At 38.9% G+C, this 144179-nt stretch overlaps 14 protein-coding genes across 14 annotated transcripts; 6 read left to right on the top strand and 8 right to left on the bottom strand.

Annotated features, from left to right (window-relative positions):
- Positions 1-36097: 36097 nt before the first annotated feature.
- On the bottom strand, positions 36098-36571 carry K441DRAFT_654214 (uncharacterized protein). The gene has a single exon (XM_067647658.1). It carries the CDS (start codon positions 36404-36406, stop codon positions 36188-36190), a length of 219 nt encoding a protein of 72 aa, XP_067508325.1. The 5' UTR covers positions 36407-36571; the 3' UTR covers positions 36098-36187.
- A 7319-nt stretch (positions 36572-43890) lies between these two features.
- Positions 43891-45469, top strand: K441DRAFT_654213 (GroES-like protein). Its single transcript, XM_067647657.1, has 3 exons — positions 43891-44177; positions 44242-44453; positions 44518-45469. The coding sequence occupies exons 1-3, from the start codon at positions 44056-44058 to the stop codon at positions 45204-45206; spliced, it is 1023 nt and encodes a 340-aa protein (XP_067508324.1). The 5' UTR covers positions 43891-44055; the 3' UTR covers positions 45207-45469.
- A 1368-nt stretch (positions 45470-46837) lies between these two features.
- On the top strand, positions 46838-48039 carry K441DRAFT_541846 (RNA polymerase Rpc34; the record flags this gene model as incomplete). The annotated part of the gene is made up of 2 exons (XM_067642666.1): positions 46838-47082; positions 47232-48039. The coding sequence occupies 2 exons, from the start codon at positions 46838-46840 to the stop codon at positions 48037-48039; spliced, it is 1053 nt and encodes a 350-aa protein (XP_067508323.1).
- A 334-nt stretch (positions 48040-48373) lies between these two features.
- On the bottom strand, positions 48374-50223 carry K441DRAFT_542738 (alkaline phosphatase-like protein; the record flags this gene model as incomplete). Its single annotated transcript, XM_067642707.1, has 2 exons — positions 48374-48960; positions 49035-50223. 2 exons carry the CDS (start codon positions 50221-50223, stop codon positions 48374-48376), a joined length of 1776 nt encoding a protein of 591 aa, XP_067508322.1.
- Positions 50224-51732: 1509 nt separating this feature from the next.
- Positions 51733-53094, bottom strand: K441DRAFT_654208 (NAD(P)-binding protein). The gene is made up of 5 exons (XM_067647656.1): positions 53010-53094; positions 52723-52955; positions 52604-52676; positions 52466-52556; positions 51733-52343 (listed from the first exon to the last, which is right to left on the bottom strand). The coding sequence occupies exons 1-5, from the start codon at positions 53075-53077 to the stop codon at positions 51852-51854; spliced, it is 957 nt and encodes a 318-aa protein (XP_067508321.1). The 5' UTR covers positions 53078-53094; the 3' UTR covers positions 51733-51851.
- A 603-nt stretch (positions 53095-53697) lies between these two features.
- On the bottom strand, positions 53698-54992 carry K441DRAFT_684812 (NAD(P)-binding protein; the record flags this gene model as incomplete). The annotated part of the gene is made up of 5 exons (XM_067651820.1): positions 53698-53793; positions 53851-54294; positions 54378-54430; positions 54630-54643; positions 54829-54992. 5 exons carry the CDS (start codon positions 54990-54992, stop codon positions 53698-53700), a joined length of 771 nt encoding a protein of 256 aa, XP_067508320.1.
- A 530-nt stretch (positions 54993-55522) lies between these two features.
- On the bottom strand, positions 55523-58097 carry K441DRAFT_541847 (uncharacterized protein; the record flags this gene model as incomplete). The annotated part of the gene is made up of 3 exons (XM_067642667.1): positions 55523-56391; positions 56444-57509; positions 57564-58097. 3 exons carry the CDS (start codon positions 58095-58097, stop codon positions 55523-55525), a joined length of 2469 nt encoding a protein of 822 aa, XP_067508319.1.
- Positions 58098-59357: 1260 nt separating this feature from the next.
- K441DRAFT_693550 (uncharacterized protein) lies at positions 59358-61944 on the bottom strand. Its single transcript, XM_067652661.1, has 2 exons — positions 61701-61944; positions 59358-61648 (listed from the first exon to the last, which is right to left on the bottom strand). Exon 2 carries the CDS (start codon positions 61619-61621, stop codon positions 59693-59695), a length of 1929 nt encoding a protein of 642 aa, XP_067508318.1. The 5' UTR covers positions 61622-61648; positions 61701-61944; the 3' UTR covers positions 59358-59692.
- A 1033-nt stretch (positions 61945-62977) lies between these two features.
- On the bottom strand, positions 62978-64573 carry K441DRAFT_542363 (histone deacetylase; the record flags this gene model as incomplete). Its single annotated transcript, XM_067642685.1, has 2 exons — positions 62978-64112; positions 64188-64573. The coding sequence occupies 2 exons, from the start codon at positions 64571-64573 to the stop codon at positions 62978-62980; spliced, it is 1521 nt and encodes a 506-aa protein (XP_067508317.1).
- A 199-nt stretch (positions 64574-64772) lies between these two features.
- On the bottom strand, positions 64773-65234 carry K441DRAFT_674352 (uncharacterized protein; the record flags this gene model as incomplete). The annotated part of the gene is made up of 1 exon (XM_067650746.1): positions 64773-65234. One exon carries the CDS (start codon positions 65232-65234, stop codon positions 64773-64775), a length of 462 nt encoding a protein of 153 aa, XP_067508316.1.
- Positions 65235-65307: 73 nt separating this feature from the next.
- K441DRAFT_604019 (uncharacterized protein) lies at positions 65308-67171 on the top strand. The gene is made up of 3 exons (XM_067645329.1): positions 65308-65662; positions 65714-65961; positions 66019-67171. The coding sequence occupies exons 1-3, from the start codon at positions 65611-65613 to the stop codon at positions 66958-66960; spliced, it is 1242 nt and encodes a 413-aa protein (XP_067508315.1). The 5' UTR covers positions 65308-65610; the 3' UTR covers positions 66961-67171.
- A 649-nt stretch (positions 67172-67820) lies between these two features.
- Positions 67821-70958, top strand: K441DRAFT_543171 (uncharacterized protein; the record flags this gene model as incomplete). The annotated part of the gene is made up of 5 exons (XM_067642722.1): positions 67821-68978; positions 69032-69166; positions 69220-70422; positions 70491-70823; positions 70884-70958. 5 exons carry the CDS (start codon positions 67821-67823, stop codon positions 70956-70958), a joined length of 2904 nt encoding a protein of 967 aa, XP_067508314.1.
- A 4235-nt stretch (positions 70959-75193) lies between these two features.
- Positions 75194-77132, top strand: K441DRAFT_693545 (purine-cytosine permease; the record flags this gene model as incomplete). The annotated part of the gene is made up of 5 exons (XM_067652660.1): positions 75194-75197; positions 75240-75415; positions 75512-75728; positions 75790-76578; positions 76635-77132. The coding sequence occupies 5 exons, from the start codon at positions 75194-75196 to the stop codon at positions 76949-76951; spliced, it is 1503 nt and encodes a 500-aa protein (XP_067508313.1). The 3' UTR covers positions 76952-77132.
- Positions 77133-77997: 865 nt separating this feature from the next.
- On the top strand, positions 77998-80057 carry K441DRAFT_703335 (FAD/NAD(P)-binding domain-containing protein). The gene is made up of 5 exons (XM_067653467.1): positions 77998-78719; positions 78761-78879; positions 78961-79104; positions 79188-79696; positions 79761-80057. Exons 1-5 carry the CDS (start codon positions 78198-78200, stop codon positions 79868-79870), a joined length of 1404 nt encoding a protein of 467 aa, XP_067508312.1. The 5' UTR covers positions 77998-78197; the 3' UTR covers positions 79871-80057.
- The last annotated feature ends 64122 nt before the right edge of the window (positions 80058-144179 follow it).

Here is a 144179-nt window from a genome sequence, read left to right as displayed (position 1 = left end):
TGGCGCTATAGTTCTATATACATAAATCCTTTCTAGGCAGCTTAATATATACTAATAGCTATATCCTAGTAGTTTATAAACCCCTAAGGGTATATAGCTCCTTAATAAAATACTAAGGTACTGCAACTACCAGGGAATAAGAAAACGGTAGGAAAAACTATAAGAAATCCTAATACCTGTCCCTGTCCTTTTATAATTTATTTCTATCCTTTTACTCTCTAATATCTTTTTAAGAGCCTAGTAGGAGTTGCCTCCTTCTAGAATCCTATCTATTTTATTCTTTTATAGAATCTTCTTCGCGTACTAGTTTAGCTGCTTTAAGAGTCTCGCAGTCTTTACTATTAGTAAAGTGTTTTTCTTTACAATTAATGTAAAGAGGGGTAGTATGCTGGCAAGGCTTGCCTATTATTATACAGGTAGAACAGAAATAGTCTTTAGATAAATATATAGCTGCACAGTATCTATAGGCCCTAGTAGAGTACCTGTCTCCTATATGGCCAAATTTTTAGCAGCTCTTACACTGTGTAGTAGGAGAGACTTCGAGGTATTTTACTACCTTAGTAGCTGTACCTACAATTAATATCTCTTTTTGCTTAAGGATTTCTTGTCTTTTTTCTTCATTCTCTATAGTAAAAACTATAAAGCCAAATCTGGTCTATAGATTGTGTCTTTTTTCACTAGATAAAATCCATCTAGGTAGTCCTTATATCCTTATAGGATTAAAGGTCTCAATTTCTTCCTTTAGGAGCTTAAAGCCTCCTTCTCCTAGGAAAGGTAGGGTAGGAACCCCATAGGCTATAATTTAAACCTATAATTCTAGTTTTTGTTCTCTTTAAAAGGTAAAGCAGTTATACTAGATATCCTTATATTTAACTAAGAAATCTGCATTATACTCTTCTATAGTTATAAGGAGAATATTTTATTTTTCTTTTGTTCTAGCTATCAATACTAAAACTGGCTTTTTTACTTATAATTTTAATACAAATAGTTAATTAACTTTATTTCGTATAGAGAAGGTATCTAGGGGTTAGTCCTTTTCGTCTATAATTAGGACTAGCTTTCTTTCTTATAGCTGCTTTTTCTTACTTCTAGTAGAAGTAGAAGGNGTAGGANANNGTAGTNATAANGANGGTAGNNAGGANNAAGNAGGGAGGTCCTTNTTTAGCCTCTCTGCGTAGGTTTCTTTAGTAGGGGCCACCTCCTTACGGAGAGCTCTTACTTCTTCNACTAGTCCTTTTAGNACTTNTTTTNTCTTTTCTTTCCCTTTTATAAAGGGATTTTNTCCTACTAGGATACTGCGTGTATAGTCCTCTAGCTGTTTAACTTATTTTTTTCTTCTTCTTCTTCTTCTTCTTCTTCTTCTTCTTCTAGCCCTTTATAGGCCTGGGTTAGGCTTTCTAAGGCCTTTTATAGGTGTTATTCTGGAGAAAGGGGAGGGAAGGATATACTAGGTATACCAGCCGTAAAAGTTATAAGTTTTGTTATCTTTTTTACAGGTTTTTGGTTTTCTTTTTCGGTAGAAGACTGAGGATGTCCTCTTTTTTCTCCTGTCCCAAATAGGCCAGGAGAAGGAGAAGGGGCAGAGAAAGTAAAAGTAGACTTATTGTCACTTATTTCTATAAGAGGTTATTGTTTTTTTTATACCTATTAGGTTTCGGCATCTTATAAAAAGGCTCCCTAGTTTTTACTATCCTTATACCCTTTTTCCTTACTAATCCTACTAGAAGATTTCTAGGGAGATTAGGCTAAAAGGTAGTAGAAAAACTAGCTCCTATTTTGCAGTTTTGGTATTAGTGGTAGTAGTAGTAGTAGTTTTAGTGTTCCCGTCCGTGCCTCGCTTATAAGCTAGGGCCACCCTTAAAGAAAATTTTCTATTGGGAAAAGAGGGTAAAACGACAAATAAATCCACCTCTAGCTCGCTAGGTAGTAGGAATTAGGTCTTAAAAGTTGGAAAATCGATTGTTTTTGATGGTAAGATGGGTATGCGTAAGTTTAGAAGTGTGGAGCTACCTTTTAGTAAGGTTGCATGTGCGGTAAAGGTTTTATTTAAATACTTAAAAAATAAAAGGAGGTATAAATTCTAATAAATAGCGGAGCTACTAATATAGGCTTTATTAATATAAATTATGTAAAAACCTAACGCCTAAATTTAAAGAAACTTAATAAGCCCTATAGCCTATAAGGCTTTAATAGTAAACCCTTAATATATAGCGAACTAACGTACTACGCTCTTGTAAAATTATAAATAGGTAAATACCTTAAATACGTTTCCCTATTTATAATACTTCTAAAATATTATAAAGTAATACTTAGATATAGATAGCTAAAATAATATAATCTTTTAATTAGCTAGGTTAAAAAAATACTAAGGTTCTATATAACTTACTATTAAAGCTATTGTTTAAAATACTACCTGCTCTATAAATATATATAAGATTATTTAAATTTAATATAATACAAACTGCCCTTACTATAGACTCTAAACCAAAATAATAAGGCTACAACTGCTAACTGTAGTAAAGAATGTTAAGACGCTATACTAAAACCCCTTAAATTTTATATAATATAAGCAGTACCCTTTTATTTATTAGTAAGAAAACGAAACTATAAGATCTTTACTATAACAATAGAAGATATTAAAAAGGCGTTAAAACTAAAGCAATATATTAACCTACGTCCTCTTATACCTAAAGAATATTATAATTTAATTAATACGTTTAAGAAATAATTTATAAACTAATTACCCCTATATTAAAATAAATATAATTTTAAGATAGAACTTAAACCTAGTATAACGCTAAAGTTTAGCCTATTATATGGTATATCGCAAGAAGAACTGCTTATAATATAATAATACCTTAAAGAGCACCTAAGGAAAGGATCTATTTGCCCTAGTTAATTGCTATTTACCTTACCTATACTATTTAATAAGAAACCTAAAGGAAGCTTAAGGTTTTGTATTAATTATTAAGCCCTAAATATAATTATAATTTAAAGGCCGTCAAAATCGGACTCTGCACCTGTACGTGGAGCCAACGCAGAGACGTCGCACAGCGTGTTGGTGGGCCTGGTGGTGGTTGTGTGCGTCATGGGGCGTAGTGAAAGGTTTTCACATGGGATGGTGAGATCTCGAAAACTACTACAGATGGTACCCCTTCACACAATACAGCCATTACTGTTCCCCTGCTAAGCACCTATACGATCCAACATGGATGCGCGGCATTCGATAGCATCCCCTAACCCCCAATAGAAAGCATCGACGACCTCCTATCAACAAACGAGCTATTGCGAACGGACGAGCAACGAGTAAATATACGGCCCCTCCTAACCCCCAGGGCGATCGCCCGCGGAGCATGCGGTTACTCGCCATTAACTATCAAATACCAAAAAAAAACCTGGCAGCCTAGACGACACCGTACGGTTTTCCTGTCTCCTCTTAAGGAGTGGTGACCCTTGGCGAGGGCCTAGTGACTAGGGCCTAGGCACAAAAGATACCCAGGTATACACGTCCCGCTCGCCTTATGGTATAGTGTGGTGGTAGTTTATAGATGAATCCCCCTTACGCCTTCAATAGGCCTTAGGGGGGGGGAGGCATAGCGTATATGGCAATGGTCAAACAAGAAATAGCACATAGGGGATGGCTAAGATATAGGAAACAACAGTATAGCGATCAAATTAGGTAAGGACTGTATGTCCTGGTAAAGGAAGTAGTGGTTCCTAAGGAGTTCGAATCATCTAAGGAGGACAGGACGTAGCCGTAGGCCCGTAGGGCCGCCGCTACGGACGGACATGGCAAAACAGGGGTTTTTTATCCTACTGAGGTGGCTCATAGGGTTTTTCCATCCCCTACATCAACAAGGGTTTTCTTCTTGTTAATTTATAAGTTTCCCTTGTGTATAGAGTAGTCAGCGTAGGCCTAGATAGGATCCGTATCAGACGTTAATTAAAGAACTTACTAATTATAATTTAAAACTAATATCTAATTCCTCTACTTTAAGAAACACTTAACTACTTAGTAAAAGCGTAATACTTTATAAAACTTAACGTGGTTACTACCTTTAATTAAATCCGTATTTATAAAGGAGATAAAAAGTATACGGCTTTCCGTATATAATAGGGACTTTTTAAATACCTAGTAATACTATTTAGTGTAAAAAACGGTTTTAGTATATTTTAGTAATATATTAACAATACGCTTCGCAAATTCCTTAATATATTTATTACTACGTATATTAATTATTAGTATGCTTTAATAACGTGCAGAATATATATATTATAATAATATATACTATACGGTATTATAAATAGATTTTAAATCTTTTAAATCTACACGTTATAAAGGATAAAGCTCTTTACGTATTCTCCTATAACTTCTATTAACTAATTACAATTTTCTATCCCTAGTATAGAAAATCGCTATTAACTCGCTTACCACTAGCACCTTAGCCTCCTTTATAATACATCCACTATTATAATATAATATATTCTAGCTATACTAGGAGTACTTTAGAAAATGCGAAGAACTAGTATCCTATAACTATGCAGTTTGAAAATCTATATACGCACTTCTCTTTCCTTCCTTACTATTACGGCGCAGGTTATAATAGTGCTGAGTATTATTATAGGTGCAGGCAGATTGCTATAGATTGCGGTTACTTAATATAGAGATCGTATATAACTTTAAGCAGTACTACTTATCCTCTTAAGCTTGCATATATCCTCCTTACTATACTTATACCTTAGTTAACTAAGTCAGTTTATATTAATAAGTCGCTTAAGGGCTAATAATAGTTTACTTTTAGTTATAGCGTCTATAGGGTTACTATCTCTATTAATCTACTTAACTTTAGCTATTTCGCGTCTTTTATAGGACTGGCGTAGGCATATAACAACCATTATAAGTCTTTTCTCCTATATAGTTCCTAGCTTCACAAGGCATTTATAAATTAACTTAGAATTAGTATAAAGGATAAGCGGTAAACTAATAATAAGTTATAATTTAACTGTGGCCTTAATTACAGCTCTAATATTAAAACTATAGGCTATAGTATATAATTTAGAGGCTAGTATACTTCTAGTAACTCTCTTACACTTAACTAAGGACCAGTAGACAATATTCGCCTTATTTAATAAGTCTGCTAATACTAGGATATATCTAATCTATAATAAAAGGTCCTTATTATTTGCGAATAAGGAATTAGTAAATATAAGTAGCTAAAGTGTCTTTATATTAAGTTTAATAAAGCTTAAGCCTCTTATTAAGTTATTAATTTGCCACTAAATTCTCTTATTAAGTAGTTTTGCGTCTTTCTTATTAGGGTTAATTACCTAGGCAGCGTAGGATAAATTAAAAGAAGCTTTAGGCTAGCATATAGACATAATATAGGCTCCTCTTGCTTATTAGGCAATGTATTAGTCCTTAAGTATAAGTATTATATAAATAATACCTCTAGAACTAGTTGTTATAATAGCTTCCTTAATATTAATAAGGGTTAAATTCTAGCATTGGCGCTCTTATATAAGCGTAATTATGTAATCCTATTATTAGATAATGCCTCTATTAAACTTAATTAGGTACTCTGGCGTAAGTTACTCGCATTCCTTAGTTAGGAACTTAGCTTCCTTAATCTTCTCCTATTCTAAAGCTATAAAAACTAAGTTAGCTAGTAGGAGGGTATTATTAGTCTATAGACTAACTATTCCAAAATTTATAGGGTTATTAAGGTGAAGTAGGTAGGGGTTATAAGTAGATTGGCTTATATTTAGTTCTTTAATATAGTAATTATAGTAAGTCTTAAACTAATAATTGCCTACCTTAAAGATACTATATAAAGGTCTAACGACTTTTAAAATTATACCTTATAAGGCTCTAAGTGCTATACTAAATTTAAGAGGTGCTCTAATATAGAAGTCTTAATTTAGTTTTATAGCTAATTATATATAGGCCTATAAGATATCTTATAAGTAAAGATATATACTATTATTTTAAGTTATAGCTATAATATAGAGAATAAGGCGTTAGCTAACTCGTTAGATTATAGGTAATTAGGTTAATATAAGGTCTTTTTCTAGGTTATTATATACCTATATAACTAGTTTTAACTTTTTAAAGGCTTTATTAGTAGTAAGGTTCTTAATCTTATTAATAAATTTAGAGTTAAATACTCTATTGCTTTATAGTATATCTTTAGGGTTAACTAGTTTAAAAACTCCTTTCTTAAATAATCCCTTAATTTCCTTCTAGCGTAATACTATAAACTAATTAGAATTTATAAGTTAATCATTATCCTTATCTTATAGATATATTAAAATATTTACAGTATTCGCTTTAATAGGGTACTTATATAGTCTACCTCTTCCACGCTTAATATATTAAGGTCTAGGCTTAATTTAAGGTAGGGGTTTAGGCTTAGTTTAAGGTAGAAGTCTAGGCTTAGTTTAAGGTAGTTCGCTCTTATTATTTTCTAGCTATATATCCTCTATAATCTTAGGGGTTACTAAATATAGTTTTATAACCGTGCTATAGAAGTTAGTAGGTTTATAGGGAAGTTATATAGTATAGGTTTTATTTTTAATACTAAGTAGGTTATATAGACTAGACTAGTAACTAAGTTAGCCTATAAGTCCTTCTCTTTATATTAATATAGGTAAGTTAAGTAGTAGGTTATAAATTATAGTTATCTTAGGTCTGTTACGCATATTAAGGGTATCTATTACTTAGCGCTTAGCTCTAAGCTTTTTAACTTCTTCTATAGCCTTTTTAAGAGCTGCTGCTTATTATATAACTATAGGATTAGGTATATTAGATTCTATTATATATAGGTAAGCTTTAAATACTAGTAAGGTAAATATAAGGCCGTTAGGGCCTATAGAATTATTAATTACTTTAAAAGCTATTTATAAAGCTATATCCTTACTAATATCTAGTAGTTTTATAATAATAATATAGTATATATAATAGAGGGGGCTATAATAGTATTTTACTATTTTAACTAAATTATAGGCTTTAATAGGTACGCTTCTTATAGCTATTCTAAGTATTATAGCGTATTATTTAAATTCCTTATTTATAAAGTTCTTACCTATATTATATATAATAATATTAGGGGGTCCTAGGTATATATTAATCTAGTATATTATAATATATTCTATATATACTTAGCGCTAATACTTTATAGCTATTTATTAGTTTAAAATTATATTCCTTTATTAATAATATATAAAAGAGGTACGCTACTAATATATATAATATTAACTATAATTAAATAGTTAAAGTTAATATTATTATATATGGTAAATCTAAATCTACTAGGCAACTTTCTATATTTTTAATAGTAGTAATAATAGCGTATAAAATAATCTAAGGTTTTACTATTAATATTATATCCTAAGCGTTTAAGTATTTATATAAAACGCTTAACTAAAGGGTAGCTAAAGCAATAATATAATCGTTTTAATTTAATATTAGTTAAATAGTAAGGGTTTTAATTAAATAACTTAGTTAGGTAATTATATAGGGATATTTTCTAAAGTAGGAAAGGGTGGCTAAAGCGGTATATAATTAGTACTTCGCTTTAAGGGGTAATTAGTATATTTTTTAGGTTATTAAAGTATATTTATAGGTAGTTTATATTTATTAAGTAGAGTAAAAATAGGGTATTAACCTTAATAATATAAAACTTAATTATACTAATTAGGGTAGTTATTCTAGCTAATTTAATTAATAAGGTTAATTTAATACTAAACTATATATTAACTATGCTTTATATATTAGTATTAAGTCTCTAAAATACTAAGAATTAGCTATATCCTACTATAGATTACTTAGATGCCCCTATATTAATTATTATACATATAAAGTTATTTATAGTATAGCGGGACGTAGATATAGTTATATTATAGGTAAAGGGGTCCTAGAAAGTTATAAGAGGTACTATATTATTTATAGTTATAACTAAATATCTAAAGGCTTTATTAGCTAGGGTAGTAGCTATAAAAATTACTTTATACTATTCTACTTAGCTAAAGAAGGTATAAAAGTAATTAATATTTAGTTATAAGTTCCTATTAGTTACATTATAACTTATATTAATACTTAATACTTAAAAAGCTTCCTTAAGTTCTTTTTTTTAAGTTAATATTATTATCCTTATAGTCTATAATATATTAATTAAGTTATTTCTTAAATTAGTTATTAAATTTACTAAACCTATTTCTATTAATAGTTCTAAACTTAGCTTTAAACTCTTCTTACTCCTCCTTAATATATTTTTATAAGTAATATCCTTCTTTATTATATATAAAGTAATATAGCCTCTATTAGTTACTGTAGTTACTATAGTTACTATAGTTATAGTTATTATCTCTTTTATAAAATCGTTAGTCTATAAAGAAAGCTTATATCTTCTTTATATACTCTTTTTTATATACTATAATAGATAATTAAAGTTTATTAATAAGGGCTTTAAGGTTATCTAGTAGGTTAGAGACTGTATATCTATATACTAATATTCCTTAGTAAGAAGTAACAATTTTATTATAGAGAAAGTCTATAGTTTATAAGGTAGGTATTTGTACTAATTTAATAGTATAAGTGAGTTGTATCCCGGGGCACGAAATACGTATAGTATTGTATGCTCTTTAGGATAGTGGTAACTGTCGATTATATAAAGCAGACTACGTGGTCTATATACTAATGCACCTCCCCCCTAATTAGTCAGTGCTTTATAAGTGCACCAGACGCGTAAGCAAGTAGTTGGTGCATTAAACGCGTAAACGCGTACCTAGTATACCAAACGCGTAAGCACGCGTTTGGTATAATAGGTGCTGTAATTATACACTAGCAGTACTTAAAAAATGAAACCACCTGTATATAGCCTCCGTAATTGCTTTAATAAAACTATAAAACACAAAGGAAAATATATAGGAAATCTCCCCTAAGATGCCGTCTAGGCTGCCTTCCAAACGGTGCCCTAAGCTGGCCGTAAGTTCTGCTTACGGTCCGTAAAATAAACTGTATAGCCTTTTGACGGGCAGTAGACGAGCTATAAGTCAGATCTTAAGGGCCGCTAAGGCGCTAGTGCTATAGTTCAGAGGCTAGTACACTTCGGGTTACTTATTTACACTTAATTAAGGACTAGTACAGGATATTTGCGTCCTGATTATGGTCCGTAAGTATAATTATAAAGCCGATTTGTAATAATAGGTCTTTGTTATTAGTAAAGGATGCGTTTATAAATACTAGTAGGCTAAGGGAATTTAGGTCTAGTGGTATAAAAATAAGTCCCCTTACTATATTGTCGATTTGCTATTAAATGCGCTTATTAAGCTGCTTAATATTTTCTTCTTATAGATCTACTGCCTGGGCCGTAAAGGATAGATTGTAGGCAGATTTAGGTTAACAGACTATGGTAATATAGGCGCCTCTTGCACGCTGTGCAGCGTATTAGTCCTTTGTATTTATGGTCTTATAGGTTTTTTTTATGGGAGCTAGTGAGGTCCGTAAGCTTTACTGTAATAGGCTTTAGGTTTTAAGCTTGGCGTTCCTAAGTTAGCTTAATTAGGCTGCCCTTTTGTATAATTAGGCCTCTATTAAACTTAATCGGATTCTGCTTAGTTAACTACTCTTACGGCTTTGCTAAGAACTTGGCCTTTTATAGTTTAGTTTCTTTAGCGTCCGTAAAGGTCTAGTTTGCTAGGAATAGGGTATTATCTGTTTAAAGTCTAATAATACTAAGGCCGTTTAATGGGCTGTATAGGAGGCAGGGGTTATAGGTCGACTATTCTATTTTAAGTTTACTAATATAGTGCTAGTGGTATGTTTTAAACCAATGGTTTCCGGCTTCTAGTACTCCGTAAAGAGGTTTTATAACCCGTAAAATTGTTCCTAGTTATAGGTTAAGCTCGCAGGGTAGTTATATAAAGATGTCCCTACTTAGGTAGATATTAAACTGCATATAGGCTTACGAGATATCCCGTAAGTAGAGGGCTATAGGTTTGATTTATTATAACCCCAGTATAAGTGCAAGTATAATCCATTAGCTGACTTGTTAAATTGTAGGCGATTATATAAGGATTAAGTCCTTTCCTTAGTCGTTATAGGCTTATATAATAAGCCTTAATTTTTTAAAAGCTTTATTAGTACTAGGGTGCTTAATTTCGTTAATAAAGCGTAAGTTAAATATACGGACGCCTTGCGGAACGTCTCTCTCCGTTATAACCGTAAAGATACCCTTTTTAAGTAGTTTGTTAATCTCTTTACGTCGTAAATCCGTAAATAGGGTTTCCTATACTAGGACTAATATATCCGTAGGCGAAGATTGCCTTACGGATATTCCTGCGGAGGTTAGGTAATTCTTTATTATAGGGTTCTTAGTTATAGGGTGTTTTCAGGGGCGTCCTTAACTACGTTTTATAGCAGGTTTAGTAGGTTTAGTAGGTTTGCGGGGGACTTTTATAGTAGGTATAGGTGCTTCTAGTTTATCTAAAGGTAGGGGTACTTCTAGTTCGTCTGGTTTAACGTCATAGGTATTTTTAAACTAAAAGTAGGGTTTTACGGACGTGCTTTTAAAGCTAGTTAGTCTGCTAGAGAGTTATACACAGCACGTTTCGTCTTTTATAGCTAGTAAACAATAAGGTCCTGTTTAATTACCGCTTTTACGCTATATAAGGACTTTAGAATTAAGCGGGAGGTTATATACTAAGGTTGTGTTAGGTCTGTTACGGTAATATAGGGCGCTGTTAACAGCTTATTTGGCCCGTAATTTGACTATTTTAGCCATTGCCTTCTATATTATAGCTGCTCGTTCCGTAATAGATGGGGTAGAAGGGCCTAGGTTGCTTATTCTTAGATAGGCTCCGTAAACTAAGAGGGTAGGTACTAGTCCATTAGGGCCGGTAGTATTATTAACGGCTTTTACGGCCATCTATAAAGCTAGTTCCTTTTAAATATCCTTGCACTCGTCCGTAATAATCTAGTAAGCTCTTTGTAAAGCTAGGTAAGCTCGCTTAATAAGCCTAATAGACTAATGCGCCTTAACTAGAATGGCTTTTATGGAGATAGCTATGGCCATAGCATACTGCTGGAATTTCTTGCTAATAAAGTTCCTACTAGCGTTGTGGGTAATATACTTAGGAGGTCTAAGGTATATATTAATCTAGTAGGTCTGTAAAATATCCTAAGTATATTTTATAAATATATTTTATAACTAACGGGCAGCTTAATAGTGGGTTACCTTGTCGATTATATATAATACTAGACTGCCGTTAATATATATAATGTCTACGTATACTAAGTGGTTAAAGTTAAGGTCCTTATAAAAAGTAAACTTAAATCGGCTTAAGGAACGTCCGTATTTCTAGCAAAAGGAGCAGTATTTGGTTAGGTAGTCGATTACCTTCCTATTAACGTTGTTATATTTAGAGCGTTTAAGGACTCTATACAGTTTTTCGGCTAATAGGTAGCCGAAACGGTAGTATAGGCGGTGGATTTCCGTACTAGTGAGGTAGTACGGGTTATAGTTAAAAGATTCCTAAATGTAGATTTATAAAGTCTCTCCCTATATAAGGAACGGGTGTCCAAATTGTTATATAATTGGTAGGGTAATATGCTTGCTTTCTAGGGCAGTTATAGGGCCGATTAAGGTGTCCGTAATATTGTTATAGTAAACCTATAACCTGTCTATATCTGCAAAATAAAGTAAGAAAGGGGTATCTGCTTTTACTATGTGGAAGTTAACTAGGCTAATTAGGGTCTTAACTATAACTAATTTAATTAATGCAGTTAAGCTAATACCAAATTGGACGTTTACGGCCCTAGTTTACATAGTATTAATATCCGTATTATTATTTGCGGTGGTCCTATATATAAGGTATTGTCTATAACCTATAGTAGACTTCTTAGATGTACCTATGTCGATTATAACACCATAGAATTCCTTAGGGGTATAGCGTTCTGTGGTGATATATGTAAATAGGTCCTACTTATAATCTATAACGTCTGTAATAGGGGTGCTTACGGAATAGTTTTTAGGCGTAACTAAGTGTATAAAGGAATGGTTGGCTAATATGGTCGTAATATTAAAGGCTTAGCTGTCCGTAAAGGGTCTAAAAGTAGTTAAGAACGTCTTTAAGGTCTTCTATTCCTAAGTATTTAAGTTAAAGTTAATTATAAGGGCTTCTATTAACTTGTTAAAAGACTCTTCTACTTCCTCTCCTTTGTAGTCTAAGATAAACTAGTTAATCCGTCTGTTAAATTTCTTCTTAAACTTATTGCGTTCTTTCTAGGTATGCCTTATAGACTAATATTCTTCCTTACCACATATAAAGCACCTCTTATTGGTTTGTTTATGGGGGTATGCTTTTATATAGAAGTTGCTATAGGGGTTATAGGTAGGACCTAGTCGATGCGGGTGCTGCTAGCGGTAGCGGCGGTCCGTAAAGTAGGCATCTAAGTTAGTTTATAGATTTTATAGGTCCGTAATAAAGGCTTAAGTACTACCTGGCGGGTTTAAGGCTTTGTATATTGTAATGGAGGACCGTAAATCGTTAATAAGGCTAGCTATAGTATCTACGGGCTTATAATAGGCGTATTTATAGGGTTCTATTTCCTAGTAAGCCGTAATAAGTTTATTGTGCAGGAAGTCGTCCGTTTAAAGCTTAATATTAAGACTGTGCTATAGGTGGCGGAGGTCTTTAATAAGGATTTGTAGGCACTCTATGGTCGATTTTTTAGTGTTCTTATCCATTACGGTCCGTAACTTGGTCGCATTCTATTGGGTAAGGATATTACGCTTATATTCTGGTCCTTTAAAGTAGTTATATGTGGCTTTATATAGCTTATTAAAGGGAACACCAAGGGGGTTACTCTTAAGGTTGGTGTAGTAGTAGTTAAGTGCTAGGCCGCGCAGTATGGTAGAGTAGGCTTGGTTAAACTCCTGTTTAGGAATATCGGCCTTCTAATAAAGGTCCGTAAAGGCGGTTGGCGGGTCCGTAGTAGTTTATAAAAGGGTGAGGGTGTCCGTAAGGGGTCTTAATAGGTCCGTAGTGGTTCGTAGAGGGGTAGGAGGTCTCTGTAACGGTCTGTAAAGGTGATTGACAGGTCCGTAGTAGTTTGTAGAAGGGTGAGGAGTTCAAGGTTTAAGGGTAGGAGGTTCTGTACAGGTCTGTATTCGCGTCTATTACACTTTTAGTAAACCGTACTAAGACTTAAATAAGTATACAGAGTTAGTAATAGGTCCGTAATCCCCAACTTCTAACCTTCTAGCAGGTCGTACTAGGATTAAACAGGTGGTCGCTGTCGTATATATCGCTCGGGGGGAGGTGTTAAGTAATTACTAATCTGTGCGCGCTTACTGATCAGTATTCGTACTAATTTAATAGCACGAGTGAGTTGTATCCCGGGGCATGAAATACGTATAGTATTGTATACTCTTTGGGATAGTAGTGACTATCGATTGTATAAAGTAGACTACGTGGTCTATATACTAATGCACCTTCCCCCTAATTAGTTAGTGCTTTATAAGTGCACTAGACGCGTAAGCAAGTGGTTGGTATATTAAACGCGTAAACGCGTACCTAGTGTACCGAACGCGTAAGCACGCGTTTGGTATAATAGGTGCTGTGATTATATAGTAGGTTTAAGGCTATACTATAGTTAATAAAGTCTATAGATTAGTAATTAGAGATATTTACTTATAGACTTATCTATATTTCCTACTATTACTATTATAAGTATAATAGTATTCTATTTGTCTAGATTCTTACATTAAAATCCTAATTCTTTAAAGAAATTCTAAAGGTATACGTAAGCTTTAGCAAATAGTAAGTAGAATAGTTAGTTTATATAAAAGTGGTCTAAAGCTAGTCCTTTTAGTATAGTAGGGAATACCTTAAGGTAAGCTTCTTAGGGTATATCCGCTTAATTATAGATATTATAAAATATTATTAATTTATAATTAAGGCTTTTATTTATACTACTATATTTCTACTCCTCTATATATATCTTAGCTATATTTATAATTTTTTTAACTAGTTATAGTAATAGGGCGGTTTTCCTTATCCGTAAGTTGTTTATAGAGTTACTATATTATTATTATAGGCTAAGGCGTAGCGGATAGTATAAAGGTAAAGGTAATTATAGATTAAGGTATAGTAGAAGGTATAGGTACTAAGGAATATCTTACTTATTACTCTTTTAAAGTTCCGTATATCTTATAATATTAAATACTTCTTAACTTAATACTAGTATTAAACTTTTTTTTTAAGTACGTTTATCTCTTCTCTAGTTTATTTTATTTGGTTTTTTTTAATACTATATTATATAAGGACTAAGAGAGTAATTTACCTTATTTATAATTAGTATTAACCTATATTCCTTTAATATTTAGATAATTATATAGGTGCTAAAGCTAGTATAAGGGGATTTTTATAAAGATATTAACTGTAAAGTTCTTAAAATCTCCCTAAAATAATTTCTAGAGTATTAAGTCTAGCTAGTTATATATCTCTATATATACGTATATCTTATATTATATATAGTTGGTTAGCTTATCCTTAGTAACTTCTATTAGGTTAATTCCATCTTTCTATTTAGCTACTTCTTCCTTTTACTACTGCCCAGAAGGTTTTGATTAAAAAGGATATATCCTAAAGCTACTTATAGCCCTATACAGATTAAAAATTTCACTACTACTTTAGTATAAAGAGCTTACTAATATACTGGCTAAATTTAGATTAAAACCAGTACTAGGTATTAACTGCCTATTTACCAATAGATGACTTATTATCTTCTTTTACGTAGACGATATTGCCGTTCTATTTGCTAAAAAGGACTTTTAAAGACTTAAAGAATTTAAAGCTAAATTACTACACTAATACGAGATCTATGCACTAGAAGACTTATAGTAGTTCTTAGGAATTTAAATTAAATAAGATTAACTAAGTTAAAAGCTCTAGCTCTGCCAAGACTCCTATATTAAAAAGATAGCTAATTAATTTAATATTTAACTAGGCAGATTTCCTAAGTCACTATTTTTTACTAAAGAACTGACTCCGTCCAACTAGTAGACGAACCCTTAAAGAACACTAGCCTACTAGCAGTGGGTTAGTTCTCTTATACACCTTACTATATTTACAAGACCTAATACTACTAAGACGCATTCTAAGCTGGCCAAATTTTTTACTAATCTAAATTAAAAGCACCTTAATACAGCAGACCAAGCTATTACCTACTGCCTTAGAACACAATCTACAGCTATTAAATACTCTGGCGAGGTATTTAGAGCACACATCTACTACAGAAACCCTAAGGGAGAAGATATAACCTTTTATAAAGTATCTAACGCAGCTTTTATAGACTATAAAGAGACTAAACGGAGCTCTTAAGGATACCTATTTATACTATTTAGAGGACTAATTAATTGGAAGGCGACCCTATAGCGATTAGTAACTCGTTCAACTACTAAAGCAGAACTTCTCTCCCTATCTACTGCTACTGTTAAGATTATCTAGTAAAAATGATTTTTTAAGGCAATTAGCTTCAATTTAGAACGCGAATTTACCCTACTATACGACAATATGTAGACTATACGCCTACTAAGACAGGATACACTAAAACTTAATACTAAACTTCGACATATTGACGTCTATTAGCACTGGCTTAGACAGGTTTAAGACAAAAAGATTAACGTCTAATAGGTCCCTATAGACAAGATACCTACTAATGGTCTTACTAAGATCCTACCTCGTTAGAAGTACGAAGCTTAGATAAAGCAATTAAATTTAGTGGATATTTAATATTAGACTAATTAACTCTATACGCGATATTCGCAATATCCGTCACGGTTACCCTATCCTTTTACTACTCCCAAATTATATCCTAATTTCCTATTTTAGTATAGTCTTCACTTTTATTTTTATTTTCTATAGCTTTAACTATACCGTCAAATCTAGGGGGGTATATAACCAACTACTAGCACACCGCCAGAGCGCTATACTAACTCGACTGTATATTAAACTGTCTCCATTTTAGTCACCTACCTCTTAACTCACTCACCGACTTAGTCACTGACTCGGTCACTAACTCGGTCAATTACCCCTTATTATCTGCACCTTTCTCATATATATATACTACTTAATTTCCATAGATTTACAATTAAGTCGTTTATTTAATTCTTCCGCACTGTAAAGCTTATAGTTACAGACCGTAATTAACAAGAATACTAAAAAATCGACTATAGAGTGCCTATAAATTCTTATTAAAGACCTTCGATACCTATAGCATAGCCTTAATATTAAGCTTTAAATAGATAACTTCCTGTATAATAAACTTATTACGGCTTGCTAGAAAATAGAGTCCTATAAGTATACCTATTATAAGTCTATAGATACCCCAACCAGCCCTATTAACAATTTACAGTCCTCTATTATAATGTATAAAGTTTTAAACCCACTAGGTAGTACTTAAGCCTTTATTACAGACCTATAAAACCTATAAACTAACTTAAATACCTACTTTACGGACTGCTGCTACTACTAGCAGTACCTGTACTAACTAAGTCCTACCTATAACCCCCGTAGTAACTCCTGTATAAAAGTATACCCCCATAGATAAACTAGCTAGAAGTGCTTTATATACGGTAGAAAAGGATATTAGTCTATAAGGTATACCTAAGAAGAATATAACAAGTCTAAAACAAGATTTAATAGTTAGATTAACTAGTTTATCTTAGACTATAAAGGAAAGGAAGTAAAGGAGTCTCTTAATAAGTTAATAGAAGCCCTTATAATTAACTTTAACTTAGATACTTAGGAATAGGAGACCTTAGAGACGTTTCTAACTACTTTTAGACCTTTTACGAACGGCTAAGCCTTTAATATTACGACTGTATTAGCCAACCGCTTCTTTATATACTTAATTACACCCAAAAACTAACCTATAAGCATACCTATTAGACCTATTACGGATATTACGGACTATAAATAGGACCTATTTGCATATATTACCACAGAACGCTATACCCCTAAAGAATTCTATAGCGTTATAATTAATATAGGTGCCTTTAAGAAGTCTACTATAGGTTACGGATAATACCTTATATATAAGACTACTATAAATAATAATACGAATATTAATACTATACAAACTAGGGCCGTAAACGTTTAATTCGGCATCAGCTTAACCGTATTAATTAGATTAGTTATAGTTAAGACCCTAATTAGCCTAGTTAACTTCCACGTAGTAAAAGCGGATACCCCTTTTCTACTTTATTTTTCGGATATAGATAGGTTATAGGTTTACTATAATAATGTTATAGACACCTTAATTGGCCCTATAACTGCCCTAGGAAGCAAGTATATTACCCTATTAATTATATAACAATTCGGACACCCGTTCCTTATATGGAGAGAGACTTTATAGACCTATATTTAGGAATCTTTTAACTATAACCTATACTACCTCACCAGTACGGAAATCTACCGCCTATATTACTGTTTTGGCTACCTATTAGCCGAAAAGCTATATAGAGTTCTTAAACGCTTTGGATATAATAACATTAATAGGAAGGCAATTAACCACCTAACTAAATACTGCTCCTTCTACTAGAAATATAGACATTCACTAGGCCAATTTAAGTTCACTCTTTATAAAGACCTTAATTTTAACTACTTAGTATATATAGACATTATATATATTAACGGCAGCCTAGTATTATATATAATTAATAAGGTAACCCGCTACTAAGCCGCCTATTAGTTACAAAATATATCTATAAAATATACTTAGGACATTTTACGGACCTGCTAAATTAATATATACATTAGGCCCCCTAAGTATATTACCTACAACGCTAGTAGGAACTTTATTAGTAAGGAATTCTAATAGTACACTACGGCTATAGCTATTTTAACAAAAGCCGTTCTAGTTAAGGCGTACTAGTCTATTAGGCTTATTAAGTAAGCTTACTTAGCTCTATAAAGAGCTTACTAGATTATTACGGATAAGTATAAGGATATCTAAAAGGAACTGGCTTTATAGATAGCCGTAAAAGCCGTTAATAACACCGCTAGCCCTAACGGATTAGTACCTACCCTCTTAGTTTATAGAGCCTACCTAAAAATAGGTAAACTAGACCCTTTTACCCCATCTATTATAGATTAAGCAGCTATAATATAGAAGGCAATAGCCGAAATAGTTAAATTACGGGCTAAATAAACTATTAATAGCGGAAGAATAATAAGGTCTTTATAATAAGCCTATATAAGATTAACCAAATTATTAATAATAGGGAGGAAAAGCTAGCTAAGGAGACTAATAAGGAACTAGTTAAACACCTCTATTTTACTATTTATACAAATTATAAGGATGCATTCTTAAAGGCGGCTTTAAATAAGTTACCCCCTTACCGGATATATAATTATAAGATTTAATTAAAAGCTAATAACTCGCTAGGTTATAGCCCCCTTTACTAATAATTAATAGATAAGCTAAAAGCAATAAAGCAGTACTTAATTAATAACCTAGATAAAGGGTTTATCGAGCTAAGTTAAGCCCCTTTTACTTTCCCTATCCTATTTATAAAAAAGCCTAATAGAGGCCAATGCTTTTATATTAACTATTAAAAGCTAAACACTATTGATTAAAAGGATTAGTATCCTATTCCTTTAATTAATAAGACCCTTATACGTCTAAGCTAGGCAAAAATCTTTACTACACTTAATATCCATTAAGCTTTCTACTAAATTAGAATAGATCCTATATTTAAAGATTTAACTATATTCCATACCTATTATAGCTCCTATAAATATATAAAGTTTTTCCCTTTAGACTAATAAACGGACTAGCTATATACCAAAGGTATATAAATAACGTTCTTTTTAATTACCTAGATAAATTCTATATAGTATACCTAGACAATATTCTTATATACTTAGACAATAAACTTAAATATTAAGTTTATATTAAGAAGGTCCTAGAGAGACTACAGAACGCGGGCTTATAAGTTAATATTAAGAAATATAAGTTTAGGGTAAAATGTATAAAGTACCTTAAGTTTATTATAACTATAGGAGGAATTAAGGTTAACTCTAAGGTAAAGGTAATCCGTAACTAGAAGCCCCCTTATATAGTAAAAAGAATCTAGTCCTTTCTTAGCTTTTATAACTTCTACTACTAGTTTATTTATAACTATGGAATTATAGCAAAACCTTTTATTTAACTAACCAGAAAGGACACGCCTTTTATCTTTAATAATAACTATATAAAGGCCTTTAAAGAGATAAAAGATCGGCTTATTTCTTCTTTAATCCTTTATTACTATAACCTAAACCTTAAATTAATGCTAAAAACGGACGCTTCTAATAGGGTTATAGCGGGAATCCTATTATAGCTATATCTAGACGGCGAATAGTACCCTATTACCTTCTTCTTAAAAATAATAGACTTAGCTAAGTGTAACTATAAAGTACATGACAAAGAAATACTAGCTATTATTTAATTACTATCCTAATAGCGTGCAGAGTTTAAAGGTATAAACTTTAGAATTAAGATATATACAGATTATAAAGCCCTAGAGTACTTTATAACTATAAAGCAGCTTATTAAATAGTAAGCTTAGTAGGCTAAAACACTCTTATAATTCTTCTTTACAATTATATATCGTTTTAGTAAGTAAAACTTTAAGGCTAATGCCTTAACCTAAAGAGAATAAGATATAGAACCCTAGGATAAGCTAAAGACCCTATACTAGACGCGCGCCCTTTTTTACCCTAAATAGCTTAACCCGCGGATCCTTAGGGAGCTAGACTCCTAGTAAAACTATCTAACACTAATAAAGGAGTCCTTAGATAAACTAGTAGGGCTAATTAACCGCCTTTTAACTATAAACCACACAGCTAACGCCTTAAAGGCCCTCTATAACTAAGCCGTAAAAAAACCTTAATTTTAAAATAGAGGAAGGATTGCTCCTATACTAGAAGCGGCTTATAATCCCTAATATTAACAACCTATAGACTAAACTAATCCGCGAAGCTTATTACTAAGTTTCTATAGCATACCCTAGTAAGAATAAAATACGTAAAATTATTAACTGCCACTACTATTAGCCGAGAATAGTTGTGGATATTAACTGATATATATAGAACTGCGAAGACTATTAGAGAGCTATAACCCTACGGGATAAAACCTTAGGACTACTTAAGCCACCTTTAATACTAGAGCGCCCTTAGTAGTATATATTTATAGACTTTTATAAGCTACCTATAGACTATAACGGATACGATATGGTTATAGTTATAGTTAACTACTTTAGTAAACGCCTATTCTCCCTTCCTTATTATAAGAATATTAATGCTAAAAAAGTAGCTTAGCTATATATCCACTACGTCTACCAAATTTACGGACTACTAGATACTATTATGTCTAATTATAGGCTATAGTTTATATTGGCCTTCTAGAACGAGTTTACCTAGATCCTAGGCATTAAGCTAAAGCTTTTTACGGCTTACTACGCCTAGATAAATAGATAAATAAAGATTATAAATTAGTACCTAAACTAGAGGCTTAGGCCCTTTGTTAACTACTTCTAGAACAACTAGTTTAAACTGCTACCTTTAGTAGACTACGCCCAAGCAACTCTACCCTATAACTCTATAGAGTTTACCCTAATTTAGCTAGAAATAAAATACTTACCCTATATAAGCTTTAACTAAAAAAGGCTAAAAGAACCCTAGACTATATAAGAGAAGCTATCTTATAGTAAGGCCTAATATTACATTAAACGCTTAGAGGAAGCCTAAATAGTAGCCAATAAGAACCTAGGAAAAGCCTAGAGATTAATAGAACAGTAGGCAAATAAACACCGTTAAGAGCCCGACTTTACCCCTAGTAATATAGTCTAGGTTATAATAAAGAATTAAAAAACCGAACAACCTAGCTATAAGTTAGACTACTAAATAGTAGAACTGTATAAGGTTCTTAAAAAGTTAGGCAACTTATATAAGGTAAAGCTTCTAGATTTAATTAGGGTGTACCCTATTTTCTTACCAGATAAGTTATAAAAAGCTATAAATAACCTATTACCTAGATAAAAGAATAAGCCTCCCCTATTAATCTAAGTAAACGGTAATAATAAATAGGAAGTTAATAAAATACTAGCCTATAAGATAGTACGGGGAATATTAAAATACTATATTTAATAAAAGGGCTATAACCTGGACCTAACCTAGTACCCTATATAGAACTTTATAAGCTGCCCCTAAAAGCTTAAAGAGTTTTATAACTAATACCCTAACGTACCTAGGCCCCTAAAGTACTTAAATAAGTAAATAGAATACTAATATAATAAAGATAATAAGTTATTAGAGGAGTATAGGGATAAGAACGCCCTAAAGCCCTAATACAGCTATTTACCAAATTCTACTAGATTCTACCATTTTCTACTAGTACCGTAAAACTTTAGATATTTAAAAACTTTAACTATCGGTTAAAGTTATCTAATTAGTTAGATCCTTACTAAGACTTTTAGCGGCTACCTTCCTAGCCTAGCGCTTTCACTTAACCTATAGTCGCCTCTTAGTACTTAGTCTAAACGCGCTTATATCTTCTTTCTTTCCTTATCTTATATTTTATAATCTTACGTTTTAGAAGCCTAGTGCTATTTTATTTCTAACTAAGCCTAAGGGCAGGCTTTCTTTTAAAGAGGGGGGTAATGTAACGGCGCTATTGCACGTTACCTGCCAAATTTTGCTAATATATAATTGGCTCGCCCAAAGCTAGCGCCTTAGCGGCTTACCCTATATATTTGTTTACATCGGTCCTAGTGACCCCTTTTCCTTCTCCTTAGCTTAGTATCTTCGTAATACAGCATTCGTTCAAGCTTCGGTTTAAAGGCATTTATTTAAGCCGTAATATACTTAACTATAGACGCGCTACTAAGTAGCTCTTTATTCTACTATAGGAAGTTATATATACTAATAGGATAATAATTAATTTCTAAATTAGGCGAGTTAGGCGACTTTTTATTCTGCTAATAAGTCTTACCCTTATTATAATAGTAAGCGTTTATATAATGCTACCAATTAGTAATTACGGGCATTTAATTACTAGAGGTTTCCTTAGTAGTAAGTACGCTAGGTAAAGCGGCGAGTTAAGCCTATATATTCACCCTTTTATCTATAGGCCTCTTACCTAATTATTAACTTTAAGTAGTAGTAGGAGCCTAAGTCTTTAGCTCCTTTTCCTTAACTAAATATAAGGTAAAGTTTAAGGCTAAAGATTGTATTAGCTAGCGCTAGTGCTACTCTTTAACTATATTAATAGCTTACTTAAGATTATTATAAGAGCGAATCTTTTAGGGGCAGTAGTTAACTCGCTATACCTTTTTATATAATATAATAGCTTTAAGCTAGCTAACCCCAAACTTTTGCGGTAATAGATTTAGTAAGATTTATTCTCTCTACCCCTCTAGCTAGAATAGGTATAGATTATTAGTATTATATATAGCTGACTTTATACTAGGTAGAGTCTCTTTTTTACTACTAATAGTTGCCTTTTAAATACTTATAAAGCGTACGGGCGGTAGTAGCAACGGTAATAACATGTCTAAATCCTTATACTTAGTCTCTACTAGCTCCTTATCCTTATTATTATCCTTATCCTCCTTATCCTTTTTATTCTTATCCTTACCCTTATCTAAATCTAAATCTGCGAATATAGGTTAAGCCGATAGTGGGGACGGGGGCAGCGCCGGTAACGGCAACGGTAACGGTAATTTTAGCCTTCTTGCCTTCCTTGCTATATACAGCTTTAGCTACGGCTTTAGCTTTAGCTTTCTTTTAACCTTCTTAGACGGCTGGGGAGTAGCAGAAATAGGTATAAACTAAGCTCGCTTTTGTCTAGATTGTTTTAAAGTAGAAGACGACTAACGGGTAAGTAGTAGTGGCATAGAGGGCAACACTAAGAATTATATATAATTGGCTTAATTGGGCAAGTCACTAACTTTAAGTTTAGGCAGTTATAATCAAGACTTAGCGTATTGTGGTAGTAAAATTAAAATCATACTCTCTCCGTAAAATTTTGGTGAGGTGTAATGCGAATTTTTTCAGCTTGGCGAATTTTTATACTAGCGTCTATATATTGCTTAGCAGCATCTACCTTAGTAACTGTCAGGGCACTGAGCAGGCTGATGGAATGATACATATGATACTCTATGAGGAAGAATCTTAGGGGCTTGAAGGCCCCGAGAAGGTATCTACACGACGGCCCGCGCGCTGTCACGTAACACGTCGCTGAGCTCAAAGAGACTGCCTAAGTACCCCCCCCCTACCAACATACCCCCCCAGGCTCTATGAGCTCTAGCGAATAGGAAACTCCTCCAGGATGACTATACCATGCTCCGTAAGGTCGTAGTTAATAGGTAGGGGTAGTACAAAGTAGTAAGAAATGAACTTGGGAAAAAAACAATGGAAATTTCAAATATCGACGACGCTCAATCGCCCGTCTCCCATGCTGAAAAGTAGTATTAGTAAGCTTTTGAAATTTGAAACCGAGTCAATTAGCATCAATTCCGAGGTTCCGCCGGTCGTAGTATGATTTCCTAATTAGGCCTAGGTGACCCAGGAGACTTTAGTGACTCCGACACCCATCTTGAACGCCTCATGAGCGACCTTTAGTAGAGCCTTCGTCAAGCCGTCTGCTGGCTGATCCACGCCCGGTATATAGTGTAGTTCAATCCTGCCCTATTCAATATCATCCTTAATCTTACAGAGCTTAATATCCGTATAGCGCTCTTTCAGCACCGGTTGTTCGCCCTTAGTAAGTGCTTGTACATTCGCACTGTCCGTATAGATCTGAACTAGAGCTAGATCCGTGCCGTTGTAGCCAAGGGCTCTTAGGAAGGTCGTGATCTTAATTACTTCTTATGCTGCCGATTCAATCGCTAGGTACTCTGCCACCGTAGATAACGTTGCCACTATTGATTGCTTCTTTAAGGCCCATTTAATTGGAGCTCTAGTTAGTTTAATAAACCAGCCCTAAGTTAATTTGCGGTTATCTAGGTTATTACTATAAGCTGCATCGACGTATACCTCTAGGTTAAGTCTCCCGGGATTATACTGCTTGCCGCTATATATTATTCCATAGTCTTTCGTGCCTTAGATGTATCTAAATACTCTCTAAATATACGCTTAATGTTTGTTAGGTAGGTTAGCTAAATATTGCGATAGCTTTTCTGTAGCCGTAGATAGGTCTAGCCTCGTCTAATATAAGAGTTAGGTAAAGGATCCAATGGCTTTTAGATACCACTTCTTATAGGCCTTATCTATAAGGTCTTCTAAATAGCGCTTTCTTAATTAAAGGCCAGTAGCCATTGGTGTTGCTTTTAGGTTAATTCCAGTAAGCTTAAAGGACTTAAGGATCCTCGCTATATAGGCGTCCTGCACAATTACAATCTTTTAATTAACTCGGTTGCGTACTATATAAATCCCTAGGAAGAATTAAAGCTCTCTTAGGTCCTTAATCTTATATCGTTTCCGCAGAAGCTTTTTAAGGGCCTTAATAACCAGTATTGTTGCCGCCGCAATTATAATATTATCTACGTATAAGCAGAGATAGGCGTCCTAATATTCGCGGTGTCGAAATATACAAGGATCTTTGTTAATTGGGTTAAATCCTATCGTCTTTAGATACTCTGTTAGGGTGTTATACTACAGTAGAGGTGCCTATTTAAGGCTATATATCGCTTTTAGCAATAGATAGACTAACTTATAATTGTTATCTTTAAATCCTTTTAGCTATTATATGTATATTAAGTGCTTCCTTATAAAGCTGTTTAGGAAAGCCGTAATAACGTTAATCTGGTAAGCCTTAAGGTTATATACCGTAATTAATGCTAGTAGTATCCTATACGCAGTTAAGGTCACTACCGCGGCATATATATTATCATAGTCGATATTCGCCACTTAGTGGTTACCGTATATAACCCACCGTGCCTTATACTAGATTACCTCTCTAAATATATTATATTTAAGGTTAAAAATAAACTTTAATAGTAGTACTCGTGCGCCCTTTAGTCTTTTAACTAGTTAATACGTCTTAGCCTTTTAGTGTTAAGTTATTTTAACTATTAGCGCTTAATACTAGTAAGGAGTTTCTAGTGACTATAAAGCCTTCTTTAATATTTGCGGTATTTTAATCTTATATAGAGCTTCTAGATAAGGTTCCTAAGAAGCCGGCTGCATCTATATATAGGATAAGAATGTGATTACTATATAAGAGACCTTCTTCTTTTAGCTACGAGTATTCACTCTAATAAGAAGCTCCTCTGGTTTAGAAGCCTCTATCTCTATACCCCCCTTAAGCTATTAGTTAATTTAGTAAACTCTATTATTATCTAAATTAATATTATCTTAATCATTATAGTCTTCGTTATCGCTTTTAGCAATTAACGGTATTATACTCTCCCTGCCCGCTAGGAGTAAGTTAATAGTTAACTACCAGGCTGCCTTCTTAAAGGCTTATAACGCCTTAGCTACGTCCTTTATAGTAGGTGCATTAGTTATTTAAAATATAGTAGCGTACCGTCGCATATCTCTATATAGGTTAGTCACCTTCTTAGAAACTAGCGCTGACGCTAAAGAGTTCCCTAACTCCGTTAATAGGCTCTAACTTAATAACTAATTTAACTAAGTCGATGGGCCTGGTTCTAGTAAAGGAGACAACTATAGTGTCGCCCCTCTTAGGCCTAGTTCTCCTAGTACTAAGTTAGGAATATAGGGTCCTTTTAGTTTATCTATACGGTATTCCTTTTCTTTTAGTGCTTTTGTAGTAGGGTAGGTAACTATAGTAACTATAGTAGTGGTCAAGCCTTAAGGTTCTGGTGGTAGTTTAGACTTTAGTTCTTATATAGTGAGCTTATTCTTTAGCGTAGCGATTAGTAGATCTAGAGCCTTATTAAATGTCACGTCGTATAATTATATAATCTTATTCTCAGCCGGTATCTAAATACGATAGATATAACTATTATTGCCTTCATAACCAACTAGATGTTTTTTCTTAGCTCGCGGAGCTAGCTTCCTTAATTATACGCTCTCTAGTCCTTTAATATAGACGTAGGCAGTTATACTATAACGTTATAGATATAATATATTTAGTATGCGCATTTTAAACGGCTAGTTATAGTACTTAACGTTAATTTAAAACGGTAATCTGGTCTTTTTCCTATAAGGTATTCTGTTCCAAATTCAAATTGCTATCTTATAAGCTTCGTCCTATAGGTGTTTTAGTAGATTGGCCTTAATTGTTATTGATTTAGCTATGCCTAATATAATGCCTCTAATGCGTTCGGGCGTTCTGTTCTACTTAGAGGTGTAGGGAGCCATACATAGTATGTTTATGCCTATTAATTTGGCGTATTTGGTAAGCTCTTTAATGCCGAATTCTCTGCTGCCGTTAATCACGAGCGAGCCAATATATTGTCCAGTTTGGTTATATACTAGATTATTAAGCTCTTAAAGCCCTTTTACGGCGATCGTCTTTTTAGTTCTAAAGAAGGCGTATACATATCTAGCGTACGCTTCCACAAAGATTGCTATATACTTATTGCCCCCGACTCCCTCTAGGGTAAGGTAGAAGGTGTTAGTATACATACGTTTAAATGGCCGCTAAGGTGGTGTAGGTGTAGTACGAGAGATCTGGCGCTTTGCCGTCGCTAGGTAATAGGCCTCGCATTAAGTTAGCATGCCTATAAGGCTGAAGTCGCCTATCTTAGCTACCTTTTGTAGTATATCCTTGCCCACATAGCCGAGACGCTAATATAGTATATTAATATTAAGCTGCTATATAGTGGCATGCGTAATGTATTAAGGCTTTAGAGCTAGTCGAATTACGTATAGGCTGTTTATATACGTCGCTCTGCTTATAATTAAGTTATCTAAGAACCTCTAAATTATATAACTACCTATTTCCTTATTAGGTCCAATATAGAGCTACTTATACTTCTTAAGGGCTAACTTTAAGAGGAGTTTATAAGGTAATTTGGATATAAAGAAGGCCTTAGTAGCTACCGTATAGGTGCTGTTATTATTTATTAGTAAGGGTATATACACCGTCCCTTTACTAGTTGTATAATAGATAGTCCCTCCTAATGTCCCTATCGCAATAGGTATTAATAGAGTCTTATAGTTAATAAACTCGCTTTAATTATTGCTTATTATAATATTAGAATAGGAGTTAAGGAACCAGTTATCCTAATTGCTTTTATCTAAGTTATTAACTATAGCTATGCTGCTAATAAATAGGCCTCCTGCTAAGCCTCTGCCTATTATCCCAACTTAAGAAGTTGAATTTAGTAAAGTCGCTTCTAGTTCCTGGGGTGGATCTACGTATAGTATATCCTTATTAGAAGGTTTCTATATCTAAGGTCGAAGGTCTAAGCAAAAGTAGAAGCACCTGTCCTTACTACTACGATATTTTTTACCATAGTGCGTATAATCTTTGTACTTCTTATTTAATACTAATCCTTCTATATTAGATTTTAGTTAATCGTCTTTAGATAGCTTTCTGCTAATTAAGGATATTATAGTAGAGGTAGCTGGTTAAGTACGACTCTCGTCTATAAGGTCGCTTACTAGCTCCTTAATTGTAATAAGGTTGTCCTCCTTTATAACTCTCCTGGCTGCCTTTTAATAATTAGCTATCTAAATAGGAAACTCCTCCTCTACCGCATAAAGTAGTTAGGCGTGCGCTTGCTTCCTTAATATTAGTATTAACGCTACGTTTAATTTTCTTATACCTAAGATAAAAGCTTCTATATAGGCTTTGAGCGAGGTATAGTCTTTGCGACTAAGATTAAGCTATTAATTCTATATCTGGTAGTTATAAATAAGACCTTACGCGGTATATAGTGATTAAATTAAATTAAGCAGATCCTTAATAGAGTCGCGCGGCTTGTCTAATGTAGCAAGTCGATCGCGAATTAATTCTAATACTGCACCCTTAATTACCTTAAGTCCCGTTATCTGTTTATAACGCCAATCTCTATACTTATCCGTCTGCTAAGGTGGCTCTACAGCCGTACCTTATATCATTAGTAGGAGGTTATAAAGCTTAAGTCGTTATACGATTCAACAATACCATTCTTTATAATTGCTGTCCCCTTTTAATATAGGAACAGCCCTAAGAGAGCTCTAGTATTCCTTCTTTTTTTATACTATATCTGCCATAGTATATAATTAATTAGTTTAACCATATTATGCGTGGCGTGTATTTATATTAGTTTGTTATAAATTTTTATTGCACCGTGCTAGGGTCTAAATTTAAGGATTTATAGGTTCGTGTTAACTTAGTTAATTAGATAATAATATAGCAGCTAATAAAGCTTTAATTAAAGCTATAAGAGGGCTTATAACCTGTTAGGGCACTAAGCAGGCTAATGGAATAATATATATAATACTCTATAAGGAAGAATCTTAGGGGCTTAAAGGCCCCAAAAAGGTATCTACACAATAGCCCGCGCGCTGTCACGTGACACGTCGCTGAGCTCAAAGAGACTGCCCAAGTACCCCCCCCCCTACTAACAGTAACGTATAATGCTAAGACCTCCTACAATATTCGCGAATATTAAACGCAGTCACTATGTGGCTAATTCGCTTTCAATATCGCTAAACTTATTAATATTCATTATATATTTATTATCTATTTGTTTAAGAATTATTTTATAACATTATTACCGCTTATAACTAACTGGGAGATTTATACGCGTATATAATCCTAATAAGTAAACCTATCTAGACGACCTACCTTAACTACACTATTATCTATAACCGCTACACCCTCCTTTACTAGTCCTATAATGCCGTCTAAGGCTAATATACGCGCTACTGCCGTAGAAGAGCGCAAAATTGCTAAAGAGTAAAGGGAATAAGCCCGAAATAAAAGGGAGATTTAGAAGTATAAGGAAGAGCATAAAGCCCGCCTAGCGGAGAAGGCTTACTAGCATAAATACCACCTAGCTTAAATGGCTTAATTATAGTTAGGCTTAGCCGCTTTAGCCTTATAGGCTATTATAACAGCTACTATAGCTAATGTCCTTAGTAAGCCTTTCCCTCCTAGTATAAAGTTACTTAAACTTTACCTTCCTAGCGTTATAAAAAGGGATTACCTAGATATTTTTAAGGGTACCTTTAACCTAGTAAACCTCGCCTATTTTTAAGTCTATACCGCTTAAATTAAGATCGCTAATAAGATATAGATTAAAAATGGTACTCTAGTTATAAGGAAGGTAAAGGTAAATAAAAAGCTATTTATAGATAAAGGTATCTAGTTTAAAGGTTTTACTAACTACGTAGTTATTACTAGCACCCTTTATATATACCTACTGGACCTTATTACTAGTATGCTTCTTTAAATAAATATAATTTATACCTTATTAACCTAGTATATCTAGGTAGATTATATACTTAATTTAGCACTTAACTATTATACCTTTATAATAACTAATAGCTAACTAGAGCCCACTAATTGGCAAATACTAGCCTAGTATACAGCGCTATACCTTACAATATCTAGTACTATTGGCTTTACCGCCTTAAAGAGACCTAGGTTANATACNTCCTATANCTCTAATANCTNCNATANGTTTAATAGNANAGGCTGCGATAATATAGCTTATAAATACCTATATAAGTNCTTAAAGTNTAGTAAAGATTATACTATATTATCTAAAGCTTACGCCTAGGAATAGTAAGGCGAACTTTATAAAGTAGGGTCTAGCCTAATAATAATACTAACTTTAATTATACGCCTAGGACCTAGGCCTAATACGTTACTATTATTCCCTACCTTTATAAAGGCGAAGGCTCTCTATTACTCTCTATTACCTCTAAGGATCTTAATATAGCACTCCCTTTTATCTAACTACCTAGGCAATCTACTAGCTATCTTAGTAGGCATCCTAACCTATAGCTGCAAGATAGGAGCCAAATTTATCCTTACTTTAAGATCTTATAGGAACCATAACTCCTCTTAGGATAACGCTAACCTTATCTCTAAGAAGATAATATTAAACCTTAAAAAAGGATATATTAGAATCGCGATAGGGCCTATTATAGTCTTACCTCTTAGCCTAGTGCTAAAATTAGATAGAGGATACCGCTAAATTCACGATCTCTCCTTTTTACTAGTATCTTTAGTTAATAACGCAATCCTAGAAGAATATAAAGCACTAGTATACACTATAGTTACCGCTATTTAAGTGTAAGGCAGTATTGCTAGGGTGTACGGTAGGGAGCAGGCAAGCCGAGCATGAGTCACATAGGGAGTCGATGGAAGAGGACGATATAGTAATGAGGGTAGGCAATAGCCTAAGTACAGAGACGAACCGATAGGGGAGGAAGGAGGCTGCAAGCCCGAGGTGCTTATAAGGAGGTGCCAAGGGCTAGCCGAAGGCTAGCCTTGGCGACCCCTAAGAGCCCCTAGGCGATGCAGCCGAGTAAGGGCCAAAATAACCCTTACATTGCCCCCCCCTTAGTTAGGGCTGGCCCCCAGCCCGTATCCCAATAGATTAATTCTATGTACAGAAAGGTAAGCAGTGCAGAAGCCTTGCTTGTACAGGGAAATAAAGAAATAGGGGAAAAGGACTAGCCAAGCAGCCTCGATAAAAACCTTAACCTATGGCCAAAACCCAGTGGGAAAAAGGGCCTATTTTAGGTAGGAAAAGAGCGTCTGCTGGTGGGTAAGACTTAATCATATACGATCAGTCTTAGAGACAATCGCCTGCGATTAAGTCTCGACAGCTCTATAGCTGACAGCCAGATAGTCTCCACTTGGAGCCAGCTTAATCGCAAGAATATCCCTTACATTCCCCCCCCCTTCTTGCGGTCAACCCCCTCCATTACCTTGCGGTAGCGGGAGATTATAGAGGGCTCGTCCCGGAAGGGGTTTGGAGAGACGCCGGGTCTTGTGAGCTTTTAAAGCAAGCTGGAGCTCTCAGAGCAACCAAAGCTTTGCAGAGATAATCGCGTAGGATCTTTAAGCTGCTGCTATATCTTTTGGGCAAGCTATAGCTCTTGATGCAAGCTGGAGCTCTTAGAGCAACCAAAGCTTTTATAAAGATGATCGCGTAGGATCTAAGAGCTGCTGCCATTCTCTTGGGCAAGCTGTAGCTCTTAATGTAAGCTGGAGCTCTTGGAGCGACCAAAGCCTTACAGAGAGATCGCGTACGATCTTTAAGCCGTAGCTCTAAGAGACAACCGCCTGCGGTTTAGTCTCGGCAGCCCTTTGGCTGATTGGGCCGTAGCCCTTGGTTGCATTTAATCTAGAAGAGAGGGTAGTAGCTGTAGCTTTAAAAACTAGCCATCAGTTCTTCAGATAGCCATTAAATAGCAATCGGATAGCCTCCAGGGTAGCTGCATCTAGGGTAACTAAGCCTAGAGTATTGCAAGCTAGCGCAAATCGTATACAATCCCCATCGCATATAACACCCCCTTGACTCCTGCCAGAAAGCCTTCGGATAGCAATTAAATCACCTTCGGGTCGCCGTCAGGGCAGAGCTGCACCGCTGCACGACTGATCGTATGCAAGTATACCAATCGCCTTTAGAGATGATCGCGTACGATCTGGATAGCCCTAACCTTTGGCCAGGTAGCTACCGTCTTCCTTATCTCCTGATCCGTATCTATCCAACCGTAATATGCGGATGCGATCTGCCAGACGTCTTGCTGGTGTAGCTGCTCTGCAGCATACGCGATCGTCCTAGGAAGGTAGAGGACCTGATCCGTATTCCAACACCGTTATACGGATGCGATCTGCCAGGCGTCTGCTGGTGTACCTGCTGTGTCGCAGTGAACGTGATCGTCCTAGGTAAAAATGGAGGATCGTAAAATTGCTCGAGGGCGAAGCCCTCGGCTTGCTGCGGGCTACCACCCGGAAGGGTGTAGGATCGGTTCAAATGTAAGGCAGTATTGCCAGGGTGTACGGTAGGGAGCAGGCAAGCCGAGCATAAGTCACATAGGGAGTCGATAGAAGAGGACGATATGGTAATGAGGGTAGGCAATAGCCTGAGTACAGAGACGAACCAATGGGGGAGGAAGGAGGCTGCAAGCCCGAGGTGCTTATAAGGAGGTGCCAAGGGCTAGCCGAAGGCTAGCCTTGGCGACCCCTGAGAGCCCCTAGGCGATGCAGCCGAGTAAGGGCCAAAATAACCCTTACATTAAGCCTATGTTATTTCTGCAGGTCGTGGATATCTACTACTTAAAAGAGATATTAAAGACGCGTTCTATATAGTCCCCCTATCTTATAGGGTAAGAACATTAATAGGCTTCTCCTGGAAAGGTGTTACCTACTAAAAATACTGCCTATCCTTTAGTCTTTAAACTACGCCGCTTATATTTAACCTCTTTATAAAAGGCCTATACTAGATATTCTATTTATAACTACCTTATAAGGTAGAATACTACCTAGATAATTTTATCTTTATCCTTGCTAACCTAAATAACTTAGCAGCTATTACCTAGACTTATATCTCTATCACTAACTCCTTAGGTATCCCTTAAAATAGCTCTAAAGATATAGCAGGAACTATTATTAAAGTTCTAGGATATACTATTAATACTATATAAATATAAACGCGATTATTACTATAGAAACAATTATATACTATTAAGAAAGTCACTACCGCACTTTAATACGGCTTATTATTATTCCTTTAAGCCTAGTAGCTTGCGGGCTACCTTATATAGTACGCCTATATAATTAGACTTAGTTAATCTTACTCTAAATCCCTCTAGATCTTTATTACTACTTAGCTAAAGATTTTAGTAAATAAGTATAAACCTAGGCGATTCAGCACTAAGTTATAAAGTAACTTATATATCTAGCTTAACCTACTTACTATAAGTAATGGGGTATTGTTTTTTAATAACGTTAAGTATACCCGCATTTATCTCTTTACTAACACCTCTACCTAGTTTAGGTTTAGCAGCTTTTACTTTTTTAAGGAACTCAAATATAAGGATAACTAGTAGTAGTATATAGCTAACCTCCCTTAATCTTAGGCGTTTAGTATATTACCTAAGCCCAGTTAATAAGTAGACTATATTAATTTAAAAGAGATATATACTATTACTTACGCATTTAATCTATAGTTTACTAACTAGCAGTATAGCGCGCTATTTATTTACACTAATAGCATAGTAGTTTACTAGGGTATTAAAAAGACCATTATCTATAGCGTAGCAAATGAATTACTCCGTAAGATTATGCTGGCTGCTATAGCTTATAATATTATAATATCCGCGAAGTAGATCCTAGGTAATTTAAATAGCTTAGCTAATATACTATCTTAATTCTAGGCCGCGGCTATTTATTAGTTCTACCTATACTAGGCCTTTAATTTATTACTACTAAAGCTAATAAGTTTTTAATAGGTGCCGTAAACCTAACGAACTACTTATAACCGCCTATAAACTTTAAAGATAATATTAATACGCTATTTAACCTCTACGCGCTCCTTCTCTAAAACGGCCTTACGCTAGCAACCTATAGGAACTATTCCTTAGCAGTTAATAGCTAGGAGTTATACTGCGCACTTAAAGAAGTCTCCCCCTACCTAATAAAGCCGCGTAAACTAGGCGAATAGATTGCCTGCCGCGCGTTTAGTACCTCCTAGCTATAAATAGGTAGGCTTAAGGCCAAAACCTTATAAGCCTACGTCTCCGCAATTCGCTTGCGCCACGTAGATTACAGCATCTTAATTACAGCATTTAAGGATCCTATAGTATATTAATTACTTATTAGAGCAGCCACTATCTCTCCCTTAGTAAAAAAGGATAAGTAACCTATTACTAGGGACATTCTAGCCCAGGTAGTAATATACGGCCTATCGCTACTAGATATTAATACTAATGCTATATTTACCCTTATATTTACTAGATTTCTATAAATGGGCGAGATTATATATATTACGGCGGAGCTTAAGAACTAAACGACCTTCCTAGTGAAAAAGGCTACTTAATATAATATCACCTTTACGCCTAGTGGGATAATATTCCGCCTTAAATAAAGTAAGGCCGATAAGCAATACTAGGGCGTTAACGTCGCTATTGCGGTAGTAGGCGGCCTATTATACCCAGTTGCTACTATAATAAAGCTATTTAATAGGGACCCTTAACCCCTTAACTCTCCCTTATTTAGTCTTAATAGTAAACCCTTTACTTCTTTAGGGGTTTATAAGATCCTTTTCTTCCATCTAGTAGCTGCTAGGATTAACCTAAGTAGTTACTTAAACTACTTCTTCTGCCAGGGCGCTACCTAGTTCGCTAAAGATTTAGTGTGTTTATATTAGTAAATTTAGTAGCTAGGTTAGTGGTTATTAAAAGCCTTTTACCTATATATTAGGACTAAAACCACTAACCTCCATTACCTTAACTTTTACTTCTAGCGTAGTATACCGCTCTTAGCGTAAGGATTACTAGGTAGTAGGTTAAGATATTAAAAGGGCCGCTAAGGCGCTAGTAGTAAGCGAGCTAATAGCGATTTTCTATACCAGGTATAGAAAATCCTAATTAGTTAGCTTATAACTTAGGGTTAGTAGAATATAGCAGAATATAATAATATGGCAGAACTTAGCAGAATGCGATAATATAGCAGAATTTAGCAGAATGTAATAAGGTGGTAGAATTTGGCAGAATATAACAATATAGCAGAATATAGTAGAATGCGGTAATATCTTATTAGGCGTAGGAGCTTTACTTAGGGACATCTAGCCGCTTTAGGGTAAATCCTTAGCAGATTTAAGTGCTAGGAACTAGTAAAACTGCTAAGAATTAGCCCCTAGAGCGACCTTATAGCCCTACGCCTCCCAATTATATAAAAATTAAAATATCCCCTTAAGTAACTGCGATAGATAGATACTAGCGTCTATATATTGCTTAGCAGTATCTACCTTAGCAATATATAATGCTAAGACCTCCTGTAATATTCGCGAATATTAAACGCAGTTACTATGTAGCTAATTCGCTTTCTCTACCCGCCATCCCTTATACTTAGTATGCATTATATATAGATAGCGCTTTAAGGCAATTCTTTAGTAGGTGCTAGGAACTAGCAAAACCACTAAGAGCTAGCCTTAATGCGACCACTATAGTTAAATAGTCTTGCAGCCATAGGCTTGCGGTCGGGGACATCTGGCCGCTTTAGGGCAAATCCTTAGCAGATTTGAGTGCTAGGAACTAGCAAAACTGCTAAGAACTAGCCCTAGAGCGACCTTATAGCCCTGCGCCTCCCAATCATACAAAAATTAAAATATCCCCTCACGTGACTGCGATAGATAGACCGATATTTTGTAAACGACTGTAGTCAGTCGGTTGACCGAACCGTATCTAGGGAAAAGAGCTATATTGTGGCGGAGACTGACACCAAAAGGCCTGCCCATCTGGCATTTATACCGAAAGCTAATCAATCTCAATTAGATTATCTTTGTTTGTGCTTCTCTGCTGACGATAGGCGTAATATTGATTTGCAGCATTGTTTGGGCGTTCGCACCTGGTTCGTTGCAATAACTTCTTGTTACTTTCGTGCGAGATCTCGGAGGAATCATTACAGAACTCTCCATTATCGCCTCCAAATTGTGTTGGCTTAACGCCGTGAGTCCACCGGTCGACGGCAAGTCGGCGAAGTGGAGACTCAACTGGAGTTAACTGGTATACTCTATTCACGGAAGCGGCATCCATTGTTTCTTCTTTCGTTGCTTTAGCCTTGTTGCACATGGTTTGGACGGTAGCGTCCATGAAATCGCGCATCTTCAGCTTCTCTGCGAGGAAATAATTGTTCAAGAGTGTTGAGATAGTCCACTTCAACATCTCTCCAGTACATCCATTGCAAGCAGTATCCGAATGTTTTTGGATTTTCCCCCGGCACTGACGATGGTTCTGGAAGAGTCCTCCACATGCGTCTACACGCGTTTCCTGCTTACATAAGCAGACTCCCCTTTCGTTCGGTCTCCGCAACAACTACTTCGGTATCCGTAGATATAGGCCTATATCAAGGCCTATATTCCTCGTAGTTAGATTCGATAGATTTATTCATTTATTCCAATATCATTCAGTTCATCAGGCACCTTCAGCTCTCCCAATTCGGTTTCACCTGAGCATTCCGCCTTGATCCATGGTGACTGTGAAACAGCAATTTCTTTATCTATAGTGAATTCTTCGATATCAAGCCTAGTAGACCTAGTGTGACCGGCATCCTGAGGAATGTGCTTGCGAAACTTGGCAGGTTTTGTGTCGATCGCCCAATTGGCTCAAAAAGACTGGTCCTTTTGGCGAAGCCAAATAGGACGTATTTTATAGGTTGACATTTTGGGGTTTCAGCATCAGGTGCATTTCGCTCTAGTCTCGGAACTTTCTCCATCATGCTGGCCGTGTAGATAAGAAGTATGTAGTAGCTGGCTAAAGGAATTAGCAATGTTTCGGAGTGAAGACCGTACAGAGCTAGGGGGCGGCGAAAGTTAAGTTCTCGATCTGGAAAACTCGTGTCTAGATTAATCTACAAAGAAAAATGAGGCTATATATACATAAGGTGGGTGGGTCACTGGCACCCCTAGTGTGTTGTATCTACGCTAATAAACTAGATCTAAGGATAAAGAATGAATATAAATCTATCTAATCTATCTACGACGAATATAGGCCCTTATATAGGCCTATACCTACTAAGTCAGAAATAGTTGCTTACTAACCCTAACCACGATAACGTGTTTGACCACTCATCCGCGAATAGCAGTCATCCGCGAACCCCAAAAACTACCAAAAATCAGGAAAATTGCATCTTAATATCTCAACAACAGCTAGATAATAAATTCTAGAATTTTATAATTAGCCTTTTATACCTATTTTAAGACTTATATTTAACTTTAAAAATAAATTATTAAGTAGTTCTAGAGATATAGTAGATTGGGGGCTAAAAACGGGCAAAAACTTAATATCTTAATAACAGCTAGGCTTATTACTTTAGAATTTTAATAGGAGTCTTAAAATAGGCATAAAATGCTAATTATAAAATTTTAGAATTTATTATCTAGCTGTTGTTAAGATATTAAGATGCAATTTTCCTGATTTTTGGTGGTTTTTGGGGTTCGCGGATGACTGGTATACGCGGATAAGTGGTCAAATACGTTAACGTGTTTCACCACTCAGTGGCCCACCCCACTCAGTGGCCCACTCTATTTCTCACCAAAAATCGTAAAAATCACGGTATAATATCTTAACAACCACTTAATAATAATTTCTAAAATTTTATATTTAAGCTTGCATATATACTATACTTCTTTCCTTCTAATTTTAAATAAATCTATAAAGTAGTTATAGAGATATTAGAGATATATAGTTTTAAACGGCAAATTCTACTTTAATTTTTATATATCTATAACTACTAAATAAATTACTTTAAAATTAAAAGAGGAGAAATAATGTATATATATAAGCTTAAATATAAATTTTTAGAAATTATTATTAAGTGGTTGTTAAGATATTATACTGTGATTTTACGATTTTTGGTGAGAAATAGAGTGGGCCACTGAGTGGTGAAACACGTTAGAAATAAAGGGAATCTGCTTATATAAGCCAGAAACGAATATAGAGGACTCCTCTAAAACCATTATTATACCCCCTAGTACTCCACTAAAACAGAAGCAGATCCTTCCTAAATTAGTATTAAACTTAATAATATATAAAAGAAATACCTTATAATCCTCCAATTGTCCTATAGGTCCTATTTAACCTTTCCCTAAGCTATAATTAATTACCTATTATAAGCTCTACATCGTTCTTATCCCTTATTTAGAAGTTGTTAACATTAGTCTAAATTATTAAATAGCGTGTCCTCTAAGGATTTGCCGGCCTATATACAATTTCCTACTTAGGTTTAGTGTCTATATTACATTAAATAAGGCCTAGCTGCTTAACGAAGTTCCTAAACTAAGTTGTTAACAGTAGCTTTATAAGACCGTCTGCTACTATACTACTTATAAAAACGTACTATTGTGGTGGGGTAAAATGGGCCACTACTTAGTGCCTTGGCATTTTCCTGTATATATCGAGCCTTCGGCTTCTCTCCTTCTCTCTATCACGACCGACCGGGAATACATTCTTTCCTTTCTTCTTACTGACTGCTTTCCTACTGATTGATTACGACTAACTGACCGACTGACCGACCGACCGACCGACCGACCGACCGACCGACCGACCGACCGACAGACAGACAGCACTGTGACTTTCCTATCTGAGAGTGGTCGTACCCTCCCACACTATAGGTAAATTATGCCGCTTTAAACCTTATTATAAATATAGTGCTAGTATAGCTTAAAGTGCTTAGTATATGCGTAGTAGTTATTACTTTTAGCAAGGCTAATAGCTGGTTAATTATCGCTATATAAGTATATCGGTAGTAGGTCCTTTTTAGTATAGCCTAAATTAGTAAGTAATTAACGGAGCTATAAGGCTTCCTTAACCGCATACGTTATTACTATATACTTAGCCTCTATAGTAGAGGTTATAAGAATTAACTACTTGCTTAACTTATATAAAACTAGGCTACCTACTAGCCTATAGATATAGCTAAAAGTTAACTTCCTATTAACTGCATCTGCGAATACTATATCACTATAGCCGTATAGCTGTAGGTTAGGTATATTACCTAGTAGGCTTCCGCTATATTCCCTATTGCAATTAAGGGTAGTATAGTCCGTAGCTAACGCCTTAGCGAAGACCTTTAGAGGTAGCTGCTGCCCTTAGGGTAAGCCAAATTCTATACCTAAGTCGATCGTCCCTGTATAGTAGGCGAGTACCTATATCGCGGCGTCTATATATAGTTTAGTAGGGTTATATAAGAACTAATAGAGCTTTTTTATAGCCTAGGCTATATTAGGCTAAGTCTAATTATATAGATAAAGTAGAGAGCCTATTAATAATTAATACCGTTTTACCAGCTCTAGGGGAGCTTAATCCTTAAGCTTATATAGCTTAAAGTCTACTATAAAGGGGTAAATTAGTGTAGAGGCTAGTATGCAGTCTTCTATATAGAATATATATAGGATCTTCCTAATATAGGCGTCCTGTACTAGTTAAATTAACTATATTTAACGGTCCCTTATAATTCGAATACCTAGGTAGTATATAATTAGGCCTAAGTCTCTTACTTTATACTTATTCCTAAGTGCCTCTTTAAGCAGTTTAATCGTCTAAATATCCCGTCTAATTAAGATAAGATTATCGACATAGACAATAATAATTTAGCCACTTTATTAGCTAACGAAGACGCATAGGTCTACTAGAATTAGCGTATATTTAAGGGTAATAAGGAAGCTCTTAAGCTCCTTATACTAAAGACGTGGCGCCTACTTAAGACCGTAGAGAGCCTTAAGCAGTAGGCCTATAAGAGTAACGCCGTCCTTCTAATACTAGCGGTATCCTTCCGGTAGTTAAATATAGATATTCTTACAGTTAAGCTTCCTATTAAGGAAGGCTATAATTATATCTAAGTGCTCGTACTCTAAATTGTATACGGCAACTAGGGCTATTAGTAGCTTAAATATACTAGGTTAAATAACGCCTATAAATATATCGCCATAGTTAATTCCTAGGCGCTGCTTATTACTATATAATATAAGTTATACTTTTTATCTAAATAAGATATTATTCTTATTGAATTTATATATAAAGACCCACTTAATAGGTAGAGCCTTAGCTCTAGGTAGAAGTTCAATAATCTTAAATAAGTTATTAATTATTTAAGACTCCTATTCCTTATCCGCTATAGCCTTCTACTCCTTTTTAAATATTAAATTTATAGCTTTCTTTTAGTTCTATAGCTTTGGAGGTAGTTTCTTAGTTATTTTTATCTATTAAGGCTGTAATAGGGCATTTATAAATATATAGGCGAAGGATAGGATAAGGTAGGTGGCCTTTATAACTAGCTCCTTCCTTCTAGTTCTATAGAGTACGCTATAGTTAAGCTATAGCTTTAACCGTATATAAGTATTTACTATAGGTTTATCGTCCTCTTTTAAATACTTAGTTAGAATCTATTCTAGATCCTTTTAGTAAATATCCCTTAGGGGAGTCCTTTCCTAATAGAGGTGTCCTTTTAGATTAAGGAGCTCTTGCTAGTTAAGACCTACTTATTTATTATTAGTAAGAGGAGGTTAATTAAGCTGCGGTGCAATATCGTAATCGCTAGAGGCACCCCCTAACTAAGAGTTACCCCCTAACTGCGAGGTTCAAGAGACCTTATCTACCTCCTATAGTGACCGAGCAGCCTTACTTCCCTTCTGCAGTGACTAAGAAACCTTACTTCCTTCCTATAGTAACCAAGAGACCTCTAGTATAGTGTCTTTAGTAAGAAGTTCCTTAAGTAGTATCTAGTAGATATTATTGTCGCCACCTTCTTCTTCACTAATTAGTGTAGTAAAAAAGGTTCCTAATTTATTAAAGGTAACGCTACTTAATTAAACGACCCTATTTTTATAAGGTAGATAGACGTAATATATATATAAACCTTTATAGCTAACTAATTGTCCTTTCTAAGCTCTTATAACGAACTTATTACCCTATTACCGCTAAGGGTCTTTTTTATTAATATAGATGTAGGTAGGACAGCTATAGATCTTCTAGTTAGTATATATAATTATAAAGTTGGTATTACCTAGGGTATAAGCCATTGCTTAAGCGGGCGGAGCTTTATTCTTATTAACTAATATAGGTAATATATTAAGCCTATATACAGCTACCTTAGCAACTTTAGGCTAGAGCTTTAGTGGTAATTAAGTCTTAATTAATATCACCCTAACCCTTTCTTTAACTAGGTAGTTAGCCCTCTCTACTATTTTATTTTAGTATATGGTATATAGGGTAAAGACCTTAGTAAGTATACCTTTATCCTTAAAGAAATTAGTTAAGTCCTTACTAAATTACTTAGCAGCTCTATCTAATCGGAAGCAGCTAATCGTTATCCCTATTTAAGTCTTAATTATATAGACAAACTGCTTTAAGGTAGAGGCTGCAGAGCCTCTATTTAATATATAGTAGATCCATCTAAAGCGTATTTAGTTATTAGTAAATAGTACCCAGTACTTCTCTCTATAGAGACCTTTATATTTTAATGACCTAATTACGTTAACGTACACCTTATCAAATATGCGATTACTACGTCGTTAAAAGCGTCTTAATATTTGCTTCTTGGCCTTTCTAAGGTAATAGTCCTCGCAGTAAAATGGCTTATCCTTAGTAACTATAATCCCCTTTATACTTTTAGCGAGGAGACGTATCTAGTTAGAAGGAAGGTATTATAGTCTCTTATACCAAGTCTCTATAGTAGCTTTAGTAAGTACGCCTTTCTTATAAAGGCGCGATTGTGCGGTAGCCAGAGCTATTATAAAAGAAACCTCTATAGGGTTGTCTACTAGTATAAATATATTAAGTCCATTAATATATAGGGTGTAGGCTATTTCTGCCTAATCTTTAACGAAGTTAATTATATTATAGAGACTATTAAAAAAGGCTCCCTTTCCTTATAGAATACTAAGCGAGACGATATTTATAAAGAAGTTAGGATAGTAATATACCTTAGTAAATATAATTATATATACTAAGTAGTTAGTTTAGGCGACTGTAAGCTTAACTAATTTAACGCTAATAGCCTTTATTAAGCCTCCTCCTGTCTAGATTTAAATAGGTTTAATTTTCTTATACTATATAAACCTCCTAATGTCGTTATATATGTGAATATTTAAGTAACTATCAGCTATCTAGAAGTCCTTAATATTTATTTTTAAAGCTATAGCTGCTAGCCTAATGATTTATATAGTAAAGATCGATCTAATAGCCGAATTAGTAGCTTAAAATAGGCGATTGGATATCCCCTTAGAGGCCTTATTTGTATTTAAGGCTACTCTATTACCTAAGCACTAAAGTTATCTCTCTCCAGGTCTCTACTATTTAGGCCTTAAATAGGTATGCTTTATCTAGCAGCCTTCCTCGCTACCTAGATAACCTTACTTACACTATCTATACCTATTTAAAGCATTCTTAGTAGGACCTTAATTGCCTAATAAGGTACCATAACCGGCTCCTCCGGCGCCTCTACTGCGGCCATTGCTACGACTATGTCCATTACTACGTCCTTAACTAGACTACTTATATAAGTTACTTAGTGGCTTATTAACTAAGGTAAAGCTCTTAAGTAAGTCCTTCTGCTGAGCCTTATTAGTGAGGTTAGCGATTAATTAGAGTAGTAAAATCGTATAGCTATTACGAATCTTATTACGTTGGATTTGAGCCTATATAGGGAAGTGTTCGTTAACGGCGTTAATAAATTAATAGTTAATAATCTTGTTATCTAGGGTAAGCTTTACCTACTTAACTCCTTAAACCGCTTCTTAGTAATAGCTTAAAAAAGTAATAATTACTTAATCTAATTAATAGTAGAGCTTAACAAAAGTCTCCTATATGTTAGCCTTATAGATTAAGCCGCGGGCCTTAAACGTCTGCTTAAGGTAATTAATATAGTCCTTCGCCGTCTGCTTATACTCTAAGGCAGTAATAATCTTATTATTAATTATACCAAGGATAACTAAACAGACTTTGCCGTCTTCCTTACTATACTATTTAAACTCCTTATTATACTCATTGGAGAGTGCCTTATTAGTTAAGCGAATTAAGTCATTAGTATCCGCAATAATTTAAAACCTCTTAAGGATCTCGTCTCGCTCCTCCTTGCCAGCGTCCTTTAGTACTTGATTAATAAATATTATAGGTTTTTCTTCCTAGAGCTTTAGGTAGAGTGGGGCCGTATTCTCTCAAAGGATGTGCAGAAGGCCCTCACTATATAGGTACGTGCTAAGCTGTGTCCGATATTAGTGCCAATTTAAACCGTCTTTCTTAAGGTGTTAAATGCCTGGATAGTCTTTACCCATAGCAACACGTAAATAAATGATTTTAACGCGTAAATAAACGAATTTAACGCGTAAATTTGACAATAGGAAATGACCCTATACGTAGGTGTGGTTACCTTTGATGCGGCCTGTGGTAAGGCGTCAAATATAGAACAATAAGATATGACTTAGCACGGGTATAGTAACCCTTTATGCAACCTATAGTAAGGTATCAATCTTCTGGCGTCACAGCTTGGTAGTAACGAGTGCTCATAACCTAATGAACTGGATCCGAGAATAAAGAATGAATATAAATCTATCTAATCTATCTACGACGAATATAGGCCCTTATATAGGCCTATACCTACTGAGTCAGAAGTGGTTGCTTACTGACCCTGACCACGATGGAAACAAAGGGAATCTGCTTATGTAAGCCAGAAACGAATGTGGAGGACTCCTCCAGAACCATCGTCATACGCGAAATTGAGTGATGAGAATTTCGTTTGAAGAGATTTGGGCTCGGGGCCGGGTTGGGACTTGGAGAGGTGAAGTGCTAACCTTGGGCTTAAGTCGAACATACTGGCGTACTACAAATATCCCTTTAAACTTTTCAATTCGATATCTAGAAGCAAGCTATCGTAACATCCTGAGACATGGTCTGATTTTTAAGGTCAGTTTATATACCAACTTGCTGAATCCCATTAAAGCGGCATGTAGTTCCTAGCAATCAAATGATGTAAACTCATAGCACTTGTATAGAGGGCTAAGTCCAAGTCAGCTAGAGATATGCTTGAACAGCCGTACGAAGTCAAAATGCAATCCTAATAGAATGCAGAGTGCCAGTGCATGAGCAGGGTCACCCCCCCGGGGATCGAGATTGGACATGGTGTTGGAGTTAGTCGGAGATAATTCTCCAAAACCCGATATTCGGTTGACTTCGGTCGACATCATTGTCAACCATGACCGCTGTCGAAAACAATTACTCAACTGTCTGCATTAATAATGATTTCGATTGCGTGACCATTGCATTTACAGGCCATAGCCTAAAAATAGCGTATTTAACGACTCTTGGTGCTTCTCAATACTCAATGCTAACCTTCAACACATTTACCATACGGCAGCAACTCATCCCGTCATTATGAAAGACGTAATTGTTCATCCCGGCCCCCAGGTCGAAATTATTGACTCCCCCATTCCGCATCCAGGCGCAGATCAGCTAGTTATCAAGGTTGTCGTGAGCGGCTCGAATCCGAAAGACTGGTATGGGTATCCTACGAAGAGTGTTTGTCGCCTAGAAAAAAAACTCGAAGCTAATACTACGAAGGAAAGCCCCAGAGTGGTGGAAAATAAGTGCGAACTCAGGCGACGATATTGCTGGCATCGTTCATTCTGTTGGTGAAAATGTATTTGAATTTAAACCTGGTGACCGTGTTGCAGCCTTCCACGAGATGGGAACGCCCGGAGGGAGTTATGCTGAATATGCTCTTGCGTGGCAACACACGACCTTCCATATCCCGAAGAAGACCACTTTCGAAGGTAGAAATATCACTTGCAACCGCCTTACAATTAAGCCCAAAGCTAACCTAGAGTCTCGACACAGAAGCAGCTACTCTTCCTCTAGCGGCAATGACTGCTGCAATTGGCCTTCATGCCCGTCTTCGTCTCCCCGAGCCCTGGCTCCCAGCGGCCTCTCCAATACCCTTGGTGGTATACGGCGGTTCCTCTGCCGTTGGAGCATTTGCTCTGAAATTCGCCGCCCGGGCTAACATCCACCCTCTCATTGTGGTAGCCGGAAACGGAGCATCATATGTCGAAACACTCATTGATCGCAGCAAGGGCGACACAATTGTAGACTATCGGGAGGGTAATGATGCCGTTGTCTCCGGTATTAAAGATGCACTGAAGGGCGCTAAGCTTAGCTATGCATTTGATGCTGTGAGCGAGAAAGGCAGCTACCAGAATATCATACAAGTATTAGACCCGCACGGCAACATCACTCTTGTATTGTCGGGTAAGGAGTACAAGGAAATCCCAAAAACGGTTGCACAGAGCCTTGCAAATGTTGGATCGGCACACGGCGATAACAAAGACTTCGCGTACATCTATTTTAGATATATGGCGCGCGGGCTTCACGAAGGTTGGTTCAAGGGCCATCCGCCGGAGGTGGTGCCTGGTGGGCTCGGAGGAATCCAACAGGCGCTAAAGAATTTGAAGGATGGGAAAGCGAGTGCAGTGAAATATGTTTTCAGGATTGCGGACACGGAAGGCGCAAAGAGTGCTTCACTGTAGGTATACGGGTTGGTATGCTCAATACTTCGCGTATTGGTTCGAAAGCGCTTTCATGAAATCAATTTGGTATGCTAGGTTGTACTTGGGGGTTTCTGCATCAGAGTCTAGGTACATGTTGGATAGTTTCATTTCCACATCTCTATCAACAAACTTGGGAAAATTCTACTGTCATCCCCACATTGCAAGTAGATTGACATCTCAACAGAGAATTCTATATAGGATCTTACCATTCGACCTTCTCAAATGATGAAGTTTGGAGCCTTCACTAGTATGGGTTCTAGAATGGGGGGAATTTACGAGATGAGTGATATTCTCTCTGGGTGACCTGTGCCGGCAGTTAAACCCCCTACTACACTAAATCCCCAGTTTAAATCAATCTGGAGTAAGTTACGGGGTATCTGGTAGAGAAGCTAGTGCAAGTCCCACGTAGAACCTTCAGGAACGCTGCATCAGGCGCCCAGGAAGCTTTCTAAGGCTGTTTAAGGTATTTATTGGTTAGCGTACTCACCGCTCCACGCTCAGTAGGTACTATGATCTCGGCAGGGAATTGTGATTGGAAACTCACCACGCACGCATTATGTATGCCACGCACGACTATGCAGCCCGGACTGCGCATTTGGTTAACTGATAGGGAAGAGTCTGGTAATTATGAAAAGTAAACCATACCAGCTTGGTTGTAGACATTCCCCGAAGGCTTGGGGCAAGATGAGCAGTGGGTCTGAGAGCATCTGTCTTTTTCCATGAGCTAGAACGCCACGGCTAATGATACCCGCATCTGCATGAAGTGGGTCTGGGGTTGTCCCAACATATTCATTGAATAATAACTTCATGAACCGTTTTTGGTGTTACAAAGCCTGAAAGATGAGGAGAAAGGAAGTATTCGTATTTGATATTTTGATGATAGGTCTAGAAGGCTCAGAAACTAGAAAAGGCAACTATGGAAGTTTCTAGCTGCAAGTGTTATGGGCATTAGCTGGGCACGACACTGGCCAATCCTTCGCTCTGTACAGCAAGCCAGGTTCTCGATCTTGCTCCGCAAAGACTCGCGACCAAAAGTCTAAACGAAACCGGCTAATTTAGGATGAATTGGATGTGACCGTTTGAGAAGACATAAGTGACTTAGTCGCCGCGTGTTTCCGGGGAAAACTGTGCGTTGATACAGAGGGCCGATGCTACTCTTTATGTAGCGAGGTATTTGCCCGAAGAGTCTAGGCGATGCGGAGGACAGCAGCAACCGCAGCGACTGCGGGATGTCTACTGATTGTATATTAACGGGGATCCACTCGGCCATATTTATCTTGGCTTTCTCTCGTAGGAGGATCTTCAAATCTGGATTCGGCAGGGTTAAGAGATACGGACGGTTGAGCATCTGAAGATAGCCTAAAAGGTCTAAATAAGTCGAGAAGATAAGAGGTCGAAAGAAACTCACCAGCGAAGTGCGAGACGGCCAAGGGGCTTCGGCCAAGATTCGCACCACCGACGGCAGAATTCAAGGCGGTCTGAAAAGAGTGGGAAATTTCACTTAGCCTCCACCCTAGCTTCCACCACAGCCGCAATCACGACACAGTCCTAACTCAAGTACCATCCTCATGATCGACAGGTAGAACTCTTTGTCAACGCCAGTATCTACAATGGCATCCCCATCTAAGCCTGGCGCACCTAGCGCCAGCAAAAAGGACCAACTCTATGACAGATGCGCAGAAGCTCCTCCCGACACTGTTTTCTATCAGCGGGATCTTGCCAATATGCAAGTTGCTGACGACAGTGCATCCCTTATGGGGCTCATTCAGGAGCTTGTAGATGCGCATATGCTGCAGGTCATGACATGGGAAGGTCAGGTTTGTTATAAACTGCGGAGTAGGGACGAGGCAGCCAAGTGAGTAAGAATACAGTTTATCTAATGACTTTCCCTTAAGAATAACCTGCCCTGTGTATATACTTGCGAGTATAGTACAACCCTTTTTCTTGATCTGATATTTCATATCTATACAAAACACTCAACTAATATCAGTCATTAAAATGCAGACTCAAGTCCATGACCCCCGATGAACGTCTCATATTCAGCCACATTGAATCCTCGAGTACAGCAGGAATCTGGACCAAGACTATCAAGGCCAAAACTGGTGTGACGCAAACCATCATGACCAAATGCCTCAAACAACTCGAGTCCAAAGCCCTCATCAAGGCCATCAACAACGTCAAGTTCCCTACTCGTAAAATGTACATGCTCGCGCACCTCATGCCGTCCGAAGATGTCGTTGGCGGGCCCTGGCACCAAGACGGCGAGCTAGACGTCGACCTCATCGAAGCTCTCTCCAACATCGTCGTGAGATTTGTAGAACGGGAGAGTTGGGTGGAGCAGAAGCAGAAAGGGCCTAGCAAAGCTGCCATCGCGAAGAAGAAAGCATATGCCATGTCCAGCACGAATGACATCGAGGCTGAACCCCCGCTCTTCAAACCCCCACTGGGTCCACACAAACTTCCCCTGATACCGCACCCTTCATCGCACCGCCACTACCCCACCTGCGCCTCCATCCTCGCCTACATCCGCGCCTCGGGCGTCGTTGATACATCCATCGCGCTCCAAGAACCGGACCTCCAAGTTCTACTTGACAATCTCGTCTTTGACGGCAAGGTTGAAAGGATGGGCGCACTCGGCTACCGTAGCGTACGTGGGGCAGTGGATCGTGAGGGGGTCGGTGAGGAAGGGGATGGCAACGGGTTCAGCCAAGCGCCGTGTGGCAGATGCCCTGTTTTTGCACTTTGTGAAGAAGGCGGCCCGGTTAATGCAAAAAGTTGTGTTTATTTCACCGAGTGGTTGAGGACGAGTTAATATATCTTGGGCGTTAGGAAGCCGAGGACAGCTTTGTGGGTGTCTGGGTCTGGCTATGATTCGCATGGGGGATAAAATGGGCTGGTTATCTGTAGCATTTACTGGTGCATAGCGGAGGTGTTTAAGAGGTCCAATTTTCAGAAGGCAGGATGTCGATCAGAAGTCTTTCAGAAAAATATTCGTGCTGGTGGAATACAACTATTGCAAGCCATCAAGATGTGAAAACAATACCAATACAATTGCAGCATCAAAATTTGCCTAAACTAGGGTAGTCACTCGTAAAGCCAGTACCTTCCCGTTAGAACGCCGAAACCCCGTCCTGGTTGTTCTCTAATTACACACCACAAATCTCGCATCCCCTCTTGTGCTTCTTGAAATCACCAGCATAATGGCCCATGTGATCCTGGCCATCTAATCTTTCACCCGCGTCTGGCACTCTCCCCATCCAGCTTACACTCTTTCCATCTGCATCAAGTGTATCAAACAGCACGCCCTTCTCCCTCAACTCCTTCGTCACAGCCTCAACATCCACGCCTAGATAATTTCGCAAAAACTCGCCCACCTCCGTGTTCTCATGATTACCTATCAGCGGGGCAGCAGCGGAGGGCGATGAGGTGTAAATGTTGACATCGGCAGCAGAGTGACCGTGGGTACTCCAGCCGGTTTGTGAGCGTCGCGAGATCATATCTGCGAAGAGGACGGCGACTAGGTCAGGAGTTTCGACGAGAGATGAGATTTCGGCATCGCTGGCATCGTGGATGCCGAGACCTTCTACAACAGCGTTTTTAACGTAGCTGGTTGCATCGGAAGGGTTACCAGAGAGATACTGGTGGTACTCGGCGGCAAGGCGCTCGGAGGATTTGGAGGCATTGGCGAGTGGTCCTGGATACCAGACGTATTCGGGATAGGTAGAGTGGAGTTCTGTTAGTGCAAGATTAGTATAGGCTGAGGACAAAAAAAAGAAAGAAAAGCAGGAGAGGAATCATGGTACATACGCCGAGCAGCTGCCAAGCCACCAGTCTCGTGGTCACTTGTGCTGACCATGACGGCGTCGACGGGGTCTTTCTCTAGGAACTCTAAAACACTAGCAAAAGCCTTGTCATATGCGAGAACCTCGTGAACTTGAGCTACTGGATCGTTCTGGTGGCCAGCGTGGTCAATACGGCTTCCTTCAATCATCAGGAAGAAACCCTTGTCGCTATTCTTGGTCGCGTCGCTTAATGCTTTGAGAGCAGTCTCGGCCATTTCGTGAAGAGACGGGTAGACATCGTCCTCGTTTCGGCGATCGACCTCATATGGGATATCTGTGTTGGCGAAGAGACCTAACAGCGGGAAATTGACTGCTGCGCCTGACTTCAATCCATTGAAACCTTTTCGGTCGTCCACATAGCTGAAACCTTTCTCCTTGGCCATAGCCACAATATCTTTACCGTCATCGCGGCAAGATCCTTGTGTAGTATTTGCCAGGAAATGGCAGCGCCCACCACCAAGCATAAGATCCACCACTCGTCCAAGGGGGTAATCTCCAATGAGTTGCTCGGCGATGCGGTCTTCCTCCGAACGCATATTAACATGAGCCGCAAAGCATGCTGGCGTAGCGTCGGTGATCCTCGTAGTAACAACCAGCCCAGTCATGTATCCTGCCTTCTTCGCTGCCTCCAACACGGTCCCGCAGGGGTCATGGTTCGGCAGCACCGAGATAGCCCCGTTATAGCTCTTCAATCCGCATGAGAATGCTGTTGCTCCTGCAGCGGAATCCGTGATCAAACTTGACGTTGAGCGTGTCCGAGACTGGCCGATAAGGTGCTGGTCGATAACTAGCTGGTCACCCCAGGGAAGTCCATTCTGAAACTGATTGAACGACCTTGTCAACGACAAACTCGTCGGCCCCATGCCATCGCTAACCATGAATATCAGATTACGCTTCCCGGATGGATCGGAGTCTCCATGTTTTGGCGACTGGTGCTGCTTCTGGTAGAAAACAGCGAGGATGATAACGACGGCAGTGGCCAGCAGCGCCCAGACAAACAAGCCGATTTCTCGCCAGAATTTCCATCCTCTTGAATTATCACCCCTGTTTATTCGCTGACCAGTGAGGAGGGCATCTTCTTCGGCAAGATCACGGTCGTTGGAGATTTCGGAGGAGGCACGTTGGGAGAGGAGTGGTTGTTCTCCCCTAGCCATGTTGTTGGCTGACGTGCGAAAGTCTTCGGCTGGCTTTATCGGTTAGGTAAAGAGACTCAAATGCAGATGAAAGAGTGACAAAATAAGGAACGAGAGAGAGTGTTGATGAGGGAAAGATGGCTGATACCTGGAACCTGAAGCATCGCCAAAGGATGGCTTGGCAAGCCTGCAGACTCGACGGCTCCGCCTCCATAATCTGACACCTTACCTCTGAGACAACGCTGCGGTATTACGGTATGTCACGCCGCAAACTCTGCTCAGGTGATCATTCAGAGAAGTTCGCATCATGAGAACGGCAGTAAAGGGAAGCCTGGAGTTGCGCCATCATTCCTCTCGGTCCAAATATCCAGACTATAAATACGGAGTACGAATAATGAAGCCGCATAATACGACTGGAAGTCTTCATATATGTCTTGATCAGAAGAGAAAACCTTATTCTTTAACGCGCTGTAACTAATATATGATGTATGCATTTATGAAAGCACATCAATTCAATTCTAATTACGGGGATGTTGTAATGAACATTATCATACATTTACTAAGAGCTCGCAACGGCTGGGCCGTCACGGCGCCCGTACTACAAGCATTATCGAATACGACAAGTGGGCCTGCAGAGCTCGGGTAGTCAGTGAGCCCGGATTGCTTAATTACGGCTCGAGCGAAGGGCCCCGATGCAGCTTCGGCTCGCTATATAACTCGGCAATCTCTGGGTTGTGTCAGCCTTCCTTTGCTCCTGAAGCCGACATTATGGAGCTGTGAACTATTAGCAACGTATTTCTTAGAAACGGGAAGGAAGTGAAAAGCTGTGGTGCGGAGTAAGCATTCAAATGCACTGCTAGAAAATATATGTTCAAAGATATCAGAGTTAAAGAAATATATACTATTTAGATGGCACTAAATCCACGACATTTAAACTGAATTATGATGGCTACCTCAATGAATATGCTCTATGGCCAGAGGTAGAAGCAATAAATCTTGAAAAGGATCAGCCCAAGATTTCGAAAGAGCCGTAAAAACAAGATAAAACTGGAAAGGAAATTATATTTATTTGTTTTCATGAAGAGTCTAGCGCTTATTTTCAGCGCCGCACTCTCCGATTACTGCACTTAGGTTAGCACCTTCCGCCTAGCGCAGCTGAGTTTCCAGATTCCAATGGAAGTATGGCCGTAGGGTTGCGGTACTGGAGACATATTGTTTAAAAGTGTCCCACTGACTACCCGCCTTTAAATCCAACAATAACATACAACAACATTTGTTAAATGTCAGAAAAGAGGGCGTCTGACACTCAGAAACGGATGCGGGATTGGCGAGGATATGGTTCGGGCTACTTAGTGTGTATTTGGAGATTTGCTCCTAGCATTTCAGCTGAGGCTTGAGCGCCGGGGTCAATATTGCGGTGCACTTCACCACATTACAGGATCCGCCCGGCTAGGCAGCCTACCAGAGATCCGCTTAGGCTTTTTCTAACCAACCTATTATCACTGGAGGTATACTCAAGTACGTCACTTTCGGGGAAATAAACTTTGAAGTAGCTTTTTCGTAAGACCTAGAAAGAGAATTCTGGTGGGGACATCTGTTATTAGAGGATAGGTTCTGGCAAAAGGAGGACATGCAAATCTAGGGAGCACCTATGCCTTTGAGAGCAGCTTTCCCACCAACCCGTTTGTCGATTCCCACAATTCTCCAGCCAACTTCTCATTCGCTGCCAGCGCCCCAGGGTACTTGATTTTCCCATATGGAACGAGGTACTTGCCACCATACTTTGCCTTCTCCTTCCCGACCTCTACCGCAGTCGCAGCAAATAGTTGGGTCGTGGCGCCTTGGAGTGTTGTGGCCATTACCAGTTTCAATAGTGGCTTGACAAAGACCGGGAAGAGGCCCATCCCGCCATCCGTGGCGACGGCGCCCGGATGAACTGACATGGATATGATGGGGACACCTTCGGAGTCCATCTTGCGTTGAAGTTCTGAGGCGAAGAGCGTGTTGGCAACCTTGCTTATCCCGTAGCGCTTCATCATTGACATTATAGCGTTATCCTCGAGACCGGAGGGGTTATAGAGGGACTCCGGTGTGTCGAATCTTGTTGTAGCTGGGGCTTGAGAGACCGCCATAGAAGAGACCTGAGCGAGGAGTTATTAGGATAGGAACTCTTCCGGGTTGTCGAAATACTCGGGTCTTCAGTGGACGAGCAAAATACTCAAAAGGGAATAAGTAAATAAACGAACAAGTAAATAAAGCTTACCGTCACGACGCGGACGTCAGTATTTGCTTGAGACGCCGTCTTTATCAGCAAGGGTAATAGACGGTCTACAAGAATGAAGTGTCCGATATGGCTGGCGAGTTAGCAGGTTTTTTTTTTGGATGACATTGAGCAACGTACTTAACACCCATATTCGTATCAATACCGTCTGCGGTCTTCGCAAATGGGCCCGCTGTTACGCCGGCGTTGTTGACTATTAGGTTAGTAACGCATGTTTGGAGGACCCAAACATATCTTACTCAGGATATCCAGCCGAGACGCCGCACTTGATACCTTCTCAGCTGCTGCTACAACAGATGCAGGGCTAGCGAGGTCCAGAGGGATCCATGTGATGGCCTTGCCATCTAGAGACGGATTCGCGGACTGTATCTGTCTGATAGCTTCATTGGCCTTGCCCTCGGAGCGAGCGCCCATGTAAACTTTTGCGCCATGATTCGCGAGTTGTTCCACTGTTGTAAGGCCGATTCCCTTACTGAGCAGACTGGTTAGCTAATAAGAGAATAAGAGTTGGAGATCAGAAGCGAACTTTCCGCCAGTCACAAGAGCAACTCTACCCGTGAGATCTGGCATGTCTTGGACGGGCTTCCAAACCATCTTTTCGGTGGGTAGATGAGTCGTTGATGCTGTGGCAAATACGAAGGTTGACGCTGACAAGAGAAACCGGAATTAATTCACTGGATTGGCTACAGTCGTTTCACTAAAAATCGTCAAGTGATACAAAACGCATCACACTCTAACCACCCGCAATACCACTAATATTATAAATTTTTTAGAACAGCCTGACCTCTCTGTAGATCAGCAAGCGCATAGGGGATGTCAATCGAGTTTGTGTTTCTTTGCAAACCGCGGAGTTCAAATGTTGCGATGGGTGGCCTGGCACGCCTATATCGAAGACCAGGCGTCCTTGGGATAGGGCACCCCTAGAAACGCCACATCTGCTCGTTCGCTTAACTTCCCAATTCAGACTCAGCCAGTCCTGTTTGCCTTTGCGAAGCCGTCGGACTAGAATGCAGCAAGAAAAGCCGTTCTCAAAAGGTCTCTTTTTGTGGTATCTAGCTATGAGAACTTCAGCCACCCCGTTTCTAACTTCGAGACATGGAAATAAATCTTTATGCGCCAGGCATCGGATAATACAGATCCGCTCGACTAGAACAGTAGTGGGATGATATAAATGCTTCCAAAACAAGCACTTTTATAAATTTCATAAAATAACCCTATGGCTTAGGCATACCCCTGAGCCAATGTAGATTGACCGCAGTCAACGTCTTCCCCGTGGAAAAGAAGCTCAAAATATTCTCCATCCTCAGTCTCTCAAACCCAATATGAGGCCCTATTGAAGCACCCGCAGTGCGAGATAGCGGCTATACGTTTTCCATCTTCGCAAGTTTTTGATTGACAGTTGGCTCGTTGTAGTGCACACCCAAGCCAGCAGATACAAGGTGTCCACTTTCCAAGGCGGTTACTAGCGCTTCCTCGTCAATGAGCTTTCCACGGGCACTGTTGACTAGGCGTGATCCACGCTTCATCATCGCGAAATGGGGTGCATCCATGACCCTGCCACCGGGAAATGGAGTAGCAACGAGAACACAGCCTGCATCTGCCAACATATCGTCCAGCTTCTCGTAGAACTTGGCGTTGATACTTTGCTCTATCTCGGCCGGCATTCGCCGGATGTCGTTATAAAGGATCTTCATTTCAATTGAAGTCTGCGCCTTCTGTGCGATTCTGTAGCCGATCTTGCCAAGTCCGATAATTCCAAGAAAGAAGCCGTTTGGATTATGGATGACAGCCGCAATGTTTCGATTAGCGTCCTTAAATTTTCCACGTCAAGGGAGCGTGCTGATATTGCGGACTAAGAGAACCTACGGAAGGTTGAGAGAGTGAGCCAGATCACCGCATCCGCTACGGACCCGGTACAAGTGACGGCGGCATTGCAGTATATAACCCCTGTTTAGGCCTCGTTGGATGCTTGCAGCTGAAATGCTTGATTTCGATGAGGATAATAAGAGATCACATGTGCCATAGGCACCCTCAATAAAATAAAAACCCCCAAAATAATTGTTTAGAGTCTTGGTTTGGTGAGGCGTTGCTGCTGGGCGTCCGTGTGCGTAGGACATTAGGGAGCTTAGACTTGACAATGGCCTACCTTGCCCAACCATCCTTGTGGTATCTGCTCAATCAAAGCTAGCGCCTGCACTGGCACAGATTTTGCAAGACTTTGGGAGATGCGATCTGTAAGCAACTTTAGTACTAGGTGATCACAATGCGGGAATGATAAAGATGTATACATAAGCTCATCGTCCCAATTGCCCAATTCTCCACCTGTGTTCTAAAAAGGTCTATACATCGCAACAAAGTCTCCGAATTGCTTGGTCTTTAATGCCTGCATGAAGTCGGCCCTATTCATGCTGTAGCTGCGCTTGATGGTAAAATTTTCTCGCAAGTTTTTGTACAGCTCATGGATCCATTTGATGTCATTGCCAGGATGCAAGACAATCGGTTTAGACATGATGGTTCAGAAACGGTCTTACAGAAGTGAAGACGAAGAAAAGACATATAGAAGCCAAATTATTTCTGAAAGCACCCAATATACAAGTTGACGCCAGAGATGGCAGGAAGATCAGGCTCATGTACTGCAGCAGCACGAGGGTAAATACGAAGGGGTACAATTTTCTGTCCGCTGAGCGCTGTGTAGGGAAGATGAAGATAGTTATGCAGAGGGTTTTCCAAGGATGGAAAGTTGTTCCGCCCTACCACACGTGCGTCTACGTGCTGGCCGAAAGCAACGTCTCTTAGGAGCAGCTGCATCTTACTCTGGATGGTTGTTTAGAGGGTTAGAGGGGGGTATATTTTAAATTACATCACAAACTATCGCCGGCATCCCACAAGAGTAGAGGGCGTTCCCATTACGCCTCATCTCTATAGTCTGATATATAATTCATCTGTCCGATAACGGCTAGGTCGAATACCGTTTCCGCATTACATATAACGCCTATTGCTTTCCCATCATAGCGATAGAAAGTCTAGCGGTTGTTCTCATTAAAACCACGTCGGCAGTCTCATAATGCCCGCACCGTTGATATTCATCTGGCTTGGGACAGCTGAATCCATGTCCACGTCCATTCCATATTCTCTTACCATGTCATCCCAATTTGTCCAATCGAGACCTCCGTCACCAAGGACAGGGGAATTTGGGCTTGTACCGGAGTTCTGGGGTGATAAATTTCGATCCTGCATAAGTCCGTTGATCGAGCCTGGGGTGATATCTTCTGCTAACGGACCCATCATAGATAGATCGCCCATAAACCAGTCAAAGCCCATCTCCGTAAGCTCGCTAATGTTCTGAGCTTCAACATTTGTCGGACTACTAATTGACTGTCCTATTGGGATGCGCGGTGGGGACGAAGAAGGAACCTCGCCCAGCCTGGGTGCTGTGGGCTGAAGCATCGCGTCAAGTTGCTTGTAAGGTTGCTGTTGAGTCGTTGGCGGTAAAGCATCAAACACCTGACCAATGTCTGCGTAGGACGTCGTCTGAGTTTTCAGCGATGCCGCTGCACGTTCGAGCGCCAGTTCTCGCTCTCTAGCTGCTCTGGCTTTCGCCATTAATTTCCGCAGTGGCCTCCATAAACAGCCTTGGCGATATCTTTTGCTAGCACTTTCATTAAGCGGGTACCACCACTTCCCAGCTGTCGCTTCAAGCGCCCGCCAAGCTCTTTCGACAGCTTCGCCTTTGGTGCGCACGCAAAGTTCTGACAGCAAGAATGCTATGGCATGCCATTGCACATATGTCCTAAAAAGCCAGCCCCATTTCATCGTTCGGGCTTCCGTCTCCAGCAGAATGGAATATTCGATGTTCTCTAGTGAGGTGATGAATAATTTGTCCTTTGTTTCTTGGGGTAGACTGGCACCTTGTAATACGTTAGCTAAACGTTTGCATTGGACGTGACGGTAAACACTCACCTCCGTCGCGTCTCTGGTGTGGGTGGTAGACAACTAGCCACATTTTTGACATGATTAGTCTGGAGATAGTCGCTGTCACCCAATAAAGAGGTACTGACATGTCGCAATTTTTCAGGTACTTCTCTTCCAGTCGCTGATGACACTCGCTAATCCACTTCTCCTTTTCCGGAATGCTGAGATTTGCGAAGTACGCACTGCACCGGTTAGGGCCAGGTGGTATGTACAGGATCCGGCGGAATATATTGGCGACTTCGAATCGGATAATACAAAACGTCATCTCCGTGAATCCAACCCGGCCCTCGGGAAATTCCTTCATGTCTGGGTCTAAGTCGGTGTCATTTACGTTTAGGGGCATTTGAGTATCGAATTGAGCTTCGACGATTGTTGGGTCACATCCGTGATCCTCGGACGCCCGTGCATCCAAGATGCAGACTTGCCACCATAACCGTCGCCGCATCTCGATTTCGAAAGGGGAAAGATTAAAATGGCTACCGTCACGGTGAATGCCCAAAGTCTGTGCAATACGCACTACAAGTCCCGTCAGAGTCCAGATTACGCGGGCATCGTCATTTCGGCGGAGGAGGATAAGAAAGATAACGAATGCCTGTAATATGATGGTTTCGTCGCAATATAGAAAGTTTGCGCGGGAAAGGGATTGTTCTAACGCAAAGCGGTATTTCATTAGGAGGCCTGACCGTTCTTCCCCAAACTTTTCGAGGCATTCTTGCGGCGTTAGGCTTGTTATCGAGCCGTAGTAAATAGAAAACATGAGACACTCTAGACCTTTAGGAATTTTGTCTAGATGATTCGCAGCTTCAAGTACTTTAGGTTCTATTGTTGGTACGTGGAGAACTTTACACAGGGGGTCGACATTTTCTTTGAACAGTGACCAATGTATTGGTATATGATCTGCGGGAGGGTGTAGATCGAGCATGCCGACACTCGTTGAGCTGTATCCGAATATAAAGCTTTGGTGACTTGAGCATGCATCTGAGGTTGCTGGGGAGGGGTAGGACTCGTCTTCATCGTCGGAAGCGTTGACGAGTATGCTTTTGAGATCTTCCACCTATGACAATTAAATTAATGCAATTCCAAGACATCCATGCAAAAGCAAACATACCTCGTTGTTGAGACTTGCCCAAAAGCTATTGTTGATGTATCTGCTCCTGCCTTCATCGACCACCAATCTTCCAAACCTAGATTCAAGCCCGTCAACGGTATCGTCTACAGCAACGGTAGGAGAGCCCATTCCTCGAGAACATTTATCCTCTCCGTTGGCATGAGAGCCCTGTCGCGATCTTTGTCCTTCATCGCTATGCGCCTGTTGTTCCTCTTCAACCTGTGCATTCAAGGTTTGTACCACTCCTTCCAATCTCTTCAGCCTCTCCATCAACTCTCCATCCGGCGGTTTTCTCGTTTTTCTGGGCGCGCGGCCAGGATTTGGGAACACGCATTCTATCCTTGCCTTGGTGCAATTACTGCAGGGTTGTTTTTTATCACATTTAACCTTGCGCTTCCTACATGTAACGCAGGAACGCGGATTGGCACCACCACTTGAGCTGTTGCTGTGCATGATTGTTGAACCGCTGGGTTTCTGAACGCGATCATTGCCGGTAGGCGTTCGCAATATTGAGAAGGACTGTACGTCCGTCATGGTAAGGAATAGGTGATCAAACGTAATCGCAGGGTGCCGGCGGAGCGGACCAGTGGGATTTAAAAGCAGCGATTTCAAGAGAGATGATCCCTGTATTATACCTGGACATCGGTGGCAAGGGAAGATCAACCTCCGATTCCTTAGCTTTGGGTTCGTTTACTGGGGTATACCGCTTCCGCTTTGGCGCATGGGGTCTTATTAAGACTTCTAACTAATATGAGTCACTGCGTCTATTCGATTTTTGCAAAGAGACATGGGGCACAAGGGCCTGAGGAAATTAAATGTATGAACCCCTTTGATAGAATGTCGGTATGGAAGAATGCCGACATCTTCGTCATGGCTCCTATTCCATCTTGACCATCTGATCTGATAACATGCATTGGTATCGCAAGGCAGAAACCTTGCTTACGAAGCTTCCTTTGCGTTATTGCCTCCTCGGACAGGCCTAGAATCCTTCTCAAACTTATGCGGTGTGTTCTAGTGTGGAGCCCCTCCTTGAGACCCATGACTGGCCAATGTTAGAGAGAGGAATACGAATGACGCGGCTAGATTAGGATGGTAGCTGTGACTCTTGTTCTCGGCCGAATCGTTCAGCCACCTGGTGTTTTTGTGGGTGTCGGCTACGTTGCTTGTGAAGGATCAAGTGGACGGCCACTGTAGGAGTGCCTGAAAAATCGTGTTGGGCTGTCTTATGATGTCTTACGGTGTGAAAGCGATCGGAGAGGCTAGATGTACACTACAAGAGGGCTACCTGAGCGGGCTGCCGCGCCCACCCTGCAAGTTTTGTGACATTTTAGTAGTATCCACACTATTTTCTTAGAATATTACTATATTGCCACCAAACTTGCAGGGTGGGCGCGGCAGCCCGCTCAGGAGGCCCCCTTGTATCTCCAGAAGCCTGGATGTATTAAAGGGTGTAGACTATTTGATAGGGTGTGCAGGCTGGTGTTGTTGGTTGAAAGAGTTTCAGCTTCGCTCCAGGCCGGGCGTAGCTCCAGGTAGCGCCATGCGCTGGGATAAATGGATCCCTTTGAGCGGAACCCTCCCACGCCTCCCCAGGTGCGAGAGTGGACGGTTCCTGCATGTTTTTGCCTGGCTTCTACCAGGGTACTCACCGGCGTGTCTGCCTTCTTGTTTTTTGACCAATCATTATTTTCTCGGTGGTGCCGGCTTACGTGGGCTGGAGCTTATGGTGTAGAGGGTGCGCAATGCAAGAGGTTGTTTAGCTTTCATCACATTTAATTAAGATACTAAAAACTAGGTGGATGCTTTAACCATATATGGATATATACTCTGAGTAATTCCCGTTGTCTAAACCTAACTCCATTGGCTGCCTTTAAATTACCCTATAAGATCGCTAGATATAAACAACGAAAGATAGTTCTTGAATGAGATAACCCCAAAATTAGGACCAACTTCATAACAGCGGCAATAACCAAGGGGTGAACTGGTTGACTAGGCTGGTTTCATCAAGGTTTGTTTCAATTCGATATCAACACTCTCCACACTTAAAAGCCGAGACTAGGCCAGTCGTATCCATCGGCTAATGATTTCATGCTGATAAAAGGCATATATCGAGTTAAATATGCAATCAACTATCGAATGGTACCTGGCGGTATTCCTTCAGATGTCCAGCCGTAGCCTGAAAAGTCGATCTCACCCTGAGATCCATGACTTCGCCCCATAGGCATTAGAGGTCTATTGATTTCTTCGAGCGGGATGGCATGCGACCTAGGTGCTTGATTGCGCTGGGTAGAAAAAGCACTCTGGTCGGATGTGGATCTGGAATAGATCGGGGAATGATGAACGAGCGGAACCTCGTCTGTGTCCATCCGTGAAAATACAGGCTGATAATCCGTATTGAGATTTGGACTTTGGTCTCCTGCTGAATTATCTCCCTTATCTTGAGTATCCAGTCCGCAAATACCGCAGTTGCATACTGGCTTCCCAGGAATGTTTAACCATAGAGAATCGAGCTCTTGAGAATGTAGCTGAGACAGCCTCTCCGCATGTTTCCACCATTCGCAGAACATCGTGAACCCGGCCTTTATCGACCACGCTCCAAAACGAATTGTACCCCAGATATGCACTTCGAGACTGAATGCATGATGAAGAAACAAGTTGATGCGACCACGGAATGGTTTCCCCCTGCCAGTTGATTGCCATGGAGGTGTTGTTCGTTTACCGAAACCAAACAGGCGACTAGTTACTTTTAAACTAGTTGCGAGTGATGCCATTATCGTGTTGTGGTATCGAGCAACTCCGCCGGCGAGCAATACAAAAGCAGCGGCCACCCAGCTACTCCAAGCTCCAACGGCATCGCTGTGTTCGCTTACTGGAAGCGCGTTGAGGAGCAGTTCGTTAACCACAATAGTAACCACGAATACCATAGGGCATATGAATGCTCCAAGTATGGCAAAAATGTAAAAATTTGCCGCGACAAACTTTGCGAAAAATGTCTGCAATTTTCGGAGAGTGGTCTTTTGTAATCCTGCGGCCCTCCCGTTAAGCAGGCGAAAGAGAGCGTTTCGTACGCCCGCCTGACTTGAGCGACAGGTTAGGATCCCTACAGCCCCGTGGAGAATGATAAAGGCCAGGGCGAAAAGGTTTATTTTCAGTAAGATCCGGTACGCGTCTTTATCAACACCGTTATTGGCAGCTTTTCGTCCAAGAAATGCTACCATGTTTGTGGAGCTTCGTAATGGTGTCGATGGGCTTAGAAGTCCACAAAAATCAGTGCATTGGCAACGACTGTAAGACTCAAACTCTAGGGGTTGATTGTTGATAATGAAATCGCAATCTTGGGATATGCCCTTTGGGCAAGAGGCAAATGAAGGCAGCATGTTGAGAGACCAATCGCCACGGAACAATCGAGCTTGGTAGATGACCGCAGGTGTTAAAGTAGCAAATATAAGGATGCCCCAGTACACAATAACAGCTTGGCTTTCGTGCGTGCGGACTGAAGTTGACCAATTGAGGATCGGTGCTAGCATTACTCCTGCTGCTGCGAGTATTGCCGTGATTCCAAACAGATCAACATCCCCAAATGCGTGCGAGTTATCTTTATCCCGGTGGAAACCTAAGGGGCCAAGCGGATATCCGAACCTGTATTGGGTGATTAAGGCAAAAAGGTGGACAGCCGATGTCGCCGCATACACCATTGCTGTTCCGAGCGCTGCTGGCCCCAACCAACTGTGGTGGCGGAAAAAGAAAGAAACAACCAGCAGCAGATAATACAAGCCACGTGCGAGGACATTATACTGGCCGCTGAGTGGGTTAATGCACAAGACTGGTTGGCGCAGGACGTCAGGGTCAAATAATGAAGCAGCGATTGCTAGTCCGTATGTTATTGTGGGATCGCTTGCGTTGAACGAAAGAGAACTCAGATTATTGGCAAAAATGGTCAAGTAGACGTGTTGCTCGTGATCGTTTCCAGGGTATACTGCAAAATAATTCCAATTAGATTGCGAGAAAAGTGATCCGTTAGTCCAGTCTTGCTGCGCAAGCATAGATTTATTGGCCATAGGTGTTGAAGCTTGAAGATATTTTGGCTATTTTATAATTAGCACATGTGGGCCTTAGATACTTCAGGGCTAAACATACTAAGGATATGTAGAATTATCTTAGCCACCTAAAGCCATTTACAAGGGCAGTAGAGGAACTGTTGTAGTGGGCCTAATGCCATTTTAAATTTGTAGCGTTTCGGTGTCTGGCAAGAGGAGGGGGCCGTGTCATCAGCAGACCTCCTGCTTTGATTTTCAGCCCCCAAAGATATGGTGGGGCGGAAACAGAGAAGGCTGTGTCGCACCTCATGTCGACGTTTTATTTTTAGAATATTCTAGCTGTGATGTCCTATCACTCTGGTGCTACGTTCGTGGGCAGAGTGGCTCAAGAAGAACTCCTGAAAGGCCGCTCTGTGAGTCACCCAGTTAGCGATACCGGAATCGCATATCAGGTTGTACGGTAAGCTAGTGGCGAGCATGAGAAGCAACTAGGCCCGGCCCGAAAGCGCTAACAATAAAGGTAGGGCACCCACATATTAGTCTGCCAAGCCGCATTGTGTGAGGGGCGTTTGGCTGTGAACTGGAAGCGTAGCACTACCTGAGACGAATTTGAAAATAGCATCAGTATCAGCTAGACAGGTGGTCTTGTTAGTACGATAAGTTCTTTTTACTGGCAGGACCAGGTGGGCTGTGGAGTAGAATAAAATATGCAGAGGGATTTCTTAAAGGACGGACAATGAAGGTTGAATCTAGTCTCTCACCGTGCCAGGCAGCGCTCCTTTCCCGATTTGATAGGGCTGGCTGTACCCGGAAGCAAAGAGCTAGCAAAGGCCTTGTACTTTGCCCCAAGTCGCTATTCTCTGTTGATATCTACTTATAATCCACGCGTGGATATCCCACCGAGTCCTTAAATCCCACATGTATACCTACAAGAGGCAAACTCTCTATCCCTTGCAACGCCAATTCGGGTCCTTAGGTTATCGATAAGAACCAACCAATTAGATTGGCTGAATTTGGTGCCCGTACTCAGAAATATTGTGGTGTTCCTGCACGGACCACGTACTCTAAGGACCCTGACGTTGCAAGGGATAGGACTCGCTGTTAAGTTGCTGGGTGCAGACATTTAATAAAGCAAACTGTCAAGTGTTTGCGTTTGCTTAAACACACAGCAAGATTGGCTTTGCCCATGTGGAATATTGATAAAATGGTAATAGGAAGAAGCTGTGCTGCACATGCACAACTGATAAATATCAGTACATTGCCCCACTACCTCATAAGCCTGGGTATCTGTGACTCGCATTGAACCCCAAACGCCGTCACTTTTATGTCCGACCGCAGCCGCTCCGTATCCCAAAAAAAACTTCCAATTTTCTACCGTTACCGATACCGATGCTCCCCTCTTCCGCCCGTGTTCCTCTCACGTCTCCTTCTCCCTGCCTCAGCATCGGCTCTCTCCCGATCCTCGGCTTCCTCCTTTAACTCCCTCTCTACCTTCTCCCTAATACGCGCAATCTGCTCTTCTGTAAGGCCTCTCTGATTAACAACCACACTCGGTGCACCCTCAAGATATCTCAAATTTTCAAGTGCTTGTTTGACGATATTGTTAAGTTTCTGCGAAGTGTTGATGTTCTCATGGCGTTTCGTATTGTGGAGGTCTGGGTATAGAACACCACCGCCGTTCTCCTCGCCCTGGAAAGCTTGCAGGTAAGGTAGGTGGGTGGGGAGATTATTGTGCAACTCCGCATCAACGCAGACAGCCGTCTCATGACACCATGTTCTTGCAACATTTCTAGGCGTGTAACCGCCGCCACCAACCAGAAGCAAGGGTAGGTTGAAGCTCTTGATAAACTCGACACAGAATCCGTGCGCTTTGATGTTGAGGTTGAATTTACCTAGGCGATCGCCGCCCAGAGAGTCAGCGCCGCATTGCAAGACAATGGCATTTGGGTTGTACTTTTGCACAACGGCCCCGGTGACGGTTTTAAAGAGCCACTTGTATTGATCATCATCAATGCCATCATCAAGAGGAATGTTGAGGGAGTGGCCCTTGCCCCGGTTAGATGGGTCCGTCGGTCCCATTTCATTGATGTTGCCTGTCCCAGGGAAAAAAGGGTAGTTGTTTCTATCCATACCAAATTTGTGATAAGAGAGCGTCATAACGCGGTCTATGGATTCAAAGGCTTGCTCTACACCGTCACCGTGATGCACGTCAATATCAATATACAAAACACGCTGGTTTTGGGTGAGCAGGAGCTGGATGGCCAAGACTATGTCGTTCACGTAACAGAAGCCGGATGCAGCATTCTTCTTGGCGTGGTGAAGACCGCCGGACCAATTAATCGCGATGTCAGATTGCCCGTTAAGTAGGCTGCTGGCAGCATGTAAAGAAGCACCGCTATAGAGAGACACGTAGTTCCAGAGACCATCAAAAACAGGACAATCGTTAGATTCACCACCAAAGCCAAAGTTGAGGTATTCTTCCTTTTCAGGATCCATGTTTTGGGGCGTTATACTGAACCGATGATGTTAGCCTTGCATTGACCTAGGGTTGTATGACGAGATCTAATCAGGACAGTTCTGAACGTACTGTTTTAGAAAGTCGAGATACTCTCGATCATGAAAAATTGCGAGTTCATCAAAACTAGCTGGCCTTGGTTCATGGAGCTCCATGGTGTACTCGAGACCGTAAGCCAGTATTAGCTGTTTAGTCAGGGTCAACCGCCATGGTTTCATAGGGTGAGAGCTTCCGAAATGGTGGTATTCGACATGAGGATTGTAATGGAACGAGACATTGTACCCCTGTGGTCTTTCAATTCCATACTCTTCCGCCTCCTTACGGATGACTAATTCTTTTTCCTGGTTACTGAGTAGCTTGAAAGCTTGATAATCTTCCACATAGTTGTCCGGGGACATCCATTCTTCCACTATTTTGTTTGAAGAGCCATTTGACGGTCCTGGCGCATCGACTCTCATAGTAGCTTTCCCCTTCTTTCCGCGTTTCTTGGGAATGAGAGACGGGCCAGGAGCGTCTTCGGATTACCAGTTCTTTGTCTCACTCCAGGAATACTTCGTAGCAGTTGTTTGGTTCCCGGATAACGTAGAAGCTCCTGTTTGGCTTCTAGATTGTAAAGATTCCTTGCTAAAATTATTTCTGCCAGGGTTGTGGCGTGATTTAGACGGAAATAATTCCTTGGAAGAATTGTAATCTGAGGAGCTCCTGGAATTTTTGCGTGCAGCACTGAGAGCATTCGAGTTTTTGGCTGTCTGATGGAGAGAGACGAGGAGGAAAAGTCGGCCCCCTGGAGAAAGAAGATGTAGCAGGTCCTTCCGAACTCGCAGACCTAGTTCTTAGAGTGTCTGGCTCTGATCTATCTAGCAAATAGCCCCTCTGTGAGACGCTACTGGGGCTTGTGAGACGACCGTGTGAGTTGCTGAGTTCGACCTGTCCTGGTCTTTCCTGAACTTCCCGGCCCTTCTTGCGTCCTTCTTCAGCTTCTTTTTTGAACTCCTTGGACTTCCTACGGAGTTCGTTATTGATGTATTCGTCAACGTATTCGCTGCCTTGGCTGGATGGTGGAGATGAGAATGAAGGCTCGGAGGCGCTGTCGGTTCCGCCCATTTCGGTATCGCGCATTTTGACAAAGCCACGTGATTTGTCGAGGCGATTCTGCCTTCGAACTCTTGGAATTGGTATCTTCAGGTTGTAACGTCAAAGAGCCCACGATTCTGCAGATCAAGAAATTCGCTTGAAGAGATTAGGACGGAAAGAAGTGAAGCCAAGTCTTGTTTGAGTGTTACAAATCCTCATTCACTCGTAGTTGTTTCTGTAATTAACAAAAGCTTCACTGGCAGTTGCCACATTTCATTTACTTCAAGCACCTCTTTCCATCAAATTTCCATCAGAGACGGAATCGCGCTTGCTTGTTTGATAGTTTCTCGTATACTTTACATTGCACACTGTCTCTACTAGTCGTAACCCCGCGACAAGCATTATCGCGTCGGCGTCACACATGGCCATCGCCGAAGACCCGGCATCGGTCCTGGAACAGTTCGTTCATGATGGTGAGCAATCCTAAATGTTCTGGCAGTATCGGCCAATAACATTTGAACTAGTGGCGAATCTTCCTGCGGAGATATCCCATCTCTACGAAGAGATGCAAGCAAAGGATCAGCAAATTCAGGAATGTCGAAGTATTATCAACGCGCGCGATGCTAGCCTGCAAAAATTCATCAAGTTGAATGGCAGCCTGGTTCAAAATCCAAAAGAGGAGTCGTATTCTAAGACCATCTCACAGAATTACGACAAAGCACAGATCTTGCAAGAGGAGAAAATTGGTCTCAGTGAGAAAGCTGCTGCCTTGGTAGGCTACACTCCTTTATCTTTGAGATTTACAGCGGTTCGCTGATACAATTTCTAGCTTGATCGGCATGTCAAACGACTAGATATTAAAATGCGCGACTTGCAGAACGATGGGTCTATCCCTATGGATCCTCAGCTACCGTCCCTATTGCGAGAATCTCCAGGGAACATGGTCCCCCCTTCTTCATCTACTAACACTGGGGCGAATACGCCACTTCACCCTCTCTCTGGAAACACTGGTGGAGGCACGAGTATCGCTAACGCTGCCATTGCTCGTATCGTCACGGCTACCTCAGCGGCTGGAAGGATAAACCCCTCTTCGTTGCAGAACATGCAGACCCAGGCACTCCTCAATCAGCAACGCCTCGCAAATGCGCAATCCGCTAGCAATATGCAACCAAGTGCACGGCAGGAGCGTGAAATGTCCGCTGGGAGCGAGACCAAACGTCGCCGCATTACTGCAACCCTAGGCACGCTTCCATCGGCTTCCTCAGCTCTGGCTCGTCAATCGTCTCTAGGTCCTGGCACGCCCAAGCCTTCAACTCCCGGGAGCCGGGCCGGAAGTGCAGGGCCACGGCCGGCAAAGAAGACTGCCACCACTAAGAAAGTAGTGCCCCCTCAGTCCCTGCGTAGGCAAATTGGTAACAAGGTCAGCTTGTCAAAGAAGTCTCGCCGGCGTTTGAATGGTGGTTCAAGAGCTTCGCCATCTACCACAGCAGATGACGAGAGCGTAGTGAGTGAAGGTGGATCTGAGGACGAGACCATGTCAGGGACCGGCAACGACGGCGCAGCGGATCAGGAAGATGATGAAGGCGATGACACCAAGTACTGCTTCTGCCAGAGGGTGAGCTATGGTGATATGGTTGCCTGCGATAACGAAGACTGCAAGTATCAGTGGTTTCATTGGGATTGTGTAGGGATCAAGGAAGAGCCGGTCGGGGATTGGTTGTGCCCGGACTGCAAGACTAAGCCACCGAACAAAATAAAGCGAGCTCGATGAAGGACAGACGATGCTGGGTGATGTGAGTCTTACAGGTTGTTATTGGATGGAAGTATGGGAGTTTTGTCGGCACGTAGCCACCGCATCATTGTCTTGTCATTTTCTGCCACGGATATGGATATGCGTAAATGATGGAGCATTACAATTCCAAGTGTTTTAGATACCCTTTTAAGATATCTTAATTAATCCAAAGCTGATGTTCGCCATGTTTCCGGTGATCACATCTGACCACATCTTGACCACATCTTGACCTCATCTTGATCCCGCCCTGATCTTTGAATGTCGCTGACCTCGGGGGAAAGGTGGGCAGGGATTTGCAGGCGGTCTTTAGCAATTTCATCCTGGCTATTGCAGATAATAATGGCCCATGGTTCGCTCTGTTCGCCTGCGTCGCGCAATTCGTCCCCCCTTGGGCGCCGTTTACCGCCGTTGACCGCGTTAGCGCCAGGTCTGCGAAAGGGATAGCGGACCTCGTCCATTTCTGCAGTCTTTTGCAGACCGACACCCAGCACCCCTTCTTCTGCCCTGCTTCTTTACTGCTTTGATCCCTTCACGCTCCTTCTGCTGCGCTCTTTGACCAGAGCCTGCCTTCTTGCCATCCACACGCTCCTTCTTTGTTCGCGCCCAATTTTTTTTCTTTTGACAACGAGGCAAGCCACTCAAATCCACCGTCTTTACCTAAGGACCTACAAATACCGTTTCACGTTTGTAACTGAGAGAACGCCACGCCCTCACCGTATGGTCATTAGTGCCCCAAATCGACGTTGATCCCGGCTTTGCTTGGTTGCTCCTCCACTGAGGATCTCGTGTCTACTGCATTCCTTGCTTTTTAGCCGCTTGTCCCTCCAATCCGAAACATCATGAACGGCCGTAATGGAACCCTCTCGCCGGTTTCGACAGATAGCAATGACTGGTCTCCCATATCTCGATATCAGAACATCAACGGTACCGACAACCCGTACTCTCCTGCAGCGCCGAACAATCGAGGCGTGACTCCTCCCACCTCGGTTCATACCAGTACAAGTACAACAGATGGTGGGATGCTCAATGGAATGAGCCGGAGAACAACCAGCAATGGGAATCCTTCACCTCCTAGTTCGGTGGGGCGGTCGAGCGACGGGACAGGTCTCTATGCGTCGAGCATGACGGAAGGCAGTGTGAACAGTCGCTCAGCATTGATGTTGGAGGAGACTTTATCAGAACATTACACTGTTCTGAAAAGTTACTTGGCTCCATACTTACGAGATGAGAAGGGCAATCCGAGGCCGAGTCGGGCAAAGGACAAACTCACTCGACTTTCCGCAGTACAATTTCAGGAACTCAGCACAGATGTTTATGATGAGTCTATACGAAGGGAACAAGATCGCAAGCAAGGCGGTCCAGGAGCTGCAGGAAACAATACACCCAAATTCTTACTCCCGAAAAATAGCTTTCACCCTAAGCGCAACCAAGCTAGACAGAAACTTTCAACACTTCCCCTTGAACGCTTCCGTCAACTCGCAACAGATGTCTTCTACGAGCTAGAGCGAAGGTTTCCTCGATTCACCGGCGCGGACATAGAACGGATAGGGAGCCCTGTTGGAAGTATTGCGAGCAGGAGTAGTAATCGCGGGCCTCCGAGTCGTGCGGGCACCCCGAATAGTATGAACAGCGGCCCTCCTCCAGGTTTTCGGGGCCCTCCCCCTCGAGGTGGTCCACCATTTCGCAATGGCCCGCCCGGGCCTGGTGGTCCTGGTGGTCCTGGCGGCCCTGGCGGTCCTGGCTTGGGAGTTCCGAGGCCTAGGTCTCAGCAAAGTCAAAGCAACGAGTATGGCCGACCACTTCCGAAGACCTTCCAGAGCAATACCATAATACCGAACAAGGGCACGATGGTGGAGGATGACGATGATCAGAGCGGGGTGGACGACGATGATGACGATCAGGAGGATGCTTTTGACTTGGAGGGTGCAGCAAGGAGGCAGAGCAGACGGCAGACAAATAAGAGTTTGAAGAGCATCAAAAGCATGAATGGCCAAGGGGTATGGATTCTCATTGGAATTCTTGCCTCGTCTTAAAGCTAATATCAATACAGCAGGATAAACTAGTTATCGAACTACAATTACAAGTGTCACAACTGCAAGAAAAAGTAGATACGTTAGAAAGCAAGCTTCGGGAGAAAGATGCCGAAGTTGAGGCCCTTCAGGCCGCTGGAAAAGATAAAGATAGTGTCAGTCAACCCTCTGAGTCCTCTCGTACTGTGCTGTGCTAAATCCCTGACAGTCATCTTCCTCCGAGCGTGCCGAATGGGATGAATTACACTACAACCTGGAACGTAAAGTCTCCGAAGCTCAAAATCTCAACACCTCCCTGCGCTCTGAACTTGATAAACTGCGCACTGATAACTCAGCCGTGGAGCGTGACCTGCGCGCGCAGCTCTCCGAGCTCGAAGAATCGCGCCAGCAACAGAATCACAATAACGATGATGGCGAATGGCGTCGGCGGTACGAAGATTTGGAGAGAGAACTCGGGGAACAGCAGCAGGTCACGGAAGAAGTGCGGAGGGAAGCATCTCAGTTTTTGCAGGAGATGAGAGCGTTATCTTCACGGAGCGATCATGCATTAGAGAAGGAAGAGCGTCTTTCTAACCAAGTCTCAGCTCTCGAAGCCGAGCTCAAAGAATGGAAATCACGCTACGCTCGCACGAAAACGCAGCTCCGCACGCTCCGTGCCTCATCCATGGGCTTGGCGATGCAGTCTCCTGACGCCGCAAACTATACCCACGACGCAGCCTTCGCCACACCAGATGGATTGGTCAAGGATGTACATGTCACCAAGTTCCAACTGAGCATCGACGAGCTGCTTCAGGTGGCGCGTAAATCGGAGCCGCATGTAGTGCTGGAGTGCATGAAAAACGTGGTCATGTGTATCCGGAACATCACATCGGACATCGATGCCGCATCCGGGCCGCTTTCACCAGCCCAGTCCATGAACGGCAGCGTGAATGGCGATGGCGCAGCCAGCAGCCCCGAGAAGCAGCAGGTGAAGCTGAAATCCCGCGTCAGCGCGACTGCGAATAATCTGATCACGGCAAGCAAGAACCATGCTTCGGCTGCGGGCTTGTCGCCTGTGAGCCTTCTCGATGCGGCAGCGAGTCATCTCACAACCGCCGTTGTGGAGTTGGTCAAGCTTGTCAAGATTCGGCCTACGCCAGCGGATGAGCTGGAGGATGAAGAGGAGGAAGATGACAGGCCAATGCCATTAGGTGCAGGCTACAGCTCGTACGGATCGTATGGCAGCAGCGGAATCAATGGCGCCGGCCATCTACGGCATAAGAGTCGTGGCAGTATCGATTCGGGCGGATATGGGAGTAGTACCGGTTCTCCGAGGAGATTAGACGGTAGTTGGGCGGGTAGGAGGAGCGAGGGACCTGGATTGGTGAACGGGATCGGCGGAGAGAAGGAGAACGGGCTTGTTGAGTTTAAGGTGAGTAATTTCTCAGATAACACTACTGTAATATGAAAATAAGGAATATTGTGTTAACAAAACTGAAGAACTACCTCGACGATCAGACCGCCCTCCTTGTCCACAGCATCCAGCCGCTCGTCCATACGATTCGCTCGTCTCCCGCTTCATCCGCCCTGACCCAGGCCGACGAACGGGCCATCTCAGACTATATTGCCGATATCTCTCGTACCGTGCAGGATACGGCATACAAGACACACGAAGCCGTAAACACCGTCGGAGATGCCGCGCTCAAGAAACACGCCATTCCTGTGGTGGAGGTGCTGGAAGAATGCAGGATTAATTTGCTGGAGGTCGACGTAAGGGAGGGAGCGAGGGAGAAGGTGCCGCCATTAGCGTTCAAGACTGCTAGGGCAATGAAGGTATGACTGCGAATACCAACTTACGTCTTCCTTGTTGACGGTTGACTAACCTATGAATAGGAACTCGTGCTCCGCGTTGAACGAATTGAGACTGGCAAGTTGCGTGTGGAGCAGTCGGTGTCGAACGACTTCTAGCCTCCCTCGAAACAGAGGAGGGGACATTTACATTTATCTTATTCCCTCCCCATCGCGACGCAAGCCTCGTCGCAATACTTATTTCGTCATTTCCCGCCTGTGGCTCCTCTGGAACCAGCCTGGGTGCTTTAGCTGCGTCTCTGCTGCAATTTATTCTCCCCATCCTCCGCTTCGCTCTTGTTATTTTACTGCACCGTTTTTTATATTTTATATCTTTTTTCCGGCTGCTTGTCGCGGGATTTGCACGGAGCTGGTGGCGTTTCTTGTTGCCTTCGTGCTTTGCATTTTCCACATTCGCTTTTTTTTTCCTCTCCTTTTTCTTTCCTGTGTGCCCCTTCAGGGAGGCGCGGCGCTTATTGCTGGATGACTGCCTACGGTTGTCGATTCGATGACTTGACGTTTGTAGTATTAGTAGTATCTGATGGCCCACAGATGACATCACCTGGGTTTTGCTGGATGGCCCGGCCTGGGACTTGTGGAGGAATTATTGGAGGGGAGCCTTGCGGGGTTGAGTGGCGACGGATGGTGGGGCTGAGTGGCCGGAGCGAGGAGAATGTTATAAGGGTGCTAAGATAGGATCGGATGGAATTGAATGATATTCTTCAACTTTGCGCGATGCGTATGGTGTGATGCTGACTTGCTTGAAGATGTGAAAGTTACGTGGGACTAAGAACGTGGAGATTGAAAATAAGATGCAAGCTAGGAGCTCTAGGAACTACAACAAGAGATGACATGGAAGGAGAGTTAATAGGCATTGGAGGTTTGAGCTTGTGCGAAATAGTGTCCAGAGATCATTCAACGCACCAAGAGAAAGCATTTTACACTTCAGTAACGTCACTAAACCAGCTCGACCTACCTGAGCGAGGTTGCTTACATAGAAACCGAGTGAAATGAACGTAAGGCTTTTTAGGTCTGGAAGATTCGTGGTGGTAGGCTGACTTTGGTAGAAACGACATGATGCCCTTATGTGATATCGAGACTATGAGGTCGGAGAAGGTAGTGGAGTGGTTGGAGGAAGCAAAATTTGATTGTGTTCAACGCTAGCTTTAGAGATGTGGATACCAGTATATATGCTACCTATTTACGTTTCAAGATTCATGCCATCCCTCAAAATTCACATATGTCCTTTCCCCTTTGCTTTTATTCCCCACATGGAGCTCTCGGCACAAGCTGCCCAGGAGGGATTTAGCCGAATTCGGATAAAGAGAAAATGAGAAGCAGAAAAGGGCTCGGGGTTTCTCACAAAGTTAATATTTCGTGCCAAGGGCCCAGAGCCATTCCCGTCCTTTAGCGAGATTTCAGCCAGTCTTGTACGTCGCAGATAGCTCAGGGTAGAACCTGGCTGCTGGGGAGACAAGGTATCTGCATGAGAGATGCATGCGGACAGGATAAATCTCGTCCGCATAAGTAGATTGATCAAGATAGATTGTGGAACGCGGAGTGGCTGATCCGTTCGTTCCTGAATCTATCAAGTAGTATCCTACCACTAGGTGATCCGTGCACATGCAGAATAATAATTGGGTATCCCCAACTTGACCCGATTGGTTCTGTTGGCTAGCTTCTTGTCGATATGGTGCGTTAGTACGAATATCGCTAACAAAAGTTCTTGCACCTTCCTAATTAGGAAGTTAAGCGACTGCGCACGCGCAATCACGGGTACCCCACGTAAATTTAGACACGATCCCGCTACAAATGCGTAATTTTTAGCACTGCTGCGTAAATTATAGTACTAATAAATTCAGATAAATTTTAAGTTATAATAACTACTTCAATATTATTAATTATATAATAATTTTAATTTAGAATTTATATGAAACTTATAAAATTTCATATAAGAATATAAAAGTATTTACTTAATAATATACTAAGAGAGTTAGTAACGTAACTTCTTAATTAGGAAGGTGCAAGAACTTTTGTTAGCGATATTCGTAAATCCTAATTGTATCCCTTAGCACGGTAATTTGCGTCCTATTGGTATCGATAAGAACTGGCCAATTAGAGGAGCCGAATTTAGTGCCTGTACTCGGGAATTCGCAGCTTTACGCATGGACCACTTTCTCGTAGGACGCTACCGTGCTAAGGGATAACCCTTCCCTGAGCGGCCGATTTTAGAGCTAGGGGGAATAGATCCAGAAGGTTCGGCGACGACGTAAGGCTCGGCAATTCAGTAAAGCTCTACAAGTTCATAAGATTTAGCAACAAATACGAACGTATGAAATCTCCTATGCGGAATATTAGATGTGGGTGAGTCTAGGATTTCAATATAGCCGTCGGCTTTCTCAACGTGGTGATACTTCTACTAAAGCAGATAGTGGTTAAATCTGGCCTCTGGTTCCTTATCAATTGATGGAATGTGAAGTCGAAAGTGCTTTTTGCGAATTATCGGAATCCTTCCCTTCGGAAACGATAATTGGACAGAAGGCCTCCGCTCATCTAGACTCCCCATGATTTTCCACGTCTTTTCATCATTCAGCCTATCATAGCTCTATCATCGGACTGCCACGTCAAGTTTCCTTAGAGGTCTTCGACGAGAGCTTCCAGAACAAAAACCGGCTCTGATCCGAGGATAAGCTGCATAGCCAGGCCTTCCGATAGCTCGCTAGCAGCCTATCGTTTCTGAGTTCTTCAGTGTTGAGTAAACCCCTTCGCCTAGGTCGTCGGTCTGCTTGGCGGTTGTCTTGTTCGAAGACCCCGCATCGATGAGGTTGGCGGGCCTTGGATCTTGACGCGCACATCTTTTGGATTGCGGATCACGATACGCCTTCAATGGATCTCGATGGATCACGATGGTGATTCCTGGACCTCGTGGAGAAGCGACTGAGATGCGGCAATTAATTATAGCCAAGTAGCGTGCAATCAGTGGAAATTTGGTAATTGTTGATAATGTTCAACTCATCATGTGCAGGTTATAGTCGAGATAGCTATAAACGCCTCGTGGTACGATTCTGTTCTTGTCGAGGTAGGAGGCTTACCTTTAGTAACAATACCAGCTTTGGTGTCGGGGCCGGCCGAGCTAGGATAGTCGGGGGTAAAAGGCATCCCGCAGGTCCACAAATGGTTTCGAGTACTGCAAGCCTTTTTCGCTTGGTCCAGGCTAATTCGAGACTTTCGTGATTGAAATCTCTCGGTGCTTTTTATTTGGTAAGGTGAATGTGCTGGACAGTCTATCTACTTCTCGACTCCTAGGTTCGTCCGCAGCTGCAGCTTGACAGAGTCAGATGGGATATCGCAGCCTTGATGTAGGATGGGAGATATTGTGGATGTCTCCACGGCACTGAAACAGATGGCGAAACCATGACAAGCAAGGCAAAGCAAGACGGGGCATGACGGGAGCACCGCGAACAGTTTCTTGTCAGAGCTTGCTTGCCGAACAAGCTTCACCAGCCATACTTTTAGGCAGCTTGCAGGCCCGGGAAGCTTTACAACCTTCGAGGACAAATTCTCGGACGTTAGACTTGACTGCTGATTGGCGGCCACCTGCATGTCTTATCGCTGTTGTTGCTGCCGTTGGTGCGGTGCGCCACAACGGAGACCTACGCGATGACGGGCGGCGGCCAAGGGTCGAGGGTTCCATGCCTCACATTTTTTCCCCGGCTGCGTACCGATGCTTTTTGGTGGAAATGCGATGCGCCCATTGTGCATCTCACAGCTCAGCTGGTGCCTGCTTGCCGTCTAAGGTTCGAGATGTATGAGATTGGTAAGGGTAAAGGGAGTGGAAGAGCCAAATTTGGGCAATGTTAGGGCCCAAGTTGGCCGGTGCTGGCGCAGGACTTCGCCGCGAACTGCCACCGTGACCATCGCAGCTCGCCGGAAGGCTGGGCCCCTCGTGGCAGCGGAGCGCACGCGTATCTCGAGCTCGGGGAGCTGGTGGAGGCAGGCGGCCGATCTTTGTTCGCTCGGCACCTCTCTCTCCCTCCTGACTGGCCGCCGATGGCCGCTCCAGAAGGCATTTGCACCCTGCAGCACCCTCCACATCCCCGACAGGAATCAGTTAGGCTTATCGCTCTCCATGGACCAGCCCGCTCAAGACGATGCTCCCACGACACCTTCTTTTCTTATATTAATGCTCCGTCCGAGGTACCCTGATGAATTCTCCAGCACCCATCACACCGAGTCAGCTCAACTTCAACTGCAACTTCCTCCGAAGAGAGGCCTGGGATACCTTCTGCGACCGAACACGCGACCAATTGTTCGAAACAACCCTCACGCCTCCCAACTGAATTCCACCGTCCATCATGGGTTACCCGGAGTGATGACATGATATTGAAAAGACACCCATAGAACCTGCATATGTTGCCGACGACGGCGCTGTGCCTGGCGAGAGCTTCGAGTACGGAGACAGCGCATACGCCAAGTTGCAGCGATTGGCCGGGAAGTTCAATATCGAACAGCGAGGCATTGAGAGAGTGCCTGAGAACGAGAGGCACGATGATTCTTTACTGAATGTCGGCACCATGGTGCGTTGAAATTTTCATTATAGCGTTCCGTATTAAATTATTCGCCACACCCATTTTCCGGGAGCTACACTGGGCAGGTGCTAATCCCAGCTATAGTGGCTATCTGCCAATATGGTCGTCTCATCTTTTGCAATTGGTCTTCTCGGAAAGTCCTTGTTCTTCCTAGGATTCGTTGATGCGATTCTTGTCGTCCTGTTCTTCAACCTCATTGGCATCATTCCAGTATGCTACTTCTCGACCTTTGGCCCCCGATTTGGCCTTCGACAAATGGTGCTTTCAAGGTTCTGGTTTGGGTGGCACGGAGTTAAGCTCAGTATGTCCCGCTGCATTCTTCTCATGGGATTGCTTCAGAAAGGGAAGCTAATACCTTCTAGTCGCTTTATTCAACGTCCTTGCCTGCATTGGCTGGTCATCTGTCAACTGCATTGTCGGCGCGCAGCTCATCCATGCTGTGAACCATGATGTCCCTGGTTTCGCTGGTATCATCATCATTGCGATCTGCACCTTCTTTGTGACACTTTTCGGCTACAAGGTCGTGCACGCCTATGAATTTTGGTCTTGGATCCCAACCTTTATCATCTTCATGATCATCCTCGGCGTCTTCGCCCATTCTGGCGACTTCCAAAATATCCCCATGGGAGTTGGAACATCGGAGCTGGGCTCCATTCTCTCTTTCGGTTCCGTCATCTACGGCTTCGCGACAGGCTGGACCTCATACGCGGCCGACTACACAGTATACCAGCCTGTTGGCCAGGGACGCACCAAAGTCTTCTTCTCCACCTGGCTTGGTCTTATCATCCCACTTCTTTTCACCGAGATGCTCGGCGTGGCCGTTATGTCAGCCACCTCTATCAACGACGGCGTCAATAGGTATCAAGACGGGTACGACGCCTCCGGTACTGGTGGGTTGCTCGCAGCAGTGCTCTTCCCTACTCTTGGAACGTTTGGTAAATTCTGCCTTGTCATCTTGGCTCTGTCCATCATTGCGAACAATTGCCCCAACATCTACTCCGTGTCCTTGACGATGCAAGTGCTCGGAAGGTGGACGCAGCGTGTTCCCCGCTTCATCTGGACTGGTGTTGCGACTGGTGTGTATATCGCAATTGCCATTCCCGGCTACTCTCACTTTGAGGCTGTTCTCGAGAACTTCATGAACTTCATTGGTGAATACATCATTCCCCGCAAATCCTGCAAAAGATTACTGACATCAGCACCTTAGGCTACTGGCTCGCCATCTATGAGGGTATCGCTTTCTCAGAGCACTTCCTCTACAGGCGCGGCATGACCGGCTACGTGCCCGAACACTACGACCAGCCGCGGAAGCTTCCTCCTGGCTTTGCAGCCATCCTGGCCTTCTGCTTTGGTATTGCCGGCATGGTCACCGGCATGTCCCAAGTCTGGTACGTTGGACCGATCGCGCTGCACGCTGGCAAGGCTCCGTATGGTGGCGATGTGGGCTTTGAGCTAGGCTTCGCATTCTCGTTCACGAGCTATGCGGTACTCCGGTACTTTGAAAAGAAGTATTTTGGGAGGTAGATCATCCGAGACCGGATGAAGGGGTAGTTAGGGGCTGGGTGGTAGGGGACCTTCTAGTAGGGTAGTATAATTCTTGTAATCTTGCGAGGCTTTTCATTTGGGATACCTATGAGCTTGGGAACGAGTGTAAGCTCGTTTTTGGGGCTGAAAATATCAAATATATCATTGTACAAACTTCACCTAATCTTTTTTTCCTGGCTTCTGTGCCCTGACTAAGTCAGGAAGTTCTACCTGTTGCTAGCATTCAAGTCCTACTAAACAGCAGATATCCCTTCCACATAGCTTCGAGGCTACCTCTATCCACCTGACTAGGCGCTATTTCTATTAATTTGAACGAATACCGGCAGATCATCCTAGGTTCTGAATGGGCCTACCGGGCTTGCGTGCTAATCTAGCATAAAGCGATTCCAATCGAATATTCAGTAGTTGATCAACACGTATTACACAGTTTAATACGATACTTTCCTGTAGTCTATATTTTCACACGAGCGAAAAGGGGTCTTTGCAGGAAGGAACGCTTCAGACCATCGAATCTCTAAGAAATCTTGCCATTAGAGAACCCCAGACAGGCCCTTGAATAGTAGCCGTTCCAAGTTTGTAATTGGACAGCCTTTTACACAGCTTGCGGTTAGTCTGCAGGAGAATTGTAACCCTTTTACTCAATTGGTTATAGCTTGTGCCCGTTTCTCACTCAATTCTGGCTGCATATGGAGCCAGTGGTAGGCATAACATACGGTTATTTATATCAGCTGTCGTTAGCACCGTATCTCCATGTCCAAAGCCATTTACCTCGATGGCTAGATGGATTGGCCGGCGACACAATTAACCGATTTACATGCATCCTCGTGGAAGCGTAAGCCACCTACGCCTTCTCGTATTCATCCACCACTTGGCGCCCTCAATCTCCTCGATACGCACAACGACGCTTGCATTCGCAATGCCTTACGACGCCTGTGCGACATCCATACCTGCGCAAATCATGGCACTGCAACTGGTTGCTGCCTGATAGATGAGAATGTAGCTAAGGAGTCAATATATTTCTACTTATTTGGGCATTTTCGGTTGAGAACTTGCAGTCATTCCACTTCTCCGTCTTTTTATACACTACAGCTGAAGATATCTGCTGAAAAACTCCATACCCTGACCTTCATTTCCATCTTCCTGCCTTCTAATACTCAAACCCACCTTCCAGCCTTGCTCAACCCCATCTTCATCTCCATCTCCATCTCCAATCCCCACCACCACCATGAAAATCATCATCATAGGCGCCGGCATCGCCGGCACCTCCACCTACCTCCACCTCACCAAGCACCTCCCCGCGCCCCCCTCCCCCTCCGCCCCGCACACCATCACGATCTACGAATCCCACCGCCCGCGCGCCTCCCCCTCCCCCTCCCCCTCCTCAACCACACCCCACACCCCTCGCCACCACCACCCCCTTCCAGACGAGCCCTCGGCGACCGCCCATCGTCGGCGGCGGCCTCGGCGTCGCCCCCAACGGCATGCGCGCGTTCCTGGGCGCAGCTGTCCCCCGCCCTGCGGCGACCGCGTGCGCGCGCAGGGGTTTCCGGTGCGAGCATTTCACGTTCCGCGCGGCGCGCGCGGCTGGAAAGCTGGCGTTGCGTGCCGCTGGCCGATGATAGGGTACCCGGGGGAAGTGTGTGTTGGCGAGCTCGCGGGAGGGGGCTGTGGCGCATCTTGTGGGAAGGAGGTGGGGAGTAAGGGGGGTGCGGGTGCGGTGAGGTATCGGCGGGTTACGGGGGGTGGAGTTTGGGGGGGATGGCGGGTGGTGGTGAGGTTTGAGGGGAGGGAGGCGGGGAGGAGGGCGTGGTGGGGGAGGAGAGCGCGGATTTGGTGGTTGGGGCGGATGGGGTGTGGAGCTCGGTGCGGAAGACGCTGTTTGGGGATGGTTTCGCGCCCAAGTATACGTGAGTGTTTGTTGTTGTGCTTTGTTACTTGAGGGATTGGTTCGTTTTTGGTCGTATCGTGGAAGCTGATGGCTGGAGTAGCGGCCTGGCTGGCATTGGCGGCTTTATCAACAAGCCTCTCCCGGAAGAGGTGGTAAAGGATAAGTCCATGGTCTTCACCTTCGGACGCAATGGCTTCTTCGGGTATGGTAGTGTTGGGCCTGCGGAGACCAATAACATGATGTGGTAAGTCTCTTGACTTCCCTAGCACTCTCCTCTTCCCAGCTCGGAAGTGTAGTCGACTCCCACAACTCACCTCAACTCATTAGGTGGAGCACTTACCAGTCCGCGACTGTACCGAATCGTAAGATTCTCGACGCCGCGGCCGTTAAGAAGCAGCTCCAGGACCGCCACCGCAACTGGAAAGACCCTGTCATCCAGGACATAATCAAGACGGTCGACTTTGACTCCATCAACCCAACCTGGACAACGCCTCCGCTGCCGCACTGGGGTGAGAAGGGGCTGGTTTTGATTGGAGATAGTTGCCATGCTTTGCCGCCTACGAGCGGGCAGGGCGCGAGCCAGGCGCTTGAAGATAGTCTCACCTTCTCGTTGGCCCTGGCGCACTATCTTTCCAAATGCTATGACAGCGGCGATGGAACTGAGAGAGATGCGCTGGAGGCGGCCACTAAAGTGTACTATGAAGTCAGGCAACCCCGTGTGCAGGAAATTGCCGTGGCTGCGGAGCGAATGGACGGAAACAAAAAGGATATGGGGTTCGTGATGGAAATGATACTGTATGGATTTATTTGGCTAGTTAGTAAATACCCGTGGATCAGTAAGTCAAACTTCCATATACCTGCCTTTGGATATAGCAACTGATTGATCGGATGCATCCGTAGTGAAGATGATGGCTGGAGATGTAAACGGTCGGTTATACAGCTGGAAGGCGGAGGAAGTGGTACACAAGACCGTTGCGAAAAAAGACACTGCGAGTGCCACAGCAGCTTAGATTCGAGAACACACCTGGAAATGGTAAGATATCCAACCGTGTTACTCAATTTCTTCTGATGAAGTTCTCGGTCATGGGTAATGGCTTTAATCTCCGCTCTTCTTTGGTAGGCCTTTAATTTGCAATAATATTTCCACTCGTCAAGTAGAATACAAGCAATAAGATAATGTGTTCCCCTCCCTACGGGCACAGAGCCACGGTCAAATTGATCAATATTCGTGATCAATTTGAAGCCTCACTTTGGTAGTCGATTGGGGGTTAAAATCACCACAATTTGTGTGCAATTTGGATCTTTTTAGTGTTTCATTTAGTAGTAAAAAGATACTATATTGGGCACAAAATTAGCTTAAATAGTAGCTCCATTACATGCCAATGACGTAAGTTTACCAAAGATTAATTAGTCTACCAATCCATCTAACCGCCTCGTCTCGAGGCCTCCCTTCGTCACCACCTCCGTCACCACCTCCATCACCACCTCATCGTTTCTGTCTCTACCTCTGCCTGTCTCTGCCCCTGTCTCTGCCTCTGCCTCTGCCTCTGCCCCTGCCTCTACTATACCGCTCTCTCCTTATTCCCCGTTAAATATTTTATTTCCCTAAGCTTTATATTAGCTACTGCATATAAAAGTAAGGGGATAATCAAACCAAAACAGAGATAAGGTAGAGGCAGAGAGAAGCAGGTAGGGAGAGAGAGGGGGGAGAGGGGGGAGGAATACAGAGAAAGGTAGGGGGAGGCGTTGGGAGGGGGGGTATTGGCCAAATAGAATACAGTTGATAATTGAGTAAAGATCTCGAGGATCCGTAGAATCTAGATACAGGAATAGAATAGGGTCGTCACGTGTCTGGATGCAAGGTGGGATATGGCTATTCCCTGTGACAAGACAGGTGACGCAAACCGCTTGCGGTTTGCCCAAAAGATTCTGAGGAACGAAACTGGATATAACAATTTTTGTTTTTTGATATATTCTAAGAAAGACGCGTGTGGTGGGGCGCTTAGTCTAGAAACAGAAACTTATCAGCCGACAATGCCAAGGAATGGCTCCACAGTTTAACATACAAAATTCGCACGTATTTAATTCAAATCCGACGTAATCTTCGCTTTATTCTTAAGGACATTAAAAATCTAAAAGAAAGTTATGATTAAATAGCAAACCATCTTAAAAGTTTAACCTCTTATATCCCTTCTCCTACTTCTTTATAGGTTAACTGTAAGCTTTTGCAGTGTGGGAATTAAACGAGCAACTTAATTGTGAATGTAGCTCTAAAGTCTCTATATATACACGAGGTAGGGGGCAAGAAGATAACGACGACGATCCACTACAGCCACCGTATGCAGCGCCACTCAGTCGGTGATAGGTAATAGAAATAGGTGATGGAAATAAGTAGTGAAACATGCGATGGCAAGAAACAGGTGGTAAGTCATTGTTACGGACCTTATATCGGCAGTAGTGCGACTACTAAGAAGAGACATAAATGGGTTGGTTAAGACAGCACGGGAGGCGCTGGAACCGATCAAGCCATGGGACGAGGGGTAGCCAAGTCACATAACCAGTCACGTTATACTGTAAGTTCGGAACGTGGGAACGTAGGAACGTGGGAACGCGACGTACCGACGTACTAACGTACCAACGTACTAAACCCTTTGCTATGGGGAGGAGTTATATATTTAAGGACGTACGGTCTCTATAAATAGTTTTTCTTCTTTATAGTAAATCTTAGAATATAATTAGAGTTAATCTATTAGGTAACTACTCTACTAGTTATTATTATATTATTAATTTCCTATTTACCTATATACCTAGCCCATTAATAAGTCTACCGTAGTATTAGGCTTTATTATATATTTACTACTAAAGTTATAGTATTAATAAAGTTAAATAATATACTACTAAAAGCAGTAGCTATAATATTATTAATGGTAGTAACTACCTTAGGATTAAGTAATAACATTAGTATAGCAAATACTAACTCTTAGCTAGTTACCGTTAGATAGCTATAGAAAATAGTTAATTAATTAATAGATAATAATAGAATATTTAAAGAAAGGATTAATGGAATTAGAGTAGCTAAGGTTAAGTTACCCTTAATTAAGTAATTTTTAGAGGAGAAGTTAAAGCTTAAGGGATTCCTTATATAAATGCACTTTAAAGTTATATAAGAAGGGGTAAAGCTAGGAACGCCTATAGATTAAATTACTTACGTAGGATTATTCTTAATAGGAAGGGTACTTAAGTAGTTTAAGCCTTACCTTACGGAGGTATAGGAGTATAGTATAATAATTACTAATTAGGAGGTATAATATATATTCTTAAGTTAAAGTAGGTTTACGGAATACTTAATATAAATATTTAGAGACTTAGAGGCAACTATAATAGTAAAAAAAAAGCTTTAAAACCTAGTATAACAAACTTTAGTAATTAAATATATAATATAGTTTTAAATATTAGTAATATAAGTTAAATAGAATAATAAGGCGCTTATAGTATAGTATAAGTAAGAACTTAAGGTAAAGATTTAGGATATAATTATCCTAATAAAAGATGCGGATACTCTTAAGGATTTAATTAATTAAGTAATTAAAATTAATAATAGGATTTACTAAAAAGAGTAGACTAAGAAGGGTTAAAATAAAGTTCTATAGTTATATAAGGCGTAGGGCATATAATAATAAAGTTAAAGTTAAAAACTATAGTATAGCGCAGAGCTAATAGACCTAAGCGGTACTAAAGAATTTAAAAAATAAAATAAGAAATTATAGAAACCTAGAGGATAAGAATTAAGTAATTAAAAGTCTAAGAAGTAGAGGCTAAACTAGGGATCTTAGTAGTAGAAAACGTTTAGGCAGACTCTATAGTAAAAAAATGGTTTAAAGAAGGAGTTTATATAAATTATAGAAAATAGGGTTATTATATTAAAGACTATAAAAGTGGGTAGAGTTACTATATAGTAAAGGAAATAAGACTAGTAAACAATATATATATATAGAGGGATAATAATATACTACAAGGAATAAAAGAATATTTAATTAAAAGTTTTGCGTTTTATTATAATAACGTATACTAAATTTATAAGGACGCTAAGTATAGCGTAAGCTATTAGCTATAGGAGCTAAAATTATTAGAGTTTAGATAAACTAATAAACTAGTTTATAAATTGGATATTAAGGATAATAAATTTAATATAGGTAAAATATTTTATAATAATAAGGTAATAAAGGTAGCTTACTAGGAGTATATAGACCTTAAAAATATTATAAAAGAGGTAAAAGATAATTCTACTATAAAACAGGGAATATTAGTAGGGATTAAGACCCTACTAGATATAATATCTATTACTTCGCGAGATATAAGAGAAGTAGGGTAATAAACTACTTTAGCACTTAATAAAGGCAAAAGGCTATAAACTTAAGACTCTTAAGATAAAATAAGAGATAATTAAGACTCTTAAAATAAAATAAGGTAAGCCTAAGGACCTATAATAGACAATAACCAATAGAGCAGAGCAACGGCTTAGTTTAGTAATATATAAATAAGCTTAAAATAAAGTTTCCTAAAGGTATAAGACTCTTAAGACAAGATAAGTAAGATTTAAAACTCTTAAAATAAGATAAGAATGCTATAAAAGCCTAGTTAGACTAAGGCTAGAGTAAAGCTTAAGGAAGAAGTAAGCTTAGGATTAAGAATTTTATAGAACTAAGATTTTAATAACAGAATAAGGACTATTAAAGAAATTGCGAGTAAGGCTTAGTAATAGGATTAAAATATTAATACTAAGATTAAGAAGTAAGAAGACTTTAAGGATCTACTTATAAATCGCAAACCAAAAGAAACTAGGGAGAAATTTAGATAGAGAATCCTCGCTTAGTAAAAATAAAAGCTAGATTAAAGAATTAGTATATTAGGTTATATAAGGAACAGAGCACTTATATAAAAAATTACTAATAGGCCTAGGGTAGGTATATTAAGAGCTAAGTAGCTTACTAAACTAGAAAATAAAGAGAATTTAGGGATTCCTATTAGGTTTAAAGAATAATATATAAAGGGTTGTTATAATGCAGTAATAAGAAGATACTTCCTTATAGACAAGCCGTATATACTTTAGTAGCTATATTAAAAGTGGTATAGATAAAGGCACAATAATAAGTAGGAAGATTTCTATATATAGTTAGACAAGAAAGTTATCTAGGACCACCCTATTATAGAAAAGGCAATAAGTTATATTAAAGGAGCCTTAATTATAACGTTAAAAGATCTAGAGGAATAATTAGAGGACTAGAGAAGTAAAAGATATATTTTAGTACTCATAAATAAAGTTATAACGTTTAGATTAATATAATAAAGGTTTAAACTTAAAAATAAAGATAAGTTAAGAGTTAACCTAAAGCACATAGTACACTATACGCTATTATAAATTATATATATAGACGATATATATAAGATATATAAAAATCCAAAAGAAAAGAATTAAAAGTACCCTATAAGGATATATTAGGCGCTAGATAAGTAATAGTATAAAAATACTAAGTATATATATAGATAGCATCTAATAGAAGTTTAGGAGTTAGAGGACTTAATACTTTAACTAAAAAGATTCCTTATGGAAGAATGCTTAGATAAATAATAGTAGTAGGAATACCTAGAGAATATATATCTATGATATATTAAGGATAAAAAGCGAACTAGGTATTAGCTAAAGAGTAAGCTAAATAAAATAGGATTAAGTAGCTAATAGTTAGGAAAATAGGAGGCCTACAAAACTAAAGGGAGCCAGTAGTAGAGCCTTAGACCCTTAAAGGAATTTAAGGATAATACCTAAATTTATAAGTTAATTAGTAAGATTAATAATTTAAAGCACTAATAGATAATAGAGCAATAAGAAACCATATCTTACTAGTAGTAATTAAAAAAAAGGATTACCTTATAGGTAAAAGGAGTAACCTTACCTATTAGTTACAATTTTAGGAGATCTAATAACCTATAAAGGAGGGATTATTAATTTAGAAATAGGACCTATTTAAATAACTATTAAAAGAAGACGAATTAAAATATCTTTTAATATCCTACTATTAGGACGGGATAAGGTAGTATTAAAAATACTTTAGTTATAAGAATATAATCTAAAGATTAATTAGATTATAGGTTAAGTTAATATTAAGAATATTTAATAATATAAGATGCGATAATAGACTAAAATAGTATAGTACTAAGTTGGAGCGATATATAAAGAGACTAAGTAAGGCTTAAGTTATATACTAAAAAAATACTATAAATATGGTAAGAAACTATAGAGCCTAGAAAGTAAGAAGCTAGTAAATTATATAGTATAAAACTATAAGATAAAGTTAGAACTAGAAATAAGTTTAAGGTTCTTTCTAACCTATAAGCTTACTTAAGAGAAGTTAAGAGCACTTAAAGAGTTTATCTAAGAAAACTTATAAAAGGGATATATTAGACTATTATAGTTATTAGCAGAATATCTAGTACTATTTATACTAAAGAAGAACGGAAAACTTAGGTTATATATTAACTATAAACAGTTAAATAGTATTACTTAAAAGGATAGGTATCCTTTACCCTTAATTAGCGAAATCTAAAACTGGATAGGTAATATATAAATCTTTATAAAGATAAATCTAAGATAGGCGTACTATTAGATTAGAATTAAGGAGGGTAATAAATAAAAGGTAGCCTTTAGATTAAAGGAAGGACTATATAAGCCATTAGTAATATAATTTAGGTTAATAAATATACTAATAATATTTTAGAAGCGAATTAATAGTATATTAAGAGAATATCTTAATAAGTTTATTATAGCATACCTTAATATTATTATTACCTACTTAATAACTAAGGAAGAACGCGAGGAATACGTTAAATAGGTCTTAAAGAGATTATAGGAAGAATAGATGCTAGTAGTAATTAAGAAATGTAAGTTCTTTACTAGGAAGACTAATTTTATTAGATTTATTACATCGGCAAAAATATGGTACCCTTTTAATGGCCTCAATGGCTGGTGGTTGACGCAATTGGCGCGCAGTTGAGGTCATTTAGCAACTCGACCGACTAGCCTATGTCGTGTTTTTTTGACACGCAGCCTGCGCGCAGCCTACGCGCAACCTGCGCGCAACCTGCCAGCAATCTGCGCATTTAACAACCATAATTATATTTACCTCTTTTATACTAATAGCATATTTTAAATAAATAAAAGCTATTTTAAAGCTATTTATAAGGCTAGCAAAATAAATATTATTATTTTAGATAATTTAATATAATATAGCGATGGTTCTCTTCTACCTATCTACCTATTGACTTACCTACCTACCTATCTACCTACCTGCCTGCATTGCCTACCTGTCTGCATTGCCTACCTGTCTACATTGCCTACCTATCTATATCGCCTACCTGTTTGCATTTGCCTACCTGTCTATATCTGCCTACCCGTTAGCATCTACCTACCTGTCTGCATCTACCTACCTATCTACATCTGCTTGCCTATCTGCATCTACTTACCTATCTGCATCTGCCTGCCTATCTATATCTACTTACCTGTCTGCATCTGCCTACCTGTCTATATCTACCTACCCGTTAGCATCTACCTGTTTATGCCTACCTGTCTGTGCTACCTTAATTCGATCAATCGATCGAATCATTTATAGTGTTCGCTGGCTAGTTGTTATCGTCTGGCTCTAGCGACAGTCGTCTAGTTCTGGCGACGGTTGTCTGGTTCTAGCGACGATCGTCTAGTTCTGGTAACGGTCGTCTAGCTCTAGTAACGGTCGTCTAGTTCTGGCGACGGTTGTCTGGTTCTAGCGACGGTCATCTGGTTCTGGCGACGGTCGTCTGGCTCTAGCGACGGTCGTCTGGTTTTAGCGACAGTCGTCTAACTCTGGAGACGGTTGTCTGGTTCTGGTAACGGTCGTCTGGCTCTAGCGACAGTCGTCTGGCTCTAGCGACGGTCGTCTAGTTCTGGTAACGGTCGTCTGGTTCTGGCGACGGTCGTCTAATTCTAGCGACAGTTGTCTGGCTCTGGCGATAGTCGTCTAGCTCTAACGATGGTCGTCTGGTTCTGGCGACGGTCGTCTGGCTCTGGCGACGGTCGTCTGGTTCTGGTAACGGTCGTCTGGTTCTGGTAACGGTCGTCTGGTTCTGGCGACAGTCGTCTGGTTCTAGTGATAGTCATCTAGTTCTAGCAACGGTCCTCTGCTGGCTGCCGTTCTAGTGCCTCCCTAGGTAGGGAGGATGTAAGGAAGGAAGGAAGGGTAAAAAATAAGGCGGCTACATAGGCAGAGATACGTGTAGACGCTATCGGGAATATAGCGGGGACCCGATACAGAGCTTCGTGTAGAGCCTCCGTACGCAGAGCTTCGCGCAGAGCCTTGTGCAGAGCCTCTATACGTAGAGCTTCGTATAGAGCTTCGTGTAGAGCTTCGCGTAGAGCCTCGTGCAGAGCTTCGTGTAGAGCCTCTGTATGTAGAGCTTCGCGCAGAGCCTCGTGCAGAGCTTCGTGCAGAGCTTCGTGCAGAGCTTCGTGCAGAGCCTCTGTACGCAGAGCCTCGCGCAGAGCCTCGTGCAGAGCCTCTGTACGTAGAGCTTTGTGCAGAGCTTCGTGCAGAGCCTCCGTACGCAGAGCCTCGCGCAGAGCCTCGCGCAGAGCCTCGTGCAGAGCCTCTACGTAGAGCTTTGTGCAGAGCTTCGTACAGAGCTTCGTGCAGAGCTTCGTGCAGAGCTTTGTGCAGAGCTTCGTACAGAGCCTCTGTACGTAGAGCTTCGTGTAGAGCTTTGTGTAGAGCTTCGTATAGAGCTTCGTGTAGAGCCTTATGCAGAGCCTCTAAGTAATAAAACTATATAAAAATTTATTTGCGTAATTAGTATATAACTTTACCTTAATTGCATGTTAAGGAATATACAGTTAGCTTTTAAAGTTGTTAAATAGGTTAACTGCGTGTTAAGGAATATATAGTTAGCTATTAAGTAGGTTAACTGCGTGTTAAGGAATATATAGTTAGCTTTTAAAGTTATTAAATAGGTCAACTGCGTGTTATTTAACTTTTGGATGTGTTAAATTGGTCAATTACGTGTTAAGTTGGTTAATTGCGTGTCGAGTTGGTCAAATTGCATATCAATTACGCGAAACGCGAAAACCAAAGTCTACTTAAATCTCATCCTGCGAATATTTTCCCGATGTATTAAACTAAGTTATATTAGTATAGGCTTAAAGAAAATCGAAGCTATAGTAAGTTAGTAAGAACTAGAGAATATAATATAGTTAAGGTTATTTTTAGGGGGTTATAATTATTATAGGAGGTTTATAGTATAATGGTTAAAGAATATTAAACTATTTACTAGGCTTATAAAGAAAGAGGAACTATAGGCATAGGGAGATAAGTAAAGGAAGTTATTTAAAGAACTTAAGGAGTTATTTACTTAGGAGCTAATCCTTAAAATTTATTAACTAGAACTAGATATAACGTACTTTACAAGCGAGTCGCGAATACAAGCGAGTCGCGAATCTTAAAACCCTACTAAAAATCGGAAAAATCGCACCTTAATATCTTAACAACCACTTAATAATAAATTCTAAAAATTTAGATTTAGACTTTCATATATACTTTAGAGCTTCTATTAAAGTTATATAGTAAATAGTTTAGTAGTTTTTAAGATAGAGCGATTTACCTTAGTTTAGCCTCCAAATTGAGGCCAAATTGCTCTATCTTAAAAACTACTAAACTATTTACTATATAACTTTAATAGAAGCTCTAAAGTATATACAAAAGCCTAAATCTAAATTTTTAGAATTTATTATTAAGTGGTTGTTAAGATATTAAGGTGCGATTTTTCCGATTTTTGGTAGGGTTTTAAGATTCGCGACTTGCTTATATTCGCAACTCGCTTATAAAGTACGTTAGTTATAAAAATAGATATATTAAACTTTATACTAGGAGTATATTTGCTATAGAAATATAGGAATACATAGTATCTAGTAGTATACTATAGTTGGAAGATAATACTACTAGAGTTAAACTATGACATCTATAATAAGGAGTTATTACGTATAAGCTCGGACCCCTAAACTCGGCCACCTAGTATGACGGTTCGTCTACATAGCTACCATCGAGGCGTCGTCGGTCACGGATTAACGTTGCCCTAATATTGCCCCGACGACCGAATATGTACATAGTCGTCTACCGCGCCCCTTTCTTCAAGCCCTTACCTTAGTCTATTCATAATATAGCCCCTTATTGTTACTTAATCTATTAGACTGCTCCTATGGGAAGCTAGCCGTGATATTAGACTAAGGTTAACCCCAATTGGCCTATAGAGGCGACACAATACTAGGTCTAACGGTTAAACGCGTAGCTAGTTCTACCACTACGACTATAGACCAACTAACCCTCTAAGCCCTACTCGAGGCAGGCAATTACAACAGTAGATTAAGCAGCTAAAAGAAGAGACTACGGCAATTAGATTAAAAGGATCACCCTAATTACAATCTTAGCAGTAAGAGGACTTGCTTAAGAAAGCAAAGAGACACTATAGCAAGAAAGAGCGTATTAAGGCCTAGTGCACTAGAGATAGCTACCGACCCAGCACTAGTAGGTCGCGAGGAACCCGTAAACGCGACACTTAAGCCGCTAGAGCTCTAACTATACTATAGCGAGATAGAGCTTTTAGACAATATAAAGAGCAAATAGGACCGTCTTATAGCATAATTAGAAGACGATAAGAACCCTATATACTTTAAGATAGAGACTAAAAGGGAGTTTATAGCCGTGACTACCTAAAGCCTAGCCAAGATACCTATAACCGAACTTATAGAGGAGCTAAGGCTCCAGGGAATACAAAGAAAGGCGTTAGAACAGTAGATTACTATACTATAGCGTCTTACAAATAACCACGCATATAAGGCTATCAATGCGAAAAAGGAGGCTAAGGTAAAGATAGCGGAGCTTAAGGAGCACCTAGATAATAGGACTAACGAGCTCCGCGAGGCTAATTAGAAGATATTAAGGATGGGCCGTAAGGTTACTATATAAGCCCTAAATCGGGAAGACAGTAAGCGAGAAAGCATACCATCACAGACAATTTAAAAAGGGACACTACTCTCTTAGATAAGCAGTGTTACGGGCTTAAGATACACAGCGAAGTTCCTAGACCTACCTACGCTTATAGATAGGAAAGAACCTACCTATTAGGCCTAGAGCGGCCACATATAAAACAAGCTTTAATCTAATATAGACTGGTTTTACCGGGACGACCTAGGCCAAGAAAAAGATGTAAAAGTAGCGTATATTAAGACGCGTGTAGGAGGTAAAGCTTATAACTACTTCTTACCTTATCTAGAGGCAGAGCGTAACGCGGAACGCAACCCTACTAGTAAAGAGGTACTTAAGTTTCTAGAGAACGTCTTTAAGGACCTAGATCGCCGCATTAAGGCCCAGTAGGAACTTAAAGGCCTTAAGATGCCGTACCTAGGAGACTTTAACAATTTCCAATCTAACTTTATACGGCTAGCAAATATCTTAAGGATGCCATAAGATTAATAGAAAGAGGAGCTTTATAATAAGCTTTACAACAGCCTACGCGTCTAAATGGAAGTTAAGGTAGTAGACAAAGACTATAGCTTCCACGCTTATTATAAGACTGCTTAATAGTACGCCTAAGGTCTAAAGCAGACAGGCAAGGAATAAAGTAACTATAAAGCAGCCTAGGCTACAAAGAGAGCATCTACTAGGGGCGCTAAAGAGATTAAAAGTCCCCCCCCTTCCTAGCAGTTTCTGACTCCAGCACTAGCCGCAAGAGCGCCAGTTACCTACTTTAACTATAGCAAGCAAGGACACTATTCTAAGGATTATATAGCGCTAAAGAAGATAGAAGCTAAAGCAATTAACTAAAGTAAAGAGTATAAGATAATTACTAACTTGGCGGAATCGGAAAACGAGTAGCTCTAGAAGAAGTCTCCTACCTAGAGTAGACTAGAGCAATTAACACAGCGCCCATATAGCTAAAGGAGATCTTAGGAGGCGTAGCCCTTACGATACTATATAGGATCGCGCTAGGTGGCGTAGCTCTTAATATAGTAAGCCTACTTAACTCTAGTGCGGGCGGAGAGGCCTTTATACACTATAAGCTACTGCTAATTATTAAGCAACGACTGCAACTAAAGCTCTATAAGATTAAAGGACAAGGAGTTGCCGTATCTAGCTATAATAATTAGCAGATAGATATAATTAGATAGCTCTTTAAGGCGAACCTAGTTATAGACGGTTAACGAGCCCCTATATGGTTCCTATTCTGCGATACGGGCCGCCACGATCTTCTTATTAGCCGTAGGTGGTTTAAGAAGACTAGGGCCCTTATTAACTGCAAATACCGGGCCTTAGTATAGCTAACTAAGAGGAACTACTACGGCAGGTAGGACGTAATTATACTAAGAAAGGAGCTCTTTCCCCTGCCAATTAACGAGGATCACCAGAAAGATGCAGATTAAAGAGATGTACTACTAGATCAAGAGCCTATGCCTACGCCCCGACGTATTCTTAAACGTATAGCCGTAATTAGAGAGCTTTAAGAGAAGAAGCCTCCTACTAAAATTACACTAAAATAAGCCCCGTACGACCATAAGTATACCTAGAGGATTAATACCTAAGACGCGATAAGGAAGATGTAAGACTAGCTCTACCCTAAGCTAGCCTTACCATTAAAGCCAAGAGTAAGGCAGTCCTCGCCTATCGCGGATATTAGAGCTGCGGATATCGCATTATTTAAGGCTAGGAGATTCTTATACGGAGCGAAGCGCAAAGGCGTAATAATTGGATCTACTAGCCTCTACAAGATTAACCGGCTAATAGAAGATAAAAAGGGACAGGATACGCTACTAGACGATAAGGAAGAACTCCGCTAGCTTATCTACGAAAAGCTATTACAGCCCTATTAAGAGTACGCTGACGGTTTCTTAAAAGTTACCTCTGATATGCTACTACTGTATCGCGAGGGGGTAGACTATAATATTGTTTTTAAAAGCAGCAGCAGAGAACTAGCCCCTAGCCCGCTGTATAATATGTCGTTAGAATAGCTAGAGCTAGTTAAGGCCTACCTATAGAAGCACCTATAGAAGGGGTTTATTGTACTAAGCGATGTACCCTTTATAGCTCCGGTCCTATTTGCTAAGAAGCTAAGAGGGGGGTAGCGATTCTGTGTTAACTTTTAAAAGCTTAATATAATTACTAAGAAGGACCGCTACCCGCTGCTATTAATTGAGGAGACGTTGACCAGGCTATTAAGAGCTAAGATCTTTACTAAGCTAGATATTTGGCAGGCCTTCTACTATATACGGCTAAAGGAAGAGGTAAAGGAGTTAACTACCTTCCGTATAAGGTACGGATCATATAAGTACCGTATTATACCCTTCGGACTATATAACGGCCCTACGTCCTTCTAGAGATTTATTAATAACGTCCTTTTTAACTACCTAGACGATTTCTGTATAGCCTATATAGACGACATCCTAATTTACTTAGACGACCCGCTAGAGCATAAAGTCCATATTAAGAAGGTCCTGTAGAAGCTTTAAGAGGCAGGCTTATAAGCGGATATTAAGAAGAGTAAGTTTAACGTTACTAAGACAAAGTTCTTAAGCTTCGTTATCGGTACTAACGGGGTCGCTATAGATACTAATAAGCTATCTATAATTAAGGATTAGGAACCCCCTATTTCCGTAAAAGGGATATAATCCTTTCTAGGATTCTATAACTTCTACTAGGCCTTCTTAAAGAATTACGGCTGAGTTATATAACCGCTTAGTAAGCTTATAAAAAAGGGAGCATGGCACCTACTAGGGGAGAAAGAGCTTAAAGCCTTTAAGCGAGTTAAGGCCCTTATGCTATCTAGCAGCGTAATTAAGCACTACTTACCGTTTTAAGACACTTGTATAGAGACGGACGTAAGTGACAGAGTAGTAGCTAGGGTGCTAAACTAGCTACAAGATAATGGGACCTAGAAGCTAGTAGCCTTCTTCTTAAAGACAATATCTCCTGCGGAGATGCGGTACGAGATCCACGATAAAGAGATGCTAGCGGTAATAAGAGGCCTATAGGAATAGCGAGGTCACCTTATCGGCCTCCAATATACACCCTTTATAGTAATCACAGATTATTAAGCCCTTAAGTACTTTACAACTAAGAGGCTGCTAAGTCCACGGTAAGCCCGCTAGGCAGACCTACTAGCTAATTTCTATATACAGATTATATATAGGCTAGGCACGGCAAATATAGTAGCTAATACCCTATTACGAAAGCAAGAGGACCTAAAGACATAAAAAGAGAAGGATATAGCCGCACGCACTATGTACCTAATTAACCCCGCCCTTACAATTACTACACTAGAGTTAACCTCTAAGGACCCCCTAGTTGCAGTAAGTCACGAATAGGAACCGTATAAGCTAGTTAATTAGATTCTCTAGGCCAATTAAACTAGCGAGTTACTAGTAGGGCTATATTAGCTAGCCAAGCAAGACCAGAAGGGCTGGAAACTCTAAAGAGGACTACTGACCCGCTTTAGCAAGCTAATGGTCCCTAATACTAATTACCTCCGTACCTACCTTATTGTAGAGGTATACTCCTATTAGGTAACTACTTACCTAGGTAAGACGAAGACTAGGAAACTTATAGTAGACCAATACTATTGGCCAGGACTACCCTTAGACTGTGATACCTATGTAGGAAACTATAGGACCTACAGGAGGACCTATATACCCCACGATAAAACCCTAGGCCTACTATACCCCCTACTAATTAGTAAACGCTGCTAGCAGCACGTCTCTTTTAATTTTAAGTCCTTCCTAACGGATAAAAAGGGCTTCGACAACGTCTTTATGGTCGTTAATTAACTAGGCAAGAGAGCCTTTTCGCTACCCTGCTATAAAACTGCCACCGTAGCTAACGCAGTAAACCTATACTACCAACACGTCTAGCGCGTGTACGGCCTTCTAGAGATAGTTATATTAGATTAAGGACCCTAATTTATCTTAGCCTTTATAAACGAGCTATATAAACTAACTGGCGTTAAGCAAAAGCTCTTTATATCTTATTACCCGTAAACTAATAGTAATACGGAAGTACTAAACTAGTATATTAACTAACGCTTAAGGCCCTTTATTAACCACTACCAGGACAATTAGTTAGAGCTCCTCCCCTATATAGACTTTATATAAGTAATTTTACCCTATAAATCTACTGGCTTTACACTATATAAGCTAGAGCTAGGATTTAAGCCAAGGCTTTACTTTAACTGGGAGGAACGTATATAAGCAGCCTTAACGCCTTATAAGAAGCTAACACGATAAGAAGTTTAAGTCTTTACATATAGGACCTGGGACGTAGTTAAATAGGTAAGAGACAACCTAGCTAAGGCCTAAGAGCGGTAGATAAGGCAAGTAAATAGGCACCGTCGCGAACCAGACTTTAGAGTAGGCGATTAAGTATATATTACTAGGAAGGGCTAGGCTACTAACTAACCGAGTATTAAGCTAGATAGATAGCTCGTAGGGTCCTATAAGATTCTAGGCATAAAAGGACACTTGTATATTATCAACCTACCCCTAAATATAAAGATATCAAACGTCTTCCATGCTGATTAACTGCAAAAGGACCTAAATAACCCCCTACTGGGCCAGAATAGGGAGCCAGAGGAGCCAATCCTAATTAATGGCGAGCCGGAGTATAAGATTAATAAGATCCTTGCTAGTAGAACCTACTACAGAAGGCTACAGTATAAGGTTAACTAGGTAGGCTATAACCCAGATAACACCTAGTATAACGCAGACGGCTTTATCGGCGCCCCCTATAAGATTAAGGCGTTCCACGATAAAAGACCCTATGATACTGGACCACCCGTATAGCTAATACAATGGCTAGAGGCGTATCACAAGGACGTAAATCTAGAGCCCTTAGAGGAAGATAATAAAGTAGAGAAGGACGGAAGGGCGAGACGGATAAGGAGAGCCTAACTATAAGGATCGAGGGCGATCCTCCTAGCTTAAAGGGGGGTAATATAACGGTTCGTCTATATAGCTACCATCGAGGCGTCGTCGGTTACGGATTAATGTTGCCCTAACGTTGCCCCGACGACCGAACATGTACATAGTCATCTACCGCGCCCCTTTCTTCGAGCCCTTACCTTAGTCTATTTATAATATAGCCCCTTATTATTACTTAATCTATCGGACCGCTCCTATGGGAAGCTAGCCGTGACACCTAGCTAAAATTAAACCACCGACTTATTAACCTATTTTCTCTATAATAAATTAATTAATATAGACCAAAATAAGTGGAACTTATAAATAACTATTATAGATTCTAAATTTAATGTTTATAAGTCTATACGAAAAGCAGTGCTTACATATAGTGTCCCTTTGGCAATTTTATGCGATAATTTTTTTTAGGTCTATTGTATTATACTACATATAATACTACGCATGCAGCCTTTAGGCTATAGCGCTATAGCTCTATATATATAAATCCTTCTTAGGCAGCTTAATATATACTAGTAACTATATCCTAGTAGTTTATAGCTACTTAGTAAAAATACTAGGTTACTAATAACTATTAGGTAATAAGAAAACAATAAAAAAGATTCTAAAAAATAAGAAATCCTAACGCCTGTCCCTGTCCTTTTGTAAATTATTTCTGTCCTTTTGCTCCCTATTATCTATCTACTAGAAGCCTAGTAGGAGTTACCTCCTTCTAAAGATTTTACTGCTATTAGCCACTTTCTAGTGTAGTGGGGTAAAATGGGCCACTACTTAGTGCCTTGGCATTTTCCTGTATATATCGAGCCTTCAGCTTCTCTCCTTCTCTCCACCACGACCTACCCGGAATACATTCTTTCCTTTTTTCTTACTGACTGCTTTCCTACTAATTGATTATAACTGACGACTGACCAACCAACCAACCGACCGACCGACAGATAGACAGCATTGTGACTTCCTATCTGAGACGGACCGCGTCCACCACCACACTAGTAGCTATTTCTGTCCTATCTAAGAATAGAAAAAGAGCTTCTCTTTCTTTCTTTATACAAAATAACTTCTTTAGAGAGAGAGAAGAGCCTAGTTACCTTTGTATATTTTTTCTCTCTTCTTTATATAGGCTATAGTCTAGTAGTAAGTGCTTAGGGGTTTATACAGCAGTACATTCTCTAAAGCATCTACCTTTTTTATCCTTTCCTATTGTTCTAGAGAAGGATTTAAAGTAACTCTTTTTTAGTTTTAGCTGGAAGAAAACTAATTATAGCTTTTTAGGATATCTGTCCTTAGGTGCTTTAAGAAAAAAGAAATAGCTTCCTTTATAGATCCTAATATAGTGTTTTCCTTTATTCTTATTCTATTGCCAATTATTTTTCCACTATTCTAGTATCTTTTCTCTTGCTACTCTCCCTATATAGGATAAAGAAGTATAAGAAGACTTTATTTTTCTTCTAGAGAGACCCTTTTTAGCTAGTTTATCTACTATTTCGTTTTTATAAATTCCTAAGTGGCTAGGAACCTAATAGAAGTTAATAGAGATACCTTTACTAGCTAAATAGGAGCAGCTTTGCGTAATTTTAAAGACTAGTTCTTGCCCTCCTGTAAAAGAATTTAGTTATAATCTTTTAATAGCCGCCTGGCTATCTATAAAGATATAAACCTTTTTTTCTTCTAGTCTTTGTTGCTTTAGGTATTCTAGGGCCCTATAGACTGCGTAGAGCTCTGCGTTTATAATTTCTATATAGAGTCCTAAGTTCCAATTTATTGCATATTTAATCCTATTTCTCTCTCCTATTTTGTATACAGCTACCGTACTTAATTTGCTATCTTTAGAGCTATCTGTATAGTATATATCTACTAGCCTTAGATGTTCTTGTATAGCTTCTTCCTTACTACTTCTCGAGATAGAAAAGAATGTAGAAATAGAAAGAGACCACGGTTTTTGCCAGTTTAGAGAGATTCTCTCTATTTTCCAGTTTTGAATTAGTTGCTGAACTCTAGAAGTTAGAGATAGCAGCTATGTTTTTGGCTATAAGAGGTGCTTTATAGTAGAGTTTTTAGGGCTAGAATTAAAGCTTAAGCTAGCTGCTAGTTCGTCCTTATCTTTATTAATCTCTTCTATATAAACCTTCTTAATTACGTAGTTTTCCTTAAATTTTAGGATCCTTAATACGTAGCTATTGCAAAGCTTTTTAAATTTAATTCTAGGAGGAGGAATAGAGGCTTTAATCTCTATATCCTGGCTAGGAGATCCTCTAAACGCTCCTAATACTAGTTTTAGGGCCTTATTTTATAGAGCTTGGTACCTAGCTAGTAGGTAATCTCTAGATTTGCTTTTCCACCAGCATTATATTCTATAGTCTGCTATAGTAATAATATAAGCTATATAGAGCTGCCGTAGGCAGGTAGTTATATAGTAGAGTTCGACATACCTACTTATCTAGGCCTCTACCTTAGTTTTTAAGTAGCTTTCCCTTACTAAGCCCTAGGGCTTAGGGCTTTCTATAAGCAGTTAGCTGCCATCACTAATAATATAGGGAATTTCACCAGTTCTCTTAGGTATCTTATAATAGGTTATTAGCCTAAGTACTAGACTGCCCCCTAGCAGTCTATATAAGAGTTCCCTCCTAAAGTTAGTACGCTTTTATATAGCTTAGAAGCCTTCCATAGCCTCTAGTTTTACGCCTCTTTTTATTATTTCCGCCGGCATGGGCATAAGCTACTATTTATAGGGGTCGCAACTCCTATCTTATATACCTACTGGCGTAGTCCTATAAGGGTATTATAGCTACATCCTGCAATATAGAAGCCTTAGGTACCTTCTACAGTTAAGGCTAGCTAAGCCTCTCCTACCTAAGTAACTCCTATTTACTCCTTAAGCGTACCTTACTAGCGTACTGCCCTAGCGAGCAGTCCTATCTATTAGTGTATTAACACGCGCATCCGTTCTCTTAAGCTATATAGTAGTCTCTTCAGCTAGGATGTAATTCTACCTACCTACTAGGTATACTAGGGGTTAGAGCCTAGCTAAGGGGTAAGGTCCCTAAAGCCAGCAGTGGCTACTACATACTATACCCCGCGGGAGGTTCCCGTTTCGCGTTGCCTATAAGAGTCTCCTTATAATAGGCTAACTATGTCTTATAAGAGGGGGCTATAAACCAGATCCCGTGCCAGGCGACCTACTCCCCCTCTCCTACTAACTAAGCTTGTGTCCCCCCTTCCTATAAGCTGGCCTATATCTCTAACTGTTAAGACCTTATCTAACTAGCCTATGTTTCCTCTAAGACCTCCCCTATATATATACGTTAGGTTGTATACACCACGCCTATTAAGACCCTCCTATAAGTTACCTGCAGATCGACCGTAGGTCGAACGCTATAGGGCCGTCGAAGCTGGCCTATGTTTCCGCTACCTAGAGCTTTACCCGTATTTCCACCTTATTAAGCCGTCTGGTTGCTGTCGTGTCGCCATCGCGTCGCTATCGCATCACTGTCTCGTCCAGGTCGCGCGCACCACGTCTATTAAGACCCTCTTCTAAGTCTCCTGGATATACCGGATAGGCTCTCGTAGAGGGGCCTTAACAAGTTCTCTAGGTAGGGCCTTAACAAGTTCTTCGCGGTGGCCTTGGGGGCCTTAATAAGTTTCGTATAAGGTATCTGCAACGCGTTAACCTTAATAAGTTCTTATAAGAAAGGGTTTCCCTACGCCCTTGCCTTGCGATCTTAGAGCTGGTGCAAGCCCAAGGGTGTCCTATTATACAACTAGGGCGCGTCTACGTTGGCTGGCTAGATAATAAGGCTAGTTTCGGGCCTGGCTACGAGCCAGGTAGTCGTATATTGGGTGGTTTTCGTATCCCAGTATCCCTTAATAGGCCTCTCTAGGTGGTAGAGCAGGAGCCTTAAGCGGAGGCAGTAAGGCTCCTGGTGTTGTTGAGGGCGATGCTTTGGTACGCGTCGCGAGCTTAACACCACAGAACCGCGACGTCAGCGTGCTGCATGCGCTGCGGCGGCTCTCTACTATCGCCTCTGCACTTAGCCATCAAAAGGAACGATTTCCTGATGATGTTTCCACCCGCGGCGACGTGGACGCGCAGTAGGGCTTCGCGGGCTGCGATAATTAAATGGCGGACTACTAGGGTAATTTGTACATCAATGCAAATAGCAATTAACTCCTATATAGTAGGCCTTCCTTGCCAATTAGGTACTTAAATAGGATTTATAAAAGATTTCCCTATTATATACGTAATTATGAAAAAAAATAGCTTAAGTCTCTGGTTAAGGTAGTAATACTAAGCCCCTTAGTAAAATATAGGTAATTAGCTACTCTAAATAAAATCTTTATATAAAAATTATATATATCTAATTAATAGAAGGCACATAAATTAATAGAGTATAACTAAAGTAAATTTAAAAGTTTTATAGCCTTTATAAAAGGGTGTAAAAAAAGGTTAATATATAAGTAAAGAATGCCTAAAATATAGACAAATTTAGAGTTATATTAAGCGTATATATAAATTTAATTATAATAAGATATATCTTTTAAAAAAAGTTTTCTGTAAAGTTGTTTAATAATTATAAATAGGTATTTATTATAAAGATAATATTTGCCCTCTGTTAGATAATTTATTTTAAAGGAAAATACCCTTAATTAATATAAGTATACTTAGGTAAAGTATTTTATTAAATATATATAGCCCAAAAGAATAGTTAAATGGCTAATTGTATTATATTTAGGCAATTTATTAAAATTTTTATATTTAAAACTATTTTTTTTTAGTAATAAAGCTTAATTATATTTCTTTAATAGCTATATAAGCCATTATATAGTTAAGTTTTTAATAAAATATAAAATATACAATATATAGATTCTTTATGCTACTTTATTTAATATAATAACTCTTAAACCTATTTTAAATCTCCTCTATTAAGTTAAAATATTTTAAGTAAATTATAAAGTATATATATCTTAGTAATACGGACTCAACTGTTAAAAGGGAGCTCTTGCTGCACCTGGCCTAAAAAGACTAAAACCAACCAAAAAGAACCCTAAAAAACACCTAGAGAATCCCCCTAAGATATATACATCGCAGGGGAGGCACACGTCGACCGACGGTGGCTCGTACTCGCGCGCAACCGCCAGATCTACGCCTAATAACGGCCCTCTATAATAAAAACGGGCGAATACCACACTATAAAGCGGAAACACCTCTATTAAGAAGGTATCTAATAAAATATAAAGCCTATTAGACGCGTCTAGTATCTAGAATTATAGGGGAGTAACTATTAGCTATAACGAACTAATATAGCTAGTAAAATGGCTCCGCTAGTCTAGCGAACCTTAGGCGCCCCTCTAGCAAACCCTTAATTAAATCCTCTAACGGCTAAGTAAAATTAAAAATAAATAAAATTTCCCCCTACTAGTAAACCGCACCTAGGCCGCCGTAGCCGCGCTTCTATACTATAGGGAACCTACCCCCCTTAAGATAATAACCGGGTATATAATTATAATATAACCAAATATAGAAAAAGTAAAGGGGCTTAGGGGATAATTAGAAATAGAAGTCCTTATAAAGATTTATAAAGAGGTCTATAATATAGTTATAGTCTAACACCTTAGGAGCGGAGACATTAGAGTTACCCTAAAGGACTAATAGGTAAAGGAATAAGCCGTAAGGGTATAGGATAGGCTAGGAGAATATATTAGCATAAAAGTGCTTTATAAAAACTACTTAGTTGAAGTCCTAGTGGTTCCTATAAGCCTTAGGGTAAAAAAAAAACGCTAGGCAGACAACACAGCAACTATATAGAAGATAGTAAAATATATAGAACGCCTTATACTAGGCCTTAAGATTACCCAAATCTAATGGCTTTAATAGGAAAATGCAAACTAAGTAAATAATAAGAATAATAAGAGGATATAAGGGTCGCTAAAGACTTACTAGGGAGACGCCGGTTAAACGTATAGCTTTCTTATTGTTAGCACATATATACTAGGAATGCAAAAACTTTTTATTTAAAAAGGAATAATTATAAATAGCTTTATATACAATGTAAGGCTCTATAACTATAGACTACGCCTAAAATAATGCTACTGCTGCGTATAATAGGGATATACTTAATCTATATGCGTAGTATAGGTATACTACAGCCACTATGCAGGCCCCTATAATATAAGACACTACTTAAACTAAGACTAAATAAAATGCATAAACTGCTACTAAAGCATATATAAGGCGTAGGAAAGAGAAGACTGTATTAAATATAGGAGGTGGAAGGTAAGGGCTTAATAGCTACAGGAATAACTGCACGCTAGGTTATACGAATGGAAATAATAGGCGATAAGCTAGGGGGATATAGGTGCCTTTCTAGCGTTTCCTACCTTTAGTACTAGGGGGCTAGGCTAGCCATCCTAAGCCTTAATGGGCCAGAAGTGGCGCCGTGTAACATTACTAGACTATATAGGGATATAAGGGTCACAGGGGATATAAGGGAGAGGATGCCTTATAGGAAGACCCCTATGGACAGCTATAGCAAGCTTAAGACTAGGATAATTAAGAATTAGATTTAACGCGGTAAATATAATATTTGCAGCCGACCTATAAAGGGTATGTAGCTAGCTAGTAAGAATAGGGGAGGAACTAGAGATAATAACAGATTTAGATATAGAAGCGCTAGTAGGAACATAAGACACGGGAATGGAAAGCTCTATATAAAATAAGTAGTAACTAGGGTATAGATATAAGAGATAGAAGTTCTAAATATCCTAAAGAAAGTAGAAATAGAAGAAGTAAGGAATAAAGGAAAGGCGAAGGACCCTTACTGGGGGTTCGCCACCTATCTATTATATAGTACAACTACGGCAATATAAATTACCATCTTGTAAGGCCTTTACTAGACAGTTTAGACCTAGAGAAACACTATATCCTTACTATATAAGAGCCGTACTATAATACCTATATATAATCAATATACTGCCCCTAAGAATTCTAGCTTCTATATAAACTAAAAGCAGCTATACGCGTGTGCTTTATAATTAGTAAGGCTATTAGCCTATCCTTATAGTTATAGCAGGCAGTTAACCTAGATATTATAGTTATAATAATCTAGATATATAGGGGACTAGTATAAATTATTAATGTGTATAACCCTAGGGTTAAAGGGATCCTATAAATAGAGAATATTATATTAATAATAAGCTTGCTAGAAACTAAAGGTATAGAGTCCATCTTACTAGGAGATATAAACCTCTACTACCCGCGGTAAAGGGGTATCTATATTGCTGCTAATTAATAGGTAAAGTGCCTACTAAGAGCTATAGACACCTAGGGCCTTAAGTTGGCCACCCCCCTAGGAGCAACTATATGGTAATAAGGAACCTCTAGAAGTATAATTAACCTTATATTTATAGACGAAGGCCTATACTAGAGACTTAAAAGGTATAACCCTAAAGAAGAATAGGCACTCGCCTTAGACTATATCCCTATCTAAATATAGCTAGATTTGGATATTAAGGCGTAATTAAGTAGTAAAAGATATGTAATAAGGAAGCTTAAGATAAANAGNTTCCTTAATNTAGTTAAATAANAACTNTAANACCTANAAGAAATCTACCTAATNCTAAANNAGCGAGGCTTATTAGCCACCCCTAAGGAAATTAACTAAAGACTAGAAAGGATCTAGGCAGTAATTAAAAATGGGCTAGAAGAGTACTGCCCGGTCTTAAAACCGGGCCCCTATACGCGATATATATAGTCCGCACAATACGCGGTTCTTATTACCAGCTAATAATAAATAAGAAGGAAATATATAAGTAGCTATAACCCTAAAGACAAGAGATAATATAAAGATATAAGAAACCAGTTAAAGAATACCCTAAAGAAAGAAGTAAGGAACAACTAGAGACGGTTTATAAATAAGCATACTTCTAACCCAAGCCTCCCCTATAATAAGGGCCTTTAGGCTATAGCAAAATAGGTAAAGAAAAAGGTAGGGCGCTTAGTAGAAAACCTATACCTACTACCCCTATAAAGAGTAGGGGAATTATAGGCTACTAATAATAACGATAAGAAGGTAAAGATCCTTATAGAAAGGTTCTTCCCCTAACTAGCTCTAGCAGACCTTAGCAATATTATGGGTAAAACACCAGTAACTTACCTAAGGGTTAACAGCGATATAATAATAAAGGAGATGACTAGAACTATTAGCCGCCTTTTAAATAATATAGCACTAGGACTAAATAGGATTCTAAATAAGGCCTTAAAAACCTACGGACCACTTATAGCACCTTAGCTTGTAGATATAGCTAGGGCATGCTTTACTATAGGCTACTACCCGTAACTCAGAAGATCTATAATAACAGTTATTCTATAGAAAGAAGGTAAAGCAGATTACTTAATCCCAGGAAGCTACTACCCTATTGCCTTAGAAAACACCCTTAGTAAGATCTTAGAAAAGGTAATAGCGGACTATATAGTAGATATGGCTAAGGAATACAACCTACTACTATAAAGCTAAATAGGGGCAAGAAAGAACCGCTTAACACTATTAGCACTTATGCTACTTGCTACCACTATTAAATCCGTATAGGTGATACGAAGGGACTTTATAGTTTTAATGCTTAGCCTAGATATTAGCAGCGCCTATAATAATATACCCCATAAGCGTCTCCTATATATCCTTAGGGTAAAAGGCTTCCCAGAATGGATTATATAATTTATTTAAAGATTTATAGATTAGAAAGAAATATTACTAGTTTTTAGCGGATACTAGAGCCCCCCTATTATAGTTACAACAGGAATACTATAAGGATTACCCCTTTTACCTATACTCTTCCTTTTCTTTATAAGTAACCTACTTAACTTCTTTAAGGAAGGGGCGACCTAGGGGATAGGCTTTATTAATAACACAAACCTAATTATATACGGGCTAATAGCCGTAAAGAATTGCAGAACACTAGAGAAAGCTTATAATACCTATATAGAATAGGCAAGACAATATAGAGTCTAATTCTTACTAGAGAAATACTAGCTAATCCACTTTATAAGAAAACGTAACTAATCTATAGATCTCTAGTATATAATTCATATTTAAGGCTTTAGGGGTTAACCAGTTTAGGGTTTAAAGATATTAGGAGTATAGGTAGATAGTAAGCTCCAGTAGAGCGTATATACGGCGTAAGCAGCCCATAAGGGCTAAGTATAGTATATTGTATTATTTAGGATCGCCAATTCTATATAGGGTCCATACTTCCAGAGGTCACGCCTACTATATATAGTAGTTGTCCGGCCAACCATAACATATAGGTCCAGTATTTAGGCTATTAAAGAATCTAAAAAAGGCCCCCCTAAATCGCTCCTTAAACTACTCTAAAAGGTCTAAATAGCCTACCTCTAGAGTATAATAGACGGATATAAGCGAACGGCTATAGCACTACTTAAAAAGGAAGCCAATATTCCCCCCCTATAACTATATATTAAAGCCGCTATAATATAAAGGGCGTAAAATAAACGCAACTCTAATATTATAAAGTATATTAAGATACGCCTAAATAAACTATAGAGGGACTTTAGGGCGCCCTATAGGAGAACAAACCAATAACCCTAAAGTAGGGAAGATATATTAGAGAAACAGGTAAAGAAAGTAGAAGAAGAATAGTACTGCTTTAGGGCCTAGGCCTATATAGAGAAGGAAGGGAGACGTATAAGATACCAGTAAAGATAATAGCAAGAGAGAGAAAGGAGCTAAAGTAGAGTATAAAAAAACGCTAGGAAACTATTTACCATAATATAATACTGGCTAGACTAACGCTGGAGAGGTATATAGGAGTTAAAGGTATAGAGGCTAACTAAGGTAAGAGGAACCTAAGCCGTAGCATAGTTAACGCTATAGGGGGTAAACACTTTAGGGCTCTAAGAAGGCCTAATAAAGGCAGAAAATATAATAGTAATACTCTTAAGAATAGGAATAATAGGACTAAAAGACTAGCTCTACTAGGTGGGTGTTCTAGTAGGTAGCCTAAGATATAAATATAGCTGGCTAAAACAGACACTAAAATACGTAATACTATTATACCCCTTACGCACCAACTAAGAAGTAATGCTCTTAGTAGCTAGTATAGAGAACTATAATACACTGCTCTTAATATAAAAAGGCCTTAAGGCGGTTACCTAGTGGCTTATTAGCTAAAATATACTAAACCAGTTCTAGGTTGCAAAGGAAATAGTAATAGAGAATGGGGGGGGGTAAGTAATGGGCGCCCCCTAATAACTTTACAGTGGTAGAGTAAAGTTTATAATACTAGCGCGTCCATAGGCTTGTTACGGCAGCAGTAGTTCTTAAAAAGGTTAAAAAGTAAGGTAGTAGAGCACTATAGATAACTTATAGGCGCCTTATAGGCGCCTTATAGGCAAGTCCTAAAAGGCAGGGAGATAGATTACGGGGTTTTCTTAAATAGAGTTTTCTCCCTATATATATATAAGGAGTAGTCCGTATAGGCCCAATAGGGATCTAAATTAGACGTTAAGCAATAAATAATAATAATATATCTTAGTAATATAGCTCTAATTAAGAAATACTATTTTACTCTATTAAAAAAGAAAATAGAGATCTAACTGCCGGTTTTAGAGGGTTCTGTCGCCGTTTTTAGAGGTCGCGTCACTAAAACTCCCTACCGCCCTAAGCCTCCTACTTACCGGTCTAACGTTAAGCCTCTCACTTACCACCCTATGCCCTTACTTTTTAATAGGTAGACTATAATCTTCTACGCGCCTGGCGCTAAAGCTATATAACTCCATAACTCCTACCTCTAATCCGTTTAATCTAGGCCCCGTTTCTCTTATTCTCTACCCCCCCATCTCCTTAACCCTACATTACTCTTTAAATCCTTCCCGCCGTCATTACCCTCTAGGTCCCTCCCACCGCCACTACCCTAAGTTCTCTTCTAGCTCCCTAGAATATGGCACGCTTAATTATTAAATCGCAGCTTATTATCTAGCGTCACTAACAATAAGTATATAGACACGGATAGTGACGGTAACAGCTACGGGACAGAACCAACCGTCTTTAACAGTAATGCCAACAGTAATGCCGATAGTAACGCCAACTGCGACGCCGACAGTAGCATCAACTATAACGCTAATAGCATCGCTAAATCTAACGATGCTTGCGAAGCGCCCGCTCGAGCATAGCTTTATAAGGATCAAGATTATCCACTAAAATACTACCTTAAACAGTTAGAAGAGTTTAAGGAATCCAATTTCACAACACAAAACTACGCCAATAGCAGTACAAATCTCCTTAACCGCATTAAAGATCAATAGTATTAGTAAATAATAACCTATTCTACGGCTTTCTCTTAGGCTTAACCTAGAGCTAACCATTTCTAGATACTGCACCTATATAAGGAAAGACCCTAAGAAAACGTACCAAGTCCTCTTACTTTGGCTGCTTTATAGCTTTTTTAACTAGCTCCTAAATTAGAAACAAGGGAAGGGGGGTAGAAAATAGTACAGGACAAAGCTTTCTAGCTCGCTTAGTATATACTAAAAGTACTATCGCCTTATATACAAGAGAGCAACCAGTAGGAAAATTACTAGCAAATTAACCCGCTAGATATATAAAGTAATTACATTCCTAGTTAACCCTTTAGCCTAGCAAAGTAAGGCAGAGCTAAAATATCTTTTCTAGGTACTTCGGAAACTGGCGAAGAAATATAGCTTAAGTAATAAGAAGCGAGAAAAGCCCGTTATAAACGCAGAGGATCTCGCCCTAGTTCTTAAGACTAACTTAGTTACAACAAGAAAGAGATATACAGTTAGGCGACATTGGATATAAGTCTATTTCTTACTACAGCTAGGCTTTTACACTATAAGCCAACCTAAAGCTCTCCTTAATCTATACTACTAATATATAATAGTTACACTTATTCATAACCCAGAAGGCGGGCCTTATAAGATCATGCTTAAGTTTATATTCAAATTCACTAAGGAATATCTTAGCATAAAAGAAGCGTACGTTCTCTTTCTACCCTATTCCTCTTACCTTATGCTTATAGAGAACTAGTAATACTTTCCCAATTCCTAAGATTATCTTCGACCCTTTACTCATTCTTAGCCCTTACATCTTTCTCCTAGGCCTTCTCTTTACCAACTAAGCTTTTACACCCCCTAATCTAATATCCGCAAAGCAGCTTAGTAAGCTATATATTAAGCCTAGGCGTAACAAGTTACCGCTACTACTCCATTCAGACCTAGATAATATCCCTGTATTTCAGCAATCAATTAAAACCCCCTACGGCCACAAAATCTCACTCAACAAGCCTTTACTATACTCAACTCTTTTACCCTAGATTAAGGACCTTAGCGTAATTACGGGATTTTAACAGGTTACGCGTCTATATAGTCTCCGTTACAGCATAGGTAAGATATTTAATAAGAATAGTAAGTTCTATTATATAGAGCTAGTTCTACTAAAACCTTTCTAACGCCTATACTACCTAGGTAACATAAGTGACGCCCTCCAAAACCTAATAATGTAATATACCGACGCTCAAACATTCCTAAAGCACTACCTTCCGCGGCGTATTAGCGTAGATATATAGGCAATCGTTTAAGGCTTAGAGCCTTAAGAAAAGTTAATAAAAGCAGTATACCAAATAAGCCAATTAATTGACCCGCGGCGGCCACAGCACCTAATAATAAAACAATCCTTATCGGTAAACAAGAACCCGCGTATTTATTCCTTAATTAAAGTTTAAAATAAGCTAAAGCTTAGCCTTAAGCGCAAAACCGCAGGAAGTATAGAATACTAAAAGCTTAGCTAAGAAATTACAAATAAAAGGCAACGTTAGAGAAATACGCTATTAGAAAATATTAAGAAGAATTAGGACAACAAACAAGCTATAATTAACATTAAGCGGCAACTTTCCGGGGTTATATTTAGCGAGGATATTAAAGCAACCTTAAAATCCAGTAATAATAGATTAGTTAAACACAAACGCCTTATTAAAGTGATTATAACGCTACCTAGCACATCACTAAAAGATAAGATACACAGACGCAATAATGCCATTAATGCGGTCATAAATTACTACAATGTTAAAAAGGGCAGAGCGCACTAGCCAAGTCATCGCCAGAGACAGTCTAGAATAGATATTACCCTTAGCCAAGTTAAGATTAAAGAAGATACTAAGATTTCAGAAGCGGCTAAAGCACTAGAGAGGGCAAGGTTATTCTTATATAAGGAGAAAAGACTAAAAATATACTTTATCTACCTCGGGAATAAAAAGCTTACAATTAGCAAGCGCATACATAAGTTCTATACTCCAGCTGCTATTACAAAACATTTCTAAGGCAGTCATCTCTCTAAACTCCCATAGTAGGGTAAGATTAGATGTAACGTTTACGAAGTAACCCTTAAGCATAAAATGCATCTTTAAAACCATACGCTTAGTATACATGGGACCTTTTCCTAATTATTACGCGCTTATCTTATTATTCTTTACCACTTTTTATTTCACTTTAGTCTATTATTATCCAATCCTATTATAGTATTTAATAGAATAGATATAATAACTAGGATTTTATAATTCGTCTAAAAGGGGTAATAGGTAAGGTAAGGAATAAGGGCTCCTCTTTAGCCTCACTATATAAGCCTTACGCGTTACGGAATAAACTAAAACCAATAATTATAAACTAGAAAACGCTACCTCCTTACATTATAGCTTAGCATTTTAACTAAGCCCTATAAAGCCTCAATCTAAGCCATATTAGGTCGGCTTAACTTTTCCACGCCCAATCTTTAATCCTCACGTTCGCTCATATCTTACTTTCTTCCTTACACTTTTCTCCCTAGTTATTTCCTTATTATAAGACACGCCCGACGTGTTCTTAACCTCCCTACATTTATTTGCTATTATACCGTCCTTATATACTAGCCTCTTTAACCTTCCCTCCCCACCTACCTACCCGCCCTCCCGACGTAGCTTTCAGCGCGTTCACTCACAATAGCGAATCTCTCTAAATTAGAGATAATTAAAACAAACCCTATCAGGGAAGGACTAAATAGCTTTCTCAATTTATTTAACTTAACTTATTAGGATCTAGGCATCCCTAGCTCTCTAAACTTATTACGCCAGATAGGCAATAAAGGTAATTATTAATTCATCCATTATAGGTTCTCTCTAACACACATAGGGCTTAAAAATCTCACAGTTAACCTTATCCTAACATTACAGAACCTTCTCACTACTCAACTACTCCCATCTAGCGCTAGCCGCGGCACTCTTTATAGTAACCTTCTCCAACTCCTCCCTTTAGTTAATTCTAACGACTTTAATATCAAACAGTTCACCCCTCTCCTAAAAACAGTTATCAATCGCGAATTAGATAAGGACATTTAGAGTAATACTATCACCACTATAATAGAGTCCACGCCTCCCCCCTAACCGCTACCACTCTATATTTAACAAACCCCACATTTACACAATATAAGCAGCTTCACCAACTCGTCCAAACGTAGAGAATACGTAGATTATATTCTAAAAGAGAAGCTAGGCCCTTTTTATATAGGGATTCCTAGCTTTTATAAAGCATTCTTTAAGGGAATAAAAGGTCTTAAAGAGGTAAACACCACCATTTTTAAGAAATGTAAGAAAGGGAACAATCCACTATACGCCAAGGGCGGCTAGCGTAACTAGCCTAAAAGTACAGAGCAAGATAATGTCCTAAAGTGGTTTAGTAGCCTAATTAAATTAATTTTAGGCTTTATAGAGAAGCACGGGTCCGCCCCAAAGACACGACAAACGCTTATCACATATACTAAGCAGCTCTTATAAGGGTCTACAGCAAAGCGAAAACTAGATATTAGTTTTATAGATAATCTAATAGCCAGCGAAAGCTCTTAATGCTATTAATCGCATATACTTATACCAAAAGAGCTAAAAAGTAATCTAAACTCTAATATACCCTCATAGGCATAGTTTAATTTAGGGAAATACATAAAAGAAGTCTTCGCCGCTCAAGACACTCATCGCTTTATCTTAAGCTTTACCCTCTATAAATCTATTATACGGCTATAGAAGTATAACCGGGTAGAAGGCATCACATTATTACCATTCAATATTAATAAAGACGGACTACAATTTACCTCAGCGATATTAGGATTTCTCTAGATAAATAAGGAGCAGCTTAGGTTTAACCCTACTATTCTAACATTAAACAGCAAACGATATATTGAGGTCATGCGCAATAATCAGACTAAGTGTCTCATCCTTAACAAATCCATAAAGTGGGCACGCTATATCACCAGTTAAGCAACTACTTACTAGAAAGCACACCATAAGGGGAACACCTCTAAGATACCCCTCGTTATTAAAAACTCATAGCAGTACCCACAACGCGAGAAAGAAGGTAAACTACTACATAAGGTAACAGAGAAAGAAGTAGTCAACATAGCCAGGTACTATTACCACAAAACAGTTTATATAGGCGGTAAAGAAAATAACATTTACAATAACGTCCGCAAGGGGCTAGATATTATAAGAGCAACAAACTACAAGCCAAAAAACTTAATAATGCCTCCAAGACCAGCTAGAGTAAAAATTAGAAAAGGCTAAAGTTCTAGCAGAAAGAGGTCGTCCAGCTACACTAACGCCCCATTACCGCCTAGTAAGCGTACGTGTTTAGGCTCTCCGCCCAAAGGCGGAAGGCACCCTATAACCCTAAATTAAGTACATCAACACGTTATTACTAGGGACTACAGAAAGCCTCTTTACAAGGCAAGCTCTCAGGCTATAATACTTACTACACTAAAGGGTAGCATCAAAGGATACAAGTCTTTATATACGCGGGCCGGCATTATCTAATATAACATTTTAACAGGCAACCTTATAATAAACAAGAAAGATAACAATCCTTCTTAGCCGGCATTCTTAATCAACTTCAATCTTACAATTAAGGAGCAGTAAAAAGGGCCTTCAGAAGCACAGGGCAAGACCGGCATAAGAGCGTTTATAGCAATTAGAGTGCTCCTAGGCAAGATACACTCAGCTTAGCATAATCTTAAGTCGTTCTTTTAGGTGCTATTCTAGATATACATTCACTATAATAGACCTAATAAAAAAGGCAACGTTGTTAACAGGTTTAATAAGTAGAATTCTATAAATATAAAAAAGCTAGCTAAAATAAAGAAAGGAGAAGTAAATAATAAAGGGGATTTTCTTAAGAGTACAGACAATAACTTTTCACCATACTATCAGCCACTAATCCCTTAGGTCAACAGATTGCGGAAGGTAGTATTTCCAGGCAGTAAAAGGCAAAAGGGAAAGGATAAAAAACTTCCTTCTTAAATAAAGGAGGTGCTTCGGAAAGCAAGGAAAAATCTAAAGGTACTAGCAAAGTAGATAGAATAATATTTTATTATCTTATACTCTTCCACACACAAGTGAAGTTTTGCAGAGATTTAGGCGGCGAAGGCTAGGTATCAAAGGTCCGGGTTAGGCTTAGCATAACCTCAGGTTACGCACAACCCCCTAAGGTCCGCGACATATCGTCCAAATATCACCCCCCCCTTTTAGTAGTAGCCCCTACTTTTTAGACGCGTTTTTAAGGCCTAGGTTAGTACTAGGTTAGTATAGAGGACCTTATCACACGCCTTCAACCTTATCGTCGCCTTAACAATCCATTTTTTAACCCTCTTTCTGTTCTCGTACCCGCGCTAGCTCCTAGCTCGCACAGAGCTTCTAGTTTTATATAGAACGGCCTACTATAATTCTAATTCTATAATATAGAGCTCTCTTCTTCTCCTCCTCTATTGATATTTACGCGTTCAGTAGCTTTATTTACCCATACCCACACCACGCTCACGCGTCTTCCCCCTAACCTCTTACGGAGATAGAGTCTTTTAAGAATCTTCTTACCCTACAGTCTACTTTGCAGTCAAAGGAAGCCCCCCTAGCCTCCTCCTCCCCCTCCTCCTATAGCCTCCAGAACAAATTTAAGGCCCAAACATCACGGCTACATAATATTTATAAGGCCTAGCGCTTAAAGAATACCATAAGGGCGTACAAGCCAAAGTAGAAAAAGTAGGAAGACTAATACGCGAGACTAAAAGGTAATACGGACGGCGCCCAGGTAACAGAAGATAAGCTTTACCTATTTTTAGAGCAGCAAGTCATCAACCGAGAATCACAAGCTGCTAGCTATTAAAAACGGAAGTCAAAACAAAAAGAAATATAAAAAGATAGCGAGCGGGCAAAGAAGAGGTAAAAGACAGTCAAGCGGGCAGGGCAGCTAAAGGGGAAGTCAGCCGCAGGGGCAGCCGCAGGGGCAGCCATAGGGGCAGCCGCAGGTACAGGGGAGGAAGCTATAAAGGAAGAAGGGGAGATATAAGACGAGGAGGCCCTAAACGCCCTATTTAACGAAACAGTCCAATACTTAGTTATAAATAGCTACGTCTCCGCTATTACCGAGCTTTACGCATAGCAGTCGGAAGGCAAGACCTCATAGCCGCTATAGGGGGCGAAGCTCTTAGCAGTACTAGACAGCGTCCGCTATAACAAAGACCGGATTTAACGCGTTAACTTTATCAATTAAGGCCTATTTATAATTACTAGCGGCTACAACGTCAAAGGGCTTAAAAAGGCAATTACTTAGTGCTAAAAGACGGGCTCTAAGATACCAGGTTCAGTTAAGTCTTACCTTTAAACTACAGCCGAGCATTTATTAGGTTCGTATATACCCTACCCAGTCTATACAGCTGCCGTTTTCTAACCCGTTTCTTAGGCCATACTACCGTTACCCATAGTAAAAGTAAATAAGACGTTTAGCTTACTAACCTTATTCTTATTAAACTAGAGAACAAAGGGCCTAAACCAAACAAGTTAGCGCCGTGTATAATTATATTAATAACACAAGGGAAGCAGAATTAGCACGGCAAGGTTAAGTATATAGGCTATATACGGAACGCTGACCCTATCCTTTACCCCCTCTCTACAGTAGCCTTCTACTTCTTTAACCGCTAGGGTAAAGACGGCGCTAAGAGCTTCCTATCCTTTCAGTAGCCAAAGGACTATTATAACCTATACGTCTTCCCTGGTAGTATTAAAGTACTATAATAGCCGCTAAGTTATTATACGCAGTTTAAATAAAATAAAAAGATATTCTAGGGGGTAGAAATTTACTTAAAGGAGAAGACCCATAGCACCTATAAGCAGAGCGTCCAGCATACCAAGCTTAGCGGCGTTAAGGAGATCTAAATTAGACGGGCCGGACGCTAGAATACGGATATAATAATAGGAGCCTACCTTAGCTACCTACCCTATATATTTATATGGTCAATCGCCGGCTTCCTAAAGGAAAGAAAGGGTTACTTTCTCCCCTACGTACGGGAGGTGCTAAAGGAGGCCCTCTGTTCAAAGATATGGCCCAAAACTAACGTCTAGCTAAAATATATAGAGGCCTACCACCCAGATAGGGCCAATAATAAGGTCATATAGCTTGACCTTACGGGCTCAGGATTTCTACGCCTCCTCCACGCGCTTAGGGTAATCCTATTACAGGACTTAGTAATCCTACGCAAGCAGTTCCCGCTCTACCCCCTATAAAAGGACCCCCTCTTCGGCTACGAGGAGTACCGGAGGTTCACCGCGCGGGTAGAAAGCTCGCTAGTTAATATAGTTACGCCGGATAAGCTAATAATGCGGAAATACTGGCCTGCCCATAAGGCCGTAGCTAAGCTAAGATATAAGGCCGCGATCTCTAAGATAAAGGGGGTTTAATTACGCGTGTAGACGATCTTAGAACGCCTTAGCGAAATGGAAAGGTTATTAGCATTATTTATACCTATATAGATCTAGTAAGGGAAGACAGGTATCTAGATAGGGCCTATAGAGTCCATATATCCACCTTTAGGCGAGCCCGCGCCGTCTACTATAACGTCTACTATATCCGCACCGCCTGCTTGGCTGTCTACAATATCTATACTGCCCGCTCAGCCGCCGTTTACAATATCCGCACCGTCCGCTCAGCCGTCTACAATATCCGCACCGTCCGCTTAGCCGTCTATAATATCCGCACCGCCCGCTTAGCCGTCTACTATATCCGCATCGCCCCTACTAGCGCAGGCACAAGCTAATACTCAACTATCTCTCCCATTTATCCTTAACCCATAGGCGCCGCCAAGGAAATATAAAATGCTTTAAGGCGGTAATTCAGTCTTCTAGCTCTAGACTAAGTAGACTTTAGAGCTAGCGGGTAGGCCGTCAATTAAAGCTCTTAATCGCTGCTGGGGGGCACACTAGCGGGTCAATAGCGAGGCTATATTTTACAGCCGTCGCCGTAAAATAATTAAAGATGTAAGACGGCGTGTAGAAGACAGTACGGCAAGAGATAAGAGATAGGCTATTGACCAGCTAGAATAGCTACGAGGTCAGCGTTCTTTAAATTGGCTTTATAAGAATATCTAAATAGTTATTTTACTACAGTGACTAGGACGCCTTAATATATAACTACACTATAGTGACTAAGACGCCTCTATATATAATTACACTACAGTAACTAAGACGCCTTAATATATAACTATACTATAGTAACTAAGACGTCTTAATATAGGACTATACTAGTGACCAAGACGTCTTAATATAGGACTGCACTATAGTAACCGAGACGCCTCAATATATAACCGCACTACAGTGACCGAAACGTCTCAATATAGGACTGCACTGCATTGACTAAGACGCCTTAATATAGGACTATACTACAGTGACCAAGACGTTTTAATATAGGACTATACTATAGTAACTAAGACGCCTTAATGTAGGAATAGAGCCCGTTTAGGTGTTGTAAATTCAGAGTAATATTACGCGACCGTCTAGAAGTACCGATCTAACATAAATTATATACCTTTTTGCCTAAAATCGCGTGCGAAAGTACTTGGGGGCGGTCGCTGCGCGACCTTATGTAGGGTTCGGGCGCGTTATTAGCAGGGGTGGCCCTAACCTTATATTAACCCGGGTTATAACCGCGCCAAATTAGCCCCCCTAATATATAATAGGTAGCAGCCTTGGTCAAAACGTATATAAAATAGTATAGGGCGAGTAAACTGTTCCGTGGTTAATATATTATTCCTACTTATTTATACGCTACCAAATATACGATTATACCTAAGTTTACTATAAGTACACTAATCTCTAATATACGGTAAAAGCTTAGTATATAAAATACTATAAGACCCAAAAAAGATGCCTAATAAATATGGCTAATAGATGGTTTCTTTTAGGTAATTGTAAAGAAACATAGCAAAGATACTAGCAAAAACCATAGTAAAAGCCTAGCTAGTTATCGAGATTACTATATAGTTTTACGCAGCTTAAATTTAAATAGGTCAAGTATGGCGTAATATTTAAGAACATTAGGTAGAAAATGTAGGAGGGAGGCTTTTCAAAATGGCTTTTGGAATCTAGTTTCCTTATATAGGTATAGGCCTACTCTAGGAATACTTAGTACCTTTTATAAGCTTCATTTTTCTATAAGTAGATAAAACGTGGCCCTATATAAATTGGGGATATAGCAATTCATTAAGCCCTTCTTAACAGAAATTGTATTATATTAGGACCACCAGTTATTAAAACCCTAGATTAAAAGTAATATTTTTTTAAGTGTTTACCCCTAAGTAAATGAGAACTATAGATTTATAGGCGAACACCGCTGCTTTTAAAGGCCTATGCGTTAACGTCGCCTATAAAAGCACAGTTCCTATCGCCGTTTTATTTCTAGCTTTAACCACCATTCCTCTTTTATAGCTTTATACTATCTATACCACCTATACTACTAGTCCTTTTCTATTCCTTCTATAGTTCTAGATATCCTTTAACAGTAAAACTATATATAAACCACACCCCTTTATTTTAATTTAAATACTACTACTATAATATAAAAGATATTATTATACCTTTAACTATAGCAAGCTTAAATATTCCTTCCTTATAGCGATATATAATACTTAAAGGGCTTTACTAAAATCCTCTACGTTGGGTAAGACAGAGCCCTAACTAGCAATATAAATTAACTTATACCTTTTAGCTTAGTATATATTAGCAAGTCAGTCCTTTACAACTAATAGGATCAGGCAATTATATTTTAGGCTACTACAGCTAATTAAGCCGCCGTTTAATAATCTATAAGGATCAACTTATAGGATCCTCATTATAGTAAGCAACTCCAGTATTCAGCTCTACGCACCACCATCACGCCAGCGCTTTCCCTACTTAAAATAGTTATGTAGCGAAAAACCCAGGTCAGTAGCGCGATTTAACTCCTAGATTAGACAGCATTATCTTCTAATTACTTTAGCGTCTTAAGTCATACGCCTACGTTAGCAAGCGGAGCTACCTAATATATTATAAGCTGTAAGGATAAAGCCCAAGCATAATCTCTTTATAGGCATAGCAATTATACAATCTGGACCTCTTAATAGCAGCACTACTATATAGTACAGGGAGTATTAGGGAGTAAGTATAGACAACCCGTTTCCACTATAGACTATAAGATAAAACAGCAAAGTTTAAGCAACCCCTTAAAGCCATCCTATGCCCGAGGCCGTTAGCTAAATCGCCATAATAGTGCTATAAGGCGCCAAGATAAGAATTTTCTCCTAGGTTGCGGCAGATCCTATATCTTATCATATTAAGGCGAGCGGGGTTAATAGCTAGTACATTAAGGCTAGAATCCAAACTAGTCTACAAGCTAATAAGCTATAAAACAGCTAAGTTCTGGTGTAATAGAGTCTCTCTAATAGCAGAGTAAGTCTTTAAAGAATCCCAAGGCAGTAGGCTTAATTAGGCGACGACGATCAAGTAGGCGGCAGACATATTAGTAATACAGTAATTATATTAAAGAGCTCCACTCGACACTACTAGGCCTAACCATACGACAATAGAGTAGGCAGCAGGCGCGTTAGTTATATAGCAATCTCTAAAAAGCCCTACCCGCCACCATCAAGTCTAATTATACGATGATAAAGTGGGCGGCAGGCAAGTCAATCCTACAGCGGTCATACTAGAGAGCTCCGCTTGCCACCACGGACACAGCATCCTTCATTCATATATCACCAACTTTTAGGCACACGGGCGACCTAACATACAGAGCTAGAAGTATCTGCGAGACTCCAGTCGCTACCTATCCACCACCAGCGCATACCGCACGAATATCAACTTAATAGTAGATCTGCGAGCTAGAGCGCTAGGTCTAAGGGATACTTAAGCCGCGTAACAGACTGCAGTATACAGGATCGAATTTAAACCTAGTATATGGCGCCTTTACCTCCATAATATTTCACTTAGATAACAAACATCGCCACTAATATACTCATCTCCAAAGTATAAGTGTTAGTGGCTGGAGGCTGTATATAGCATCTAGCAAGTCTATCCGCATTAGCGAGCCCTAAAAAGGCAATTCTAAATTATTACCCCAGACTGCGAGATATAAAGCTTCTGCTTTCGCTAGCAGTTTTTAAGCATCACCCCCTCATAGTGTACATCTTTTATTTACTAGAATGCATTCTATACTAGAGTCTAGGACTATAAGCCCTAATTATATATTTAATGCTATAGGTTAGGCCTAAGGACTTTAACCCCCACCCTAACCTATAAACTATATATTAACAACTTTATAGAGGCCCTTATAAATATACGGAGCGAAAGTCTTAATTATCCCGCCTCTAATCCTAATAGTAAGACTAATAGTCTTAATTTACCAGAATGTAGTAGCCTAGGGACTATAGTTAGATCTAATAATAACAATCCTCCCAAAATAAAGTAAGAACTATAGTTAAAGAAGTTCACCAAGCTTAACCCTTTAATCTATCCCAAGGAGACGACTTTACAATACCTAATAAATGCTAAGCTTCATTTATCACCTAACACTCTATCTCCTCGCTCTTTAGTAGAGCCAATAATTATATAAGGATGTTTAACTTAGGCCGGAACTATTACCATTAGGAATTAAATATACAACCAGTACCTCTCGCCTATAGAAAACTATCCAACCTTATTACACAGAAGCCCTCAACCCGTATTATTTTAAAAACCGATTTCCTATTCACGCGCATCATCAGGTTCCCATTCACCCGCATCTTCCCAATTATTAGGTTCACCCTAACAAACAAAATAAGTGTTTACGAAAAAGGATAATAATAAACTAATTCTGTTAAGGAGTAATAACGTCCGGTAGAAGGATATTGCGAAGGAATTCCTAAATCAAACCTAGGCAAGTTTACAGGTCTACTATTACGCTCAGTTAATAAAGAAGGTAAAAAAGACCGAGGATGCTAAGGGGCCTAATATATCTAATATTGAAGAGGCAATGCAGTAGCAACCATTTACAGTTATACCCTAGTATCCGCGAAACAAAATATACCTTTTTTTAACCAACTAATGCTATATCTTAATAACTTGGCTCCATTTAGTCGCAGGCCTTTAATAAAGTTATATCTCTTAGCGCTATCTAATTCCTAGCTAAAGTATTTAACTAAAGTACTCTACGAACGATAGAATACTTTAGCAGTAACTTTACCCGCACTAGCATATTGTCCTCTTTTATATTACTGTATATTTAACCGTCTAATCCCTTATATATTATATTAACAGCGTTATAAATTAGTTACTAGCTAATAAAGCACCTCTTTTTAAGTGTAGGTGTGTAGTACTAACATTCGCGGATATGTTCTTTAAGTAGGTCTAGTATTAACGTCTCTAATATAGAGAGTTGCCGACAATAAGACGTTATAGGCGAGGTAGGGAAGTATACGGATCTTAATAAAGTCATTTCTTATATAGAACTTTTAAAAGTTCCTAAGCTATATAGCAAAAAAAGGATTGGGGTATAGGCTATTATAAAGGCTATTAGGCGACTTAAGGTGTCTAGTATAAGCTAGGTAAGCGTTTAGGGTGAGCTAGATAAGCGCCTAGGGTAAGCGCCTAGGGTGAGCTAGGTAAGTATCTAGCGTAAATAAGTAAGCTGCTAGCTAAGTAAAAGGCGAGTTACAGCTTTATCTAGATTAAACCCAAGGCGTGTTTCTATAAGTTATACTTTTAGCTATTTAACGTATCTTTAATTAAGTTTATTGTTTTACTTTAGAGATTATATTCCCACTAACTATACTCTATTCCATTAAAGCATTTAATAACTAGTTAACCTATTTATCCATATTATTTAGTCTCTCCTCAATCTTAAGGACCTTCTTTATTACCACCTCTATCCCACAATTACATCGCCTAGCCGTCCACTTAAATATTTCGTGATTAAAATTAAGAATTAATATATTATAATCTAAATCGCTAACGCTAGTTTTAATATCCTGTAGTTAACACGCGAAATTTTCCAGCTCCTCCTATTCTTTATTAATTGCCTTATAATAATTAGAATAGACACACCTACTTTACTATTACTTAGCTCTAAGTTATTAAACCTATTTTCTAAGGTCTTCTAAGGTCTTTACTAATATCTTTTATTACTGCGCAAATGCTTTTAGCCGCGCCTTATATGTATATTACCACTTTATAAAACAATTAGCTAAAGTAGTCCTAGCACCCCTCTTTAGGTACCGTCGTACGGCTTATATTATATCGTAAAGAGGTTTAGAGACTTTTCTAACTTTTCTGCCTTGCTTTACAGGATGTAGCTATAGCGGCTAGTTAGTTAAGTAAATTTGTTAAGATCGGACGCTAGCTCACGTGGTAATATACGACATAACTAGTAGAAGGATTATAAAAGTTCTTAATTAATATATAGCTATTAATAATAGGGCTTAGTTATTAAAAAGTGGGAAGAGTAAAAACTTATATATCTTATGCATTAGCCGCTCTAATGCCCCCTATAATATTTTAGGCACGCTAAGTTATATCTTAACCAATTCTAGCGTCTATATACGTTATACTACAACTAACTAATTTAGCGCTGTATCTAAAGTTAGAATAAGGCCGGAAATATCTTCCACTTCCGCCTTATTATCCTTTCAGCTACCTAAATATATAGGATTAGGCATAACGGGCCCGGTAATTTAAGCAAAAACTTATCCTACTATACCGTTAAACCCATAATAAGAGATAAAACCTAGAAACTGTACTTTACTAAGAGAAAATAGCGGCTGTAAAGAGGTTCCATTAAGGAAGTCCTAAGCTGTATCTAACCAGCGTTCTAGGTTTTATAGAGTAAGGCTAGTTAGTTACTACAAAACCGTTCCAGGCTCTATTAATTACATTATAATACAGCTAACAGCCTTTATATCAACATCCTTTAAATAAAAAGCCGCTTAAAGTATGCTTTTACCTATATTTACTGCTTAACCATTAGCTTTTTATTTTAGGATAACCGTTAGGTACTTACCAATCTTAATTTCCCCACTCCTTAAAATTAGGAGATTTTGGCAATTTAATGAGCTATAAATAATATAAATGCTATAGATAAATAGAAGTCCTTAGATTACCTATATTTAAAATTAGAGGCTAGTTTTAAATAGAATAGCTATATTACCTCCTTGCAGACTATAGCAATTTTAAACTCTACTAATATTCTAAAAGGGCTAGCCTAAATATTTGCTAACGATACGGACAGGCACTCGTATATTAGATATACCATTTCGCCCTCTTCAAATACTTCTAGAATATTAACAATATTAGGGTGAGGTAACTTTGAGCATTCTAAACCGTTTACTGTCTTACTTATCACTCTTGTCTTAATAACTACAATAGGGAAAGTTGGCTTTATTTTAAAGGTAATAACCATAGGTCCTGCCTAATCTTCTTTAAGCAATTTGCGGTAGTAGTTTTACGGACTTCCTAAGACTATAAGGGTCTCTAGTTCCTTTAATAGTAAAGCGGTTTTTTTACTATCGGTGGTAGATAATAATAAGAAGAGCCCTAAATCTCTATTAACTTTAAGCGGAATATAGAACGGTATACGCTTGCGCTTATAAATGTACTTTCGTTTTATAAGTGTATTAGGCCGATCCTGATCCTTATTTATAGTAGGTTTAATCATTTTGGCGTTTTTTTTATATACTAGGAATTCAGTAACCCGTCTTTATAAAGACATTTTTCTCTTTATTAAAAAATTATGCTTTACTATAATATATATATATGCTTCTTCTAAAAAAAGAATTCTTAAAATAAAACAAATATTAGAATATTATATAAATTTAAAACAGCTCTTTTAACACTATATATAAGATATCTAAAAATATATACATTTATTTAGGGATCCAGTTAAAAGGCCATTGACGCAGTAGAGTATCTATATTATCTCCACTTTGAATAAAATAAGAGATTCGGCGTATCTTATAGGCTATTTCATTGGGAATTGGATTTAAGGACTAAGTATTTCCCCCTAGCCTATTCATATCCCCTATAAAGACCAACCCTTTTTTTATCTCCCCTATACCTCCTATACCTATCTACTTAAAACGCTCTCCATTGGCAATAAAAAAATTGTGCCTAGTATTCACTAAATCTACTAAAGTGGATTTAAATCTTAGAGACAACGCTGAGAATATATAAAGCCTACAATTTATATAAAGATATAGAATAATTGGCTTTTCCTAAATTATTTCTAAGAACGTAAAGTTATCGGGTAAGGGTATTAGGTCATTCTCGCTTAAGGGTACGTTAGTAGTTAGCCTTTAACTAGCTTCTAACTTGGGGTTTATCATATTCTCCGTGTTACGACCTAAGGGGTTCCCTATACTAGGGCCTAAGGCTCCTAAGTTAAAGCTTAAGGGAGGCTCTAAGTTAGGGTTTAAGAGAGTGCCTAGTGGCCTACCGCTTAGTCTTTAAATAAGCGGCTCTAAAGGTTTATCGGGAACCCTAAAAAAAGTATGGAATATATCTCGCTTAATATAAAACGTTAAGGTATATTGCTTTACCTAAATAGGCTGCTAACTGTTCATATTTTTAATAAATAAATATTTCCTATTAGCAATATAGGATTGTTCAAACGGTCGACTATATTGGTATATTTTTGGCTAATAAATAGAGTTATTTATAAGAAATGGGAAACTTATATAAGGATGGCGACTTAGTATATCTCTAATTATTTAACAAATCTACTACACTTGTTAAAGTATAAGACTTGGCTTAAGCTTAGAGAGAGTTCCAAGGTAAGTTATACTAAGGAAGTCTTCTATTATATTCTCCATATAATTTATATATATTAACCGAGTGATCTCATCAGAGCTAAAGCCTAGTCTTTATGCAAGGAATCCCAGCTATTCCTATAATATATCGCATAGCTTGACCTCTAGTTTAGGCTTACTAAGGTCCTTCTGGGGTATTATGCTAGTAAGTTAAGGAAAGTATCATATAACAAAAAGCTAAATTTGCAGGTAGCCAAGCCTGAAGTTTAATTCCTTTAAATTACTTTCTTCTATAGTGTAAACGCTTTCTGCTGTTTATATACTTATTTAGCCTTAATTTAATCCCAAATAGGCTTATCCCATAGCTATCCACACTATACCTTTAAATTTATTTGGCAGAAGTCTTTTAACTACCTTAGAGCACGGTTTAAGATATTTTATATTCTTAAAAAATGTATACAGAGAAGGAATTCGTTTTAGGAAATTCTTTAGGCGCTCTAAGATTCCGCTTTATACTTAGTAAGAAATAACGGCTAAAAAGAGTTAACTATCCTTTATAAGATTTTCAATCTTTAATCTATTATATAACGAACCTTAGGGAATAAGAAGCTTAATAAGAAAAACTATATAAGAATTTAAGAGAGGTATAAGGGCTTTATCATTGTTAAGTATATATAACTATAAACTATAAATATAGTTAAGATAGTAAATAAGCTCCTGCATAATATTAGTTATAAATTTTAGCCGGCTTTAATTATTATAATTACCTTATTGCATTTTAAAGTAAGGATACAATGCAAAGTGCCCAGCTAAAGTGCCGGCTAAAGCCTAATAAGTAGAAAAAGGTTATTAAATGCATCGCGGAGACGCGGCATTTTTTTAAGCAGTTTTTTAATATCCTTTTTTTTGCTTTCAGAAAGCCTAGAAAGCCATTTATTTTCTTATATAAGATCTACGCGACGCTAGAAATATTAAAGGTATCAAAATATATCGCCGTCGTAGAATAGGCGTTTATTTAAATATTCCGTTTAAAGTTCTAAGATATAACTTAATAGAAGGCCTTTATAGATTAGTTTTAGATTACGTTATTCTATACCTTAGGTTAACTTACTATTAAAATACAACCTTATAACCCACCACTTTTCCCTTAGGGTAAGGTAAGCTTTACCTACTTTAATGCAATATTAACTATATAAGTAAACCACTATAGAGTTATTATCGAGCAGTAGTTTTAGCAGCTTACTTTAACAGTCTAAAAGACCTACCTATATTAAGTCAGACTTATACAAACCTTTATTAAGGGTTTCTTAACTAATTAGAGCTAATATATAGTGTTCCGGCTCTAAGCGGTAGTAGCCTTCTATCTCAAAGATGTTAATAAGTTGGAGAACGTTTTCCTAATTAAGGGTCTAAGCTCCTTTAACCTTCTAGTCCTTAAACTTTAGAAACAATAAGCGGATCTTTATATCCCCATAAAAGTAACTCTATTTCTCGTTAAAGAGAGATAAGTCGCGCTCTAACTTAGAATCTATCGCCTTTAACTTTAGCCTTTTTAGGTATATTAAAGCATTTTCTAGTTAAAATAGGTTTATTCTATTTTTATTACAATATATAAATAGCTTTTTTATTTTTTTATATCCGTTATATTATACTACGTATAATAACATATACCTTTAGACTAGGGGTTTACCGGTCTCTAGTAAAATATTAGGTTGCTAACAACTAATAAGTGGTTTAAAAACAGTAGAAAAGACTATAAGAAATTAAGAGATCCTAACGCCTATCTATATCCTATTTATAGCTTATTTCTATCCTTTTACTCTATAATATCTATCTACTAGGAGCCTAGTAGAAGTTACCTCCTTCTAAGAATCCTGCTGTTATTAGCCACTTTCTCACAGCTATTCCTGTCCTATCTAGAAATAGAAAAAACGCCTCTCTTTCTTTCTTTATACAAAATAGTTTCTATAGAGAAAGAAAGGGTCCTAGTTACCTTTATATCTTCTTTCTCTCTATAAATAGCTTTTTTTACCTTAAATACTAACATTATTAAAACTATTTTGTTATAAAGCTAATATAAAGATTCCTATAAGAGTATAACGCCTAAACTTAGCTATATTTAAGTACTCTTACGTACTTACTAAATAAAGTAACAAATTCTCTTTTACTTAATAATTATATCTTGTAAAAACCACGCTACGTAGCTATAAGTAGCTAGATCCACTAGCTTTACAATTAACAACACTTTTTAGCTAGGCTATATTATTTAAGCCTTACTAAACCCTGCTTTATAGACGCCGAGTTTACTTCTATTCCTAGGTAGAAGGAGTAAAAATATTGCTTTATAGTAGCTATTTCTATATAATAACTTTAAGAGGTACAGCTCTAAGGGAGTCTTAAATATCTAAATCGATATATCTTCAACAGCGTATAACAACCCAATTATCTTTACAAACGGCGATTTTACTAGCGCTGTCCTATCTCACCTAGCGCCTACATCCTGCTATAAGAGCACTACTTATATAGTGGCTTGGCAGCCCCCTAGTGGATAGTTAATTATTAACGCTATATTTACTTATATCGTACTACCTTTTATTACAGTTCTTACCGTATTTATCAATGACTTTAATTCTATTAAACAAATTCCTGCCTTTTTTAAACAATGGGCTAATATTAGCAGTTACGTAGGTGTCCTCCTAAGGACTAGCCCTAGTTTAATTGTTATTTCTTTATAAAAGAATATAATGGAAGCTAGAGCCGTTTATACAAGTACTTACACTATAAAGATTTTCTCATAAATTGCTGCGCTTAAGATAGACGGCTCTTTATCTCCTCTAGTAGGCTATAGGCCTTTAAAGGAGGAAATACTAAGATAAGTCAACGAGATTAGATATTATTTACGGCTTAAATACCAATTATTTACTGCGCATCACCTCGATGCGCTTTATTAGGTAGCGCTACTATATATAGCCACAACCGCTATAGAGCCCTTTAATATTATTTAAGCAACTCAAAAGTATCATATATATAAGGATCTTGGTGGTCATATAAAAACCGTTATAAGGCTTAGAAGGAAGGGGAAGATCCTCTATAAAGACGTCACTAAGTTCGTCGTATTAAGTATTTTAATAGATATATATCCTCTATAAGCGCATAGTAAAATTACCTTCTTTATACCATTTCTTTTAACTAACTATTTTACTAGATTTTGCACTAAGGTAAATTTACCGTTTACTATATCAATCTGCATTTATTTATGCGTTATTAGAAGTCTTTAATAAAAGTATAAAAGAGTATCAGAGCCGCTAAGCTAAAAAGCATATCTATAGTCTTTTCGAATTATTACAAAATATACTTTCTATAAAAGCCCAAGCTTTAGATATTCGTCCACATTAAGCCTATATTAAAATAAACAAGACATACCTATTCTGTTGCTTTTAAACTCCTTAGTATATACTTAGTTGCGGCCACACTATTTGCGACATCTACGTTTAAATATTTAGCGATGTAGTAATAGGAGCAGAGTATAAATACACTATTAATGCCTATATTCTCTACAAAGTAGTTTTATTTACAGGCTCTCTAACTACAAAGCTAAAGCCGCCTATTTATGGTATCCGTATCCTTAGAATTAACGGTAGTAGTATAAAAGGCGTAATATCTCTAGAGTTCCTCTTATAAACCTAAAATTTACTTAGGTCCTGCGTTATCCAGGACTTCTTTAATATAGTTATCAGCATAAGCTTTAGTAAGTAATCTATCTATTATCCAATACGGCGCTTATAAAAATAGGCGGCCTAAAAGCCTTGCTTATATTTCTTTACGGATAGGACGTTGCCCAATATAGTAAAACATTTAACCAAACCCTTACGCAATTTTTTAAAAGCTAAAGGCCTACATCTAAGTCATTCCTCTCGCGTTTACGCGGTTATCTCCATATATAGCTTTTAGACAGTCAGTACAACGCTACAGCTTTAGAAAAATACTTTAAAAATATCTTTAGGCCAATAAGACGCTTAATAAATCCAATAGCTTCGGCTTACTTAGGTATAAAGGTAGCCATAATAGCCACCAATATTTTAGACATAGCACCTTTCTTATTTTCTAATTACAACCCTTCCGTAGAGAAGACGAGTGGTTTATCTAATAATAATACTAGTGAAGTAAATAATATAACTAAGGCTTCTAGTAGGCTACAAGCATACTAAACTAAAAGAGAACGGTATTAAAGAGATTCCGTATATCTGGTAAGCGTAAATTAACCTTTAATAAACTAGGCTTCTTACACTAATCACTAAACAGTACTAGGGCTACCTCTGCCGCCCTAGTGTATATATTTAAAGCCCTTTAATCTTCTCTTTTACTGCCTACTAATTAATTAATAAGGTTATTCTAGGCTGCAGAACTAAAATTATTCAGCGCCTTTTAAGATAGGGAATTAAAGCACAATAATCCAATAAGCCTTAGACTTTGCAAGAGTCGTCACATTTGGTCTGAAGACTATAGGGCTGATATAGTCCTATCTCTTAGAACTGGCACCATAGAGAGTTAGTCGCCTTAAGCTCCATATTTTAGGCATGTCTTTAACAATAGGTTTATTCCAAGACTCTATTAATCATAGCTTTCTTCTTTTAATAGTAAAAGAATATAGAGGGATCTTACTGCACACTTAGACGACAATTTAAAAGCAAACTACTTTCGTTTTAACGTAAAGCTAGAGAAATCGATGGCTATTAATAATACTTTAATTATAGCTAAGCTACGGGAGATAGTATAGATACAGCCTTACGGAGCTGCAAAGCGTCAAAGATTAGTCCTATCACTCTTAGCTTTATCCTTTTTTTTTAAGCTAGACTACGCCCTAAAATTTAATGCAGGATTTTACAAATATAAGGGATCAATTCGCTGCCGAAACCAAATTGGCGTAATTACCGACACAATTAGTCGCATATTCCCTTCAGTAATAGAATTCGTTACTAATTTAGTCACCCTAGCAACCTTTAAGGGTGCTTGAGGTGTTTATGCCTTATGCCTAAGGTTTAGAAAACCAGTGGTGTTTTATATAAAACACCCTTCCAAAACTATTACAATATACCTCAGAGTAAACAAAGACATTTATATTAGAATTAGTAGGTTTCTATAAAGTATATCCTAGTTTGTTCGGCAATAACAACTTAATACTCCTTTTAGTGTTCCTAATTATAGTGTACCTAGGTCAGTTACTTACTCTCGCTATTATATAGCGGAGGTTTCCTTAAAAAGACGTTTTAGTTCCCTAGGAGATACTACACGGAAGCGGACACGACTTTAATAGTTATAAAAATGTCTATAGCAATTTACCCATATTATTTTTCTATCTTTAAAATTTACATTTTATAAAATTATATTAAGAATAAATGTCTATTTATTTTTATAATAAATTAGGCTAAGCTATAAATAACCTTAGTAAAAATATTTTAGAGTATGGCTTACTCTAGAGCACGGCAAATTTAAGCGTAAGGAATATTTTCCCCTATTTATTAAAATCCCGTAGGGGATTTAAAGCTATACTTTAGAATAACCTATACTCTAGAATAACCCGTGCTCTAAAATAACCCATACTCTAAAATAACCTATGCTTTAGAATAACCCGTGCTCTAAAATAACCCATACTCTAGAATAACCTATACTCTAGAATAACCCATACTCTAAAATAACCTATACTTTAAAAAAAGTACTCTAGGAATATTATTCCGCTAGTATTCGCGCTTAGCATCTAATGTATTTCTAGTATAGAATTTATCCTTAAAGACAACCTTACGTAGCTCTTAAATGTAAGGAACTAATGCCTTACAGATAGGGTCCGGAAATCAGCCCTACTAAATCCTTTTACTAATAAGTCCCCTTAATTATATCTTCCTCTAAAATTAATTATATCTAAATTATAGATAGCTTTTAGCATCAATAATAAAGATATAGATTAGTAATATAGAGCTAAGGGTATTCTTTATAGACATTTAATATACTATCCTTTACTTTACCCGCCACTATAACAGAGAAATACATTACTCTATACTTAGAGGTTAGTACTAAAAACTTAAATAAATAACTATATTTTACTAATAATAATCATATTTCCTAATAAATTATTAAGGGTAGTAGTAAAGTAATACTAAAGGCAAAGTAAGGGGCGGCTCTAAAGGGAAAGGACTGAAACTTACAGCAGCCGGGCCCCTAACTTCAAATAATAACGCATCTATACTAATCTAAGACGTCGTTTTAGAACGCGGTCTTTAATCCTATAACTCTGTTCCTCTTTTAACTTATTTCTAGGATTTAGCTCTAAAGACCGCCTAACAAGTAGGGAAGGTTGTCTAGGGGAATTTCTATAGTATAGGATCTGTTTTTTTCGCGCCTAAGGACTACTAGGAACAACCATTCTCTAGCATTTAACATGGCTCCTAGTCTTACTTTAGGATTAGAGGCAGAGTTTAACAATTAAGGAAGGTTGTCTAGAGGAACTTCCATAATATAAGACCCGTTTTTCTTACGCCCTAGAATAACTGGGAATAATAGTTCTTTTAAATCGGCATTAGAATTAAAAGCGGAGTTTAATAGCGGTTTTTAGGTGCGGCGATTATATATAGGGGATGACTTATATATAGATGGGGAATAGTAAGTCCACTAGAGATAATGCTTTATAGCGCGCTTTAAGTTTAACTAACCGCCAATAGGCGTTAATAGTTGCACTATATGCTTATAGACATTATTACCCTCGCCTTCATTATCTATATCGCCACTACCATTATTATAGTTTTCGGCTTTAGCTAAATCGTTAACAGGATTATAGAGAACTCGATTTAAATAGTTACTAACCTTACTATAGGGTGGTGTGGTATTACAGGGAGAGAAGTGCTAAAGGGAAGGGCTAGTAGGTCGCGCAGCGGAGGCCGCCTAGTTATTAGTACGGTTATAGAGGTTAAGGATAGGACTAGAAGGAAAGGTTTTATAAAAGGGTAATTTTCATTACTTCATGGGCCTAAGGTTCTTAGAATTATTAGAGCTATAATTAATATTTTCTAGTTACTTAAGCTAATTAAGTCTCTGCTTCTTTAATATTAATAACATACTTCTTAAGTTTATCTTCTTACGCCCACCCTTATTAGCTAATAGGTTATCTATATTTATATTTATTAGTCTAGGGTTATAGTAATCACAGTCTTTATAACTTACTAGCGCCCTTTACTCTCCCAGCTCTTAAAGACTCTTAACTAGTGACTAATATTATAGGTTCCTAACTAAGCTGCGGAGTAGTTCTATTATAACGGCTATTAGCTAGGTTGTCGCTATCTAGCAATACAGGTCTAGTATAGCTACACGTAGGTGTATAGAAGAGCTCTTCCAGCGCTTCCAACGAGGGTAACTTATTATTATTATCACTGCTATTATTTCTATAATCTTTAGCTTCTAGGTCTAAGTTAGCTACGCTATCTTTAATAACTATTAGATTTACTACTACTTATTAGACATATACAGATACTAAAAAATAATAGAAAAGTACTAGGATAAATTACCTTAACTGCTTCCCCTACTACTACTTATATCACAGATATCTTCATCCTCACTATCCCTATTATCCTTATTATTATTCTTCTTATAATTATATTCGGAATCTACAAACACTTCATTAGGCGGAATATCTAAATTAAGGCCCTATATAGAGCGGAGTACCTAAGAGTAGCAAAGCTCAATACGCCTCAGAATTATCTTTTAGGTAAAAACGAGGTCTATTAAACTTCCTCTAAAGTATACCTACGCTTATTATTAGGGCTGTAGGTTATATAATACTAGTAAGGGGCTTTTAGCTTTTCTTAAGTAGTAGTATAGAAATTAATTAAACGAAATTTCTAAAGAGAAATAGTGTTCGTTACTATTACTTAAAGGGAATTACAGGATTTTAAAATACGCGCTAGTCCTGCCTTCGCCGCTAGCTTTTACCCATAGCCTAGACTTCTTAACTAGCTAAGGTATCTAATACATGCCGTTTACGGGGTAAAGGTCTATAATAGCCTAGACCTGCCGCCTAATTAACACCTTTAGCAAATTGCGGTCAGAATAGCGCCCCGCCTACGCAGCTAGAATGTTCAGCTCTAATAAGACCGTCATATCGGTATTTTTTAATAAATGGCAGCGCTAACGTGTCTACTCTAACCCAACAGAATTAATCTTTTATATTAATCGTTAGCTAGATATAAAGCCTAACATATATACGCGTTACTAGATATCTATAACGGAAGGAGATAATATCCTTATTAGTGGTAAGCGGAGCCCCCTAATGCTAACTACTCTAATACGCCTACCGCCCGCATTAAGTAATCTAGACCTACTAGCAGCGAGCAGGGCTCTTGCTCTAAGACGCCTACTATACGCATAATTATCAAATAATTTAAGCATACTAGTAGCTCCCCACTAACCCCTCCGCCACTAACACGCCTACCCTCCTACATTATTAAGTAATTTAGACCTACTAACAGCAAGCGGAGCTCTTAAATACTAATCACTCCGTCACTAGCACGCCTACCGCCTATATAATTAAGTAACCTACTAGCGGTAAGCGGGACCCTCTAATGCTAATTACTCTATCACTAGTACGTCTGCTAGCCACACTAAGTAATCTAAACCTACTACGTAGCAAGCGAGGCTCTATTAAGTGACCCAGATATATTAGTAGTAGGCGGCATAGGACACCACGTAATGCTCGCCCTCCTAATATAGACTGGCTAGTATCAATCCTTCATAGTCACGTACTCCGACCCAAAAAACTAGACCTTCACCGCTTAAACGTCTCGCAAGTAGTAAGGTAGCTAGATAGTCCTTTACGCCTAAGCCTACAAACCGCATAGCGTCCTCAAAATGCCCATTTCAATGCGACCGTATAGGTAGACAGGTATACATACATAGCCACTTAAAATACCACTTACAAGGTCTAGTTCTAATAGCCTAGCAGGGTATAGCCGCTTAGACATTTAGCTAGGTTTCTACTAAATAACCTAGTGGCATGTCCTTATAATATAGGCGGCTTCAACTATTAGCGGACGCTAAAGCTGTCGGCTCTATACGATACATCCTAGGGGAAAAGAGCGCGTAATCAAATTATGCAACATATACTTAACCCAGTAAAGAAGACGGGGCGAGGCGGTACGCCTATCCATCCCTACTTAGGAAGGGTATATAAACGACTATAGAGCAGTCTTAATTAGGAATTAAAAGGAGAGAGGTAAAAGAGAAAGTGGAATTATAAGGATATATACACGCTAAGAGGACAGAGGTAGCACTAAAAGAACTTAATAAGCGTTAGAAAGTTACTAATACTAAAGGCCAGAGTTAGGAGAGGCTAAAGGAAAGGCCGTAATTAACTACATTAATTATTAGTTAAAGACATAAAATAGATACTTATATATATATCGGCGCTAAAGAGCGAATATATTTTAATACAATAGTAACAAGTAATAAGAAGAGGGGGAGGCGCGGTATAAGAAAAGATAAGGATAAGAAGAAAACAAAGCCCTTTAAGGTAAAGATTAGGGGTCTTAGCGGAGCTAAGGTTCGCCAAGTTCTTATAGACTAACCGCTCCTCACTAACGAATTCTTTACTTTATAGGGGATAGCCATATATACGTACTTTCCCTACCCTATAACCAAATTCTACTATAGGGCGTCTAATTTATAAGATAATCCTTATATAAGACAAACTTCGCGAACATTATCTCCTCTACGTTACTATCTTTTAGCTAACTTTTACTTCTAAAGCTATTCTTCTTTCTTAGAGGAGGTAAGTAGAAAATAACGAAATTTAGCTTAAAAGATTATTAATTAATTTCTATCTAATAATACTAGACTAGCTGGTACTATAGTTCCGCATTAATATCTATTTCCTTTTTTATCGCTTTAATCTTTACTAGCATTTAATTTCTTCTCTTTTTACCTATTTTTATATCTCTTTCTATCTTTATATATAATTTATTAAGCCCTCCTTTTAGCATTTCTAATATACTATCCTTTAGATATTTATACTCCCCTAAACTATTAAGGAACCCTTTTAACGTTTCTTTAGCGTCTTATAATGCGATTTTAGGATCTCTATACCCTATTAATATTAGAACTACTTTAGTACTACTATACTAGAACTTACTTAGATTTATTCTTTCCTTTTCCCTATTCTTTTTTTTTCTTCTTCTTATTCTCCTTTTTCTTCTTCTCCTCTTTATTCTTTTTCTTCTTTACTTCCTCCTTTTTCTTCTTTTCCTTTTCCTTCCTCTCCTTTTCCTTCTCCTTTTCCTTCTTCTCCTTTTCCTTCTCCTTTTCCTTCCTCTCTTTTTCCTTCTTCTTCTTTTCCTTCTCCTTCTCCTTTTCCTTCTTCTTTTTCTCCTTTTCCTTATCCTTTCCTTTCTTCTCTTTTTCCTTTTCTTTCTTTCCCTTTCCTTTCTTAGCTTTCTTTCCTTTTCCTAATTCTATTAGCTTCTTATACTTTATTACTAGGGAATTTTCCTCACCCTTTATTACTTCCCCGTCCTTATTGTCTTCTTTATCATCCTTATTATCTTCTTCATCGTCCTTATCGTCCTCATTACCCAAGTCATCTAAGTCGTCCGAGTTGTTTAAGTCGCTATCCTCTTCTTCCTTTAATAACTTATCCAACGAGGAGTCGTTCTTATTATCCCCAAAAAAAGACAAGCCTAAGTCGTCCTTATCACCCTCATCATCCAAATCTAAGTCACTATCCTCTTCCTCCTTTAATAACTTATTTAATAAGGAGTTATCCCCAAAGGTAGAGTTATCAGAGTTATCCTTAGAGGAAGATAAGTTTAAGTCATCTAAGTCGTCCCTAGAGGAAGATAAGTCCAAGTCATCTAAGTTGTCCGAGTCGTCCCTCTTTCTAAATTTCCTCTCACTTATCCGCTTCCCCCCCCCTATTAGCATTTATTGCTTTTTAGTATATTTTAGTATACCATTAGGCTCTAGTTACTTTGCCTTCTTCTAATACCCCTCTAATTCCCTATTAATAAGTCCTAATCCGTACTTATTATATAATACGGTCCTTAAAAACCACCTCTTTACGCCCTTTACCTCAATATATATAGCCGTAATTGGCATATTAGTGTAATAGGGTGCGTCGTTTTTAACTTTTAAGGAGATATAACCTTTTAGGCTTAATTCTCTGTCCACTAATACTATACCTCTAATAGCGATGCTTATAAAGGGGACATTCTTAATATGCTTCTTTATACCTTTTATAATTGGCTTAGAGTATTTATCCTTATAGATTTGCAAAATCCCCTTGCCGAATCTTCCGCTTACGATAAATATATACCTTTTACGACCGTTAAATATCTTTAGATGCTGGATTAAGAGCTAATAGCCGCCACGACCCGCCTCTTACTAGCCCCTAAGCCACCACCATTAGCTATCTAATAAGACTTAACCTCGCTTCTTCGTCGCTGCTAAAGGTTTAAAAGTTTTATTAGTGTTATCTTTAGTAGCCTTTATATAATCCTTCTTCTTTTTTTTCTTCTTCTTTACTTCCTTTTTTCCCTTCTTCCCTTTCTTCTTTTCCTTCTTCTTTTCCTTCTTCTTTTCCTTCCCCTTTTTCTTCTTCCCCTTATCTTTCTTAGCTTTTTTCTTCTTTATAGATGGGTCTAATTATAAAAACACCTACCGCTCTACCTGCCATCTTTTAAGAACATTATCATTAAGAGTAAGGGTAAAAGGAAGAAAGTTTAAAAGATCCTTTCTTTATTCTCCATACTAGGCTGCTAGTAATTTAGTATTAATTATATCTAGGTAGTTTTTCGCCATCCCTATACCGAAATCATCTAGTTCTCCTTTTGTTATATATATAAGTGTATTTCTCAAATCCTTTAGCAATAGAAGAACCGTCCTATAACGAATAGTGCCTAAAAGTTTATAGTAGTTGTGTGCTTTATTATATTTAATAGCTTTTTAATTTGCTTTTCTTAGGTCATCAAGAGCTATAGAGTTATCTCTAACAACAACTCGCCAAAAAATAGGAACTAACTTTTCATTTTGGTAGTTAGTATAAAATTCGCTGACTTAATCGGGATTAAAATCATTATCTTTTATTTCTTAATCTCCGTCCTTGTTTATTATTAGATCTTATAGCGCGGTTAAGGACTTACTATAGCTAAACCTGTTATCTAGCTCTGGCCTCTTTATGCCTTTTTTTTTACTACTAAAAGGATGGTTAAAGTTAATCGGACCCTTCTTAGGGGTCCAATTCTTTATTTCTTTAATATATTCACTTAGAACATTAAGTTTTTTGGTAACGTTTATAATAACTATATAAAAGTTAGTCGTATATTATATATATATTAAACTCCATACTTTGAAGAGCCTTATCGCTATTATTTATGTTACCCCGCTTCGGATATACTTCCTATACTACCTTCCGCCACGCTTATATTTTCTAAATAGGACTTAGATTATCACCCTTCTTAAGTTAGATGAATTTTAGTGGACCGGCGTTATTATTACTCTACTTAAGAATTTTGTTAATCTTATTCTGGCGTATTTGGTTTTCTTATTTAGGTTTAGCTAGTTCTTTAGCCCTATCTCCCTTCCTTTATCGCTTCTTCTAGAGATTATTATTAGGGAATAGGGTTGCTTGTGGAGTAGGGGGCGCGCTATTGGCTATTTTTAATAAATTGGCGCTAGTGCCTAATGATAAATTTCTAAAGATTTAAATAAAAGGAAACTACCCTTTTATATTTGCCTTAATCATACATAGTGGTATATATTTAGACTCTAGTAATTATATATAGACACTACTATATATAATTTATGTCTATTTTAGTAAATTAGGAGGGGGTACGGCCTTAAAACTAAGGTGGCGTTTTATTAAATATAGGGTAGTATTAGCCCTTTTAATCACGTCTATATAAAGGGTCTTAAATATACTTAATACGTGATTTAAATTAAATAATTTACTGTCTATAGAGGTTGCCTTTATTACTTACATTGCTAGCAGATTACTATATTATTTAAAGACACTATATTACGGCTAGTTTTAAAGTATAAAGTAGGTAAATATAGATTTTTAAACTATTTAAAGAAATATCTTCTAAAGCCTCCCCAACCTAACTAGGACATTAAATCGAGTTAACTAGGATCCGAGTCAATGGGAAATCTTATATAAAGGTAAGGTATAAAATACCTAAAAGAGTCTCTTAAGCTATCTTATTATCTAGATGTCACTAGATTTGCACCCACTGTAATAAAACAACTACTTTAAGCTTAGCGATCCTTGTTTGTTTCCTTTTATTTTTTAAAATAATATCTTATATTTTAAATAGCTTATCGGATTAATTTTATTCCCTAATATCTTAGAACATCTTTCCAAGTCGTTTAGCCGTCGCGGTCGCGCGACTTAATTGCTTTTAGTAATTATCAAGCCTCCTTTCCAACTCTTCTCTAGCTTCATAGGCTTCTTATTACTCCTTATATCTCTAATTTTAAATCTGGGAAATTGCTATCCAATTATAAGAAACTTAAGTTTCTAGACTATAAATATATTACATTATTCATTACTCTCTAATAAAGAAGTCCCTAAGGAAGTCCCAATCTGAGCGCCTATTATATATCTCACAGTGCTAGCAATATCCAGGGTCCTATAATTATTAGTACTTAAGTAGTTTTTTTCTACTAGAGGTATACCGCTAAGCCACAGCACTAGCTTTTATCCTTATAGTTAATATAATAGGTTACGTTATTTATATTTCTAGAGCACGATGCAATTCTGGAATAAAGGCTTCCTATACCAGTATATAAATCAACATTTTAATTATAGACTACTGCTAATTATAAGTCATATCCGTTTTACTACAGTATATAGAAGAGGTATAAGTATATATCACCCTAGTACGACTGCTAAGCGCTAATTGCTTATTACTAAAAGAAAGATCTATATATACGCGTATGTTTCTGCTAAAATTACTATTAAATACCGCCTACCTTGAAATCAAAGAGCTACCTATTCCAAAATTATATACAGCGCCAGATAAAACCGTTTCACGCCACCCTACTGTTAATATTACTACTTTACCAACTTAAAAGGGAATGGAATGATAATATGGTTTACGCTAGATCTAGCTTATACCTCCTTACCAAGTTAATAGCTATAGGTGCGTGGAACTATAGGGGTTAGGGGAGGAAAGGTAATTCCTAGTTTTATATTCTGTGTTAAACCGCATAATAAGCAAAAAGTCAAAAGTCCTCTCTGCAATTTACTTACTATATTAGTAGCCCCTTCTTAGTTCACTTGCTTATATCTAACCTTATAGCTACTCTATAGGCGCGGGAGGAGATCTACTATTTAAACTTTTTTAAGCTTTTAGTTCTTCCTAGGATTTCAGTTCTTCTTAAGATTTTAGTTTAGGCGTTTCCACTATAACTTAATTGCCGACTTTGTTTAAGGCAAACCGGTAGTCTTTCCGTTAAAGGCCGTTATAAGCTTAAACTAGAAGAGAGGGGGTAGTATAGCCTAGAGTTTGCGAAGAAGGTTTTTATTATCTAGTGACCAACCCTCCGACTAAGTAACAGCCTCTATAGTAGATAACTTTATAGGTAATAAGTTAAGAAAATAAGGGGTTAAATTGCGAGCATCTTAGAGGACGGTCTTTTAAATCTACGTTCTGGATTAAATGAATATCAATTAGTAAGTTTTTAAGCTAATACCAGAATACTAACAGAATAGTAAATAGTAAAGAGCGGCGTAGGCGCAGTAGGTAACAATAGACTATATATATCTACTAATTAGCCAGCCACTTTATATAGCTCCTAGTATAACCGGCTAAGCGCTTTATATATATTAGCTTTTAGAGAACAATCGCCAGAACTAACTCTAGAACTTACGCCTACAGCATCACTATCTAAAGTCAATTAGGCGTTCTATGCCTATAGTATCGCTAGACTCTTTATATATTACAAAACACCATAATTAATCGGGCGCTTTACAAAGTTCAACTATTAGCCAAATCGCCTTAGGCGCTCTACACTCGCTAAGCGCCAGGGTTTCTAACTTAAGGCAGTATTAACGCCAGAAAGATACCTAGCTTTATAATTGCTTAAAGATAAAGAGCACCTACGCAGCAAGACTAATATCCTTTTACTTAAACTCTATTAATCCTTTTCTACAAGGCCGTATCCTACTATAACCAGCTATAACTCTTTGGCAGATAACAAATACTAGGAGAGAATTATAAATAAAATTCCAGAGATAGATTAGGGTTTTATCGAAATCGATCTTCTTGACCTTAATAATATTTAGTTTTTAGACAACCTAGACATAGCTACGCTATAATACTCCGATATATTCCAGCAACCTTTTAGCTAGGGGGCTATACTAAAACAGCTGTAGCCTAATTAGGGAGTTTAGAATAAGCAAGGATGTTAGCCTAATCTAGATCTAGGCCTTATATATACATATATTAGCCCGGAATTATTAACTGAAACCTATATATTAATAGGTTCTAAGCCACCTGACGTCTATATGCTAGTATAAGAGCTTTAGAAAAAGTAAGTTTTAGATTATTAAGAAAAATTGCTTTACTAATATTGCTTAGATAAGAGCTAATAGCTAAATAAGTAAAATTAGATGGATTATATCTTTGTCTAAACTAATTATTAATAATAGACGGCTTAATTATCTTGACAATTATATAGCCGAGATATAAGCATGGGTATTCTCTGTTAGTGTAAGAATTAGGGAGTTAAAGGAGGCATTAAACAGTGGAAGTAATGGTAGTAAAGGTTAATAATTAGCTAGGTACCGAAATTTGGCACCAGATATTCTAATAGAGTCTTAATATACAGCTTTTATAGTACTTTTAAAAACTTATTAATCCCTCATTTATATCGCGAAGCCTTTTCCTAATAATAAATAGTAACTTTTCTCATTAAACGGCATTCCCGCTATAGTTCTGCAATTTTAATATTTAAATTACTAAGCCCTTTATTAACTCCGTTGCTCTTCTGCTGCTTTTTTCCAGCTTCTATATTTTATAGTTCTCTTATACCTAACCCTTAACTCCCAATTTCGTAGGTTGGATGTCTGTAGGAATTAAATTCTTTCTAGAAACTATTAGCTTATATTAAATAGTATTAGTAGTTTTATACCTCTACAGTTTTAGTTCTTATAGCTCTAATAGTGTTTCTAATACCTAAGTATAGATCCTAATACGCTATAATGGAATGTTTGCTTAGGTGTTTTTTAAAGAGGTATTGTTTCTTAGGGGTTAGCTGCTATTAGTAAGGGTCGTTATCTCTAGTAATAAGCCTTACTTTATTTAGGGAAATAACTATATTAAGCTCGTCTTCTGCTTATAGCCTAAGTAGATTACTTAAAATAAAAAGATGGCTAATATACTTAAATATTACGCTAATTGTAAACAGCACCGCTGTCTCCATCGTGCTCTTTATATATTTTTTTTGTGCTTCATTTTCCTAGTAGAGTTTTAGAAAAAAGTTTGCAATTATATATAACTATACTAAAATTAAAATTTCTATTTTTAGCATCTTAATTCTTTTATAACTTTTACTTTAAGTAAAAAAGTGCGCTAGAAACCTCTTTATATACCTTATATAGAACGCAATCAATACTCCCTTTAGGGTCATTTCTTCGTTAACTATAAACTTAGGTTTTTACGGTAAAATAACCGCTCTCTTTACTTTCTACCAAAATATAGCATCTGACTTAAGTATAGTATACGCGATGCTAAACAAATATACCGGTCAACCAGTATTGGCTTTATAGAAAGTCTACTTTATCTAACTAGCTCGTCTAAAGTTTGCTAAAGTAGCGGCAAGCTATAGAACTCGCTTTTATTGGATATAACCTATTATATAAGGCACGGCACAGCCAGTTTAAAGAATGGCGTATTATAACGAAAAGTTATTAGGAAATAGACCCCGCTTTTCTAATACCAAACCTATAAGGTAAGCGGTAGCAATATAGGTGTAATAGTCTACACCTAATTTTCCAGCCTAGTATTGTCTTATCATTTATAGCAATAGTAACACTATACGGGCTTTATTATGGCCTTATTAATTCCTTTTAGTATCTTAGTCTAGCTTAATCTTAAAATTTTTATATCACGTCTTGTAGGAATAAGTCTTTTAAGTCCGCCAAATCGTACTAGGGGTAGTCTCCACTTTATAGGCGTGGCGGGTTTATATACTACAACACGGAGTCGGGCTACTAAAGACTACTAGTAGCTGTAGTAAGGTTAAACTTTGTCATTTTATGTGTAGAGGTCGGGGTATTTACATTATCTAATTATTCTACATACTACCCCTATCTCTTTAGAAGTCAACTGTTATATAAGATTTGCCTAGAGCCGCTAGGGCTAGTATATATTGGCATTATGGAAGCTTAGCAACCTTAAAGCTAAGGAAGTAAACGCTATCCTATCTATTTAATCTAGAATCGATCTTTCCTAAAAATAGAAAAAGTCCTAGCTACTTTACACGGCAACTCTTTTATACAATCCTAACGCTAAGTAATTCAGATCCTATATCTTAGCCCTTTTATAGGCTAGCTATCGCTAGGACAATCTAGGAAATTTTACGTAACCACACCTCAATGCAGCTTTTGAGATTAAGGTGTGGGGCCTATACGCACTCGCTTCTCTCCTACGCCTAAGAATAATGTCGTAATAGTTGCGGTTATAGCAAACTCTCCTAAACTCACTTAAAGCTTTTAAACGCTTAACTTAAGTACGTATAGTCCCCTTTATTATACCCCTATTAGTACTAATTTAAGTATAGTCTACCTAGCCTAAAGGGCTTTAACTTAGGTTAATCATTATAAAGCTACAGAAAATCATCTCTCGCCTTAAGTATGCCAGCCTTAAACATGCCAGCCTTAAGCGGAAACATAAGAGAAGTGCTAGACTTTTAGCACCTATAAAGGCTAGAAGAGATAAAGCTAGAGAAGAGCCTAATAATGGACTAAAGAAGTCTTGTAAATATTAGGAGTATATAGGTTTTAGCCAATTTAACACCATTAATATAAGCCATCTTATGCAAACAATTTAAACAATTATAAAAAGAGATTTAGCCTTGCGGAAAATTGGCTATTTTAAAGTCTCGGTTCTGCTAGACGCGCTCTCTACTTACTTAAAATCTATAGAAGGCCAAATTATAGGGAAGTATAGTGCCCCCTCAAACTTCAATTATGCGGCTTATATAATACGGCCTTTACGCACCAAGAAGGTTATAGACTATGCTATATACAACCTTATATACCAGGCGTCTTTTAATTAACAAAAAGACAAGTTTAGGATTTTGAGGATTCTTTCTCATTAACCGTCTACCACTACAAACCTATTTTGCGCTACTAAAATCTAGAACAAAACCCTCCCGTACTTAATTTACCTTACCTCTACTAGCAAAGAACGGGAAACAATTAGTTTAGGTAGTAAGTCACTTCTCAACTATAGGACTTAATTTAACGAGATAAAGGCAAAGATCCCTAGGATACATTTACTATACATATATATTAGTGGTTCTCAGAATACGCCAGCAACTATACACATAGAAGATGCTAGACTTAGCTCTATAAATCTTATTCATGCTAGAGCCCCCAAGTCTTAGTTAATAGTCTCCCCTAACAATACATGCTAGTTAGAAGATAGAATTAAGGAGGTTTTCAGCTTTTAAAAGCGAAAATCAAACTCTAAGGTATAGGAGTCAGCCTACTCCCAATTTATCCGGCATATAGATCTTATACTATATAAGGAGTTGCTTAATCTCTAGCACATTTGCTACGAAATCACCTATTGCCAGCCTAGGGAAATAGTTATTATATTACCGTATATATACCATCAAATTTTAAATAATGGAGTTAATATTACTGAAGCTATTAACTTCGCACTTAAGGAGGACTAGAAACCTCCTCCTAACTATTAGTTCTACAGTAGAAAATATAGCTAGGCTCCTATTACAGAGAACGACCTTAGTATTATTAGAGGCGGGCCGCCTAAAAGGTAGGTTAATTTATGCGTGGATCTACCCTTACTAATTCCTTTAGCAGCAGTAACTACCCAAAAATTAGCGCCGTTTAAGGGAATTTAACTGTCTTTACCCTTATAGAAGGAAGCGCTAACGTAAAGCATATCGCCCTATCATTATCTAAAAAGCAACGCATCTCTTTAAACCCCACTATTGACACGAATATTTTAAACGCGTTGCGTCATAATTTTCAACAATTAACGCCCCCTGTTCCAATTCTATTCTCCCAATTTAATAATATAGTTATTACTTCCAGCCTTCCTCTTCTATCTATTATACGGACAATACAGCTAATATTTAACTATGTAACTGCGCGTATTATTATTAATTTATTATAGGAATCTTAGAGTAAGAGCAAATTAGTCAATTCTGCCAATAGTGAGGTTAAGGATGTTCATCGCATTTGCGCCTATATTTAAGATATAAGGCAGGCTAAAAGTAGGACGTATAAAGGCGTCACATAAAGGTAAATCAGTTAAGTCAAATTGCGGGAAAGCTTCAACTCCTGTGTTTAAGCTAAATCAGCTATCTTTTTAGAAAGGTGTAAAAAGAGCTAGCCGCGAAATAATGTTGTTCCTAGTAGGAAAGCCTAGGACTATATTTAAAATGACCTAATGCTTAAGTTATTTAATAGAGATTGGAAAATTCTAAGAGGCACTAGAGATTCTGCCGTTAGGATATTTAAGTATAACCTTAAGGTTAGCGCAATTCTTAAATTGTTCTACTCCGTCTATGGTATTTAAATTTTATCTTTCCTCCTATCTACAGACGTAGAGCCCTGGCTTCGGTTTCTAAAAGTAAGTAATTACCTATAGTTAAAAGATCTTACTAAAGCAATCGTGTTATTAGAGTAAGTCCTTAACTAATATCCATCTTAAGAAGCTAACTGGCTTAAGATATAATATAATAACAAAATAACAAGTATAATTCTTTGTTAAGTGGCTTCTACTTCTTTAACTTAACCTTAAACGATTAGCTAAAATTAATGGCAATTTATTTAGTAGCAATATATTTTTAAATAAAAGTATATATCCTTTTACGGCGTAAGACAAGATTAGTAAACAAATTGCTACCTTAGCTATAGAGCAAAAACCACTTGATACTTTTTTCAGCTTTTTCCGTAGTAATTAAGGTAGTATTACTGTTTTATATAACTTAGAAGAAGCATCTCTTCCGATTTATTCTACCCTCTTATAACGTCGCCACTACAGTTAGATGCTGCTTAGCGCTTTAGACTTCGGCATACCTAACGCGCCTTTAGTAAAACCTAAGAGCCTCCCTTATATTTAGTAGCCCACTTTTATAGACCTAGGTATCCTTCTAAACCACCTTATATTCGCGTCCTATCTTAGTTATCCTTTCCCCTACAATATCATTAATCTCCTATTTGTCGTTTAAGATTATTTTGTTAATTTGGTTATATATCACCCAGGAACCCTATAGGTAGGAATTTAGGTAGTATCACTTTATCCAATTGGCGGCGGAGCTATTATACTCGCCGTCATCTTCATTATACGGATCGTAGGGGTTTGGATATAGACTAGTTAGTTTATTCGTCTTATTTAGCTAGTATATACTCTTATCGTCCAAGTCTTCCAGAGTAATTTTGCCGCTTTAAATATCCGAAACGGCCTTATTGTCATTAACCTAAGAAATACGCATTCTAGATGTTTTAGGGTAGGAGCTTTTTAGAAGATAATCCTAGACAATATTTCTTAACAAAGTGTTTAATAAAAAGTGGATAAAAAGAGGGTTAGAGGACATCTAGCGCTTATAGAGTTCTTATCTAGCTTTCTAATTCTAGAGCTAAGCTAGTTAATATATATAAATGCTAAGAAAAAACATATAAGTAGGGCGTCTAAAGATTAAAAGCCTAATCCTTAAGATAATTTTAGCATTCCTATATATATATCTCTAGCCATTATTTTTAGAACTTGAGACTATATTTAATAAAAATTTTCTCCCTAAATTATAAAAATTAAAATAGCCCTCGTATCCTAAACTTAATACTAAATATATATACACTTCTCTTTTTTGTTTTACGCGCGGTTATAGCAGTACACTATTAATCTCTAAGAGTAATTGCTAAGTAGGTAGATTACAGTTACTACAGAAATCTAGTCCTAATAAATTATAGTATTAATTAGTCTTTCTTGATTAAAGTCAGGGTAGATACACCGGCAACTACGCCTAAAGGAGGCGAGCTTAAAGTAGACATTAAGCTTGGCGTTAAGATTATCGCAACTACATCTCCTACCACAACTTCTTTGTCACTAATCTATACTGTCTAAGTCAGTGCTCAGGGAGATCTAATATTTTCCCTAAATTAAATATCCGCGCCCATCGGAGATATTATCCACTTTTAGTTTCTTAAACTAAACTATACTGTGTTACAATCCTCGCTTAAGAATCCGTATATACCTAACGGGATTTTCAATACTAACTTTCTCTATTTTAACCCTAAGAACTATATAGATAATATTATTTCCTTTTTTATCCAATATACAAGTCTATAATGGTTTTTCTGTAAATAAACGCTACTAGTTTTATATTACCACGCTAGTATAGTCTTCGCCATTAACCCCAGGCCAAATATAGAAAAATTCCTTTATAATGCTCGTCTGCTACAGTTTACCCTATAAACAAGCAGTGTTATCAGATAGTTAACCACGAAACCAAATACTAGGAGTAGCCATTGGCAAAGAGGAATTACTAGCACTAGCCCGGTTAAGATAGCTAAAAGTCATTAAATATTAATATTATTTCCTATAAACCCAACTAACCTTAGAGGGAGTTATTAGATAGAAACGGGCAATACTAGCATCCCTAATAGTACTATCTTTTAACCTACCCTTTAGCCCTAGCCCTTAACTTAACTAATAAATAGCGGGGGAATTTCTCTTCCACCTTTTACTAGTCTTTTTATATTGTTAACTCTCGCTTTTATTTAGTAGTTTAGTGGGAATTTTATATTCTTATTTATATAGTCTAGTAAATAGAAGTCTTATCTATTTTCTTAGCCTATTATATTATACTTTTCTAGTAGCCTTATAAATCTTATCTAAAGCGTTAATAATTTATAAGTTCGCTAATCTAATCTCC

Source organism: Cenococcum geophilum (genome assembly GCF_001692895.1).
Source record: "Cenococcum geophilum 1.58 unplaced genomic scaffold K441scaffold_6, whole genome shotgun sequence".
Classification (NCBI taxonomy): domain Eukaryota; kingdom Fungi; phylum Ascomycota; class Dothideomycetes; order Gloniales; family Gloniaceae; genus Cenococcum; species Cenococcum geophilum.
The sequence above is the reverse complement of the archived record's forward strand: the minus strand, read 5'-3'. Positions and strand labels throughout refer to the sequence as shown.

Coding starts and splice junctions, on each gene's coding strand:
- K441DRAFT_693550 (XM_067652661.1), bottom strand. CDS start 61,621: ATGGCCAATAAATCTATGCTTGCGCAGCAAGACTGGACTAACGGATCA.
- K441DRAFT_604019 (XM_067645329.1), top strand. CDS start 65,611: ATGGCCATCGCCGAAGACCCGGCATCGGTCCTGGAACAGTTCGTTCAT. Junction 65,663..65,713: donor GGAACAGTTCGTTCATGATG/GTGAGCAATCCT, acceptor CATTTGAACTAG/TGGCGAATCTTCCTGCGGAG. Junction 65,962..66,018: donor GTGAGAAAGCTGCTGCCTTG/GTAGGCTACACT, acceptor TACAATTTCTAG/CTTGATCGGCATGTCAAACG.
- K441DRAFT_703335 (XM_067653467.1), top strand. CDS start 78,198: ATGAAAATCATCATCATAGGCGCCGGCATCGCCGGCACCTCCACCTAC. Junction 78,720..78,760: donor GGCGGGTTACGGGGGGTGGA/GTTTGGGGGGGA, acceptor GTTTGAGGGGAG/GGAGGCGGGGAGGAGGGCGT. Junction 78,880..78,960: donor GGTTTCGCGCCCAAGTATAC/GTGAGTGTTTGT, acceptor TGGCTGGAGTAG/CGGCCTGGCTGGCATTGGCG.
- K441DRAFT_654213 (XM_067647657.1), top strand. CDS start 44,056: ATGAAAGACGTAATTGTTCATCCCGGCCCCCAGGTCGAAATTATTGAC. Junction 44,178..44,241: donor GGCTCGAATCCGAAAGACTG/GTATGGGTATCC, acceptor AATACTACGAAG/GAAAGCCCCAGAGTGGTGGA. Junction 44,454..44,517: donor GAAGAAGACCACTTTCGAAG/GTAGAAATATCA, acceptor GTCTCGACACAG/AAGCAGCTACTCTTCCTCTA.
- K441DRAFT_654214 (XM_067647658.1), bottom strand. CDS start 36,406: ATGATGGAGAAAGTTCCGAGACTAGAGCGAAATGCACCTGATGCTGAA.
- K441DRAFT_654208 (XM_067647656.1), bottom strand. CDS start 53,077: ATGGTTTGGAAGCCCGTCCAAGACATGCCAGATCTCACGGGTAGAGTT. Junction 52,677..52,722: donor GTCTCGGCTGGATATCCTGA/GTAAGATATGTT, acceptor CTAACCTAATAG/TCAACAACGCCGGCGTAACA. Junction 52,344..52,465: donor CTGACGTCCGCGTCGTGACG/GTAAGCTTTATT, acceptor CTCCTCGCTCAG/GTCTCTTCTATGGCGGTCTC.